This window comes from Coregonus clupeaformis, chromosome 35 (assembly GCF_020615455.1).
Source record: "Coregonus clupeaformis isolate EN_2021a chromosome 35, ASM2061545v1, whole genome shotgun sequence".
Taxonomy (NCBI): domain Eukaryota; kingdom Metazoa; phylum Chordata; class Actinopteri; order Salmoniformes; family Salmonidae; genus Coregonus; species Coregonus clupeaformis.
The window spans coordinates 25,631,405-25,775,583 of NC_059226.1; the positions used below are offsets into that span (position 1 = coordinate 25,631,405).

General features: G+C 44.9%; 1 protein-coding gene and 1 pseudogene across 1 annotated transcript; both read right to left on the minus strand.

The window, feature by feature from the left end:
- Positions 1 to 7,241: 7,241 nt before the first annotated feature.
- LOC123482522 (glutamate receptor ionotropic, NMDA 2C-like) lies at positions 7,242 to 62,564 on the minus strand (the record flags this gene model as incomplete). The annotated part of the gene is given in 5 exon segments (XM_045210672.1): positions 7,242 to 7,453; positions 17,629 to 17,743; positions 19,092 to 19,690; positions 35,757 to 36,195; positions 62,481 to 62,564. Coding segments are annotated over 4 exon segments (1,349 nt in total), but the record flags the coding sequence as incomplete, so codon positions are not given.
- A 29,251-nt stretch (positions 62,565 to 91,815) lies between these two features.
- The window catches only part of LOC121551133, a 100,858-nt pseudogene continuing 48,494 nt past the window's right edge, over positions 91,816 to 144,179 (minus strand).

The window sequence follows — 144,179 nt, forward strand, 5'->3', positions numbered from 1 at the left end:
CACAGAACACAATTTCTGAGTTATTAAAATGTTCCCATCTTCTTCATAGTGCTCGTAAAATATGGTTGTATTTGTATGATTAAATGCTGTTCAAATGAAATAATGTGCATTTTGTCAACATATGAAGTGTACAAAATATGGTTGTCTTTGTATGATAAACAAATGTCCAACTAATTCAATTAAAATGCCATGTGTGTCTGTATTACCTTGTAGTGGGCCTACAATACAGTCCTAAAATGTGAATTGCCATTAAATCTATGTATATTGCGTGAACATCAATGGAATATTATATTAACCCCCCAAAAAAAAATATGCTATTAACATCATAAAAACAGACTTATTTGGAAATTGTGGAACATTATGCAACATTGTGGGAATGTTCTGTGCAACCTTCGTTAATCAATCAATCACATTTTATTTATAAAGCCCTTTTTACATCAGCAGATGTCACAAAGTGCTATACAGAAACCCAGCCTAAAACCCCAAACAGCAAGCAATGCAGATGTAGAAGCACGGTGGCTAGGAAAAACTCCCTAGAAAGGCAGAAACCTAGGAAGAAACCTAGAGAGGAACCAGGCTCTGAGGGGTGGTCAGTCCCCTTCTGGCTGTGCCGGGTGGAGATTATAAAAAAAAAATATAAAAAAAATAACAGTACATTGCCATTAAGGCCAGATTTTTCTCCAAGATGTTAAAACGTTCATAGATGACCAGCAGGGTCAAATAATAATCACAGTGGTTGTAGAGGTTGCAACAGGTCAGTACATCAGGAGTAAATGTCACTTGGCTTTTCATAGCCGGGCATTTAAAGGTTGAAATAGCAGGTGCAGTAGAGAGAGTTGAAAACAGCAGGTCTGGGACAAGGTAGCACATCCGGTGAACAGGTCAGGGTTCCATAGCCACAGGCAGAAGAGTGGAAACTGGAGCAGCAGCACGACCAGGTGGACTGGGGACAGCAAGGAGTCATCAGGCCAGGTAGTCCTGAGGCATGGTCCTAGGGCTCAGGTCCTCCGGGATGGGAGGGAGAGAGGGAGAGAATATAGCACAAGAATATTCTTGGAACATTAAGGGAATGTCCTGTGAAACCTAACTTAAACATTGTAAGAATGTCATCACAACTGAACATATTTTGCTTCTTGTAAATGTATCCACACTGTTCCTACAACCTAATTAAATGTTCTGGAAGCCTTTAAATAACTCAGAAAGGCTGTTCTGTTGACATCCTTGCAACATCAAAGGAATGTTTTGTGTACCCTGATACAAACATTATCTGAATGTCAGCACAACTGGACAGTTTTAGTGTTTTGGGAACCTATATCTTGTCATATCCCCACAATGTTACCATCAGACTGTTCCCACAACCTAATGCAACATTCTGGGAACCTTTAAAGAACAGACTAAATGTGTTCTGGGAAAGTTCTTGCAACATCAGGTGAATATTTTATACAAACGTATAATCATCAGCACGACTGGACAGTTTTTGTGTTATGAGGACATTTGCTGCAACCTAACAAATATTCTGGGACCTTTTTTTTTTAAAGGAGGCCATTTGTCGCTCATCGAGGGTTATTAATCGGTGGGGAAATGTTATTGGCTGAGCGTTTTTTGGGATATTCACAAGTCTTCACCTGATTCATGCTCTTATTGAATAACGGCTACAGAGCTCCTGTAGATGGATTGGATGTGAATGGAAGAGATGAGTAACCAATGGCATGTCATAATGATTCGATAATGCATGGGAATGAATTAGGAACTCAGCTAATGTGGCCATTTTCAATCAAGATAGTTGATGCACCAATTCCACCCATCAGGTTACAAACAGTAATAACATTGTTGTAAACACATCTATTCTCGTTTCATAAAAGCCCATCGTTAACTTCATGCTCCTGGATCAACAGAGCAAGAGGCTTAAGCTTATATGGCAAAAATCTCATTAGCATGATTTCCTTAAGGAAATGTAGGAGGAAGAAACATACCAGAAGAAGGTGGAGGAGGGAGAGTGATAGAGAGAAACAGAATGGTATAAAAAGGCCCCCTTGACGTGTGCCCAGGAGCTGACGTCAGGAGTGGGGTTGCAGGGAGAACTGGAGGGACTGGGCGGCTCCACAGGCCTGCACATTATGTCATGGCTGCGACAGATGGATGGACAGCCGGGGCTGACCAAAACAAATCCGACACAAATTAATCACAAACAAACAAAGGCAGGAGTGAAACACAATGCTGGATTATTTGCTGTCTGGCTAATGGCGGACTCGTCCATGGCAGATAAGCAGCCTACATACTCAATCCTGTAGACCTTGCCCCATTACCACAATGTCTTTGGGGCTTAAAGCAATACTTCCTCTTCAGGCATTGCTCTGTCTCTTTATCTCTATCTCTCCCTTTCCCTCCCGTTCCCTCCCCTGGGCGAAACGATTTGACCTAAACCTTAATGCAACATACACATCCTTATGCTAAACCATGGTAATGAAGTGTACACCAGCATGGGGCCCACTACATGTGGAGCGACTGGAATGACCCTGACAAAGTAGCTCTACCTGTATACACAACCGCTGTAATGAACTACAAAGAAAGAGAGAGAGAGAGAGAATCCAGGGGAACTAAATGGACAGCACTGGCTGTGCATATCAAGTGGAGGAAGCTGTCGCGGGTATAATCCATTCCTCTAAATTATCAGCAGGATTACCAAGAACGTGATTAGGAAAATGTCCTCCAGTTTCACACTAACGGGACAATGGGAGCGTCGTTGGAATATGTGGGTAGAAAACATAGCGACGTCATTAACAGTGTCGAGTGTGTGTTAATCAATCACTTCATCAACAGAATGTTGGAGACTTCAGGCCATGTTTGACCTTGTCAACAGGGTTCAAATTACACCATGTCTCTTGTGGGCGCACAATGTTGAAATATTTGACTTTTTTCAAGGGACCACATTGATTTTGCAGCAGTTGGAAGATGTTAGAAACCTCCAGAATAGAGCGAAGGAGAAAACAGACAGTCACTGACAGTGGTGCATAGGGACGACGAGGCCAGGCAGTGGCAGTGTGGGGGACCAAGTGAACCATGACGAGATGCAGAGAGCACTAATGACACATCACCCTTAACCTCCCTCAGACCTTTAGTCTAATGGAGTGTGCCCTCAGCCCTCAGACACAGGGGAGAGGAGGAGGACGAGAGGCAATGAGACGCACAGACAGCCGATGGAGGCGCAGAGCTGCAGCCGCAACAAAATGAAACAAATGAAGTGTTTGGAGGAAACGAGCGGGTGGTGTGAGACATCGCAGAGTAAACAGACAGGTCCCAAAGTCCCCTGTCTCACCAGCTGCCAGGGTTCACCGCTGGGAGGTTAAGTGGGCTGTTGATAGCATCCAAACAGGTTTGGGAATATAAGAGAATATGTGTGTGCCTGAGTGTGTGTGTGTTTGTGGTGTGTGCGCATGTGTGTTTAAGTGTTTGTGTGTTTGATACAAATATGTTGTTGTTGCCACTAAACCAATTATTTGTGTAAATGGGTATCTGCTTGTTGTCTGAAGGAAATCCAAAGGCACAGTTGTTTTGGGTCCCTATATCCAGCAGCAAGCCCTTGAAACGTTCACCTTTGAAACAAAGTGAATTGGACCACGGTGCTGTGCATTGTTCCTGCCAATGTGTGGCTCGGGGGGTGGGGGCTCACCCACTGTTGAACCCAGTCTCAGCTTTAATCAAATCAACTTATTATCATCTCACTCTCATCAGGCAAAATTGTTATATGATGACATCGTCGTCTAACGTCAACGCTACTGTTCACCTAGGGATCACCAGCAATGGCAAGAGGATAATGCGCTGACGTGTGGTCAATGTATGGGTCTGTACCAAGCTAGTGAAGTGAAAAACGTTACAAAGAGCTTTACAGAAGAATAGGACCTGTCTCTCTGGACAACCTGACACATAAGGAGGAGTTATATCAGTCTGACCACAGTGGAGCAGTGCGAACAGAGTGACTGTTTGTTTAGTCTCTCGAAGGAGGAATAAGTGTGTCTCCACGTGAAGCCGCACAGATGGTCCGCTCTCATTTCTCCCGTCTGCTGAGGGAACAGAGGGCCCAGAAATACTCCCACCTGACGGATGGCTTGTAGCGCTGGCGCCCAGCTCGGACGAGTCGTGTAGGTGTGAGTTATGGGTGTTATGGGCCTCGGCGGGAGTCTTGGGGCATGGAAGAGGTTTCTGAGAGAGGCCACCGATGGCCCTTAATAAATGAGTCTGCCAGGTCCTCTAGCTCTCTGTCCTGCCGGCCACCACAGCATAGGGGTCCATTATCAGCATCAGCCCCCAGGGCTGGTCTTTAGTGGAATGGCTGTTGGTGTTTTACCATTATCAATCACTGGGTCTCTATCTCAACCCACTAACTGCATCATTTAGTTAGTTACTTGGTTTATCCAATTTCTCCTATATGAACTCAAGGAAAATGTTTCCTTGTTCAACATGGCAAACTGCTATATAAGTCAAGACAAAACACACTAGAATTATGCAGATTATAATAATGGGGTGTTTTGGTCAGTGCAAGCTAAAGAAAAGACCCGGTCTGCTTCCCAAGCAGATTTTCACTGAATTGAGCTCATCCCCTCTTCTCATTAACACCATTGTCAGTAATGGATAATGTTTCCTTTCCCCATATCCATTCACTAATGAACATCACTATCAGTCTCTAGGTGTCCAGGATTGATGAGGAGGCCTAATCGGCCCATCTAATTGATATCCCAGCAAGCAGCACATATATTTCCCTTATTTGGTCACACTGCGATTATTGTAATGTCGCACTCTGGCTGTCTGCTTTAATGAGGATCTCACCCCATTGTGTGATAAGGACTCACGGCTGGGCTAATGGTAGGGGAAGAGACTGTTCATCCTCTTCACACCTAATGGCACTCTCCAAGTTACAGTCCAAATTAATCAACCACAGCATGTTCTACATGTGGGACCGTATGTGGGATTGTAACACCAATGGGTTAGTATGGTGTCATTAATATGGTGTATGTGGTAGGTGTTAGCTCAGTTTACATACAACAAGCAGTGGTGACCCGTCATTCAGGGAAGGGGGGCCCACCTGTTTTTAGGCCCACCTGTTTAGCTAAAAAACATATATTTTGGCATTAATACGTGTCACATATCAGTTTGCAAACAATGTAAACATATAAATCATTGAGTTAATAAAGCGGCATACAAGCGTGGTCTCTTTTTTGCATTCTTGAGTAAGGCAGCTCCAAAATGCAGGTGTTTCAGCCTAGCTCAGTGCTTTCTGTGGGGGTGGGGCAGCCAGCGGAAAATATGGAGCGTAGGGGTTGATAATGTTCTCTAGTTGCGCCGTGATTGGCTCAGTGTTCTGTCACTCATGGGGACACTACGTCTACGGGGAGAGCTAGAAAATTCAAGCCCCTTGGGTGCTGCCATAGAGTTACATTAGAAGTGCCCATCCAAGAAGGCTCAAGGTCAATCGCCACAGATAAAATTAAGTCAAATCACATTATATCTACTGTAGCTTTGATTGGACTGATCATGTCAACATCATACTTTTGAAATCTTAGCTAGCAAGCTAGACAAGCAGTCATCATCATGAATCACGTCGACAATCTACTGGCAAATCCTTTTCAATCCTTGTCATATGAAGAGAAATTATAGATAAAACGTATTGGTGCTCATCGTATTGGTGCTCATTGGACATAAACATTACACAACAAGTTGGAAATCGCAAATTCAACAATGAGTGGTTTGGAAGAAATCAGTGGCTAACTGCAAGCATTGTAAAGCAATCACTAGCCTGCTATTCAGTGGAGTGGGTGTGTGGTCCAAGTCTGAGTTTAAGGGTCTCTTTTCTAAGCTTAAAAGGTTAAACATTCACATGCCATGGGCCAGAAAAGGTTGAATATATTGGCCATGCTGTCAAACCAGCATGACTTCTGCCGCGTTCAAAACAACTGGAAACTCGGAACAGGGAAATCTCAGACTTCAGTGATTTCAAGAACTGTGAAGAAAACAAGCTCCGACTGGGAAAATACATTTTGAATGGTCATCCAACTCGGAATTCCAAGTCGGGAACTCGGGCCTCTTTCTAGAGCTCCGACCTGAAGATCACTGACGTCATGATTCGACCTTGTTTTTTTCTGAGTTCCTAGTTGTCTTGAAAGCACCATAAATCCAGAGAATGTCAGACTTCGATGACAAAGTTTGATGACAAAATTTTCCCACAAGGACCGCTGCGCCACCTTTCTGTTCAAGTAAGCGCAGCACAACAAGGTGAGTCCAAAAATGTATTGTATGCTGCTGCATAAATGATGTAATATGCCAGGGAGATATGGATACTGTAGCTAAGAAAGTAATACTAAGTGCATGTTATGTAGAAAGCTGTTAGTAGCCCATGTGCCTCACCCTAATAATTTGGTCCCTTTCCCCCTCATAACTTAGCCTACTGTTCTGACTTGGTGGTGCACATGTAGCCTATAGCCTGTTTTAGAGAAATGTAATCATCTAATATTGTAAGAGCTTTCATTGTCTGCTTATATGCCCCCTTTATTTATCCTACGGTTCGGACTTGGTTTACATGGAGAATACTGTAAGAACGGCCCATGTTCTGAATTCTGTCACTGTACATTTCAAAAGTGCTGAACAAATAGTTATATTGACAATGTCCGTCCTAGCTCGCTCATTAATGTCTTAATCGAAATTACGGATTGCCTCTTATCCGCTCGTCGTCCTCTTATGCCATAGTTTGTACAACTCAAATGTCAGAAGAACCACATTTGTTTAAGCAAGTCAGCCATATCAGCTATGCTTTTTAAAAAGGCAGTAAATGAGGCTGAATGAACTGTTTTGCTGCCAGACAAGGCTCTGCTGATAGCCAGGTGAAGCAGTGGTAAGGATTCACTCCATGGTGCTGAAAAGAAAGCTCTGCTGTTGGGACAGCTTTATGTAGGCCCAAACAGTTTGTGGGCACCATTTGTCAATGCAATTAATCTATTGTTTAGTGTTGTGTTGTGTAGTGGCTTTGCTGGCATGCATCTAAAAATGTTTGTTTTTTGCCCCACAAAGATTTACATGCTAACATCGCTACTGACAATAAGTAATGGTTAGTGAAACAGGATAATGGATGTACATGACCATAGTAGTACACTACAATTTTATGCTCTGTTTCATTCTTCTAATCAGAAAAAGTGTGTTGTCATTAATGTCAGAGAAGACCAAAAGGTTTCAAGGAATTTTGTACCACTCACGTCTCTGTCTTGTTGGACTGGCGGCGGCAGGGCACAGTGTTGCTGACACAGGTCCCAGTCATGGGGTCGACAGCCTCCACTATGACAAAGGGACGTTCCTCCAGGGTGGCCACAGTCAAGTGTCTGTTATCTGATACAGGCTCCAGATAAGTGCCGTAGCGAGGCCACACCGGGTATCTCATCTGCAGGATCCCCATCTCATAGTTCCCCACCTGGAAGACAAGAGAGAGAAGGGAAAAGAACAGGCATGAGTCATACTTTATCTTATCGGTATTTATACCTGCAATACAATCACATCTCAAACTACTCCTCAGAGATTTGTGTCTGATTTCAATGCAGCTGTGTGGGAAATGCCAAGAGATTAAGTTGAGGAAATGTTATTTCCAGGTCTGAATGTTTTGTTATCAATTTTCCTGTGTATTTTATTATATTTTATTACAGAGAAGATGAAAAAAACAAAATAAATTTTTCTGTTGTGAATGCTAAATGATGGATTCTCTTTTTCCACTAGGAAAACATGCAGTCAATCAAATATATATCAGGATGCAGAAAGACAAGATCTGTTCCCATTTTAAATAGACCTCAACAATCCTGAGGCACACACTGAGGAGTTGCACCACCTGTGATGTCTCCTTGTACTAAGTTAGAGAAGTTTGTCTAGTCTCACTCTGAACATCTGTTCTCAAGCTGTGAGGATCAGCGGGTCACAGAGGACCAAACTCTTTATCTGCTGTTTCCTCCATTACCAAACACAGTTCTCCATCTCAGTGGTGATGAAGTAGTTCAGTATGCTGAACAGCACTTCTCTGCTTCATTGCAGTGACTCAGAAAACAAGTGATCACACCCAGTAATTAAACTGTGGCTTTCACAGAGCCCAACGCAGTAACACTTATATTATTGTTCTCTATGGTTTTATGTGTTGAGGATGAGGTTGTAAACATTTACATAGTGATGGTGATTTAATCGTTCTTAATGGCAAACATATTGTGCCTTTAATCAGTGAAGTTCCATAATTGAGAGTTGTTTAAGGTTAAACAAAGAGACAAAAGCTACAAATAAGTTTTCTCTCCAGAATGTTTTTGTTTTGATTGCTTTTTATGCCTCCTAATTATTACGGTGCCACATTAAAATGGATTGTGAACTGTGTTGATAATTGTATTCATTGTTACTGTGTTTGCACATAGACCATATTGACCAATTTTTATGTTTCTGTCAATATATTGGCGGATTGTCACAAGCATCAGCAACAAAAGGCTGCAGGGTAAAACCATTTCATTGCTCATATTGAGAACATTTAACAACAAGTTTGTGTTCAATCAGCTACCTCTACAAAGGCAGAAGACTGGTCAATACCCTTTTAGAATGTATGGATTGCACTACCATCTTTAATTCATATCAGGGGGTCACTAAAATAATGCTTGGCCAACACTGAGGCATCTAAGACACAAAATGAGCACTGAAATGTAAAACTTTACAATAACAATAATAATATTTGACATATCTGAGCAAAATCTAAATCACATATTCTTATATCACGATGATCACAAGCAACTGTGAGTCAAAGACTGCATAATTCTGCTTACTTTGGAAAATGATTGGCTGTCCTAAACGTTTTATTACAACCCTTTAGGAGAAACAGGAGGTCAACCCGTACCACTGACAAATGCCTTTGCTTCATAATAATCTCTCCTACTAATACTGGAAGCCATGATGTTATCTGATTATTGCAGTCATTATTGTCAGATGTCACAAAGGACAACAAAATACAACTATTAGAATATCCTCTGTTTTACTGGTATGTTTAGTTATTCCTGTCTCTCCTGTCAGACTATTGATTAATCCCCTTGTTTTCATTTCTCCCAGTTTATGGGCTTGTCAATGGATCGCGATGGTAAATCTCATCAAAATGCACTGGGATGAAACGCATCTCAGCCCTGTGGCTCATTAGAGTCCACCGCCATGCTGCTAGCGAAATGAAGCTCCTCCCCACACTGCCCACGGGGCCACGTTATCACACACAACTCCACACTGAAGCAGCCCGCTAAACACCCAATGCTTGTTATCTAGAAATGACTGTTAGAAGGTAATCTCAACCTGGTCTCTTTGACCTCCTAGGTTTTTAAGCAACTTCTTTTAGTTATAAACAATGTAATATCCTGAAGCTCTGTTTTGAAGAAAGTTTCCGATTGTGTTCTATGAGTTGTGAGTGAACTAGTACTTTATTCCCCTGTAGACTGGAAACAGAAAAAGTTTAATTGACTATGTCACTTCGAGACCATATATCATGAGGAGCCTATCGAACAAATATTTTGACCCCAGAAGTGTTTGGAAATCAACTTCCTGTGTACCACGCTATAATTTCAGGAGGACTGGAGGAGATGTACGTCTAGGAAGCAGTCGCTTCCCCAACACCGTATACCAACCAGCAGGATAGGAGCTGTGACGGGAGCAGGCTCCAGCCTCCAGGGCTTCATTCTCACTCATCTCTATATCACTTCCTGTCTCTTCCTCAATGTTTTCTCTCTCTCTCTCTCTCTCTCTCTCTCTCTCTCTCTCTCTCTCTCTCTCTCTCTCTCTCTCTCCTCTCTCTCTCTCTCTCTCTCTCTCTCTCTCTCTCTCTCTCTCTCTCTCTCTCTCTCTCTCTCTCTCTCTCTCTCTCCCTCTCGCTCTCGCTCTCGCTCTCTCTCTCTCCTCTTCTCCCAAGCTGACTTTTTTGGAGAGGGAAGAGGCTCGAGGGTGGAGGATAGAGGATAGTACTGTCAGCCCAACTACATTTGGAAAGAGCACTGTGGTGATTTACCTGGCTAATAAATGAGCAGATGAGTGTGCAATCAGTCTTTAGTGTGCCAGGAAATATCATGGGTGAGAGCTGAGCTGTGGGGGGTTGTTTCCGAGATGACTGAAGACAATGCGATGAGTGGCTGGGACTTCTAGTAGAAATAACAAAAGCAATCAGAAGGAGAGATTGATTCTAAGCTCTTGGTGAAAAGACATGTAGTTTACCAGCTTTAAGAGGAAAAAATAGAGTAAGAGTGTCCCCTCACTCTTTTTACTGGCTTTACAGAGCCAAACCTCTTTGTTTGTGTCAAAGAACAGACTTGTCAGTTTGCCTTTGTAACATATTGGAGATGAGAGAGGGAGCCAAGATCTCAAATGCCTATAGCCTGAGCTTGGATAATACTTGGAGTGAGCAATGTTCCTAATGATTTGGTATTTGTTGTATTTTCTTAGGATCCCCATTAGCTGTTGTCAAATCCAAAAACATACTATAAGGCTCAGACTGGCTAAAACTAAGGAGAGAGAAAGACTTCTCCTCTTCTTCTCCTCCTCTTCTCCTCCTCCTCTTCTTCTCCTCCTCTTCTTCTCCCTCTCTTTACCAGAATAAGGAGTAAAAGCAAGGTGCAGTTTAAGGTGGAACACAAAGGAAAATTAAAAAATGAATTGAGCGAAGGGGAGAGTGAAGGAGTGCTGGACTCTACAAGGTTTCCAAAGCGTTCCATAGGGATTCTGGCCCATGTTGACTCCAATGCTTCTCAAAGTTGTGTCAAGTTAGCTGGATGTCCTTTGGGTGGATGATCATTCTTGATACACATGGGAAACTGTTGAGCATGAAAAACCCAGCAGCGTTGCAGTTCTTGACACACTCAAACCAGTACGCCTGGCACCGACTACCATACCCCGTTCAAAGGCACTTAAATATTTTGTCTTGCCCATTCACCCTCTAAATGGCACACATACACAATCCATGTCTCAATTGTCTCAAGGCTAAAAAATAATTATTTAACCTCTCTACTCCCCTTCATCTACACTGATTGAAGTGAAAAGGGATAATAGCTTTCACCTGGATTCACCTGGTCAGTCTATGTCATGGAAAGAGTTTGTAATGTTTTGTACACTCAGTGTGTCACAAGCTGGGCTTGGACTCCGGTCTCAGATGTGGAGAGCTGGGGGTTCTACCCCTTAGCCACAGAGGAGGTATAGTTGGACCCAAATGAAACACCCAAGGCAATACTCCAGGCAAGTAGATTTAATGTAAAAACAAAGGTTCTTCGCACTTCAAAAATAGTCCAACAAAAGTTCTTCTCAGAAAGAGGTATATTAACAGAGGTAGAGTAACAAAACAGGAGGCAAAACAAAATAACTCCACGAGGGGAGAAAAACAAACTAAAGATAACTTAGAAAACCTTACTTGGAAAGACACGGTGGGACAAAGCAGGAGACACATAGCCAGGACTCAAAACCAAGTGAGAAACAAGGGGAAAAACACACAGCTAAAATACTCTAGGGGAAACAAGGCACAGGTGACCTGGATCAAGCTAATAAGGACACACGAGGAAGAACTAAGGCAGAGGGGAACACAGATGACCTCTAGAGGCCCGGAGACAAACAGGAGGCAGGAAGCTGACAGGACCCCCTCCTCTAGGAACGACTCCTGACGTTCCTTCCAGAACACCCTGGCCTCAGGGTGCGAAAATCTCGGATCAAACCTGGGTCCAGGATGTCCCTGGCTGGAACCCAGGAGCGCTCCTCTGGCCCGTAGCCCTCCCAGTCCACCAGATACTGCAGAGAGTTCTGGACCCTCCGGGAGTCCAGTATCCGGCGGACTGTGTAGGCTGGCTGGCCGTCAATGATCCTGGGAGGTGGCGGGGGTCTGCGTGGGGGGGCAAAGGGAGAAGACAAGACAGGTTTAAGTAGTGAAACATGGAAAGTGGGGTTAATTCTAAGGGAGCGAGGGAGAACCAAACGATAAGAAACAGGGGTTAACTTTTTCTAGCTATGCGGAAAGGGCCAATGTATCTCTGGGAAAGCTTCTTGGATTCGACCCGGAGGGGCAGGTTCTTAGTGGCCAACCAAACTCTCTGACCAGCTCGGAAACTAGGGACCGTCCGGCGGTGGCGATTAGCCTGACTTTGGTATCTCTGGGAGGTCCGAAGGAGGGTACACCTGGCCTTCTTCCAGGTCCGCCTACAGCGTTGGACAAAGCGCTGGGCCGAGGGAACACCAACTTGCGCCTCTTCCTCTGGAAATAATGGAGGGTTGTAACCGAACTGGCATTCGAAGGGGGACAATCCGGTGGCTGAGGACTGGAGGGTGTTGTGGGCATATTCAGCCCAAATGATATAGGTGGCCCAAGACGTGGGATTACTGGCCGCCATACACCACAGGGTGGTCTCCAGATCCTGATTAATCCGTTCCGTTTGGCCATTAGACTCTGGATGGAACCCCGACGATAGGCTGGCTGTGGCCCCAATAAGCCTGCAGAAGGCCCTCCAAAACCGGGACGAGAATTGGGGACCTCGGTCGGAGACCACGTCCAGGGGAATACCAAATATCCGGAAGACATGGTTCATGAGGAGCTCAGCAGTCTCCTTAGCCGAGGGCAGCTTGGGCAGGGGAATAAACCGGGCAGCCTTAGAGAACCGGTCAACCACCACTAGGATGACGGTGTTGCCCTGGGATGGAGGAAGTCCCGTAACAAAGTCCAGAGAAAGGTGTGACCATGGCCTTCGAGGAACAGGTAAGGGATGGAGCAGTCCCTGGGGTCGCTGGCGTGTCGACTTTCCCTGGTTGCACACAGGGCAGGCCTCAACATAGACCTGCACGTCCTTCTTGATGGACGGCCACCAAAACCGCCGTCGGAGGAATTCCAGGGTGCGAGCACTGCCTGGATGGCATGTCAAGGGCGACTCATGACCCCACTGCAAGACGCGGGCCCGAACAGAGAGAGGAACGTACAGGCGACCGGCAGGACCACCGCCTGGATCGGGCTCATGGACAAGGGCTTCTCGTACCCCTCTTTCTAGTTCCCACTGAAGAGGTGCGACGATCCTAGACCTCGGAATAATCGATGCCAAGGGCTTCTCTTGTACCTCGGAAGAATAGGCTCGAGACAGGGCATCCGGCTTGACGTTCTTGGTGCCAGGTCGGTAAGACAGGAGGAACTGGAATCGATTAAAGAAAAGGGACCATCGTGCTTGCCGAGGGTTCATCCGCTTAGCCTGTTGGAGATATTCCAGGTTCTTGTGGTCTGTGAGAACCTGGAAAGGGTGCTGAGCCCCTCAAGCCAATGGCGCCACTCTTCCAAGGCTAGTTTTACCGCAAGCAACTCTCGATCCCCCACGTGGTAGTTGCGCTCGGCCTCAGACAGGCGGCGAGACATGAAGGCACAAGGGTGTAATCTCCCATCCTCACCCCTCTGTGACAGGACGGCTCCCACCCCCACCTCTGAGGCGTCCACCTCCACCACGAAAGGTCTTTCTGGGTCAGGGATCACCAGAATCGGAGCAGAAGTGAAGCGGCGCTTTGAGATCCTCGAAGGCCCCTGCTGCTTCCGGACCCCAGTGAATCTTGGTCCCTCCTCCCTTGGTAAGCGTCGTCAAGGGGGCTACCACCGAGCTGAAATTCTTAATGAACTTCCGATAGAAGTTAGAAAAGCCAATGAACCGTTGGAACCTCCTTGACCGTGGCAGGTGTGGGCCAGCAGTGGACCGCTTTGACCTTCTTGGGATCCATCTCTAGGTGCCCGGGAGTGACAATAAACCCGAGAAACTGAGTCTGAGAAACATGAAATTCACACTTCTCAGGTTTAACGTAGAGGTGATTGTCAAGGAGCCTCTGGAGAACCCTGCTAACATGCCCCTCATGCTCCTTCTGTGACCTCGAGAAGATGAGGATATCGTCCAGGTACACGAAGACGAACAGATTAAGCATATCCCGGAGAACATCATTAATCAGGGCTTGGAATACTGCGGGGGCATTGGTGAGCCCGAACGGCATCACCCGATATTCATAGTGCCCCGTGGGCGTGTTGAACGCCGTCTTCCATTCGTCTCCTTGCCGGATCCGCACGAGATGGTAAGCATTGCGAGAACCAGTTTAGTAAAAATGGAAGCCCCTTGAAGCAGCTCAAAAGCAGTGGCCATGAGAGGAAGGGGGTATCGATTCCGAACCGTGATCTTGTTGAGTCCCGGTAATCAATACAAGGCCTAAGACCCCGTCTTTCTTTTCAACAAAAAAGAAGCCCGCCCCAGCCGGGAAGTAGAGGCATAGATGAGGCCGGCTGCCAAGGACTCCTTAATGTAGGTGTCCATAGCTGCGTGCTCGGGGAGGACAAGGAAAAGATCCGACCTCTAGGAGGGCAGCACCCAGGGAGTAGATCAATGGCACAGTCATACGTGCGATGAGGCAGTAAGGAAGTAGCCCGGGCCTTGCTGAACACTGCCTTGAACCGATGGTAAACACTGGGGACTCGGGAGACGTCAACAGACTCTTGAAACTGGGTACTAGGGGCTGAGGGACTCTGAAGCATGCAGGTGAGTTGGCAAGTGGGACCCCAGCTTAGAATGGTGCCAGTAGGCCAGTCGATCTGGGGATTATGTCTGCATAGCCAAGGGTGACCCAGGATAATAGGATACTCGGGAGAGTCAATGAGATAGAAGGTCTCCTCCTGCTGGTGTTGAGAGATGGTAAGTCGCAGGGACTGAGTCGCCTCTGTAACCTTTCCTGGTTCCAGAGGTCTGCCATCTAAGGCTGTAACTGCCTGGGGTTGAGGAAGTAGTTGGGTAGGGATCTTAAGTTCCTTAGCCAAGGTTACATCCAGGAAATCACCTGCGGCACCGGAATCGATCATAGCCTGGACCCGATGCTGGTGGCCCTCCCAGGACAGAGTGGCTGGAATAGCCAGGACAGCGTTAGTAGGAGGAGCTCTAATTCTCCCCATCACAGCCCTCCTGTAGCTGGGCGGGGACAGGCGTTTCCCAAAGCTCGGGGCAAGTGGAGCGGAAGTGGCCGGCAACCCCGCAGTAGAGGCACCGACGCTCCCTCATGCGACGTTCCCTTTCGTTGGGAGAAAGCCTGGAACGGCCTAACTGCATGCTCTCCGGGGAATCCTGGAGCAGTTCAGGAGCCGGGGAAGCTCTGAATGACGGAGTCCAAACAGGAGAAACAGAGCTGCTCAGAGGAACTTGGGACTGAGACACCTGGCGGCGAGCCGTTCTCCGCTCTCTTAGACGATTGTCCAGGCGGATGGCCAAGGCTATGAGGGACTCGAGATCTCCAGCTGGTTCTCGGGTGGCTAACTCATCTTGAAGGGGCTCAGATAACCCTCCCTGAAAACAGACCCTCAGCGCTTCATCATTCCATCCGCTCCTTGCTGCTATGGTCCGGAAATCAATGGCAAAATCTGCCGTGCTTCGGGGCCCTGACGGAGAGACAGTAGGCGCTTGGAAGCCTCCCGCCCACTGACAGGATGATCGAACACCCGCTTGAACTCTTCTACAAATGCAGCGTGGGAGTCACAACAGGCCTCCTGGGACTGCCACACCGAGAGGCCCAGGCGAGCTCCTTGTCTGAAAGAAGGGTAATGATGTAGGCAATCTTGGAACGGTCTGTGGGAAAACTTGAGGGTTGGAGCTCGAAGGTGAGGGGAGCATTGGGTGAGGAAACCCTGGCAAGAGCTTGGATCCCCAGAAAAGGGCTTGGGAGGTGGTAGTCGGGGCTCCGCCACTAGAGAAGGCCTGTCGTCACTGGGGGGTGACCTGGGGGAAGGGAGAGGACCAGGGAGGCGTTCAAAGAGCTGGCGGAGGGAACTCATCATTTCGGCCAGGAGTTGAGAATGACTAGCCATCAGCTCTTCTTGTCGGCTGAGAACGGCTTCATGGCGCTGGAAAGAAGCCTCATGTCGAGTGATCACCGCCAACAGGTCCTGGGAACTGAGTGTTTCTGGGTCCATGATTGACTTGGTTTTTCTGTCACAAGCTGGGCTTGGACTCCGGTCTCAGATGTGGAGAGCTGGGGGTTCTACCCCTTAGCCACAGAGGAGGTATAGTTGGACCCAAATGAAACACCCAAGGCAATACTCCAGGCAAGTAGATTTAATGTAAAAACAAAGGTTCTTCGCACTTCAAAAATAGTCCAACAAAAGTTCTTCTCAGAAAGAGGTATATTAACAGAGGTAGAGTAACAAAACAGGAGGCAAAACAAAATAACTCCACGAGGGGAGAAAAACAAACTAAAGATAACTTAGAAAACCTTACTTGGAAAGACACGGTGGGACAAAGCAGGAGACACATAGCCAGGACTCAAAAACCAAGTGAGAAACAAGGGGAAAACACACAGCTAAAATACTCTAGGGGAAACAAGGCACAGCTGACCTGGATCAAGCTAATAAGGACACACGAGGAAGAACTAAGGCAGAGGGGAACACAGATGACCTCTAGAGGCCCGGAGACAAACAGGAGGCAGGAAGCTGACACAGTGTACGTTTGCCTCATTGATCTGCAATGAATGAGCATGTTTTCTTGTTATTCTTTTGAAGAATCACTTCAGGTAACTTTTTTGAGTAGCTCAGATATTTCCAGTAACGGAGTCTAAAGATGAGTCTTATTGATCACGTCCAGCAGTAAGCTTGTTGACATCTCAACCTCAAAGTGGATTCACTACACTGCTCATTCATCTTCTGTTGTATTTTTAATTGCAACCTTTCCATTGGCTCAAGCTGTCAATAGAGTTCTACCCTCTCTCTCTCTGACCCACCACACATCTGATAGCCTACAGTACAGTGCACTCAGACCCTTCAACTACAGAGGCATAGGCCTCAATTTCAATAACATATCTGAAATTAATAGGAACCAACCTTGAGAGAACATCGATAGCACGTAATAAGCTGGAGAAGGCCCGGCGGTGTTTACCCAGAGATGAGGTTTGGCCCAACATGTTCTGACACACATCAACCTCCATTCAACCACTGACTGCATTTAAGGAAGAAAACCATCCTCCACCTCCCTTCAGTGTCTACTCCCTACTGGGAACCCCCTGACAATATCTACCTTCAATAAAGCCTGCTGGTAATTGAGGCTGCAGAATTTCTCACATTGACTCGTCATGGGGGGTGAAGAAGGGTATTACAGATAGAGGCTATGAAGTGTGAGACGACGTTCTGTTCGCTAAGAGCTGGTGGCTCTGAGGTAGTGGAACGCTAGGCTGGCTGATTTGAATAGCTGGTGTTTATAGAGAGACCAGTCAGACGTGTAATCACACTAGGCCTGTGGTATGGAGAGGTATAGTGACCGATTAGGACACTGTGATGGGTAGGAGGCAGTTAGAGCCCAATGCTAGCCTATTAGGTGGACAGCATGCATTTTGTAACAGGTGATGCAATGGAAATGTAACAGCGCACAATATGCCCAAGTCAAGACCTGTCAGGGATAGTTCATGAAAATACAGGGGGAATGAGGAAGTAATTAATGTGTTGTTAATAACACTTTCTGGAGTTTTTCCTTTCGTAATGAGCAGGTTATATAGCCTTATTACCTTGTAGTCAGATAACACAAAGACCAACCCTAGTTTTACTGATTGGGAGGAATATAATGAAGTGTAATGTCTCACCTTATCCCACTGTCTCTCCCGGTCTAAGGTGATGATGACCATGGCTGGGTTGATCAGGTACCCTTCAGGGTTGAACGAGAAGTCGTTGTGTTCCCATGTTACGTTTAACATGTGCCTGGAAACAAGGGAAATCAATTAGAGGGTTAAATACTCATTACAACACTATACTAATAGTCGTTAATGCCCATTAATCCAATCTTCCAATGGTTTCATCCTATTTCTAAAGCACCACATGCTGCTTGTTTTGCACATAGCTATCGACATGCTGTGAACTCCCTGTCATCACGCCCTGCGAGGCTGCTCTCTCTCTCAGTCCAGCAGAGGTGATGAAAGCATGCTGGGTAATGAACGGGCCCTCTGTCTAGTCCATGTGAAAGGCTTGTTTAATCTGGTAATCTGTGATAATCTTATTAACAGGTGGAGTGATTTATAATCAAAAGCTCATTAAAAAAAGACCTAATTAAATGAGGTGTTGAATCTATTGACCGCCGAGGAGAGAGCGAGACACTGCACCGTTTGAAGTGGCTCCCTTTGAATAGGGTCTGTGAGAAAGAACAACGTTGTGCCAGGGAGGGAAATAAAAGAGTGGTGAGCAGACGGAGAGTGCTGTAGCAGGCCTGCCGGACCCTCATATTACCAACTCTTTGGTCATTGCTATTCAACTCAGGACTTTTTTGTCTTTAAAGTGGAAATAGTAGGGGTTGGAACAGCAGTATGACTCAAATCAAAGGCTGAAATACAGCTGCCCAGACGTTTCTCCTTTTTCATGAAGGATTTTGATTTACAAAAAGAGAAGTTATCTTTCCCTCAGGCTAGCCACTTTCAGAAAAGAGAAAATTACTTCTGAGGAGAAAGTGATGTTTTAATACCACTGAACTGTGTCAGATTTCATATTACGATCCTGGTCTGCAAAAATTAATATAGAATACCCCCCTGTACCCTGCCTGGAAACTCCCCTATCCTCCCAGTCCAGTCTCAAATGCTGACGCTGACGTTTTCCCTACAGAAGCCGAGCCTCCCTTTGGCTGATTAAAAATGTTCTCGAACCAAATAGGATTTGCTCCATGTTCCCTGGCACAGATGGCACCAGATTGCTCTTTTGGGCTGGGCTAGTATGACAGGCCACACCATCTCTCTGTGATGCCAGTGCTTCCAACAGTGAGGTGATAGAACAGAGGTAGGATGGATGAGTTGGCAGGCAGGGGTTAAGGGAGTGACATGGAGCGTACCATGTTGCCCCCCACCACAACATTAAGCAGATGGAAAGCCACAGCTAAATGACTGTTGAGCAACTGTTGACTGATGTTGCCAACTCTCTCTCTCTGTTTCAAGTCAGTCCTTCTCTATCTGCTACAGTTATCACTTAATCTCTCCATTTTGGTTGGCTTTTGTTATTGCAATGAACAATCTCGAACCTACAGTATGTCAGTATGCCCCCCTTCCACCCCCCCACCTCCATTCACCTGAATAGTGTATCATTAGAAGATGCCCTAACAGGGCTGTGGCAGTCGTTGTGGCCCTCGGGGATGAAGCCCCTCTGTTTGCGGAAGCTCTGCACCCCTTTGACCACGATGGCCACCCCGTCCCGCACCCTCTTCCTCAGGCTCATCCGCCAGCGGTCGGTGATGATGCTGATGAGGCCCACAGGGAAGCTGTTTGGTGGGGGCATGTCTGGGTTCCCTACGGCAAGGCTGGGGAGGATCCAGATGTAGCCAGGCCCCAGCAGGCCGGCCTCTCCGGCCATACTGAACAGGTACTGGGCCTCCTCATGGGAGCAGTATACCAGCAGCACCTGGGCGTCGATCTGCTGCAGCAGGCGCCGTGCCCGGATGTCGTTCATGCCGTCAGCAGACATGTCGAAGGTCAGCACGTCCTGCAGTTCCCACATGAAGTAGCTGGTGTCGGTGAAGGTCTTGACATAGTCCACGTAGACCTCATAGCCCGGGTACAGGCTGGTGATGACCACGAAACTGTCCCAGTTGTACTCCTCCATCACCTTGAACATGCCGTTGATCTGCTGCTCGATGGAGGATCCCAGCTGGAGGAACGTGGAGCCGTCGCCCTGCAGAGAGACACAAACAGCAGAGTGAGCACAGATAACAGCCCTTAATGGATAGTTCATTTCATTTCAGCTCAATCAATTTGCTCAATTTATCTAACAAGCAAAATTAAAACCTTCTAATGATCTAATGCAATGACTTTCTTAATAGCCTACTTAGTGGCAAATATATGATTGCGGTTTATGTCATTCAGCCAGTTATATGTAAAAAATAAAATAATTACAGTAGACCACCCAGAAGTGGTGTGTAGTCTCTGGGCTGAGAGGCAGTACTGTACAGTAAGTTATTGTGTTTAGTGTTGCTCTACCTGGAGCCCAGGCACCATTCATCACTTTAACCCATGTGTCTCCCAATTGCCACAGCAACGCTGGCCCTCATCCATACTTTTGTCTTGCAAATGCAGAAGGATGGCACTATGACTGAGCCCAGCCTCTGTTTTCTCTTTTCATCTCTCCCCGTTCTCAAGATGTCTCTCCTCTTTGACCTTGGAGAGAGGAGTATGAAAATGCTGTGTTGTGTTAACTAAAGTGATCCAGGTATTTTAAGGAAGATCAGAGCTGGTTCTTGCCTGTGTGTGTTTGTCTTCTTTTAGTATGTTCAGGGAACAGAATAATATAAGTTTTTTCCATCAATCTTGTTGAAATATTTATATACGTAATGGTCTTGGCATCAACATGTTCTGCAACCTGGGAAGGCTATGGGCTTACATAGGGCAGGGTTTTATTTTTGTGTTTCTTACTAGAACATAACAGAATCCATCATTGTTTTTAAGACTGCTTATGACCATACAGTACATTTTCAGGTTGGATGCCATTGATATGTCTTGACTCTAAGAGAAGTTAATGATTGTTTATTGGTTTTGAATTATGCACGCTGCTCATAGAAATCATTGCACCATAATTGCTTTGTAAAACAAATAGCATCGTAAATCATATGCACCCCCAGTGAATTGTAGTGAGGAACAAAGTGTAATAAAAATGTACAGAAATTACAGATATTTTACTGTTTCACTGGCTGCATATCTGGGTTGATAATTAAGACTTTCACTTTTTAAATGACATTGCATAAACGGCAACTTTAGAATCAATAAAAAGCGTATCATTTTCTTTATCACCCCAAATAAATCTATAAAGTAGATTTGATGATACATTTTTTACTTTTGTCCCTCCTAAGTCAGAATGATTGTGGTGAGGCTCAGTTCCTTGATATTATGCCATTTATATGCCATTCACACATACAGTGCCTTCAGAAAGTATTCACACCCTTTGATGTTTTACACATTTTGTTGTGTTACAGCCTGAATTAAAAATGGATTCAATTGAGATTTTTTTGTCACTGGCCTACACACAATACCCCATAATGTCAAAGTGGAATTATGTTTTTCGAAATGTTTACAAATTAATAAAAAAAATAAAAGTTGAAATGTCTTGAGCCAATAAGTATTCAACCCCTTTGTTTGGCAAGCCTTAATAGGTTCAGGAGTAGAAATGTGCTTAACAAGTCACATAATAAATTGCATGGATTCACTCTGTGTGCAATAATAGTGTATAACATGATTTTTGAATGACTACCTCATCTCTGTACCTCACACATACAATTATCTGTAAGGTCTCTCAGTCGAGCAGTGAATTTCAAACACAGATTCAACCACAAAGACCAGGAAGGTTTTCCAATGCCTCGCAAAGAAGGGCACCTATTGGTAGATGGGTAAAAATAAAAATAAGCAGACATTGAATATCCCTTTGAGTGAAGTTATTAATTACACTTTGGATGGTGTATCAATACACCCAGTCACTACAAAGATACAGGCATCCTTCCTAACTCAGAGGAAGGATGTAGGGTTAGGGTGTAAGGTTTGAGCATAGCCTGAAGGTAGGGCGTTGCAGTTCCCCTTGCTGTTCCGTTGGTAAGCACCATGGTCGTGTAGTGGATGAGAGCTTCAACTGGAAGCCAGTGGAGTGTGTGGAGGAGCGGGGTGACATGAGAGAACTTGGGAAGGTTGAAAACCAGGTGGGCTGCAGCGTTCTGGATAAGTTGCAGGGGTTTGATGGCACAAGCGGGGAGCCCAGCCAACAGCGAGTTGAAGTAGTCCAGACGGGAGAGGACAAGTGCCTGGATTAGGACCTGCGGCGCTTCCTGCGTGAGGTAGGGTCATATTCTACGGATGTTGGAGCGAGTCACTGCTTTGATGTTTGCAGAGAACGGTAGGGTGTTGTCCAGGGTCACGCCAAGGTTCTTTGCACTGGGAGGGCGACACTAGAGTTGTCAACCGTGATGGAGAGGTCTTTGAGCGGGCAGGCCTTCCCCAGAAGGAAGAGCAGCTCCGTCTTGTCGAGGTTAAGCTTGATGTGGTGGGCCGACGTCCAAGTTGAGATATCTGCCAGGCACGCAGAGATGCGTGTCGACACTTGGGTGTCAGAAGGGGGGAAGGAGAAAAGTAGTTGAGTGTCATCCACATAGCAATGATAGGAGAGACCATGTGAGGATATGACGGAGCCGAGTGACTTGGTGTATAGAGAGAAGAGGAGAGGGCCTAGAACCGAGCCCAGGGGGACACCAGTAGTGAGAGTAAGTGGTGCAGACACAGATCCTCTCCACGTCACCTGGTAGGAGCAGCCTGCCAGGAAGGATGCAATCCAAGAGTGTGCAGAGCCTGAGACGCCCAGCCCTGAGAGGGTGGAGAGGAAGATCTGATGGTTCACGGTGTCGATGGCAGCGGATAGATCTAGGAGGATGAGAACAGAGGAGAGAGAGTCAGTTTTGACAGTGCAGAGAGTCTTCCTGACACAGAGAAGAGCAGTCTCGGTTGAGTGACCTATCTTGAAGCCTGACTGGTTAGGGTCAAGAAGATCGTTCTGAGAGAGACAATGAGAAAGTTGATCAGAGACAGCACGCTCAAGTGTTTTGGAAAGAACAGAAAGAAGGAAAGAAAAACAGTTATAGAGTTTAATGGCTGTGATAGGAGAAAACTTTAAGTTTTAGTAATTTTAGTTTCTCCACAATACTAACCTAATTGACAAAGTACAAAGAAGGAAGCCTGTACAGAATTAAACTATTCCAAAACATGCATCCTGTTTGCAACAAGGCACTAAAATAATACTTCAAAAACTTTTGTCCTGAATACAAAGTGTTATGTTTGGGGTAAATCCAATACAACACATTACTGAGTACCACTCTCCATATTTTCAAGCATAGTGGTGGCTGCATCATGTAATGGGTATGCTTGTAATAGTTAAGGACTTGAGAGTTTTTCAGGATAAAAAAGAAACGGAATGGAGCTAAGCACAGGCAAAATCCTAGAGGAAAACCTGGTTCAGTTTGCTTTCCACCAGACACTGGGAGATGAATTCACCTTTCAGCAGGACAATAACCTAAAACACAAGGCCAAATCTACACTGGAGTTGCTTACCAAGAAGGCAGTGAATGTTCCTGAGTGGCCGAGTTACAGTTTTGACTTAAATCTACTTGAAGATCTATGGCAAGACCTGAAAATGGTTGTCTAGCAATTGTAGTGTCTTAGGGTCTATGATTGTGCTGACGTTTGCAAAAAAGTGTGTTAGAGGAAACTTGGCTCTGCTTGCTGAAATATCTGGAAAGCATTACTAAATTCCTGGAAAAAAGGATATGGGAAGATATGTAGAAAAGCCAGGGATTGGTGTATTAAAATCACGCCATACTATGTCACATAGGATATAAATACCAGGTCTTGAATATAGGGGGGAGAATAGCAAATCACAGAATTGGGTCCGGCTGTTCTTCAGATATCTGCAGGTATCTGTAAATCTGACGCTGAAACTCTTTGTTATAATAAACCTTTATAATCAAAGTACAGTGTCAGCGGATCTTCTTATCATCACGGCATTATCAGCAACGTTTGTTTTTTCACCACACAATGAAAATGAATTTTGAAAATAATAATGTCAAATGTTGCACAATCCAGGTGTGGAAAGATCTTAGAGACTTACCCAGAAAGACTCACAGCTGTAATCGCTGCCAAAGGTGATTCTAACATACCTATCGAATCAAGATATATTCAAGGTTCTTTGTTTTTTGTTTTACAAATGTTAGAATTTTTCTTCCACTTTGACATTACAGAGTATTTTGTGTAGATTGTTGACAAATCTGTTTTAATCCCACTTTGTAACACAACAAAATCTGGAAAAAAAGTCAAGGGGTGTGAATACTTTCTGAAGGCACTGTATGCCTTTTTTCCTTGATGCTATCAGAGCAGTACCCAGAAGTCACTGCTTCACTCAACCTGTCCCTTTCCCTCTCTAGGGGACTGTGCTCTGTCTCTGTCATGGTCATCAAGCTTGTTGAGGTTTGGGGTTACAGAAAGCCAGGTATCCAGAGACCAGGACTACTCTGTTCTCGTTCTGCTGTTTCATTCTGTCTCCTTGTTGTCCTTCAGAGAAGTCTAAAGTAGGTTAGAACCATCTGTGTGTCTCCTGATGTCAGACATCATATTGGTCTATTCCTCTGAGTGTCTCCGCTGACCGTTCTCATCGCTCTGAATATCACATCCTCTCTGTTTCTATTTCAATTAGTAACATTGAACATTTAGCTATTTGTGTTCTACCCTTTTCCATATACAAAAGACCTCCTTCTATATTACCTTGGAGGTAGATGTGATACAGTAGAAGGGACAATAAAACATCTTGCAACATCGGCTTAGCAAGAGCAAGGGTGTTATGCAGGTTGGTAACTGAGCAGGTTGTGAAGATGGCATTTTCTAACTCCTCTCAGTGTCCCGCAGCAAATCTGTCAAAGTTATTGCCTTCTTTCTGTGCATGCAGCCTTTTTTCACCACTTGTATGCCACGAGTATTAATCTGGCAGAGTGTAAAATCAATTTGCTCCTTAGCATGTATGTGCGTGTGTGTGTTTGTGTGTGTATGTGCCTGTGTGTGCCTGTGTTTGACTGTGTCTAGTATGTGTACACGATCACACTGTGACTCTCAGCCAAAAGAAACCTAAGGGTCTATCTAGAGAAAAGCCCCCAACTAAGTGTGGTAGCGTCCACTCAATTATTGTCGAGACAGTTAGCTACTGTACTGGACAGCGGACTGCCACAGGCTCAGCTACAGCCCAACCCAGCATGCTAAAGCTCTTAACCATTATGCATCAGGACACAACTCCATATCTGATGATCTGATGTCTGAATCAAATCGCTTGAGGGGATTTAAGGGAATCTGGTTGGAAACAGGTGTCCGTTACCAATACTACGTGCTGAATATGAAACTAAATCTCGTATAGGTGTAGGGCAGATTTTGCCAGATGTTTGTTTCTTTATGTTGATGGTGATTAGTATATGGTGTTGTTGTTTCCATGAAAGGGTTGTGACTATAGACTGACGTCCCATTGTGCCTCTGTACTGTAAGTGTTTCATAAAGAAGATTTAAAGTCAACTAGTTAACAGCTTAGCCTCCACTGGCACTGCGAGAGTTTAGGACTATAAGGTTCTATCTGCAAAAAGATGATTCTGAGATAATTGGCTTTAAAGTTCCGGACCCTCATTGGTTTGAATGGTGTCAGCAATTTTTTATCTTGTATTCTTTTACACTTAACAACATGAATTGGGTTATTTAGAGTACTATATAGGTAGAGAACATTGAACAGAACAAGGCTATGTCTATAAAAAAAAAAGATCTACAAAATTGCAGATAGAACCTTAGTCCCAAGCTCTCGAGTCTGGTCAGTGGTCTGTTTAACAAGAGTGATATGTCTTCTGTAATCTGTTTACAAACAACAAGATAGAGTGATATGTCTTTATATACTTTAACAAAAACACATATCTCATCTCTTCTCCCTAATTGTATGTTTTATATTAACCAACTGGCTCTTTGCTTGAGTGCTTTGTGGCTTTGTGGGTAACAGATTAGCAGCTGAATGCTTTACAAATGGGTTGAATTGGGGTCAGATGAGAGATAAAAGCCATATATATCACTGCACAGAGGCTTTTATAGGACCACAGGTCAGTGGTCAAGAACCCCAATACAACAGATTTTCTTTTCAGAATACAATGCCCTCTACAGTAGCCATTCCAGAAGGGCCGGTGGAGAGAAAGAGGCAGACGTGCTCTGCCTCGTTCTCTCTCTTGTTGCCTCTCTCTTTCTCTCTTCTTCCTCCCTTTGTGCAAGAGGAGCACATGGCAGCCTGCTCTCTCTCTCTCTCTCTCTCTCTCTCTCTCTCTCTCTCTCTCTCTCTCTCTCTCTCTCTCTCTCTCTCTCTCTCTCTCTCTCGCTCTCTTTCTCTCTCTCTCCAATGGTGAGTGACTTCTGGACATGGATCTTTGCTGCGGCATATGTCCGCCTGCAACTGCCAGCGTGATGTGCCCTGGCACTGTCGTCATGTGCTCGTCCCATGTGCTGACGTCACAGAGAACCTGCGCAGGGCCGAGGAACAGACGTACACCGCCGTAGTCATTTGTCCTTCCTCACAATAATAGAGGAGATCCAAAGGCAGTAACAGATAGCACTGCATTACAATAATTTTGTACGTTTGAGTTTTATTGCATCCATTTTGAATGCATTTATATTACATTGTAACACTAAAGTGAGCACAAATTTGTCACTGTCTGAATTGTCTTGTATTCTGTAATTCTCATGCTAAATTATCTAGTAAATTATTATGCGCCATAAACAATGTTTATTATATGCCTTTGACTTATAAAAAAAAAAATATATTAAGTGATTTTCTTATGTATTCATGCATCCTTACTCAGATTGCAGACTCCCATACAGATCCTCTGAATACCATCCCTGCCTATTTAGCCCTGTCTAGACAGTTCATACTGTATCTGTGTCACTGGCCCCAGGATGCATAGCAACAAGGTAGAGAGGGACACAAGTAGGTTTAGCATGTGAAGAAAGGAAGAGAGAAAAAGGTTGCTCTACTTTAGGGATGGGCCTCAGGCTCCCCTTCCTGCTTTGAGAAACGAGGTCTGCTACTGCTGCTCGCTCTGTTTCCCAACACCTCTCCGGACCACTGAAGCAAAGAGACTCTGGACCCAATCCTAACTTAAGATACATGTAAACTTATGCATAAATTATGCATTAATGTCAATGGGAGATTTAAGATGTAATAAAAAAATGTGGGTTACAGACATAAATCTCAAGTTAGGATTCGGTCCCCAGTGATAGGTGTGTGAAGCGAGACGGCTGGACAGACAGTCTGAATGCTGTCTTGTCTACCTGGGACTACTACAGTATGATGTTGTCTGATACGTCATGTCTCTGTCTATTGGGCTTTGCTGCAAGTGTGTTGTGGTTAAACATTTGATACATGACTGTCCCCTGCTATTCCCCTTGTGAATCATGTTAGAACATGGCATTGTCAAAGATCACATGTAATATAGTACAGATCAGATCAAATCAAATTAGGATTTGGGTACTGTATATGTTGTTTGAATCACAAGAGGTTGGGGAGGACGGGCTCGTGGTAATGGCTGGAGCGTAATAGGTGGAATCAGTGGAATGGTATCAAATACATCAAACACATGTTTTCCATTCCATTTGCTCCATTCCAGCCATTATTATGAGCCGTCCTCCCCTCAGCAGCCTCCACTGGTTTGTATGTACATTTCCCCAGTATTTATGTGATTCTGTGTTTGTCCTACATATGTAGGATCTTAATTTGATCACCCTGTTGTTGCAGGAAATATCCTGTACAGCTGGAAAGGCAAACTTGTAGTGTATTCAATGTTTTAAAAGGCTTCTATAGTTTCTAATTTCCACTTAAAAATGTCAGTTTTGATTTGCCCTAACAAAAAATGTATCAACCCCTACAAAAATGTCCATTATTTATAATCCACACAATAATAATAATTTCCTGTTGCTGCAGGATTATTTTCCTGCTGTGAGAAACTGGTCAAATGAAGGTCCTACATATTTCATCCTGAGAAGGAAGAAGAGGATAAGGCTAAAGACTGTGATTAGAATGGCGACGGAGGAGATGGATGCCGTTTTAAGGGCTCCTAACTAACTATGCTATTTTGTAACAATGCTATTTCGCATTGTTTGTAACTTATTTTGTACATAATGTTGCTGCTACTCTCTCTTATGACCGAAAATAGCTTCTGGATATCAGAACAGCGATTACTCACCTCGAACTGGACAAATATTTTTTCTTTAATGAGTCTGACGCAAAGGATATACTGCTTCTCCGAGACCAGGCCCAAATCCTTGTCATTCGCGTGAAGAAAAGACGGAAATACAGGGGGTGGAGATCGGGGTGACTTGTGAGAATTCATTGTCGAGTGGGTAACCCGCCTCTACCATCCGTTCTATTGGCCAACGTGCAATCACTGGAAAATAAACTGGATGATCTCCGCTCAAGATTATCCTACCAACGGGACATTAAAAACTGTAATATCTTATGTTTCACCAGTTGGCCAATATACAGTTGGCTGGCTTTTCCCGTGCATCGGCAGGACAGAACAGCTACGTCTGACGAGGGGTGGTGGTGTGTGTATATTTGTCAATAACAGCTGGTGCGCAATGTCTAATATTAAAGAGGTCTCGAGTATTGCTCGCCTGAGGTAGAGTACCTCATGATAAGCTGTAGACCACACTATCTACCAAGAGAGTTTTCATCTATATTTTTCGTAGCCGTCTATCTACCACCACAAACCGATGCTGGCACTAAGACCGCACTCCACAAGCTGTATAAGGCCATAAGCAAACAAGAAAATGCTCATCCAGAAGCGGCGCTCCTAGTGGCCAGGGACTTTTAATGCAGGCATTTCTACCAGCATGTCACATGTGCAACCAGAGGAAAAAAAACTCCAGAACACCATTACTCCACACACAGAGACGCATACAAAGCTCTCTCTCGCCCTCCATTTGGCAAATCTGACCATATACCACCTCAGTCACCGGCTTCATCAATAAGTGCATCGACGACGTCGTCCCCACAGTGACTGTACATATATATCCCAACCAGAAGCCATGGATTACAGGCAACATCCGCACTGAGCTAAAGGCTAGAGCTGCCGCTTTCAAGGAGCGGGACACTAATCCGGACGCTTATAAGAAATCCCGCTATGCCCTCAGATGAACCATCAAACAGGCAAAGCGTCAATACAGGACTAAGATTGAATCCTACTACACAGGTTCTGACGCTCATCCGATGTGGCAGGGCTTGCAAACTATTACGGACTACAACGGGAAGTTGCCCAGTGACGCGAGCCTACCTGATGAGCTAAACGCCTTTTATGCTCGCTTCGAGGTAGCCAACACTGAAGCATGCATGAGAGCACCAGCTGTTCCAGACGACTGTGTGATCACGCTCTCTGTAGCCGATGTGAGCAAAACCTTTAAACAGGTCAACATTCACAAGGCTGCGGGGCCAGATGGATTACCAGGACCAACTGGCAAGTGTCTTCACTGACATTTTCAACCTCTCCCTGACCGGGTTTGTAATACCTACATGTTTCAAGCAGACCACCATAGTCCCTGTGCCCAAGAAAGCGAAGGTAACCTGCCCCGCAGCACTCACGTCGGTATCCATGAAGTGCTTTGAAAGGCTGGTCATGGCTCACATTAACACCATCATCCTGGAAACCCTAGACCCACTCCAATTCGCATACCACCCCAACAGATCCACAGATGACACAATCTCAATCGCACTCCACACTGTCCTTTCCCACCTGGACAAAAGGAACACCTATGTGAGAATGCTGTTCATTGACTACAGCTCAGCGTTCCACACCATAGTGCCCACAAAGCTCATCACTAAGGTAAGGATCCTGGGACTGAACACCTCCCTCTGCAACTGGATCCTGGACTTCCTGACGGGCCGCCCCCATGTGGTAAGGGTATGCAACAACACATCTGCCATGCTGATACTAAACACGGGGGCCCCTCAGGGGTGCATGCTTAGTCCCCTCCTGTTCTCCCTGTTCACCCACGACTGCGTGGCCAAGCACGACTCCAACACCATCATTAAGTTTGCTGACGACACGTCATTGGTAGTCCTGATCACCCACAACGATGAGACAGCCTATAGGGAGGAGGTCAGAGACCTGGCAGAGTGGTGCCAGGACAACAACCTCTCCCTCAACGTGAGCAAGACAAAGGAGATGATCGTGGACTACAGAAAAAGGAGGGCCAAACACGCCCCCATTCACATCGATGGGGCTGTAGTGGAGCGGGTTGAGAGTTTCAAGTTCTTTGGTGTCCACATCACCAACAAACTATCATGGTCCAAACACACCAAGACAGTTGTGAAGAGGGCACAACAACACATTTTCCCCCTCAGGAGACTGAAAAGATTTGGCATGGGTCCACAGATCCACAAAAAGTTATACAGCTGCACCGTAGAGAGCATCCTGACCAGTTGCATCACCGCCTGGTATGGCAACTGCTCGGCATCCGACCGTAAGGCGCTACAGAGGGAAGTGCGTACGGCCCAATACATCACTGGGGCCAAGCTTCCTGCCATCCAGGACCTACAGTGGGGGAAAAAAGTATTTAGTCAGCCACCAATTGTGCAAGTTTTCCCACTTAAAAAGATGAGAGAGGCCTGTAATTTTCATCATAGGTACACGTCAACTATGACAGACAAAATGAGAAAAGAAATTCCAGAAAATCACATTGTAGGATTTTTTATAAATTTATTTGCAAATTATGGTGGAAAATAAGTATTTGGTCAATAACAAAAGTTTCTCAATACTTTGTTATATACCCATTGTTGGCAATGACACAGGTCAAACGTTTTCTGTAAGTCTTCACAAGGTTTTCACACACTGTTGCTGGTATTTTGGCCCATTCCTCCATGCAGATCTCCTCTAGAGCAGTGATGTTTTGGGGCTGTCGCTGGGCAACACGGACTTTCAACTCCCCTCCAAAGATTTTCTATGGGGTTGAGATCTGGAGACTGGCTAGGCCACTCCAGGACCTTGAAATGCTTCTTACGAAGCCACTCCTTCGTTGCCCGGGCGGTGTGTTTGGGATCATTGTCATGCTGAAAGACCCAGCCACATTTAATCTTCAATGCCCTTGCTGATGGAAGGAGGTTTTCACTCAAAATCTCACGATACATGGCCCCATTCATTCTTTCCTTTACACGGATCAGTCGTCCTGGTCCCTTTGCAGAAAAACAGCCCCAAAGCATGATGTTTCCACCCCCATGCTTCACAGTAGGTATGGTGTTCTTTGGATGCAACTCAGCATTCTTTGTCCTCCAAACACGACGAGTTGAGTTTTTACCAAAAAGTTATATTTTGGTTTCATCTGACATTATGACATTCTCCCAATCCTCTTCTGGATCATCCAAATGCACTTTAGCAAACTTCAGACGGGCCTGGACATGTACTGGCTTAAGCAGGGGGACACGTCTGGCACTGCAGGATTTGAGTCCCTGGCGGCGTAGTGTGTTACTGATGGTAGGCTTTGTTACTTTGGTCCCAGCTCTCTGCAGGTCATTCACTAGGTCCCCCCGTGTGGTTCTGGGATTTTTGCTCACCGTTCTTGTGATCATTTTGACCCCACGGGGTGAGATCTTGCGTGGAGCCCCAGATCGAGGGAGATTATCAGTGGTCTTGTATGTCTTCCATTTCCTAATAATTGCTCCCACAGTTGATTTCTTCAAACCAAGCTGCTTACCTATTGCAGATTCAGTCTTCCCCAGCCTGGTGCAGGTCTACAATTTTGTTTCTGGTGTCCTTTGACAGCTCTTTGGTCTTGGCCATAGTGGAGTTTGGAGTGTGACTGTTTGAGGTTGTGGACAGGTGTCTTTTATACTGATAACAAGTTCAAACAGGTGCCATTAATACAGGTAACGAGTGGAGGACAGAGGAGCCTCTTAAAGAAGAAGTTACAGGTCTGTGAGAGCCAGAAATCTTGCTTGTTTGTAGGTGACCAAATACTTATTTTCCACCATAATTTGCAAATAAATTCATTAAAAATCCTACAATGTGATTTTCAGGATTTTTTTTTCTCAATTTGTCTGTCATAGTTGACGTGTACCTATGATGAAAATTACAGGCCTCTCTCATCTTTTTAAGTGGGAGAACTTGCACAATTGGTGGCTGACTAAATACTTTTTTTTCCCCACTGTATATACTAGGCGGTGTCAGAGGAAGGCCCAAAAAATTGTCAAAGACTCCAGTCACCCAAGTCATAGACTGTTATCTATGCATAGTCACTTTACCCCTACCTATATGTACAAACTACGTCGACTAACCTGTACCCCTGCACATTGACTCGGTACCGGTACCCCCTGCATATAGCCTCAGTATTGTTATTTTATTGTGTTACTTTTTATTTTATTTTTTACTTTAGCTTATTTAGTAAATATTTTCTTAACTCTATTTCTTGAACTGCATTGTTGGTTAAGGGCTTATAAGTAAGCATTTCATGGTAAGGTCTACACCTGTTGTATTTGGCATATGTGACCAATACAATTTTATTTTATTTTATTTTATCTCTACCCTGTCATGTCGTACATAGCAGCCACCAGTCACCAGTCACCCCTGGTTGTAAATCCCCAGTGGGAATGAATGCACCAAAGCCCCCCTTGCATTTTAACAATCCAGGCATGCGTGTTAGCCATGATTGATTGGCACTAGTGAAGCAGAATTTATTTAATTTCCACCAGAAGGTGATATATGGCTGCATGCCTCACAGCTACATTAGAATCCTCTGTTAACCAAGCTCTCTCTCTGTTTGACGACTGCAGACAGACAACAGACAGACAACAGACAAGCACATTCTCCTTGAGTTGGGTTTTTCTGAATCTGCCCTATACTTCTTGTAAAACCCTGTTGGTCCTCACCCACACACATTCCAGGGATTAGATGATTTGTGTCTGCTAGGCTATTGATTATCCAATGATTGTTTTAACTTTTTCTAATTTCAAGAAAAAAATAGGAATAATAGGTTTCTAATGGGTTATTCTAATTTAACTAATCAACATGCTAATTGAGCCAAATCTCCTCAGGATAGGAATCTGTTCTCTGTTAATTTCTCGCCATCCTCTTCGAGCGAGATCAAACTCCATGCTTTCTCAGAGACTACATTTTAAATGATTGAGTTGGCTTGTTGACCAGCTTGGACGGCGTCCCACTAATCAATCAACGGTGAGCAATCTCTCAGCCTCGTTGAAAAGCTCATTTAAAGGTATCTTAAAGGTTCATATAAATGGTTACATCTGAAGTGGTGATATTTAAGTGCCATTACATTTTAAATGAAGTCATGAATATACATTTCAAGTGCGTAAGCACACAAACACATTTTGTGAGCGTTTATTTCCATATTCTGTCAATTAATTCATCCCCAATTTTAACTTTTCCAAAGGATTGTATCTTTGAACATTTAAATCACTCTGTTTGGTACAGGCACACTTTGTGTAAGTAATATATAGACCAGCCCAAGCCTGGATTTGAGTCCATGGTCCCACCAACAGTTAGTTAATTCTATGTAAAACGAATTGTTCCGGTGAAGACAGTTTAGCTGACTTAAGCCACAGGAAGGATGACATCACCACACAAGGCTGCGCTAGCTGCAATCTACCTCTGTTTCCTGTAGAAAGGTACCATTCATGTTCAGGCTCAGGGACACAAAACAGATGTGCTGATGGACATCACGTCCCACCATACTGTCTCTACCTGCTCTGGCAGGGGCTGTTGGTGGCCTTGGTTTTTATGAAGATAGAGCTCTTCTAATCAGTCTGAGCCTGTGAGTGCCACCATGCCATGGGCAAGGCTCTATGCCAGCCTCTAATGAGGCCTGTGCCACTTCAGTTTCTCTCTCTCTGTCATCAACTCTGGATTCAACATTAGGTGTTCTCTGCTCTGGATATAAGCCTTGAGTTTTGTATCGTACTATTGTTATTACATTGTTATTGCATGATTTAACGTTGGTATAACTGATTATGAGCCATGTGTCAGTACGACCTAGCCTACACAGTATTGTACATAGTACACATAATAATTACCACACACTCTCAATTAAACAGCTGCCAACCTTTAGGTAATTGCATTTTTTCTATTTTATTTATGTTGGATTTTATTATGAATGATTAGCTGTTGTGTTCCCTAACTTGGCTTAATTAAAGTGTAAATGACCTGCTGGAGCTATTAGCTAGCCAGTGACACCCCTTTTATTGCCCAGAAGAAGCTATGCTCATGCCCTGATTGCCATGTTTCCTTGAATTCATGTGGCTATTTGACAAGGGAGCAGTCCAGTAATGTGTGGACTGGAATAAGGAAATGTAAATTACAACGGCAGCTGTTGGGAGACGTGGGTGCTGGATGTAACAAAGCACAGTGTCTAATACACCGGTCTATTGCCAGTCTGTTGGGCCCTATATTGATTACTGTTTTGTTGATGGACCCCGGGTTACTTCTAACAAATAAACCTTCCCTCTCAATCATCTCGGCCACGCACAAAGTAAAGTTTGAATCAATTCATCTATTTTTTGTTTAGAAAAATTGATTTAAATTCAATTGAGTTGGAATGCATCCATTTTAACCAGCTTTCTATTGAACCGCAATCCCCATGAGGATTTGTATGAATGTGAATGCATAATCGAGGTACTGAGAGCCCATGGCCCTGGCCGTCTCCTGTTGTGGAGGAACACGTTTCTCACATTTATTATGAAAATCTCACAAACATGAGGGAGAGAAAATCCTATTTGAGCTGTGGATTAACTGATGGAATTGAGGGTGGCGGGCAGACCTCATATTTTCCGCTACTCAGTTCCCTGTGTGCCACATACTCAAACAGCCAGCTACCGGAGCTGAAATGACTAGCATTGATTAGACATTACAATGCAGCAGTTTTCTCCTCGTGCTCCGACCGGCCGAGGTCAGCCAGCCTGCTTTATCAACCTCCATTTTCCCCCGCTGAATAAACGATGTGATGCTCATAATGTGCATTCTCTGTTTCTGTGAGTAGTATTGTGATGCTCATAACGTGCATTCTCTGTCTCTGTAAGTAGTATTGTGACGCTCATAACAGGCATTCTCTGTCTCTGTGAGTAGTATTGTGATGCTCATAATGTGCATTCTCTGTTTCTGTGAGTAGTATTGTGATGCTCTGCAAAACGCAGAGCTGTGTTTGTCCTATGAGAAGATTGATGGTGATATAGTTAGAGAACACAGCCATTTCAGTCTAATTAAAGTTCCTCTCTGTGGCTGAGCCCTTTGTGTAATGCTCTGGGAGATGGATCACTGCTCCTAAACCTATGAGGCTTTACTCTAAAAGCAATTTAACGGCAGTCTAATCTGTATCACAAACATCTTTCTGACAATTTACTGGTGCCAAACTCCAGTGCATGATGCCCTGTAATATAACACATTTCAAATCATTGCATAACTCTATTGACATGAGGGGTCCAACTGTAAACTGTACATTTGTTACCAGCGAATACAAATAGATTTCTCTAGTTTAACATCTTTATATTTTGTGGGACCAGAAGTTTAAAAATAGACAAGGATGTAGTGACAGAGGCCATCATGTTTTGATTTTGACCTTCAAAATGTCCTCTATTCATACTTTAATGAGTGTATTATATGCAGTATTTGGACATCCCTCTGCTACCTGGTTTAAGCCATTGGATATTGTCCAACACTGTATCTTGTTGTTTCAGTCATTCTGGCCTGGGACAGTCAGTGTCTGTATGGGCAGCATTAACATCCAGTGTGTTTATAATCATGTGCTGTAAGTCACCTGGAAATGGCAATGTGTGTGTCTGCTAATGACAATGTTCATTAAGACTCTGATAATCACCAGACGAATGACTGTTGGCCTGTGTGTGTGTGGTGGAGCGCTTTCAAGATCTGAGTGCTTTGCTCACCTTGGGGGGTCCTGTGTTGTTGCTATTGTTGTTTTGGTTTTATTATTTGCACTGTGAGAAGTCCAAAATCTCTGATGTAATGTGACTGTGTAGTCATAAACCACACATCAGTTAAGCTGCTATTCTCTACAGCAGTTTGGGGAAACAAATAATATGGCCTTTCAGGTTATATCAAAATCAAAATAAGATGCAAATTAAGCATGTTCCTCAGGCAGCCTAGACACTAGCAGCCAAGTGTCCCCAGCCCAGCCTAACCCTGGTCACTGACCTTATGTGGCAGGACCATGGCGGAGCCCCCGCTGATGCCCACGATGGGCACGGCCGTCTGCAGTGCAATGAAGTCCAGGATCTGTGCCACGGCTTCCGAGCCAATATTGTCCTCAAACACCACGCCATGGACGCGGTTGGCCGCCAGTGTGTCACAGATGCGTGTGAGCAGGGTCCGAGGGTTGGTGTTGTTTACCAGCACTGTGATGGGGTTCACCTCCAAGGGCAGGTCCATGAAGTTCTCCCTGCTGAGACGCCCCTTGATCTCCTGCTGGTAGGCCGAGCCGCTGAACACCACTGCCACGTTGACTGCTGGCAAGGGCGTTGCGAACGGCCGGCCTTGGCACCGGGGGGCAGTGCAGAGTAGCAGCAGCAGCGGCCACCACCATGGGGAGTCGCTCAAGCAGCCTAGACGAACGCCCATCTCAGTCACCTACTGCCTGAGAGAGGGGACGAGGGTGGGGATGAGAAGAGGAGAGAAGAGAGAGATGGGTAAAGACATGATTATTAGATACATGGGACCGTTTTGTGTCATTTGTGCAATGTTGTGATAATGCTTAGTAATCTCTCCAGGCTAGCCAACCAAACCAACTGCCTGTTGTTTAGAGACATTTTAGCTTCATCTGTGAGTAATGTGCTTCATGTGCTGGTGTGTCTCTATGCAAGCGGCCATTAGTGGTGGGCTGGGTCAGGTGGATGATGAGAGACCCAGGGTAGTATTTTTTGAGTGAGTGTTTGGCGTGCAACACAAGGCAGTGGGCAGGTTGCTGTGCCTGCGGATGGCAGCTGCGGCCCCACTACTGTTGTACTCTGCAGTCCAATACAGCAGATGGTGCCTACTGTTTAATGCAACAAATGGAAAACAAGGATTTACCATTTCGCTCTCGTGACATTTTTTTCCCCTCTGAAATTGTGCTGCAGAGCTATTTCAACTTAATCTGCAAAAAGTCTGAATGCAGGTATTATGTGCTGTGAATAGCCAGTGAATAGGTGCAGACCTGGTTTTGGCCATGGAGGCTTTTTTTAACGGCAGCTACATACTGTATTTCTAAGGCATTGTTTATGGAAAAAACCTAATGTAACTTAACATTGGATAACAGTTTTCCCTTAGTTGAGCCTTTGAAATGAATTGATAAGATCAGTGTTTATAACACTGCATTGCTAATAGACTTTAATGCAATTTTCCCAAAGTACAGTGACACAGTGACAGTAACAAAGTCTGTTAAGTGATTCCCTTTTAGATTAAAATCATAAATCCTTCATTCATGTTCCAGGTAATGAATAAATTATCAAATCGACCAGAAACTCTTTGCCAAAATACGTTTAGCTTCCAAAAACATAATTGCCTTGTTTTGATCTTCCAGATATGTATAGCTGTAGGACAAAATATAAAAAAAATATGTATTTCACAATGGAGTTGAATGGAGTTAGATCCTAGAGCATTACATTCACCAATCCATGTAATGTCTGGTCAGATACTGTGTCCCTCTGTCAGACAGAGTCATCCTCTGTGACTTATCTGTCACACTGCCGCCTGCAGGCCTGACTGTGTGGTGTGCGTGTGTGTGTGTGTGCGTGTGTGTATGGTATCCTGTCATGGGGACCTGATTTAGCAAGCGTGGGAGCCAGTATGAAAAGTGTATGCACTGGATAAGAGTGTCTGCTAAATGACTAAAATGTAAAAATGTAAATGTAAATCACAGTGGGGTGAATACAATGTAATCCTCAGTATTCCTTGGTGGGTGTCATGGCCCATGGCATAATTGTATCTCCCTATCAAGACATGTAGGATAGCTGGGGACCCTCTGCTGTCCCCCCATTCCTCAACCCCTGCCTGACAGAGGGAATGGGACGAGGGGCTTGTGTAACGTTGATGGAGTGTACCAGTAAAGTGTCGGTGGCGTTCCCCAAGGGGTAATTGGTTGGACTACGTGATAATATAGTCTCCACTCTGAAAAGCTGCCTCCCAGAGGAACTTAGGGCTTTCTGCATCGCACTGCTGGTCAGGGACCTTATCAGCAGCACATGGCTGAGAAAGGACCATTATAGATTGTCATTAGTAGCGGAGCAGCCTGGAACACCAATGATGGTATAGCTGCTGAGAATGGAAAGGCTTTATGAAAGTTGATAGATATTGACCATATCAAAAACATTATGTATTTGCTGTGCTGATTGACATACATATTTTCATTTTATGACATCATTGCTGAGTTTCCTCTGTCATACAAATAGGCAATATTTCTGTCATTGATCATGTAGGCTGATTGATAATCCCTTAAATTGTTAAGAACACAGTATTGCTTTCCCTCAATTACATTATCCATGTCTTATCCGCCCATTGTATGATGGAACACGTTAGGGTTAATGTCTTTGAGGAGGATGTCATTAAAAGAGCTTGACCTTCCACATGTTTAATCAAGGCAGTGAAACAGCTGAGGCGGATGTCTGAAGGTCACCTACGTTGGGGATTGCTGTGGTAAAATGGGGATGTGGAATTAAACAGAACAGCCAATGAGTCATCATTGACTTAATCAGATGACTTAGGTTTGTCGATATGCCAATTATTACCAAGGTGTATTCCAAACAGAGACACAGAATAGCTATCGGGAGGTAATTACAGCACAGTGGAAACATTGATTTGACCATCTAGCCCAATTTGACCTTGCTGACAAGAAGAGTGGAACTCACACAACTGTGATTCTGCTTCTGCCTTTGCAATAACGCTGGGCAATACAGTCATGAAACCTGTTTAAAGTTGTTGAACATTGCAGTCATTCTGTAGCTTGGTCACAGCCCAAAGTCTCCAAAACACAGGAAATAGTATTTAATTGCTGTGCTACATGGAACTAAATCCACCCCCAAACTCGTACAATGGCTGGAGGCTTTATTCCAATGTTAGGGATCAAAACTCACTGTGGACATTTATTTTAGTCAGGGATATTGTAATAGAAAATGCAGGACTAGGTACATCATTACACTGTATTATCTGTTTCATTTTCTTCAGAACACAGTTTATTTGGTGCTTAAGCCTGGTTGCAACAGATGAGTGGTAAATACTGCAGTTTGGGACCATGTAAAAAAGACAGGTTGCTGTTTACGTCATGATGCAGTCATGAAAACTTAGTTTTGTTGAGTGTGTCCTGTTGAGTCAGTAGAAACAAACAAAATCCCCACTGTGAAACCAAAACAGCAGACAATTCTATCCTCTGAATGTTGAACATGAACATAACATAAGCATACTCTATTACAGTATATATATGATCCTCTAAGTATGCAAACAGTCATTACTGTGAGACATGCAGGCGTTGGGAGAAGATGCGCCTGAAGGAGATTTTCACCAATCTACACAGACAAAAGGTCATTTGTCCTCTACGCTATGACCTCTGTAATCTGGGGTTGGATTTTGGAATGCACTACCATGTCAAATTCTGTGCTCTCTAGAGATGTAATCCACTCTGTAAATCTGCAAGTCCACAATTTTCAGCGCACGGATTTGATATGTGTTAGTCGTCAGCTCGAGTTTTCACGGCTCCAGCTCCCAGCCTCCTACCAGTGGGAACGTGTTCAGTTTAGCGATCTCTCTTTCTCACTTGGCTCTGTCCAAGTCACCGCTGGCTGGCGCGAGGGTACACAGACCAGATTAGATCAAAGCTTCTGCCACTGTTCCAGTCTGGCACTTAGAAGGGCTCAGACCGTTTCCCCATGCACTGTCGTACTACTGAGCAAATCCCTGGTGCGACTGCAAAGATTATGCCATGGCTTTTTAAAACTGGCATCCAGCTAAAAGTGTTAGGGAGAGAGATGACAGAGTAAAACAGATACCAGATCTAACTATGGGCAGACAGTCCTAACAGAATCCTTCAAGATCTTCAGCTTGGCTTTCAGAGCAGATGGGTTTACAATGAGGAATTGCTTATCCCCCTCTAGTGGGTGAGTTGGTAAAAGCAGTTCCCTTAGAATATCAGTGGTCCTTTTCTGTTTCCTTATCAAACCAGAGAAGCTTCTTAGGTAGTCAGTGGGAGAACTGTCTCTACTGTAACATATTTTACTAAATAACAAGGATCAAGGGGTCACATTTGTTATTGTAACAACAGCTGCCAGGTAAGTTGTGTTTTGACTGGACTGGCCTGAGAAATGAAATTATTTTTGTTTTCCACCATTTCAGCTATTCCTTTGTCCTAAAGGTGATTGGTTGAAAGTCAGCTGAGATGACACATTTACTTACTTACAGTATTACTATTATCATATCTGTTCAGGAGCATCTGCTCAGACTTTTGACTGCACTCTCCTCATGCCCAATTCCAGGCACTGCTCATTATCTTAAGACCATACTGGTAAGTACATCTGGTTGTGGGGGAGTGGGTTGTTGTGCTCGTCACTGCTGACATAATGGGTCATTTCGTATTCAGAGCATTAAACTGCTGCTAAGATTTACACCTCTCTCATCCTGGGCACAGTCTGATCAATATGCTCCAAGCCTTGGATAGGCATGCTGGTGCCTCGTGGCTCTCTGCTGGTAACTTTACCTCTTCTCTTGCTTTTCATCAATGAAACAGCTGCTGACCAGCCCAACGTTTAACACCTATCACATTTTAGACTTGAGTAAGGAAACTTTATAATTTGTATGTACTCAACAATGGGTTAACAAGAAAGTTTACATTCACCTTAGCCAAATTCATTTAAACTCAGTTTTTCACAATTCCTGACATTTAATCCTAGTACAAATTCCCTGTTTTAGGTCAGTTAGGATCACCACTTTATTTTAAAATGTGAAATGTCAGAATAATAGTAGAGATAATTATTTATTTCAGCTTTTATTTATTTAATCACATTCTCAGTGGGTCAGAAGTTTACATACACTCAATTAGTATTTGGTAGCATTGCCTTTAAACTGTTTAACTTGGGTCAAACGTTTCGGGTAGCCTTCCACAAGCTTCCCACAATAAGTTGGGTGAATTTTGGCCCATTCCTCCTGACAGAGCTGGTGTAACTGAGTCAGGTTTGCAGGCCTCCTTGCTCGTACTTGCTTTTTCAGTTCTGCCCACACATTTTCTATAGGATTGAGGTCAGGGCTTTATGATGGCCACTCCAATACCTTGACTTTGTTGTCCTTAAGCCATTTTGCCACAACTTTGGAAGTATGCTTGGGGTCGTTGTCCATTTGGAAGACCCATTTGCGACCAAGCTTTAACTTCCTGACTGATGTCTTGAGATGTTGCTTCAATATATCCACATAATTTTCCTTCCTCATGATGCCATCTATTTTGTGAAGTGCACCAGTCCCTCCTGCAGCAAAGCACCCCCACAGCATGATGCTGCCACCCCCGTGCTTCACGGTTGGGATGGTGTTCTTCGGCTTGCAAGCTGCCCCCTTTTTCCTCCAAACATAATGATGGTCATCATGGCCAAACAGTTCTATGTTTGTTTCATCAGACCAGAGGACATTTCTCCAAAAAGTATGATCTTTGTCCCCATGTGCAGTTGCAAACCGTAGTCTGGCTTTTTTATGGCGGTTTTGGAGCAGTGGCTTCTTCCTTGCTGAGCGGCCTTTCAGGTTATGTCGATATAGGACTCGTTTTACTGTGGATATAGATAATTTTGTACCTGTTTCCTCCAGCATCTTCACAAGGTCCTTTGCTGTTGTTATGGGATTGATTTGCACTTTTCGCACCAAAGTACCTTAATCTCTAGGAGATTCCTTAGCGGTATGACGGCTGCGTGGTCCCATGGTGTTTATACTTGCGTACTATTGTTTGTACAGATGAACGTGGTACCTTCAGGCGTTTGGAAATTGCTCCCAAGGATCAACTAGACTTGTGGAGGTCTACCATTTTTATTCTCAGGTCTTGGCTGATTTCTTTTGATTTTCACATGATGTCAAGCAAAGAGGCACTGAGTTTGAAGGTAGGCCTTGAAATACATCCACAGGTACACCTCCAATTGACTCAAATGATGTCAATTAGCCTATCAGAAGCTTCTAAAGCCATGACATAATTTTCTGGAATTTTCAAAGCTGTTTAAAGGCACAGTCAACTTAGTGTATGTAAACTTCTGACCCACTGGAATTGTGATACAGTGAATTATAAGTGAAATAATCTGTCTGTAAACAATTGTTGGAAAAATTACTTGTGTCATGCACAAAGTAGATGTCCTAACCGACTTGCCAAAACTATAGTTTGTTAACAAGAAATGTGTGGAGTGGTTGAAAAACGAGTTTTAATGACTCCAACCTAAGTGTACGTAAACTTCCGACTTCAACTGTACATTAAATCCTATTCGAATTCCTTTATAACAAACCCTTTCAAATCGAATCAGTATATATCTCCTTTTCATTCCCATATATTATGCATGTGTTCAGTATTAAGGATTAGTTTAACCCTACACAGTGTAATTGACAATTTGACCTTTGCTAATGCAAAGACCGCCAACTAATTAATCATCCGATCATTATGGTCACAGTTCATTTCCCATTCACCTGTGATTATGGGTTTAGCTAAGCCATGAAGATAAAATACTGTCATTCTAATCCCCAAAAATCCATTACCTTTCACCTAATCTGGTAATTCATGAGCATTGTGAGTACACTAAAATAGGAATAATAAAATGCTTGTGAATACAGTGAATCGGCTTTTCCAGTCATGCACTGTCAAGTAAATTAGAATCAATTACGCTTTTACTGTTAACCATTGGTTATCCTCTCAACTCCCATTCATTGGCCCTCACTGCTACAGTGGTTTTCAGACTTTGTTGAGCTCTGATCTATCTAAAGAACTTTGGGTCCCGAGCCACCATCTGGGGAACACTTAACTAGTCCATCGCCAATAACATGGCTCCCTCATTGTGATGTAATGTAATATCAAGCTGGATCTATAATCCTTAAAACGCCTCTGCCTCTTTTCTCTATACTTTAGACAAAATTCAATGTATGCTATATTGCATAAATATTATATAATATTACCTAAATTCCTGGTACCACTGCCAGCTATACAAGGATAGAGAGTTATGCACTAGATAGAAGAAATCACTCTGAGAATATCTTGACTTGGTATAGTCAATAGTTTAGTTCACAGAAGTACTACTGTTAAGTGACATTTGTTTCCTGCCCTTTGCAGATGGTGACCGAAATAGAACAAGTGGGGGAAGCAGCTTTGTGACAACAGTGCACACTGATAGAAAAAACGGACTACTAGAGTAGTCACACTCGCAGAGTGTTTGTATTCTAGTTCCACTAACAGAACAACATGGTGGTTTGAGAGTTCATCTTTTCTCTTAAAGACAACTTAGCCTTTAGACACACTGCCTCATCTGGAAGGATGTGACTTTGACATATCTGCCATGTCTCAAATCAGACACATGCACCTGCTTTTCCCCTCCACCAAGACACAATTGCTTGTATTGTTGTCACATTTTATCTAGGTCGTTATTCAACAACATTTTACATCCCAATGCCTGGTGTCACCAGAATATCTGATGCAGTGCACGGTGAGTCCCTCTCAGCTGTGACTCTATGTCTGTCGTCTGGTGATTTGATCATCATGGGCCCTAGCGGAGCGCGGACAGGGCATGTCAACCTGTCATATCCCTGACACCTCCCTGTAGATTTACTTCTTTAGTCCTGATTAAATTATTCTCCATATCATGGCCTCATGATAAACTGGAGCCATAGGCTGTCATAGTAAAAATAAAGCCTACTGTCCCATATTCAGCCCCATGTTCCCTCTACCCTACCTGCTTCCCTACAGTGAACCCCCAGTCTGCATGTTTCCAATCCCAGCAGCCTCTGATTTACAGTGCATTCGGAAAGTATTCAGACCCCTTCCCTTTTTCCACATTTTGTTATGTTACAGCCTTATTCTAAAATGGATTAAATACAATTTTTACCTCATCTATCTTCACACAATATCCCATAATGACAAAGTGAAAACAGGCTTTTAGAAATGTTTGTACATTTATTAAAAATAAAAAACAGAAATACCTTATTTACATAAGTATTCAGACCCTTCGCCATGAGACTTGAAATTGAGCTCAGGTGCATCCTGTTTCCATTGATCATCCTTGAGATGTTTCTACAACTTGATTGGAGTCCACCTGTGGTAAATTCAATTGATTGGACATGATTTGGAAAGGCACACACCTGTCTATATAAGGTCCCACAGTTGACAGTGCATGTCAGAGCAAAAACCAAGCCATGAGGTCAAAGGAATTGTCCGTAGAGCTCCGAGACAGGATTGTGTCGAGGCACAGATCTGGGGAAGGGTACCAAAAAATGTCTGCAGCATTGAAGGTCCCCAAGAACACAGTGGCCCCCATCATTAAATGGAAGAAGTTTGGAACCACCAAGACTCTTCCTAGAGCTGGCCGCCCGGCCAAACTGAGCAATCGGTGGAGAAGGGCCTTGGTCAGGGAGGTGACCAAGAACCCGATGGTCACTCTGACAGAGCTCTAGAGTTCCTCTGCGGAGATGGGAGAACCTTTCAGAAGGACAACCATCTCTGCAGCACTCCACCAATCAGGCCTTTATGGTAGAGTGGCCAGACGGAAGCCACTCCTCAGTAAAAGGCACATGACAGCCCGCTTGGAGTTTGCCAAAAGGCACCTAAAGACTCTCAGACCATAGCCTGAATGCCAAGCGTCACGTCTGGAGGAAACCTGGCACCATCCCTACGGTGAAGCATGGTGGTGGCAGCATCATGCTGTGGGGATTTTCTTCAGCAGCATGGACTGGGAGACTAGTCAGGAACGAGGCAAAGATGAACTGAGCAAAGTACATAGAGATCCTTGATTAAAACCTGCTCCAGAGCTCTCAGGACCTCAGACTGGGGTGAAGGTTCATCTTCCAACAGGTCAACGCAGGAGTGGCTTTGGGACAAGTCTCTGAATGTCCTTGAGTGGCCTAGCCAGAGCCTGGACTTTAACCCGATCTAACATCTCTGGAGAGAGCTGAAAATAGCTGTGCAGCAACGCTCCCCATCCAACCTGACAGAGCTTGAGAGGATCTGCAGAGAGGAATGGAAGAAACTCCCCAAATACAGGTGTGCCAAACTTGTAGCATTATACCCAAGAAGACTCAAGGCTGTAATCGCTGCCAAAGGTGCTTCAACAAAGTACTGAGTAAAGGGTCTGTGTACTTATGTAAATGTGATATTTCCGTGTTTTTGTTTGTTTGTTTTTTACAAATTAGCAAAGAAAATTAAAAACCAGTTTTTGCTTTGTCGTTATGGGGTATTGTGAGTAGATTGATGCCCAATGCCTTTATTTAAACTAGCCAACATTAACTAGATGAAGCTAGATATGTAGATTGTTGACATGATAGTGTTTAGTTTGTAGATGATAATGCTAGCTAGCTAGGTGGTCAACAGCATTTTCGGCCCAGGACCACCCCATAAAATGCATCTAGATATAACATTCGGTACAGTAACATCACACAAACATGTATTTTTCAGGGAGATACTGGTGGAGACAGTCTGATTTTGAGGGAACCTGAGTGTCACGAACGCTGAGTGTGGATGTGGCGTAGGGAATCAAGCGCAGGCACACAAGAGTTCGTCAACAGTCTTTTAGTGGTGCAAAACAACTCCAAACAGGAGAAAATAGCCAACCCAACCGGGAGGCAAGAACGACAAAAACGCACACAACACAGTGCGTAAAACAAGGAAAAGCGCACGCAGTGCGGACTCTCAAAAATACACAGAAAGAGAGCAAAATCCCATGAACACGAACAGCTGACAAAAACAATCACACATAACACCTGACCCAAATGACGAAACTAAATAGGGAACACAATCAAACACTAACAAGGGACAGGTGTTACAAACAGACAAAACCAAACAAACATGAAACATCGAACGGTGGCAGCTAGTACTCCGGAGACGACGACCGCCGAAGCCTGCCCGAACAAGGAGGAGGAGCAGCCTCGGCCGAAACCGTGACACTGAGGCTGTACAAGTTGTGGTTGTGCAAACCCCAACACTGAAAGAGAGGTAAGAAATGCTGTATGCATTTTCTGTTATGCTTTGTGATTCGATAATTATTTTGCTGGTAATTGACCAAAATAGTTAGCTATGTTTGCCTGTTCAGCACATTGCCTGCCTATATACAGCTTTGATTATTCCATCCATATTATGTTATCAAAATCAACGTTTATTTGGCATATGCACAGTGGGGTGTATACGGGAATATGGCATTGCATTGTACCGTGCACTATTGAATAAAACATGTATTTTATGTTTTCCCACATTTCCAACTACCCCCACAGACAGACTCGTCCCACTACCAACCAAGCAAGAGTATCTCCAGGAGCATCAAATCAAATCTTATTTGCCACGTGTTGAATACAACAGGTGTAGACATTACAGTGAAATGCTTACTTACAAGCCCTTAACCAACAATGCATTTTTTAAGAAAATAAAAAAAGTGATAAGTAATAAAATAAAATAAAATTCAAATAATTAAAGAGCAGCAGTAAAATAAAATAACAGTAGGGAGGCTATATACAGGGGGTACCGGTTACAGAGTCAATGTGCGGGGGCACCGGTTAGTCTAAGTAATATGTACATGTGGGTAGAGTTAAAGTGACTATGCATGAATAATAAACAAATAAATAGTGCAAATAGTCCAGGTAGCCATGATTAGCAGTTCAGGAGACTTATGGCTTGGGTGTAGAAGCTGTTAAGAAGTCTTTTGGACCTAGACTTGGCGCTCTGGTACCGCTTGCCGTGCGGTAGCAGAGAGAACAGTCAATGACTAGGGTGGCTGGAGTCTTTGACAATTTTTTGGGCCTTCCTCTGACACCGCCTGGTATAGAGGTCCTGGATGGCAGGAAGCTTGGCCCCAGTGATGTACTGGGCCGTACGCACTACTGTTACGAACCCCGTGGCTTTAAACGTCTAGGGTGGATGGACAAGAGACCCGTAACATAATTCATGCAAATTAGAATCGTGACATGGAAACAGTGAGAACAAAAAATACACCGACAACCATAAGCTACCGTCAAACATAAAATGTTTATTTTGAACACACGGTAAAGGTTTGGGAAAAAGGGCTGAGCAGGACCCAAGAAATGAAACAATAGTGTAAAAAAAAACTAAACTGATCTTGCCTGCCTCAAGAACCGCTAAGCTACTGCTAATCATACAAAAATTACAGTGGGTGGTCCGCTCAGGTCTAACTAGTGTTTTTAGACAATTTTCTTCCTACGGGTAATGTATGCCCAAGGGCAACTTGCTTAAATCCCCCTTTTCCCAGAAACACACAACAAAGTTACCAAACAGAGTAACCAGCAAATGAGTGAGTACACAAAACACAGGACACCACAGTATCCATACTCACATACGAAAATAGTATCTCTCTACAAACGCAATTGACTGGCTTTTAAAACAATGGGAGGTGTAAGTGAAAAACCAGAAACAGGTGGTGCAATACAGAGGAATGTCCACTGATTGGTTCACCTCAGCAATCAGCAGCCAAACGGATGTCGGACAGGTGGGACACCCCAACGACCACCAATCAGGAACATAAAGGACACCTGTGATTAGGGCAGAAGGAGAGAAAAAACACAAAAACACACACAGGATACCTGTATCCGTAACAACTACCCTCTGTAGTGCCTTGCGGTCGGAGACCGAGCAGTTGCCATACCAGGCGGTGATGCAACCATTCAGGATGCTCTCGATGGTGCAGCTGTAGAACTTTTTGAGGATCTGAGGACCCATGCCAAATCTTTTCAGTCTCCTGAGGGGGAATAGGCTTTGTCGTGCCCTCTTCCCGACTGTCTTGGTGTGTTTGGACCATGATAGTTTGTTGGTGATGTGGACACCAAGGAACTTGAAGCTCTCAACCTGTTCCACTACAGCCCCGTCGATGAGAATGGGGGCGTGCTCAGTCCTCTTTTTTTCCCTGTAGTCCACAATCATCTCCTTTGTCTTGATCACGTTGAGGGCTTGGTAGGAAACCTTTGTTCATACAGAATGGCAGACATTACGCTCGTTACAAGTATTTTGACTATATTAATTTACAATTACATTGAGTTAGTATATTACCTACCTTCTCTCAGGTGAGACCATGGCCAGTATATTATTACCTACATCCTCTCTCTCAGGTGAGTCCATGGCCAATATATTACCTACCTGCTCTCTCTCAGGTGAGACCATGGTCAATATATTACCTACCTTCTCTTTCTCAGGTGAGACCATGGCCAATATATTACCTACCTGCTCTCTCTCAGGTGAGACCATGGTCAATATATTACCTACCTGCTCTCTCTCAGGTGAGACCATGGCCAATATATTACCTACCTTCTCTCTCTCAGGTGAGACCATGGCCAATATATTACCTACCTGCTCTCTCTCAGGTGAGACCATGGTCAATATATTACCTACCTGCTCTCTCTCAGGTGAGACCATGGCCAATATATTACCTACCTGCTCTCTCTCAGGTGAGACCATGGCCAATATATTACCTACCTGCTCTCTCTCAGGTGAGACCATGGCCAATATATTACCTACCTGCTCTCTCTCAGGTGAGACCATGGTCAATATATTACCTACCTGCTCTCTCTCAGGTGAGACCATGGCCAATATATTACCTACCTTCTCTCTCTCAGGTGAGACCATGGCCAATATATTACCTACCTGCTCTCTCTCAGGTGAGACCATGGCCAATATATTACCTGCTCTCTCTCAGGTGAGACCATGGCCAATATATTACCTACATCCTCTCTCTCAGGTGAGACCATGGCCAATATATTACCTACCTTCTCTCAGGTGAGACCATGGCCAATATATTACCTACAGTGGGGAAAAAAGTATTTAGTCAGCCACCAATTGTGCAAGTTCTCCCACTTAAAAAGATGAGAGAGGCCTGTAATTTTCATCATAGGTACACGTCAACTATGACAGACAAAATGAGGAAAAAAAATCCAGAAAATCACATTGTAGGATTTTTAATGAATTTATTTGCAAATTATGGTGGAAAATAAGTATTTGGTCACCTACAAACAAGCAAGATTTCTGGCTCTCACAGACCTGTAACTTCTTCTTTAAGAGGCTCCTCTGTCCTCCACTCGTTACCTGTATTAATGGCACCTGTTTGAACTTGTTATCAGTATAAAAGACACCTGTCCACAACCTCAAACAGTCACACTCCAAACTCCACTATGGCCAAGACCAAAGAGCTGTCAAAGGACACCAGAAACAAAATTGTAGACCTGCACCAGGCTGGGAAGACTGAATCTGCAATAGGTAAGCAGCTTGGTTTGAAGAAATCAACTGTGGGAGCAATTATTAGGAAATGGAAGACATACAAGACCACTGATAATCTCCCTCGATCTGGGGCTCCACGCAAGATCTCACCCCGTGGGGTCAAAATGATCACAAGAAAGGTGAGCAAAAATCCCAGAACCACACGGGGGGACCTAGTGAATGACCTGCAAAGAGCTGGGACCAAAGTAACAAAGCCTACCATCAGTAACACACTACGCCGCCAGGGACTCAAATCCTGCAGTGCCAGACGTGTCCCCCTGCTTAAGCCAGTACATGTCCAGGCCCGTCTGAAGTTTGCTAGAGTGCATTTGGATGATCCAGAAGAGGATTGGGAGAATGTCATATGGTCAGATGAAACCAAAATATAACTTTTTGGTAAAAACTCAACTCGTCGTGTTTGGAGGACAAAGAATGCTGAGTTGCATCCAAAGAACACCATACCTACTGTGAAGCATGGGGGTGGAAACATCATGCTTTGGGGCTGTTGTTCTGCAAAGGGACCAGGACGACTGATCCGTGTAAAGGAAAGAATGAATGGGGCCATGTATCGTGAGATTTTGAGTGAAAACCTCCTTCCATCAGCAAGGGCATTGAAGATGAAATGTGGCTGGGTCTTTCAGCATGACAATGATCCCAAACACACCGCCCGGGCAACGAAGGAGTGGCTTCGTAAGAAGCATTTCAAGGTCCTGGAGTGGCCTAGCCAGTCTCCAGATCTCAACCCCATAGAAAATCTTTGGAGGGAGTTGAAAGTATGTGTTGCCCAGCGACAGCCCCAAAACATCACTGCTCTAGAGGAGATCTGCATGGAGGAATGGGCCAAAATACCAGCAACAGTGTGTGAAAACCTTGTGAAGACTTACAGAAAACGTTTGACCTGTGTCATTGCCAACAAAGGGTATATAACAAAGTATTGAGAAACTTTTGTTATTGACCAAATAATTATTTTCCACCATAATTTGCAAATAAATTCATTAAAAATCCTACAATGTGATTTTATGGAAAAAAAATTCTCATTTTGTCTGTCATAGTTGACGTGTACCTATGATGGAAATTACAGGCCTCTCCCATCTTTTTAAGTGGGAGAACTTGCACAATTGGTGGCTGACTAAATACTTTTTTTCCCCACTGTACATCCTCTCTCTCAGGTGAGACCATGGCCAATATATTACCTACCTGCTCTCTCTCAGGTGAGACCATGGCCAATATATTACCTACCTTCTCTCTCTCAGGTGAGACCATGGCCAATATATTACCTACCTGCTCTCTCTCAGGTGATACCATGGTCAATATATTACCTACCTGCTCTCTCTCAGGTGAGACCATGGCCAGTATGTTACCAAGCATCAATTCATTGATGGTTAAATTCATAAAACCTGTGTACGTTCTCACTATAATTTACTCAAATTCCATTAATATTATGTTATCAAATCTAAATCTAAGTTTATTTGGCATATGCACAGGATACAGTGGGGTGTGTATGGGAATATGACATTGCGTTTTACCTTGTACTTTTGAAGTAACTATTTGTTTTATGTTTTCCCACACAGTGCCAACAACCCCCACAGACTGACTCGCCCCTCCTGTCTCACTACTAACCAAGCAAGAGTTTCTCCAGGAACGTCTGTGCAGAGGGCTTGGTAGGGAACTTTTGTTCATACAGAATGGCAGACATTACGCTCATTTGAGTATTTTACCTTTTCCTGATGAAACTTGAGACATTAATATACAATCACATTGAGTTAGAATAAATATTATGAAAACCATTGACACTAGCGCTAATACAGTAAGTGATTTCAATACATTTCAGTGATGTGATATTTTTTTCTCCCATCAGCATCAACACTTCCGGAGTAACATAATCATGGATGACTTGGACTGCTTGCTGCATGATAAAAGACTGACCACATAAATACATCTCAGTTATGTAAAAATCCAAATAATTCATAATTTAAAAAAGTGACTGTTTTCACACAAAAAAATGGGACAATTACAATGACAACTGAACACTTGTAGAACTGAAATAAAACACACATAAAAGGCAGGACATATACAGCTATCTCCCAGCTCCCAGGGAAAAAGCCTACATGGTGCTGCAGTGGACCATGGGAGGCCAGTACTCACCACACACAGCAGTTTGGAATGATGACCCTGTTACCAGGTCCCACACCTCCAGGCCACAAACTGTTGTGTGCTACTCCTGGTTCCCACCTTTCACCTCCTACTAGGAGGTCATCAGAGCCAGTATGACTGCAATGCATCCTTACGGCCCTGCCACAGAGGTTCAATTCTCAATGGCTGACACGCAAGTTCATTCTATCTTATGAATTGACATAATGAGAAATAAAGTTGATTTGGTTGGTTTCTGGTGTAGCAGGTAGAACATCACATGGACACTGCTGATGGCGCAGCATGTAGTGTAGCTGAAGTGTTAGGATGTTAGTCATCATCTATGGCTGACGTTGCTTCCTCCATCCAACTGGTCTAACCTATCCTGTGCATTATATGTTGACATTGGGAAACTATTAAACAAATGGTTACTTCAACAGTACACGGTACAATGCAATGTCATATTCCTGTATACGTCAGACTGCATTCTGTGCATATGCCAAATCAACTTTGATTTTGATAACATAATATTGATGGAATATGAGTACATTATTTTGAGAACGTACGCACTGTTTATGAATTCAACCACCATCTTATTGGGGGGGGAGACATTACCACCAAATAAGTCAGTGTCACAACAGTGTCCTTGGTGTTGTGCTGTAACCAGTTCAACTTGTCATGCTAATGTACCATTCCGTGACTTGATGGCCCATAGCACACCAATATGTCATGCAGATGTGACATTGTTTACTTAACTGACCACGCTGGGTATTCATTCAGTCATTCTGGTGGGTAGTTAACTCTAGGTAGGAATCAAAGCTATATATAGGCAGGCAATATGCAGAACAGGCAAACATAGCTAACTATTTTGGTTGATTACCAACAAAATAATTATTCAATCACAAAGAATAACAGAAAATGCATACAGCATTTCTTTCTCTCGACCGTCCCCACCCATATCTCCCTGAGAAATAAGTTTGTGTGATGTTACTGTACCAAATGTATAGCTAGATGCATTTTTTGGGGGTGGTCCTGGGCCGCAAATGCTGTTGACCACCTAGCTAGTTAGCATTATCATCTAGAAACTAAACACTATCATGTCAACAATTTGCATACAGTGCCTTGCAAAAGTATTCATCCCCATTGGCGTTTTTCCTATTTTGTTGCATTACAACCTGTGATTTAAATGGATTTAATGTAATGGAAATACACAAATTGGTGAAGTGAAATGAAAGAAAATAACTTGTTTAAAAAAATTCTAAAAACTAAAGTCAAACATTAATAACGGAAAAGTGGTGCGTGCATATGTATTCACCCTCTTTGCTATGAAGCCCCTAAATAAGATCTGGTGCAACCAATTACCTTCAGAAGTCACATAATTAGTTAAATAAAGTCCACCTGTGTGCAATCTAAGTGTCACATGATCTGTCACATGATCTCAGTATATATACACCTGTTCTGAAAGGCCCCAGAATCTGCAACACCACTAAGCAAGGGGCACCACCAAGCAAGCGGCACCATGAAGACCAAGGAGTTCTCCAAACAGGTCAGGGACAAAGTTGTGGACAAGTACAGATCAGGGTTGGGTTATAAAAAAATATCAGAAACTTTGAACATCCCACGGAGCACAATTAAATCCATTATTAAAAAATGGAAAGAATATGGCACCCCAACAAACCTGCCAAGAGAGGGCCGCCCACCAAAACTCATGGACCAGGCAAGGAGGGCATTAATCAGAGAGGCAACAAAGAGACCAAAGATAACCCTGAAGGAGCTGCAAAGCTCCACAGCGGAGATTGGAGTATCTGTCCATAGGACCACTTTAAGCCGTACACGCCACAGAGCTGGGCTTTACGGAAGAGTGGCCAGAAAAAAGCCATTGCTTAAAGAAGAAAATAAGCAAACACGTTTGGTGTTCGCAAAAAGGCATGTGGGAGACTCCCCAAACATATGGAAGAAGGTACTCTGGTCATATGAGACTAAAATTTAGCTTTTTGGCCATCAAGGAAAATGCTATGTCTGGCGCAAATCCAACACCTCTCATCACCCCGAGAACACCATCCCCACAGTGAAGCATGGTGGTGGCAGCATCATGCTGTGGGGATGTTTTTCATCGGCAGGGACTGGGAAACTGGTCAGAATTGAAGGAATGATTGATGGCACTAAATACAGGGAAATTCTTGAGGGAAACCTGTTTCAGTCTTCCAGAGATTTGAGACTGGGACGGAGGTTCACCTTCCAGCAGGACAATGAGCCTAAGCATACTGCTAAAGCAACACTCGAGTGGTTTAAGGGGAAACATTTAAATGTCTTGGAATGGCCAAGTCAAAGCCCAGACCTCAATCCAATTGAGAATCTGTGGTATGACTTAAAGATTGTTGTACACCAGCGGAACCCATCCAACTTGAAGGAGCTGGAGCGGTTTTGCCTTGAAGAATGGGCAAAAATCCCAGTGGCTAGATGTGCCAAGCTTATAGAGACACACCCCAAGAGACTTGCAGCTGTAATTGCTGCAAAAGGTGGCTCTACAAAGTATTGACTTTGGGGGGGTGAATAGTTATGCACGCTCAAGTTTTCTGTTTTTTTGTCCGGGCTGGCGACGCGCACCACTGGCTTGGTGCGAGGAGCAGAAACAGGCCGTGCCGGGCTGGCGACACGCACCACTGGCTTGGTGCGAGGAGCAGGAACAGGCCGGGCCGGGCTGGCGACGCGCACCACTGGCTTGGTGCGAGGAGCAGAAACAGGCCGTGCTGGGCTGGCGACGCGCACCACTGGCTTGGTGCGAGGAGCAGGAACAGGCCGGGCCGGGCTGGCGACGCGCACCACTGGCTTGGTGCGAGGAGCAGAAACAGGCCATGCCGGGCTGGCGACACGCACCACTGGCTTGGTGCGAGGAGCAGGAACAGGCCGGGCCGGGCTGGCGACGCGCACCACTGGCTTGGTGCGAGGAGCAGGAACAGGCCAGGCCAGACTGGCGACGCGCACCACTGGCTTGGTGCGAGGAGCAGGAACAGGCCGGGCCAGACTGGCGACGCGCACCACTGGCTTGATGCGAGGAGCAGGAACAGACCGGGCCAGACTGGCGACGCGCACCACTGGCTTGGTGCGAGGAGCAGGAACAGGCCGGGCCGGACTGGCGACGCGCACCACAGGCTTGGTGCGATGGGCAGGAACGGGCCGGGCCGTACTGGGAACACGCACCACTGGCTTGGTGCGGGGAGCAGGAACGGGCTGGACCGGACTGGCGACACGCACCACTGGCTTGGTGCGAGGAGCAGGACTGGGTTCCTTTGTTAACCCCCGCTCCTTCTGCTGCCGAACCAGCTCCTCTCGCCGTGCCTCTACTCTTTCCTTCTCCCTTTTAGCGTCCTGTAGCGCCTCCCTCTGACCGAATAACTCCTGCTCCCTCTGAACCAATAGCCCCCGTAACATGGTGGCCTCCTCTCCTAACCTGCAGATCCGCCCTTTAACGGCCTCCTGCTGCCTCGTCGTCCACACCGTGTGCCCCCCCAAACATTTTCTTGGGGTTGCCTCTCGGGTCTCCGTCGTCGACACTGTTGGCGCCGTTTCTCCTGTCCTACCTGGGCATCCTCCTTCATCGCCCTCCGATAACGGACGGCCTCCTCCTCTGTAATTCTCCCCCAACCGAGGAGGACATCTACTAACGTAACCTCCTGTTGAGTCCCAGGCGTTTGCTCCTTCTCGGCACGCTGCTTGGTCCTTGTTTGGTGGGATCTTCTGTCACGTTCGTTGAAGGACGGGTCAGACCAAGGCGCAGCGTGATATGCGTACATGTTTATTTTAACTGTTAAACACACGACAAAACAACAAAGTAAACGAAACGTGAAGTCCGAGGTAGCACACACAACATACCTTAACCGGAACAAGATCCCACAACTAGACAGTGCCAATAGGCTGCCTAAGTATGGGCCCCAATCAGAGACAACGAGCGACAGCTGCCTCTGATTGGGAACCACACCGGCCAACATAGATCTATACATGCTAGATCCCACACATAGAAAAAGCACAACAAGGAATATACACACCCTGACTCAACATATAAGCGTCCCCTGAGTCAGGGCGTGACAGAGTCACTCTTCCACCTTTCAAAATGTATTCAAATTTTTATGCAGTTCATAGATTGGTCATGAGCCTTCTTTTTCTCGCTTCTTTTTCTCTTTTGGGGTCGAGTTGATTCAGATCCAAGAACAGAGAATGATGCTTGTTGGCTTCGTCTGCTCTGTTTGTTTCTGGCGGCTGTAATGTTAGGTTGCAAGTGACTTTCACTTCCTCTCCAGCTGTGGGGCAGCAGGGTCATTCGAGTTGGCGGGATTAGCACAAAGACACTCCTAGCCCAGAAGCCCAGCCCAAGGCGGCTCAGGGCTCAACACCCTTGTTTTCGTTCAAAGTGAAAACACAACACAAGAAGTGGGGCGGCATAGGGTCGCCCGCAACCTGCAGATTTCTGCTTTAAGATTATGCTTTTGGGTTTGAGGGTGTGTAAGGTAGAATGAGTTTGGGTGTTTACAGTGTGTCCTGTCTCTGTGCTGTCAGTAGGGCAAAGGCCAGCAGGTTGTGCCCTGTCTCTGTGTGTCAGTGGGGCAATGACAGGCAGGTTGTTAATGACTCAGCAGATGGGTAATAATGCAGGACTACTACATTTTCATGTCATCTTCATGCAGCTGCAGCAGAGGAGTAAGGGGGAAATGTCCCATACTATAATGAAAGACACAGAACACTTTTTTTGCTCTCACAAACAGACAGGTCATATAGAACCAATTTGTCATCATCGCCACAACCATTAGGAAGACATGTGGAACAAGTTTAGAAAACCAATGAAAGACTATATACTGTGTCATCCGCCAACATTTGATCCTTAATCACATTTTCTGTTTGATCAATTATTTTAAGGGCAATACATCAAAGGCACAAGGGTATACAACTAATTTATTAAAGCCAAGAATACAGTAACGTGTTGTCCTGTCATTTGACAAATGTTGATATACACTGTATATCTCTACACCCCCTTATCACATTTATAGCACCAAACTCCATCCACTGCATTTGCTTTGTCAGCACTCTCTGTGGCGAGATTGAACAGATTGTATGTGGAAGTGTGTGAGGGTAATAATCTTTGAGAGGCAGCAGCAGATTACAATGGTATCCGGGGTGTAATCTATTTTACCCAACACGTGTTTACTTGAGCCTTTCACAGCACTGGCCTGGCATGATTCATCAGTCATATCCTTCTCACCCTGGTCATGCTAACACAGATGTACTGTGCCTTCAGAAAGCATTCACACCCCTTGACTTTTTCCACATTTTATTGTGTTACTGCCTGAATTTAAAATTGATTAAATTGTGTGTCACTGATCTACACACAATACACCACAATGTCAAAGTGGAATTATGTTTTTAGAAATGTTTACAAATTAATTACAAATTAAAAGCTGAAATGTCTTGAGTCAATACGTATTCAACCATTTTGTTATGGCAAGCCTAAATAAGTTCAGGAATAAAAATGTGCTTAACAAGTCACATAATAAGTTGCATGGACTTACTATGTGTGCAATAATAGTGTTTAAGATTATTTTTAAATGACTACCCTATCTCTGTACCCCATACATACAATTATCTGTAAGGTCCCTCAGTCGAGCAGTGAATTTCAAGCACAGATTCAACCACAAAGACCAGTGAAGTTTTCCAATGGTTCGCAAAGAAGGGCATCTACAGACATTGAATATGCCTTTGAGCATGGTGAAGTTATTAATTACACTTTGGATGGTGTATCAATACACCCAGTCACTACAAAGATACAGGCATCCTTCCTAACTCAGTTGCCAGAGAGGAAGGAAGCCGCTCAGGGATTTCACCATGAGGCCAATGGTGATTTAAAAAAAGTTACAGAGTTTAATGGCTTTGATAGGAGATAACTGAGGATGGATCAACAACATTGTATTTACTCCACAAAAGAAGGAAACCTGTACAGAATATTCCAAAACATGCATCCTGTTTGCAATAAGGCACTAAAGTAATACTGCAAAAAATTTGGCAATCAAATGAACTTTTGTCCTGAATACGAAGCGTTATGTTTGGGGCAAATCCATTGGCAAGGACTGGGGAGTTTTTTAGGATACAAATTAACAGAATAGAGCTAAGCACAGGAAAAATCCTAGAGGAAAACTTGGTTCAGTCTGCTTTCCAACAGACACTGGGAGACAAATTCACCTTTCAGCAGGACAATTACCTAAAACACAAGGCCAAACATACACTAGAGTTGCTTACCAAGACGGCATTGAATGTTTCCTGAGTGGCCTAGTTACAGTTTTGACTTAAATCGGCTTGAAAATCTATGGCAAGACCTGAAAATGGCTGTCTAGCAATGATCAACAACCAACTTGACAGAGCATGAAGAATTCCTTAAAGAATAATGGGCAAATATTGTACAATCCAGGTGTCCAAAGCTGTAATCGCTGCCAAAGGTGATTCTAACATGTATTGACTCGGGGGGTTGAATACTTATCTAATCAAGATATATTAGTGTTTTGTGTTCCATTAATAAATAAATACAACTTTAAAATGTTCTTCCACTTTGACATTACAGATCTTTTTCAAAAAATACAATAACATCCATTTTAATCCCACTTTGTAACACAACAAAATGTGGAAAAAGTCAAGGGGTGTGAATGCTTTCTGAAAGCACTGTAAATTGCAGTGCCAGGCGAGAAACGGGTTTGGTCGACATGGTCATGGTGGTGTAAGCTTTGGCTTGTGGTCCTGGCCTTTGACTGTGCTGTACGTGGCCCTCATGTGTGTCCGTATGGTATGTGGAGCAGGGATCAGGATAAAACCCTGGAATCCCCTCCCCGGTCCAGATGTCACCAGCCTGCTCTGACAGTTGACTTCCTGGCTGCTGCCCACCCATCCGCCCTGACAGACCCCTCACACAAGCACTAATCCACATATGAACATACCACTTTCTTTTTCAATCTACCTCGGGGATACAGTGTACTATACGGTAACCATCCCATCTAACGTTTTCTGCTTTAAACATTGTGTTGCCATGTGCTGAGACCAGCGACAACACTAAGTTCCGCCTCTCTCCCTGACATCTCACTAACATGCCAAAACTGGGCCAGATACATGTCAAAGCTAACAGATTCCTCTCATATGCATGGTTACAAATGCTGTTCTACAGAAACCCATGAAAGCTATAGTCGTAAAGCATCTGGCTTTTATATGTTTTCAGTGGAGCTAAAGTATTGATTGAAGTGACAGTGTTGGTGCAAAGCAAACTGAAGGTCCCAATAAACTGAAAGTACCCTTATTAAGTTCTTTCAATGAGCCCTGAGGGACTTTTTCTTTGCCCAAAACTCCAACTCTATGGTTTTACCACTTTGCCAATGCTGCATCACAGAACCTCAAACCTGATTCATATAAATTAATCATGCCCACTCCAAGCTGCTCAAAAGGAATTAGATATGTTCTTTATATTTTGACGTGGACAGCCATGGCATCGATTTCTAATTGCAATAAGCAGCACATCAATTCTCAGGCATGGGTTCTAAGGTTGTAGTTGTAATTGTGAAATATTATGTACGACACAAACAAGCGTGAATAGATGGCAATTAGGCTAATACATTTTTCTTCCATTTCAAATCACACAGGCACAATCACATTCGCACAGATGCACACGCATACGATCTAAGGTGGGTGTCAGTGTCCAAGAGAGAGAGAGAGAGAGAGGGATGAGAAGATGCCGCTCTGCTCCCCCAGCCAGGCAACAGTGTGTCAGTTTTCCTTTTCAACAGCGACAGGACGTTAGACAAGGTGCACACAGCGCTGCACCCTGAATACAAATGGGGACCGGAGTCTCTGTTGCCCGTGAAGCAGCACAGCGGCAATAAACCTGTGGAGGAGAACAACACTGACTGAAGCCAGCCTCTAAATTCTCCTTGTCTGAGTTTAAAATCTCACCAGAGACCTCTACCCCCTGCTATGAGAGTGCTCCAGGGGTATACTGTAGCATACACCAGGCAGCAAACACATATAACTGTTACAGATCATGTGTTTCTCAACATGTATGGTGCCCTGTCAATTATTCCCCCCTTTAATTTATGAGGGCCATACATCACTGGAAAAGGATTACGTGACGACGCAGCGTCGTTGGTTCTGGGTGGAATTTACTACTTCGACGTTGGCTCGATTGCTCTGGTATGAAGTCACCTTCCCCCTGCAGTAAATTCTTCACTGCTCAGTGTGTGCTTGCCTGGCTGGTGCCTGTGGCTTGATCAATTTGCATCTTATGCATGTGTGTCTTGTTTGTTTGTTCGGGTGTAAAGGCCCCTTGTCATTTTACCAGCCCCCTGTCTCCACCTCCCTCCTAGCCCCCCTCTCCATGCCCTTTCTCCACCCAGAGTTGAGGGATGTGTTGCTGTGTGTAGGGGCAGGGGGAGACTGGGTGAGGATGGAGTGAGGACTGATAGCTTTACCATTTCATTAAGTTGATCAGCTCTGAGTGTCCGTGGGCAGGCTGGACAGCTGACGAAGCAGCAGCTAACCCTGAGACAAGAGCTCTGGAGGTCATTGGAGACACAATGGGATGGGAGTGAACAAACAGCCAGCTAATGGGACCTGGTGCAACGTCTCCTAGTTTGGCTCAGACCAGACAGAGTGCACATTTCACAACTTCAACTGGCCAATGAGGACAGTTGTTTAACACTGGAACCATCTTTTTCTTTCTCCTCACAGACTCACCTTGGCACACATGTATACACACATTATATGCACATGCACGCATCATTATAGCAGGACAAACACCCAGTGGAGAATGCTGTGATTATCCTCATGTTTGTGCTCTGTGAGACTAAACTACACAGCTAAAGAGAAAGCTAAGTGTAAACATTGGCTAACCCTTTCTGTGTACAGTGCTGTATGTGTATAAGTGTTGAGTGTGACAGTGTGTGATGGTAGTGGCGGAAGGCCGGATTAAGCCCAGTATCTGTAAAAAAAAATCTTGGCTTGATTGGTGATTTTATTTATTATCTTAGTGACCTACACCCCTCCCCCAGTCCCGTGTCCATCAGGGTTGAACCCTCTGTTGCCCTGCTCCATAGTGTCACTCAAGGTTGGGGACGTCTGGATATTTTCAACCCTAAAAGCCTCTTTTCCAAAAGCACTCAAAACTCAAATAAAGGATATAAAAGTAGACAGGTGAGATATTGTACATTTTGGTCTCCCATGGTAGGATGGATCGAATGAGTGTGTGTGCCTCTTTTCGTTGGTGAGTCAGAATGTGTGTGTGTGTGTGTATGTGTACGAGTGCGTGTGGATGCTTGTGTGTGTGTGTGTGTGCTTTTGCGATAGTTTGTGTGTCAGTGTGTATGTGTGTGTGTATGTGTTGTTTAGCATCAGTGTGTGAGTGAGTGATTGTGTGTGTGTGTGTGTGTGTGTGTATGCACGCATGTGTTTGTGTGCCTGTGTGTGTGTATTTCATGCTGTGTGATGGACCAGTTCTAGAATAGTGGAGCCAGCATACCCAGGGATCAATGCATCTGTTCCCCTGTCACACAGAGCCTTGCTACCAACGATGGGATGGTTTCATCTGTTAACCCTCCCCCCCAACTCACGCACGCACACACACACACACACACACACACACACACACACACACACACACACACACACACACACACTCCCTTATTCACTATACATCTCATCAGGGAAACCACGATATGGAAGGAATAACATAATGAACAGCCATTTTTCAATAGAACAACCAGTGTTAAGCTGTTTGCTGTTTATAATTAATTATTTCATTCTGCTCACACATTTTTCTCTCCCAAGTGAAACACACAGAGAAAAGGTAGACACAGTAATGCATAATGCCAATGTACTATATTGGCATACAAATATCCAACCTGTTAGGCAGGTAATGCTTGGCCATGCACAGACCTGGACAATCTACCTTGGTTAGAACCAGGCACACACACGCTCCAGCGCTTCTAAAAATACCAAAATAGGAAATGGTCTCGGAAGCACTCAGGTGAAATGCCCCCCCCCCCCCAAAAACAAAAAAAACAGGTGGTTGATATTTTTTTCTTAACTGTCTTTTTTCAGAGCAGAGACACTGGACAAGAAGCAGTAAAGGGGTTCATACAGTGTAAATGGATATCCAAGTTGACAAGTTCTCCCTGTTTGGGGTTCTCTCACCGGTATCTGACCTTGAATGTAGTTGTGGATACAGTCATTGTAGTTTGAATGACGTGGTCAGTTTAACAATCACATTTCAACAATCAATTTAACAAGCAAATTGTAAACAAAAGAGAAACAGAGATAGAACATTTGGGATTGATAACTGTGTCCACACCGGAATAAAGCCAGGGCAGAGAGAGGGCTCTCTCTCTCTCTCTCTCTCTCTCTCTCTCTCTCTCTCTCTCTCGCTCTCTCTCTCTCTCTCTCTCTCTCTCTCTCTCTCTCTCTTTCTCTCCCTCTCTCTTTCTTTCATTCTTCTTTCTTTCTTTCTCTCTTTATCGCTCTCTTTCTTCCTTCAGTTCAAATAGAAATACAAACGTAGGGTGGGAGTGCCATAACAGAAGCCAATTGACAGGTAGATTGTGTCCACAGAATGTCAAGGACCTGCTCTGTATTCATGAAACTAAAGCACTGGGATGGATGCTAGTATAATTACAGAAGCCTCATTCGCTCTCCTGTCCCAAAGGACCAAATTCACTCCTCAGTGGCAATTCAATTTCTCTAGCAGTTTCAGCATGGTGTGTACAACCGCAGCAGCCCTTCTCAGCTGTTTTGTTTTTCCTGTTTATAATGATGAATCGATCAACTTTGCCGAATCCTCTGTGACACTGTGAGGTAAAACACAGCCACAGACACACAGGCACGGTCATACTGCCACACAGTCACACAGCCAACAGCCAGTCCTTTGATGCCTTACACAGGTCCTGTGATCTAGTCCCCACAGTTCACAGTAAACTGTTTATTTAGTTCCAACTTCCAAGCATACAATACATCTCATCTGACTTGAGTGGGAGGAGGATGGGTCTGCTATCTACACAGTCTCTTTACTTTCGAAGAGCAAAAACAAACACATGTAACACCTGTGATAAAGTAGCAGCCTCCTCACTTCAGGATTTCAGCACAAGTCACAATTCTGAGATACATTACAATATTGACAGCAACACATTGCAATCACATTTGACATATGGAATTATTTCAATCCAGCCAACCTCCCCTCTCTGTCCGGTATAAGCAGGCAGTCTGAGACAGTAAAGTGCGGTGGGTCTGGGTACAGCGCTAGGCTAGGCAGTGGTAGGGGAAGAGAAAGGAAGGTGATCCATTACCTGCGTTGGCAATCCGCATCCAGCCCTGGCTCCCAACGGCTCATTCCGTGTCCGTGGCTTCAGCTGTCCTGCTTCTCTTTTTTCCTTTCCCTCACTCCCCCACTCCCTTCCTCCCTGCTCCCTTCCTCCCTGCTCCCTTCCTTTCGGCACTTGTTTGAGTCTATTTCAGTAGCAACAGAGGAGCCCGCTGCGACGGTGGCATGGTTTCCAGCACTTTGGCAGAAGGTCACATTATCTCTTGCTGGTAAGGGAGGTGAGGGGGGAGGAGTGGAAGTATGGATAGAGTGATGGAGGGAGATTGAAGAGAGCAGGTGCCAGAGGAAAGAAGGAACAACAAATAAACCGAATGAGGCAGTCCACGGCCGTAGTGACAGGCTAATTTCCAGTGTAAGGCGTGAGGATTGAAGTTGGAACAGCTAACCCCAGAGAGGTGTGTTACGGTAACAAGTCCCCGAGCGTTGTGCGAGGTGTGCTGTGTCTGTGTGTGTATGTGTGTATGTGAGTATGTGTGTGCTCAATAGGGCAGAGAGTGTATATATGTAGTCATTGTTATGAAGCATACCGAATGTGTGTGTGTGTGTGTGTGTGTGTGTATGTGTGAAATTGCTGTGTCTTGGCTGGTCTTCAGCAGCCTCTCACCTCTGATAACACATCTAATCTGTATCCACTTCCAGGCCAAGAAAAAATATCCCAGAAGTGGCCCAATGACGCAAAGTTAGAGCCTATAAAAAACAGCTGAAAACAAGTGATAGATTCAGTGAAATTCTTCACCTCTTCCGACGGTCAAGACTCTGCGCCCGACGCCCTCTTCCTTCTCTCACTGCCCACTGCTGTCTCGCCCAGGTGAAAGAAACAGATGTACTCCATCTTTTTGATGACACACTCATCGACTATATGTCAATTTCTCACCAAATTCACAAAGTCTGCAGGATAACCAGAGCCTCCGGTTGCTTCCCCTGCTCTCCAGCGGCACACTGGCCCCTCCATTAAGTAAGACACAGCGCTGTCCAGATGCTGGGCTTGGTACCGCTAGCTCCAGCGCCCGCCGACAGATGGCCCAGGCAGGGGACAGCAGCAGCAGGCCAGCAGGTGAGGTTGAAAATCGCTCTTGATGCAGGTTGTTGCATGGATATTTTTAGTGGCAGTGTTCAATGCACTTGTTGTTGCCCCTTCCTCTTCCTGCACCTGTGCCCCTTCTTCCCCCCTGTGTTGCCTGCAGCCTCTTTACTCTGTCCTGTTGTAATCCTGGCTTCTACACTCCATGTCACATGAAGGGCTTGTGAGTCCTAATAATTATGTAGTAAGGATTTATCCTTTGATTCTCTCTCTCCCTCTCTCACTCACTCTCCCTCCCTGCTCACTTTTTATCCACCCCTCCCCTCGGTCTCTCCCTCCCTCCTGCTCGGCACTGCCCGCTCTCTGCAACTCATTCAACGTGACTCCATATCCTTTCTGTCTCTCTCTCTCTCTCTCTCTCTCTCTCTCTCTCTCTCGCTCTCTAGTCCCACAGTACAATGTATATTTCTCTCTCAGGTGTCCCTTCACACTCACTCATTCATTCATTCATTCACTCATTCACACATTCATTCACACATTCATTCATTCATTCATTTAGCTCTGTCTGTCTTTCTCCTGCTGGCTCCATCACATCAACAGGTCTAGCATTGAAATGCTCACCTGGAAAACATGGTATGCCTTACCTTCTCCCTACCTCTCCTCTCTCTCCCTCACTTAAACTCTCTCCATGTCTCTCTTATTCTCTCTCCCCCTAACTCTATTTTAATTATCTCTCTCTCTCTCTCTCTCTCTCTCTCTCTCTCTCTCTCTCTCTCTCTCTCTCTCTCTCTCTCTCTCTCTCTCTCTCTCTCTCTCTCTCTCTCTCTCTCTCTCTCTCTCTCTCTCCCTCTCTCGCTCTCTCTCAATTCAATTTCAATTTAAGGGCTTTATTGGCATGGGAAACGTGTGTTAACATTGCCAAAGCAAGTGAAGTAGATAGTAAACAAAAGTGAAATAAACAATAAATATTAACAGTAAACATTACACTCAGAAGTTTCAAAAGAATAAAGACATTTCAAATGTCATATTATGTATATATACAGTGTTGTAACAATGTGCAAATAGTTAAAGTACAAATGGGAAAATAAATGAACATAAATATGGGTTGTATTTACAATGGTGTTTGTTCTTCACTGGTTGCCCTTTTCTTGTGGCAACAGGTCACAAATCTTGCAGCTGTGATGGCACACTGTGGTTTTTCACCCAGTAGATAAGGGAGTTTATCAAAATTGGGTTTGTTTTCGAATTCTTTGTGGATCGCTGTAATCTGAGGGAAATATGTGTCTCTAATATGGTCATACATTTGGCAGGAGGTTAGGAAGTGCAGCTCAGTTTCCACCTCATTTTGTGGGCAGTGTGCACATAGCCTGTCTTCTCTTGAGAGCCAGGTCTGCCTACGGCGGCCTTTCTCAATAGCAAGGCTATGCTCACTGAGTCTGTACATAGTCAAAGCTTTCCTTAAGTTTGGGTCAGTCACAGTGGTCAAGTATTCTGCCACTGTGTACTCTCTGTTTAGGGCCAAATAGCATTCTAGTTTGCTCTGTTTTTTTGTTTGTTCTTTCCAATGTGTCAAGTAATTCTCTTTTTGTTTTCTCATGATTTGGTTGGGTCTAGTTGTGTTGTTGTTGTTGTTGTCCTGGGGCTGTGTGGGGTCTGTTTGTGTTTGTGAACAGAGCCCCAGGACAAGCTTACTTAGGGGACTCTTCTCCAAGTTCATCTCTCTGTAGGTGATGGCTTTGTTATGGAAGGTTTGGGAATCGCTTCCTTTTAAGTGGTTATAGAATTTAACGGCTCTTTTCTGGATTTTGATAATTAGCGGGTATTGGCCTAATTCTGCTCTGCATGCATTATTTGGTGTTTTACGTTGTACACGGAGGATGTTTTTGCAGAATTCTGCATGCAGAGTCTCAATTTGGTGTTTGTCCCATTTTGTGAATTCTTGGTTGGTGAGCGGACCCCAGACCTCAGAACCATAAAGGGCAATGGGTTCTATAACTGATTCAAGTATTTTTTAGCCAGATCCTAATTGGTATGTCAAATTTTATGTTCCTTTTGATGGCATAGAAGGCCCTTCTTGCCTTGTCTCTCAGATCGTTCACAGCTTTGTGGAAGTTACCTGTGGCGCTGATGTTTAGGCCGAGGTATGTATAGTTTTTGTGTGCTCTAGGGCAACGGTGTCTAGATGGAATTTGTATTTGTGGTCCTGGCAACTGGACCTTTTTTGGAACACCATTATTTTTGTCTTACTGAGATTTACTGTCAGGGCCCAGGTCTGACAGAATCTGTGCAGAAGATCTAGGTGCTGCTGTAGGCCCTCCTTGGTTGGTGACAGAAGCACCAGATCGTCAGCAAACAGAAGACATTTGACTTCAGATTCTAGTAGGGTGAGGCCGGGTGCTGCAGACTGTTCTAGTGCCCTCGCCAATTCGTTGATATATATGTTGAAGAGGGTGGGGCTTAAACTGCATCCCTGTCTCACCCCACGGCCCTGTGGAAAGAAATGTGTGCGTTTTTGCCAATTTTAACCGCACACTTGTTGTTTGTGTACATGGATTTTATAATGTCGTATGTTTTTCCCCCAACCCCACTTTCCATCAATTTGTATAGCAGACCCTCATGCCAAATTGAGTCAAAAGCTTTTTTGAAATCAACAAAGCATGAGAAGACTTTGCCTTTGTTTTGTTTTGTTTGTTTGTCAATTAGGGTGTGCAGGGTGAATACGTGGTCTGTCGTACGGTAATTTGGTAAAAAGCCAATTTGACATTTGCTCAGTACATTGTTTTCACTGAGGAAATGAACTAGTCTGCTGTTAATGATAATGCAGAGGATTTTCCCAAGGTTGCTGTTGATGCATATCCCACGGTAGTTATTGGGGTCAAATTTGTCTCCACTTTTGTGGATTGGGGTGATCAGTCCTTGGTTCCAGATGTTGGGGAAGATGCCAGAGCTAAGGATGATGTTAAAGAGTTTAAGTATAGCTAATTGAAATTTGTGGTCTGTATATTTTATCATTTCATTGAGGGGATACCATCAACACCACAGGACTTTTTGGGTTGGAGGGTTTGTATTTTATCCTGTAGTTCATTCAATGTAATTGGAGAATCCAGTGGGTTCTGGTAGTCTTTAATAGTTGATTCTAAGATTTGCATTTGATCATGTATATTTTTTTGCTGTTTGTTCTCTGTTATAGGGCCAAAAAGATTGGAGAAGTGGTTTACCCATACATCTCCGTTTTGGATAGATAGCTCTTCGTGTTGTTGTTTGTTTAGTGTTTTCCAATTTTCCCAGAAGTGGTTAGAGTCTATGGATTCTTCAATTACATTGAGCTGATTTCTGACATGCTGTTCCTTCTTTTTCCGTAGTGTATTTCTGTATTGTTTTAGTGATTCACCATAGTGAAGGCGTAGGCTCAGGTTTTCTGGGTCTCTATGTTTTTGGTTGGATAGGTTTCTCAATTTCTTTCTTAGGTTTTTACATTCTTCATCAAACCATTTATCACTGTTATTACTTTTCTGTTAGAGATTTTTAGATTTGATAGGGAAGCTGAGAGGTCAAATATACTGTTTAGGTTTTCTACTGCCAAGTTTACACCTTCACTATTACAGTGGAACGTTTTGTCCAGGAAGTTGTCTAGAATGGATTGAATTTGTTGTTTCCTAATTGTTTTTTGGTAGGTTTCAACACTACTTTCCTTCCATCTATAGCATTTCTTAATATTATTTAGTTCTTTTGGCTTTGATGCCTCATGATTGAGTATTGCTCTGTTCAAGTAGACTGTGATTTTGCTGTGGTCTGATAGGGGGTGTCAGTGGGCTGACTGTGAATGCTCTGAGAGACTCTGGGTTGAGGTCAGTGATAAAGTAGTCTACAGTACTACTGCCAAGAGATGAGCTATAGGTGTACCTACCATAGGAGTCCCCTCGAAGCCTACCATTGACTATGTACATACCCAGTGTGCGACAGAGCTGCAGGAGTCGTGACCCATTTTTGTTGGTTATGTTGTCGTAGTTGTGCCTAGGGGGCATATGGGGGAGGGAATGCTGTCACCTCCAGGTAGGTGTTTGTCCCCCTGTGTGCTGAGGGTGTCAGGTTCTTGTCCAGTTCTGGCATTTAGGTCGCCACAGACTAGTACATGTCCCTGGGTCTGGAAATTATTGATTTCCCCCTCCAGGATGGAGAAACTGTCTTCATTAAAGTATGGGGATTCTAGTGGGGGATATAGGTAGCACACAGGAGGACATTTTTCTCAGTTGAGATAATTTCCTTTTGAATTTCTAACCAAATGTAAAATGTTCCTGTTTTGATTAATTTAATAGAGTGAGTTAGGTCTGCTCTATACCAAATTAGCATACCCCCTGAGTCCCTTCCCTGTTTCACACCTGGTAGTTTGGTGGATGGGACTACCAGCTCTCTGTAACCTAGAGGGCAACCAGTGGGTCCGTCTCCTCTATACCATGTTTCTTGTAGGATGACAATGTCTGTATTTCCGATTTCTTTGGTGAAGTCCAGATTCCTGCTCTTTAGGCCAAAGGCAGATGACCTCAGGCCTTGGATATTCCAGGATGAAATAGTGAAGGCTTTGTGTTCCATAAAGTGTCTAATGTTGTTGGTTGTGTGGTTTGGCCTCAGGCCAGTAATTGTGAGCAGAGCCTGCTGAGCATCTGGTACATGCCATTGGCTTGGGCTAGTGTAAGAGTGGGTGTTGGGCCTGTTTGCCTGCTCACGGCCTGGGCGTATGTGTGACTTTCATGTTGAGGCCCTCTTTGTGGGAGGGGGGGGCTTGGGGTGGGTAGGAGGGGCATAGGTCTGATCTGAGGGGGCCTAAATGGGGTGTGGGCATGGTTGACTTGGGGGGAGTTAATTGGTTGGGGTGGGGGTGTAGATGTGGTTGATGGTGCTGTGGTCTGGATGTAGGTCCTCTCTGCGGGGGTCCTCTATGTGTAGGTCCTGGGGGGTCCCGCAGGTCTGGGAGAGTGTCTCGCTGGTCTGGGCGGGGTGTCTGTTGATCTGTTGCTCCTGTGTGAGGTGTTGGGTCTGCGGTTGAGGGCGATATCCTTTAGGGTCCGGGCGAAGGTGGGCACTGCTGCCTTGTATAGGTGGACCTGGTCGTAAAGGCTGTTCACGTCCAGGGTGGAGTGGTGGGCCAGGAAGACATTTGGTTTTGATGCACAGTCACGGGAAATACTTGCGTTTACCCGCTGTATGGTAGCAGGGTGGAAGTCTTTTCGTGGTAACAGGGTTGTGCGTTGGGGAAAGTAGAAGAAGCTTTTTCTATCACGCCCTTGAGTGATGTGGCCACCCTTTCCTGCTGTGTTCTCAGGTCGTTTGTGCCTGTGTGTATTATTATGTGGCTGGGTGATCCTAGTCGGTCCTTAGACAGAAGGTCTAGGGCGCGCTGGGTATTTGGACACCAGAGTTTAGACACTGTGTGTTTTGGAAAAAGTTTATTTTCTTGTATGTATTTCCCGTTTGAGTCCATAAGGAGTACAATCTGTGGCTTGTGTATGTCCTCAGTGGGTGTGGGGGGGTCGTCATGAGGGCTATCAGGGTGTCTGACTGGGGGGTTGCTCAGAGGGGTTCTCCCTCTCCCCCTCTCTCTCCCTCTCCCCTCTCTCTTTCTTTGTTCCCCATTGTGTCTCTGTCTATTATTTTTTCTATTTCCCTCTGTCTCTCTCCAAATCTCTCTCTCTCTTTTTGTCTGCCCTCTGTCTGTCCGTTATCTGACACTGAAGTGCACTATAAGTGAATGCAAATACTGTAGGTTTTGAGGAAAGGAACCAATGACAACAAAATGAGTAGATCACCATTCACAATCATCCCCCAGGTATCCATCAGTACAGACTCAATGGTTTGTTTACTCTTTAACTCTCTTTTAGAAGGGACTTATTCCCTCTCTTGTCTCATTTATGTAACATAGTGATTGATTCAGCTCACTGGGAGTGAGTAAGTTACTTGGCTAAGAGCTCCGGAGCAGGAGCCAAATACTTGAATTTGGTGGATTTCCGGATGCTGCCTAGCCATTGATTCAGCATCATAATCCTCAGTCTGGACAGGGAGTGAGCTGTGAAGTGAACTTATGCTTACAAGTGTAAGCGTTGTTTACATAATTTGGAGAGACTGCATTTAATCATCCATCAACTGTTCCCTCTTTCTTTTACTGTAGCATAGCGACTGTGAATGTGCCAATCTGTGGTAACCATAACAATGGTTCTAGTTATCTCAATTTTAATTGGTTTCCAGGGACTCTGATTTAGATGTTCTCTCTCATCTCTTATTTATATTGCATTTCTGGCTTGAAAAATAGTCCCACATTTTGACCTGCTTGTCCCAACAAATACTATCATAAAACAGGGAAACTAACTATTTTGAAGGAAGGAAGTGGCAACCATAAAAGGAGGGCCAAAATGATATTTTGGAGAGAAATACAGTGCTGGATAGAAGATTGAAATTGCTGTGAAAAAATGTCAGGGATACTTTAAATCATGGTTTGTAGTGTGCTTCCTCTCTGCTCAGTAAAGTGGCAATGGAGTGAATCTGTACAGAAGATGTTTGTCTTGCAGTCTGGTTGGTTTTGTGCAGTGATATAAAAATATTGAGTAGCCTGCAAATTATTTGACTACGCCACCACACACAAGCACACATGCACATGAATGCATGCATGCTTACACGCACATACGCTTGAACACCGCTCATCAGATGGCATTTTCATACTGTCATCTCTTCATCATAATATCCACAGAAGCAAGGTGTGTGCAATGGGTTCAAAGAGTTTTTGAAGAATTACATGGGATTTTACTTCCTATTGCAAAACAAAAACAGTTTTAAAACACTCTCCCGCTTATGTTTGAGACAAGGGACTGCCAAACAACACATCAAACTATCTCTTATAAAAAATATAGCTGTAAAAATCAATATTCTTTCTCTCAAAATGTATCTCACCAAAAATTGATCTTGTTTCCAGGCAGGGGAACATCAGTGGCATTTTATGAGCCTGTCATGGCAGCGCTGAGAGATGTGTCGCTACTGCAATATATGTTCCTCTTTAGCTGTTGGGAGAGGCCCGGGAGCTGTGCTGTATGACCCCATCAATTTCGCCATATAATAAATATCTATTGATTCTCTGCTCTTGATCAACAGTTTATAAAGATGGCATTCCCTGATCAATAACTAATCAATAAGGTAAACAGATGGGAGAGATATAAAGCAAGAGATAACTACGTGTTAGGAGAAGGTTGGGAGCGGCTCTAATGGATGCGTACAGTAGTATGTCTGCTTCTGAAGGTTGGTACAAACAGTCTTCCTCTCTGCCATTTTGAATAGAAGCTATTGGCAGACCCTCCATGTGGTCACAGTATGAACATCATTACAGCTGATGCCTCATATCTCATTGGCTAACCATGTTTTCTCCACTCCATTATACATACTTACAGTAATTGGTGTTTACTTGAATACCAGGGTCTTAATGTCATAATCAATGTTTCTTCCTGTTTATATTTAAGCTTTTGGGGATGTTGGGGATGTAAAATGGCACAGATTACAGAGTCAAATATTTAGGTCTAGAATACCTGATTTTGATCATTATAGGTTGTTAGCTCCCTCAAAACAGCTACCATCCATCCATCCATCCATCCATCCATCCATCCCTCCCTACCTAGCTCCCTCCATTGTTAATTTACATTACATTTACATTTACGTCATTTAGCAGACGCTCTTATCCAGAGCGACTTACAAATTGGTGCATTCACCTTATAGCCAGTGGGATAACCACTTTACAATATGGTTTTTTTTCTTTCTCTGGGGTGGGGTAAGTGGGGGTAGAAGGATTACTTTATCCTATCCCAGGTATTCCTTAAAGAGGTGGGGTTTCAAGTGTCTCCGGAATGTGGTGAGTGACTCCGCTGTCCTGGCGTCGTGAGGGAGCTTGTTCCACCATTGGGGTGCCAGAGCAGCGAACAGTTTTGACTGGGCTGAGTGGGAACTGTGCTTCCGCAGAGGTAGGGGGACCAGCAGGCCAGAGGTGGATGAACGCAATGCCCTCGTTTGGGTGTAGGGACTGATCAGAGCCTGAAGGTACGGCGGTGCCGTTCACCTCACAGCTCCGTAGGCAAGCACTGGAAGCCAGTGGAGTGTGCGGAGGAGCGGGGTGACATGAGAGAACTTGGGAAGGTTGAACACCAGACGGGCTGCGGCATTCTGGATGAGTTGTAGGGGTTTAATGGCACAGGCAGGGAGCCCAGCCAACAGCGAGTTGCAGTAATCCAGACGGGAGATGACAAGTGCCTGGATTAGGACCTGTGCCGCTTCCTGTGTAAGGCAGGGTCGTACTCTCCGAATGTCATAGAGCATGAACCTACAGGATCGGGTCACCGCCTTGATGTTAGCGGAGAACGACAGGGTGTTGTCCAGGGTCACGCCAAGGCTCTTCGCACTCTGGGAGGAGGACAAAACGGAGTTGTCAACCGTGATGGCGAGACCATGGAACGGGCAGTCCTTCCCCGGGAGGAAGAGCAGCTCCGTCTTGCCGAGGTTCAGCTTGAGGTGGTGTTCCTCACCTTCCTGTGTCATTAAAGCAGCCCTGGATGGGAGGGTACCGTTTGGACAAAGTGATTGCAGCTGTTAGATCATCACCAGGGGCTGAGTGATGATGCTGAGGATTAGATGTGTGTCTCCTGTGTGTGCCAGCGGAGGGCTCAGAGGAACAGGTGGGTCTGGGCGTGTCGGGCTGGTCTGGTCACACATGTCAGGGGCAGGAGCAGTGGGAAAGGGAGGCATATGCTCTCTCTCCATGACCTGACTGTGCTGCTTCATCAGGCAATATTTGTTTCTACCCCCGATTTTGGGGCTATTTTGAGCCATGTTCCTGTGACAGGAGCAGGGAAAACTGGAGGGAAAAGGCCACACTTGGCATCACAGAGCCCAGGGGAGAGGCCAGATATATCCTGCCGTCTCTGAGTATTGACCAACGGCTGCTCCACTTACATCCTGAAACCTGCATCGCTCCTTCCAGCCCCCCTGTACACTGAACTGTCACGATCGTTTACGAACGAGAAGGACCAAGGCGCAGCGTGATATGCATTCATATTTATTAACGACTAAACACACGACAAAACAACAAACGAAACATGAAGTCCAAGGTAGCATACAAACAACATACCTTTACGGAACAAGATCCCACAACTAACTCGTGCCAAAAGGCTGCCTAAGTATGGTCCCCAATCAGAGACAACGAGCTACAGCTGCCTCTGATTGGGAACCAAACCGGCCAACATAGATCTACACATAATAGATATTCACCATAGAAATAAACACAACACAGAAACTACACACCCTGGCTCAACATTTCAGAGTCCCCAGAGCCAGGGCGTGACAGTACCCCCCCCCCCCCAAAGGTGCGGACTCCGACCGCGCAACCTAAACATAACAGGGTAGGGGCCGGGTGGGCATTCCGCCTCGGAGGCGGATCCGGCTCCGGGCGTGACCACCACCTATTATCCGCCTCCCTGTTGCGCCCCTGGTCTGGTCTGGAACCGCTGACTGGAGCTGGACCCGACGACGGTGGATCGAACTGCTCTGGCTCCGGGGTGGAGCCGCTGACCAGAACTGGATCAGGCACCGGTGGAGCGGACTGCTCTGGCTCCGGAGTGGAGCCGCTGACCGGAGCTGGACTGGACCCCGGTGGAGCGGATTGCTCTGGCTCCGGAGTGGAGCAGCTGACCGGTGCCGGACCAGGCACAGGTGGAACAGGCACGGGCCGTGCCGGACTGGACACACGCACCACTGGCTTGGTGCGGGGAGCAGGAACGGGCCGGACCTTGCTGATGACGCGCACCCCTGGCTTGGTGTGGGGAGCAGGAACGGGCCGGACTGGGCTGACGACGCGCACCACTGGCTTGGTGCGGGGAGCAGGAACGGGCCGTACCGGACTGGCGTTGCGCACCACTGGCCTGGTGCGGGGAGCAGTAACAGGCCGGGCCGGGCTGGCGACGCGCACCACTGGCTTGGTGCGAGGGACTTGAACAGGTCGGACCGGGCTGGCGACGCGCACCACTGGCTTGGTGCGAGAAGCAGGAACAGGCCGCGCCGGGCTGACGACGCGCACCACTGACTTGGTGCGAGGGACAGGAACAGGCCGGACCGGGCTGGCGACGCGCACCACTGGCTTGATGCGAGGAGCAGGAACGGGCCGAACCGTTCTGGGAACACGCACCACTGGCTTAGTGCGGGAAGCAGGAATGGGCCGGACCGGACTGGCGACACGCACCACTTGATTGGTGCGAGGAGCGGGACTGGGTTCCTTCATTAACCCCCGCTCCTTCTGCTGCCTAACCAGCTCCTCTCGCCGTGCCTCTACACTTTCCTTCTGCTCCCTCTGAACCAATGACCCCCCTAATCTGGTGGCCTCCTCTGCTAAACAGCGGAACCGCTCTATCGCGGCTTCCCGCTGCCTCGTCGTCCACGGCGTGAGCCCCCCCCTAAATTTTCTCTCTCTGTCTCTCGCACACTCTCTTTCTCTCTCTCTCTCTCCAACACACACACACACACACACACACACAAACACACACACACACAAAGATGAAAATGATAACCGAATTGATCATCTTAACATCCCTACACTATATTACAGTGTTGGTACAACAGTTTCACTGTATTCACACTGTCTAATTGCCTAATTGTTTCACTGTATTCACACTGAATGCATCCGATGATCCGTTCCCTAACCCTAGCTTCATGTCCACGTTACATCTCAACCCTAACCCTAGCCTCAATCCTAACCCTGACCCTGACACGAGCTTCATGTTTACATCTCAGTTCAACCCTAACCCTAGGGCTTGATTCAATCCGTAGTGCTGAAGATCTGCTCTACACTGCGATAGAAATTTAAAGACAATGTTCCTGCGTTAGCGGAGATTGCATTCACGGCAAACGGCGATACTGTAAACTTCAGCGATACGGATTGAATCGAGACCCTAATATTTTCCATAACCCTTTTTCCCTAGCATTAATCTTATGGTGCAACTTGGATATTCCGTCCCCTTGCCAGAATTTTGTGTCTGCACATTTGTTTGCGCTGTGAATGTTGATAGATGATTAACTCTCATTAACAAGAAACATCCCATCCAAACAGCAATTCTTGACACAGAGACACAGACTCTCCTTGGATGATGCTCCAGGCACAGCCCTCTGCTGTTTCCCATTCATCTCTCTGAATGGGAGCGCTGTAGACAGGTGATTATTCAGGGCACGGGGGTATGGTGTGCCATGGCATTGAGAGGCAATAGATCCAGGGACTACAGGGCATTGTTCCGCTACATCATAAGGAAGGGCCTGCAGCTGTACTGCAGCTGAGTCCAGTGCTGCAGAGGGAACGTCTGGTGGCGTATTCATTGTACTGCCCAGCAGATTTCATGAGACAGGTAAGGTTGGTACTGCTGGCATCTCCCACCACCAGCCAGGGCCGGGAGTCCTGGGGGTCTGGACATAACCTGTCATGTCATCTGTGCACTCAGGGGCCTAAGCCAAGTCCAGGTCTGTTGAACTGATGGACGATGCAATCACTGTAAACAACAGCACAAAACCACACCAGCCACTGTCCCCTTTTAACCAATAAATATATACTGTGCTGGTGAATGTATGATCCTATAATAATCAAAGCAACAATGATAACAATGCAATTAGAAAGGGACTGCTTGCATCGTAATCATTCTAATGGCGGTTATTTCTGATGTTGTTGTTGATATTTAGACCCAAGCCAAGACATGAGTTACACATACCCGTGAGATGCTGTATACGGCATATTCTGTGAATAGTCCAGACAGACGCAATGCTGAGTAAACTGCCAAATCGAATTTCCCCATACCAGAATTAAATTAACTATTTCACTTCCAGCAGAAGCTTACCACTTAGCATAGCAACCTCAAGTGCAAATGGTGTTATCTCTAGTTGGACTATCTGTGTGTGCATCTAGAATATTTCCCTGGGCAACAAGCACACATGGAATTCTCATGTTAGAAATCCAAATGTTCTCCTCCCATAACTAATTGCTATCGGGGCAGCAGAGAACAGCAGAGAACCAGTAGGAGAGATAGAGAGAGTAAACAACTCGATAGCAACTCAAAGATAGGGATAGTGTATGGATATGGATATGATCCAGGTATATGCATCCAATGTTAATACAAATGTGTTACAATGTTGTTACTATAGTAAATGCAGTGAAGAACAAAGTAGCATAGTTAGCATGCCAACCCTGCACCATGTACAGTATTATGAAGGTGTCCTGTCTGTCACGCATGGATTTCATTGAGGACACTCTCTGTAGGGGACCGTCACTTGTTAGCACCTGCCTGTCACACTGACTGTGTCTGAGTGCTGTGGTGTTCCTATGACTTCACACACATGCCGAGACTGAGAAGTGTATCCTCAGCACCAGTCTGGGCGCCTCGTCTCAACACCAATGTGTCAGCGCCCTCTAAAGGCCAGCAGGGAGAATGCAACACTGAACCATCCCTTCAGCAACTGAACAAATTTGGTACACAGGATATAAACTGGAGTGGACACAGTAAATAAAGTAGATAGTCTAAAAACAAAAAGGTCAAGTCAAAACGTTGGCCTATCCCTTCAGACTCCTATAAGAGTGGACCTAGCGCTCCACCTGGCCAGTGCTTGGCTCAGATGAGATGCTGGAGGAAGTGCCAAGCCAGTGATGTAATCCACAGGGTGAATAAAAATGGATTTAGCTGGAACAGAGGGCCTTTAAACTGCCTACAGCTCAGAGACAGAATCGTACATATTACTCACCTCAGTAAATTGACTGCAATGATGGAGCGGTAACTAACAATGTCTGTACCACAAATCAGTCTATGGACAACATATTCATACAATTACTGACAAAGCCATTTTAATCTGATTTCAGCACAGATATGGGTCTACATTATAGCTCTAGACTGGAAGATAATATGGTAAGATAGGCTTTGGACGCGATCATTTTGGAGAGCCTTTTTCCTGGCGCCAGGCTCTCTCTCTCTCCGGCCGCTCTCTCTCTCCTGTCCTCCAGAGGCACCGGACAACAGACGGGTCGCAGCGAAGCCACACTCCAAATCCGGTGTGCAGATGGACACCAGTGCCACCTCTAATCCTGAGCTGCTTGGCACTGTGGGTAGAGAGGAAGAGAGAGAGAGAGAGAGAGAGAGAGGGAGAGAGAGAGAGGGAGAGAGAGATAGAGAGAGAGAGAAGGGGAGAGGGAGTGGGGGGTGTTGGGAAAAAGGAAACAGTACTGGACATTTGGTTAGGCGGTGCAAATTGAATCTGTTCCCTCACCCTCATTTTGTTAGCAGCATAAGCAGCTGGGCCATATATCTCCCTGTACTGAGCCCAGGCAGCATCCAGACTGACGCTAGCAGATTGCTGGGCTTATATTATTTTCTGACCCTTAATTACATGGCCAAAACACTAAACGTCTGGTAAACTCTCTTTTCCATTCGCTTCAAAGTCTGCAATTCCCTCTACTCCAGCTCTCCTTCAATGAGTGACCTCGTCCTGTCTGTTCTGCAGCCCAGGAGAGGAGGAAAGGAGGAGAGAGGATGGGGTAATCACAGAGCCATCCATCACTCCCAGCAACACGTTCTCCTGTTCAATCCCTCATCAGCCACTCATGAACAAGGGGCACCATGCCAGAGACATGGCACTACACTCCTCACATTCAGTCACGTTGACACTGCGGCCCGATTTTCTTTAACATCAGCACACTTTCTCTTCCTCCTCTCTCTCTCTCTCTCTCTCTCTCTCTCTCTCTCTCTCTCTCTCTCTCTCTCTCTCTCTCTCTCTCTCTCTCTCTCTCTCTCTCTCTCTCTCTCTCTCTCTGTCTCTCTGTCTCTCTCTCTCTCTCATTCCTTCTCCCTCCCTCTCTCACACTCCCTCTCTCTCTCTGTCCAGTGGCTGTCCTGTGCCAAGGCAGGCAGTGTTCTAATGCACGCCTCTCGGAGCACCTAATTTCCCACCTGACCCCGACACTACCCATAAAGCGCTGGGTCACCAGCCGACCGCTCACCTCATCACACAAATTGTGGCAGCACAGGGCACCAGGCTCATTTTCTGTCCAGCCCAGCACTTTTGTTTCCATTTATAGCGTCTTTTCAGGGATTCTTATCATTATTTCCCCTAATAGGTAGAGGGAGGGTGGGCGGGTGGATTTCAACGATGCTGAATCGTGTTGCTAACGACAGCACCTTTGTAATGTTGTAATGGGTATTAAGGCCAAATCATATTAAGCCGTTCAGCTGGAGTGTGGTTCGGCCACTCTTCCTTCTTGCCTTTGTAGTTCACATCTGAAGGGTGTGGGGCAGTTTGCTGACGTGGCTGGACCAGAGACAACAAAATGCAGGTAGTGTTTCATCCCGGCTTGCAGCGCTGCGTGTTAAAGAGTGGTGCAGGACAATCAATCATGTCATTTGTATGCACTCTGTGGGTCAAATTCAATCAAGCATCCCTTAAAGCCATCTTTATCTCTCACCGGCTCTATACTTCCCTATTGGAGGTGACACGTGCCGGCTCACACCCAGGCTGTGGATACATTTGGCAAAGGGCCTGCAGATTCTCTTGGCACATACATGTATTTCACTTATGTCAACGTCACACAATGACAAACATGTTACTTCAAAGGAGCCTGAGGGTGCACGTAGTTGGTTTGGCTTGGTGTTTTATTGTGTATGCATGATTGGATCACAGTCTCAGTAGATTAAAACCCCGAAGCATGACATTATAGTCAGGGAGAAGCAGAGGGATTTATTGCTACAGAGCAGCATGGACCCACGCATGGCATTGAGCAGACAGACCCGTGAGATAAGAGTGGGTCAAGTGCTGAGTATTGGGACTTGGCAAATCGTCTGACATCACAGTTGCTGCATGCTTTTCTGTGTAATTTACAAAAACTATTATCCCGATACCTCTTCTTTCCTGATTGTGTCTGTGCTAATCATTCACCTAGAGCCATCAAACTCAACTGGACCTCGAGGCCAGTTCCACTGCGTTTCATTGTTCCCCTCTAATCAGGGACTGATTTAGACCTGGGACACCAGGTGGGTGCAATTATTTATCAGGTAGAACAGAAAACCAGCAGGCTCTGGACCTAGTAGGGTAAGAGTTGAATACCCCTGACCTAGAACAACAACTGCTGATGAGGTGAGTTTAGAGAGGGATATGATGCCTTCTCCTGGAGAAGTCGTCTTAACGCATAGTGCACAGAGCCATTTTCCAGACAATAATCCAAACATACAACATGGGTGAGGTGAGGTCAGATAACACATAACAGCACTGATTACATAACCGCATTGATAATACATAACCGCATTGACCAAATAGCTAGACCATTCACACCTTACATTTAGTTTGAATATCCTTGTTATTCACCACTCGTCCCTATGTGGTAGGTGTATCAAGTTGTGTGCTATACATCCTTACATCCTGTGCTAAACTCAAAAGGACTTCCAGCCAGGTAGAGATGTGAGGCTACATCCATACTGTAGCAGCACCAACAGCAGCAGCAGTGTCTAGACCAGATGGCTGAGTGGTGAGCTGATGGATGAAGTGTCTACTGCTCCAGACACTCAGCCTGCTGGTCCCACCCCCCTCTCTCTCTCTCTCTGAGCCTTGGCCACAGAGCCACAGGACCACAGGTACAGTACAGAGCAATGCAGCTCATCTGTCCACAAAAACACTGACTACAAATATAGCTGTGCAAGGCTGGCTAGTATTCACACGTCAGTTAAATCAATGAAAAGGTTGTAATAAGGCTTGGTCTATGAAATCCTGCTGACATCAGGCACACACTGCACACTGATATGTGAATGATCAATTAATATATTAATAGTGTTTCATTGTTGTCTCTGTTCACACCGTGTTCACATCAACTGGGTTTAAGGCAGATCAATACATATATTCACCCTCACTCCATGGGATTGGTCCTGGAGGGACCCAGCCTCCATTAAAAATGGCCTTTACACTGGTTGATCTGTCCCTGTAAGCATAAACACAGTGGTCCATTCATATTTGATGGAGTGTTATGCAGGCCCTACTAAAATGTGATATGGTCTATGGTTTACAATAAAGGGCTTTGAATAGATACAAACCTGATATTTCAGGTTGAGTGTCACGGTCCAATCAAAAATAGCACATGTGGTCATTCAGTACTACAAAATGCAATAGTGTTGAGATTTGTTGTTCATTAGATAATATCTCTTTTTTTTATATCAAAGTTGATTATAACTCTTTATTAGCTCAATTTTAAGTATTTGTATTTGTAGATGTTTTATATGGCTTATTATATTATTATTTAAAGACTTAAAATTGTACCTCTTTAATAAAGAGTTTGTTAATGCCTTTGTTAATATTACAGTAAATATAGGCATGATTAGTTACTTACTTGTTACCTACATGTTAATTAACAAGTTAACTGTTCAAAATCTTATAGAATCTCAAGGGTCCTAGATGGGAAGGGAAAGGTTGGAAAGTATTGGAATCTTTTCAGCAGATCTCCATATCTAATCATACAGTGTTCAATTTCTCCAGCATGCAGCACCTCAGGCAGCCTTGCCCTTCTATCAGGCACTGGAGGCTGCTGCTCTTTGTTATATATGCCACGGCTTGATGTATAGGGTCTTTTAGCCCCCGGTTTGGCTCAAATCCGAGGGCCCATTTGTTCAGATGGGCATTTACATGGGCCATTTTAGCAAAGCACCCTCCCCATAAAGCCAAAGTGCCTCATTGCTTCATAATTGTGTGATTATGGTCATTTCCTGTGGTCGAGGTGATAGATTATATTTTAGTCCAACAGAGGCTTTTATCATTTTTTATCTTCTCGCTTGACCTTAATCAACCACGGGATGTTTGAACAAAGCCCAAAGACAATATTTCAGATAAAAGGTATGCATGGTGGGATCACACAATTGGTGATGGGGGAGCCTATTGTATTAAGGGATGTATAGGCCTAATTGGAAACAAGTGATAAAAAATGTAATTACATTATATAGCTAAGTGACTAACACGTAATGGCTCTTGTAGGCTAAGGTAATGTAACCTGTGTGAAGCTATAGTGCCACCAAGTGGGGTTACCTTGATATTACAATCTGTAGAGTGGATGGACAAACCATTACGTCACATTTACCTTCACAAAACATGGCTCTGATCCTTTCTGATCCCTATTTTACAAACCAATTTAATCTAAAGATACTGCTAAATTAATACAATATAAACCCAATTTGATGATAGAATATCTATAAAAATATCATGTTTTTTGGCCACACGATGTCATCCAAACTTCACCTAATAAGCATACATGCGTTTCCCCTTCTGTTCTTCTAAACTACATATTCATGATATATACAGGTAATTGCCAAAATAAAGGAAACACCTAAATAATAGGGCGATGGGCTACCACGAGCCACCAGAACAGCTGCAATGCGCCTTGGCATAGATTCTACAAGTGTCTGAAACTCTATTGGAGGGATGCGACACCATTCTTCCACAAGAAAGTCCATAATTTGGTGTTTTGTTGATGGTGGTGGAAAACGCTGTCTCAGGCAGTGCTCCAGAATCTCCCATAAGTATTCAATTGGTTTGAGATCTGGTGACTGAGACACACACACACACACACACACACACTTCTTCTAGCCATGGTAGCCAAAATAATGGGCAAATGGGCATTTTTATAATTAAAATGTTTTAATTGCTTAATTAACTCAGGAACCACACCTGTGTGGAAACACCTGCTTTCAATATACATTGTATCCTTCATTAACTCAAGTGCTTTCTTTATTTTGTAAGTTACTTGTAGATCCCCTCACCATAATAATTGGAAGCATTTATGTGGCGTTCACGTGCTAGTCGAAACTAGGAAACTCAGAAATGTTCGACTTGCTAACTGGTTGAACATTGCACGTGTATAAAAATATAAACGCAACATGCAATAATTTAAACGATTTTACTGAGTTACAGTTCATATAAGGAAATCAGTAAATTGAAATAAATTAATAGGCCCACCCACTTGGGAGCCAGGTCCATCCAATGGGGAGCCAGGCCCAGCCAATCAAAATGAGTTTTTACCCACAAAAGGGCTTTATTACAGACAGAAATACTCCTCAGTTTCATCAGCTGTCTGGGTGACTGGTCTCAGACGATCCCACAGGGGAAGAAGCCGGATGTGGAGGTCCTGGGCTGTCGTGGTTACACGTGGTCTGCGGTTGTGAGGCCGATTGGACGTACTGCCAAATTCTCTTTAAATGACGTTGGAGGTGGCTTATGGTAGAGAAATTAACATTAAATGATCTGGCAACAGCTCTGGGGGACATTCCTGCAGTCAGCATTGCCAATTCCACACTCCCTCAAAACTTGAGACATCTGTGGCATTGTGTTGTGTGACAAAATTGCACATTTTAGAGTGGCCTTTTATTGTCTCCAGCACAAGGTGCACAGGTGTAATGATCATGCTGTTTAATCAGCATCTTGATATGCTACACGTGTGAGGTGGATGGATTATCTTGGCAAAGGAGAACTGCTTACTAACAGGGATGTAAACAAATTTGTGCAAATGTGAGAGAAATAATATTTTTGTGTGTATGGAAAATGAATTTTAATTCAGCTCATGAAACGTGGGACCAACACTTTACACGTTGCGTTTATATTTTTGTTCGGTATACAACCAGTTACCAAGTCGGAAATGTTTGAGTTTCCTAGTGCCGACTAGCACGTGAACGCGGCAATAGCAATTACATGGCTTATAGGTGTAAAAGATGGCTGCCCTCAATGACTGAGTCTGCATTGATATATCATGAGCCAGTTTTATAAAAATACATTTAGAAACCTGTGCCTTATTATTGTGACTTACATGACTGTCTTGAGCTGGACAACGTTTCTTTCCAAATACCCCAAATCTGTTGTACTTATGATAACTGTACTACTGGATGAGGGCCTCAGAACAGTGTGGAAGGCCAATAGTTGGGATAACAGTGACACAATTTAGTGACATTTTTCCTAATAAGTTTGTGTTTGGAAAAGGGATAATTTGCTTTCTTTCAAGTTTCCTCTAATTACTTCAGTAGCACTGTCTCAAAATACATATACAATGTAACAAAACATGAAATTGTAAAAGCAACCCTTTGCCTTGAAGTGTATGCAGTGATTTTTCTCTTCTCTTTTGCTGTAAGAACATTTCAATGTATTTTTGCAGTTTTGAGTTTGCATGGGGACTGAATAGAGTGTTTTCTCCTCTTAGGTAAATGGTCGCCTTGGCGACAGACAGGTGTATTCCATCTTGCATCCCCCGAGGGGGTGGGCTAAGAAAAATGGGCTTAGGAGTTGTGCCCCGCCCCCCTTCCACCTGGCACATCTCCCCCAGCTCTCAGTGTCATTATGATGTTTTGTCTTTAAGGATTCTACACACACTGCTACAGTAGCTCATCTTCCTCTACACTGTAACACTCAGGCCAAAAAGACAACACCTTTTGGTTGAAGTAGACAAGTTTATTAATGATAATAATGATGATGATGAGGATGATGATAATATTAATAATTAGTCATAATTATAATAACGTTAATGTCATAATAAATAGAACTCTTCATCTGAAGCACATAAGAGAAGCATACAGAAAGAGAAAAAAAGAAACACAAAGTTTAGAGTACAGAGCCAGAGGAGAGGGGACTTTTAGAGACTTTTACCTTTCAATATATCCATTGAATTTTTTAACATTTTTAAACTTCATTTAACTGGAACATTTACAAAAAGGAGAACGAGATATATTTAAAAAATCCTTATAAATAAATGTGTCATTATAGAACAAAATACAAGATTTTGGGAGTCAGAGGGGAGGGGGTATATTATGTACATTAGGGTCAGGAATACAAAAGGGGCGGTAGACTCACACAGTAGAACGGGAGGGGGTAGTACAGTAGTAACTCTCTCTCAGAGGGATATCCTGCTCATGTCACAGCTCAAGCCATTGTGCTCAGGGCTCAGGAAGATAAGGACTGGTACTTACAGCCTACACAGGGATCAGGAGGGTGGCCTACTGCCTGAATTTCACTGCATTTTACTGCATTTCACCTGAAACTGACTGGGAGTTAGTTAGCCACATACACTATGTAACTCTCATAATCAAACCTACGTCTATACCCTAAACCTGCTTATGATCATCGCCTTCCTCAACAGGACCTGTTGCTTAATGTGATGATTAATATAAATGTTATTTCAATAAGGGTGTCTGTCATATAGCTGAGAGAAGGTAGTTGAGGCCCTGCAGGGCCAAAGTAGTTGTGTATCTGGAGCACTAGCTATCTGTTGTGTATGACTATCTAGAGCACTAGCTATCTGTTGTGTATGACTATCTGGAGCACTAGCTATCTGTTGTGTATGACTATCTGGAGCACTAGCTTTCTGTTGTGTATGACTATCTGGAGCACTAGCTATCTGTTGGCAATCAGCAAGTTGTTAAGCAGGTCTGTAGCATATTTCTGGGCCAAAACATGTGTGTATATATGAGAGTGTGTGTGTGATTCTCTGTATTTGAGTGTGTGTTCATATGTGTGTTTGTTTAAAGATGCGCTATAAAGGTTTCGTATAATTTCAGCCAGTAGGTTTCCGGTCCCCGAAAACTGTGCACAATTGTGTACAACGTCATCCATTTTGTCTTGCAAAATTTTTTTGCATGATATGTAACGAATTCCAATTCATACAGCATGTTACGAATTTGTAAGTGCTTAAGATCCTGTTCCAATCTCTTTAAGTGCAGGGGGAGGGGAAGATCAGTTCACACTATCACCATCACGCTTTCAATCATATAACACATGATCACATGTTACAGTATATCAGGGATATAGCTTGTAGGACGGTGCCCCTTATCTACCCCCTCTACTCCCTGACACCACCACCACAGCCCATATAATAGATATGTATATATATATATATATATATTTACATACAGAAAAAGAATACATACTTGTTGGACACCCTAGACATTAAAATACATTCAAGAACTGAACCAACATTCTTGTTTAAACACATGTTTACAGTGACTCTCCTGATATAAAGTAAGGTTGCTTCAATAAATTAAAACATTTTTTCTTCTTTAAATGTTTTCAGTGCTGCAAATCACACAAATAAATATTCTCAGAATACACTGACAAAACAACATTGTAATTGACATGTTTCAGCCCTCATTCCTTTATTACCATTGGATGGGAACTAGTTCTATAATGTTTATCAAGCGACATAGTCCATATGCCTTAGGCTTGTGTTTTGGTTATGCACCTGCTGATGTATTACAATTAGATTTTTCGATTATAATTCAATTGTTACATGGACATTGATGAGTATTTCTCTTCTCTGGAAACGTGCATCGTTAGTTAAATGCACCCTGGCTTGTTGGTCTGTCTGTTTGAGATACTTTGTCCACTGGTGCAGATAGAGCAACACAAAGGCTTGGGCTTTGACCCTGGCAGGTGAGGAAAGTCAGGGACTAACGCATCAAACTCTCTCTCTCTCTTTCTCTCGCCGTGAATCAGAGACCTCTGCTGGGGCTTGGAGAGGAAAGGGAGCTGGGGGAGGAACTTATCTAATTTCTCTACTGGCAAACCCACAGACAAGTAGACCAGTGACAGTACTGCCCATGGAGAGTGGACCAGTGGTGCTGCCAGGAGGAAGTGGAGTCATGACGACAGTATCCACAGGGAAGTAGAGAACAGCGGTTACTGCCCATAGGAAGCTGGCCAGTGATACTGCAACAGGAAGTGGAACAGTGGAACAGTGGCACCAGCGCAAGGAAGGAAGCGGACCAGTGAGACCACAAAAGGACCGCGCACAGGAAGTGTAACCATAGAGACCTCCAGCTGGAAGTTAACCATTGACTCCGACCCACAGAAAGTGGACCTGTAATACAATGCTTCTGCCCGGATGCTGAACCCTCCTAGCCTGCCACAGTAACATTACTGTATATATATATATATATCACCTCCTCTTGTCTGTCAGTGACAGGAGTGGTGTGGTGTAGAGAGGAGCAGGACTCTCCCTCTCCTCCCTGCATACCACATAATCAGCATCGAGGGCCAACTGTTCGTCTCCCTTAGCAAAAACATAAAAACATATTTGTACATATATACTGTTTTATACACACTTTTTACTTGTAAGTCACAAGTTGTAAATCACAAAAGTATAGAAAAATAAAATGTGTTATAATAACAGGATGCTTTCTGTCTCTTTTTTCTCTCGTTCTCTTTGTCTTCTACCCGGTAAAGGTGGTCCCTGGTGGAAACTGTCTCACTCCGTCTGTCGCGCTTGTGGCAGGTTTTGACACCGCCGCCGCCGCGACACCACTCCGCACGCACGCCTCCCGTCTTTCCTCACCAGGCTCAGTAGAGGGACTCCTTCTCTTCTTCTCCTGCTGTTTTCTTAAAGCTAGTTCTCCTCTTCTCCTTGTTTTCATCTGTGATGTCCATCAATACTGAGCACAGCGTTGGGTTTGTTATTTACTGGAGGTGGATAGGAAGAAGAACAAGGAGACATGGGTAAGTCTGCAGAATGTCGCATCTCTGATTGACACATATAGACAGACAACCTACAAAGACTATGGTGTACAGGTGTTAGTGGAGTTCAACTGTATTTCACTACTTTTAATCATAAAGTTTGTCGCGTTAAGTTTGCTGTGTTTCATATTCCAAAAAACCTATTCAATATGATGATTCCATACCAGAAACCAGAAAGTTATTTGAATATAAACATTGAGAAAATGTATAGAATAAAAAAGTACACTCCTCTCACAAAAGTTCCCCTCCATCTTTCTTAAGTGTTAAACCATTGCACCCCAGGGAGGGGGAAAGGTACACAATGTCAGGTTAAGACGGGCTGACGGATTGATGTCAAACCACCCGATAGAGAAGCAGCATGCTTAAAAAATCTACTGAAAGGGAAGCTTTTGAGGGGAACAAAAGAGAGCTTCATTCTTTTTTCCTGCCAGTCTTAAAGTCATACAGCACAAAGGTACGCTTTAAAGAGCGTCGGCCAAAGCAAGTGCTACTTTTCTCCACAGAACAGAGTGCCATTATCACTCTACTGGAGTTCGGCAGTTCACAGTGAAGAGTGTCATACTGAGGCCTATCGTAGTAGTGGAGAGAGCGAGAGAGGGAGAGCGGGAGGAGAGAGAGGGAGAGAGAGAGGGAGAGAGGGAGGGGAGAGAGGGAGAGAGGAAGGAGAGAGAGGGAGAGAGGGAGGAGAGAGAGGGAGAGAGGCAGGAGAGACACAGATATCCTGGGACCCTTGTCATGACAGTCGCTCCCTAATTCAGCAGCGCACCGAGCTGTAGAGGAAAATTAGGTGAGGCTTTAATTTTGACATGGCTTTGTAGTGCTTCTTCCTCTGTCTCTCCCTCCATCTCCCTCTGTCTCTCCTTCCATCTCCCTCTGTCTCTCCTTCCATCTCCCCCTGTCTCTCCTCCATCTCCCCCTGTCTCTCCCTCCATCTCCTTCTGTCTCTCCCTCCATCTCCCTCTCTCTCCCTCCATCTCCCTCTGTCTCTCCATCCATCTCCCTCTGTCTCTCCCTCCATCTCCCTCTCTCTCCCTCCATCTCCCTCTGTCTCTCCCTCCATCTCCCTCTGTCTCTCCCTCCATCTCCCTCTGTCTCTCCCTCCATCTCCCTCTGTCTCTCCCTCCATCTCCCTCTGTCTCTCCCTCCATCTCCCTCTCTCTCCCTCCATCTCCCTCTGTCTCTCCATCCATCTCCTTCTGTCTCTCCCTCCATCTCCCTCTCTCTCCCTCCATCTCCCTCTGTCTCTCCCTCCATCTCCCTCTGTCTCTCCCTCTATCTCCCTCTGTCTCTCCATCCATCTCCTTCTGTCTCTCCCTCCATCTCCCTCTCTCTCCCTCCATCTCCCTCTGTCTCTCCCTCCATCTCCCTCTGTCTCTCCCTCCATCTCCCTCTGTCTCTCCCTCCATCTCCCTCTGTCTCTCCCTTCATCTCCCTCTCTCTCCCTCCATCTCCCTCTGTCTCTCCCTCCATCTCCCTCTGTCTCTCCCTCCATCTCCCTCTGTCTCTCCCTCCATCTCCCTCTGTCTCTCCCTCCATCTCCCTCTGTCTCTCCATCCATCTCCCTCTGTCTCTCCCTCCATCTCCTTCTGTCTCTCCCTCCATCTCCCTCTGTCTCTCCATCCATGGAGCAGCCTACCCCACCTTCATTCTTCTACCTCAGTCCTACGGAGGTCTCAGTGGGGACTCTCTATACAAAAATATCCCTCATCACTATATCACTATATAGCAGAGCAGAGTGGGAACACAAAGCACCTGCGCTACATATAGTGCTCCTCACTGACAGGCAGGCCAGCACTGGAGGAGCTGCACTGACAAATATATTAATCACTCATGGATAAGTCAATTCAGGGGAGGGTTGGGCCGGTGCTGTAGCAAGTGGCCACTGTCACTGAGGAAGTTCAATGCATTGCATTGTACCTAAATTGAACATCTACTTATCTATACAATGCTGGTTTAAACCTGTAGAAATATTGGGTTTCATTAACCGTGAACAGGAATTGTAGAAGATTCCACTTTACTGTGCCTGATCAGGATAACAATCAACAAGCTAGCAACAGATTAAACATCGAGCGCTAATGACAAACAAAATGCTCTTAGAACCGCTTTATTCTGACACTCAAAACAATCAGAGGTTGCTTAGATATGCCACATATACTAACAACTAAATCATTGATGAAAGAAGAGGAAGGAAATGTAATATACTGTACCAATAAATCAAAAGCCAATTACTTACACCTTTTAGACAATATATACTTTTTTAGAAATGACATACAATTCATAGAACAAGTTCAGCTGAATTGAAAATACACAGATAAAACCACTATATATATGAATACATAGAAACCAGATAATCAGATAATTGGTAATATATGTGTATATACATGTATATATTTACAGGAAGTGTAACTTTTTTGCTTGTTTCTCTTTTATTGTACAAATCTTTTGGATGGATAAAGAAATTAGACAGTCAGCTTATCAAGGCTTACTGACTATAATAGTAAATACATCATAAATAATGAATTAACAAACTGTGCGTTCAACTTACACAAATAAACATGTTTAAATGTTAGCAAACTGTATATGACTGGGCATGTGGTTTATCACCTTAATTGAGTGTTTTTCATAATGTAGCTAGCTATGAAAAATTAATGGGATAGAAGATATTATAAAACTGAAAAACCTTCCAGCCTCTACACTTTAGATACACATTTATAATATTTAGCAAAATATAATAAGACACAATATCTATTAGCTATTTACATGTTATATGAAGCCTTGATAATCTGACATTTTAACAGTGTAACAATGAATACATTAATTATAAAGGGAGGAAGAGTTGTAAGGACACATCACAACTTTAAATGACAACACTCAAACCCATCCTAGTAAAAACATGACATCACTGCAATGTCCTCATGTAAGAATAAAACTGACCACGAGTAACACTGAAAGTAGAGGATATAAATGAAAAGATGTGTTCTAGGCCTACTCTCTCTTTTAACTGTGAAATGTAGCTGCTGGTAGACTGAGATCTGCACATTGTTATAGTGAAAATATAGTGTAGGAATGGCCTGTAAGTGAAGCTAGCGATACAGTGATTGATAGTGGCTAATTAGCCTGCTCTAATTTGTGGTGGTGAGGCATGGCGGCTAACACCCCTCCTGGGCATTGATGTTCCTCTCATAGGAGCTAGCATCTTATCAGGCTGGTTCATCTGCTGATATAGGTTAGCTGGTACATACGGTATGGCTGGTGCAGACAGGAAATGAGTGGGTGCTTAAAGTGGAAGATTCTGTTTTACTGTATCAAGGTGAGGTTATCAATGAGTCAGGAGTTATAAAGTGATTTAGTAAGAGAGAGTTCAGTATGGCTAGACTAGAGGAAGGAAGTAGGCAAACACAGCCAGTGAAAAGCAGTAATTACTATTCGTCATACTATGGCCTCCTTCAGTGTATTTGCTAAACGATGGCTTCAGAAGAGCAGCATTCATTAAGATGTTTGCTCTCAGTCTCTGATACCGTGGCTTTCCTATTCAACTCATGTATGACTTATCTGCCCCCAAACTGAACAAGGGGATTCAAATACTCTATTTCCTTTCAAGCGGATCAACTGGTACTATAGTAATTACTAAGTTTAGCCGTCTGCAAAATAGTATTTTGAAACAACAGCTGTAATGACGGGCATCATTAGGAATTGGTAGGCAGTGAGAGGGAGAATTGAAAGCTATGAGGTTCTCTTTGACCAAGGCAGAGGGGAGTATTTTATGCGTGTGGAGCTGTCTCTTTTATAATATACAGTGAGGGAAAAAAGTATTTGATCCCCTGCTGATTTTGTACGTTTGCCCACTGACAAAGAAATGATCAGTCTATGATTTTAATGGTAGGTTTATTTGAACAGTGAGAGACAGAATAACAAAAAAAAAATCATGTCAAAAGCATGTCAAAAATTGTATCAATTGATTAGCATTTTAATGAGGGAAATAAGTATTTGACCCCCTCTCAATCAGAAAGATTTCTGGCTCCCAGGTGTCTTTTATACAGGTAACGAGCTGAGATTAGGAGCACACTCTTAAAGGGAGTGCTCCTAATCTCAGTTTGTTACCTGTATAAAAGACACCTGTCCACAGAAGCAATCAATCAATCAGATTCCAAACTCTCCACAATGGCCAAGACCAAACAGATCTCCAAGGATGTCAGGGAGAAGATTGTAGAACTACACAAGGCTGGAATGGGCTACAAGACCATCGCCAAGCAGCTTGGTGAGAAGGTGACAACAGTTGGTGCGATTATTCGCAAATGGAAGAAACACAAAATAACTGTCAATCTCCCTCGGCCTGGGGCTCCATGCAAGATCTCACCTCGTGGAGTTGCAATTATCATGAGAACGGTGAGGAATCAGCCCAGAACTACACGGGAGGATCTTGTCAATGATCTCAAGGCAGCTGGGACCATAGTCACCAAGAAAACAATTGGTAACACACTACGCCGTGAAGGACTGAAATCCTGCAGCGCCCGCAAGGTCCCCCTGCTCAAGAAAGCACATATACATGCCCATCTGAAGTTTGCCAATTAACATCTGAATGATTCAGAGGAGAACTGGGTGAAAGTGTTGTGGTCAGATAAGACCAAAATGGAGCTCTTTGGCATCAACTCAACTCGCCGTGTTTGGAGGAGGAGGAATGCTGCCTATGACCCCAAGAACACCATCCCCACCGTCAAACATGGAGGTGGAAACATTATGCTTTGGGGGTGTTTTTCTGCTAAGGGGACAGGACAACTTCACTGCATCAAAGGGAACCTCCTTCCCTCAGCCAGGGCATTGAAAATGGGTCGTGGATGGGTATTCCAGCATGACAATGACCCAAAACACACAGCCAAGGCAACAAAGGAGTGGCTCAAGAAGAAGCACATTAAGGTCCTGGAGTGGCCTAGCTAGTATCCAAACCTTAATCCCATACAAAATCTGTGGAGGGAGCTGAAGGTTCGAGTTGCCAAACGTCAGCCTCGAAACCTTAATGACTTGGAGAAGATCTGCAAAGAGGCGTGGGACAAAATCTCTCCTGAGATGTGCGCAAACCTGGTGGCCAACTACAAGAAACGTCTGACCTCTGTGATTGCCAACAAGGGTTTTGCCACCAAGTACTAAGTCATGTTTTGCAGAGGGGTCAAATACTTATTTCCCTCATTAAAATGCATATTAATTTATAACATTTTTGACATGCGTTTTTCTGGATTTTTTTGTTGTTATTCTGTCTCTCACTGTTCAAATAAACCTACCATTAAAATTATAGACTGATAATTTCTTTGTTATTGGGCAAACGTACGATATCAGCAGGGGATCAAATACTTTTTTCCCTCACTGTATATAGTTTGTGTGGAGCTGTCTCAAGTCTATGTGTTCAAACAGCAGACTTCTACTGTTGTAATTCAGCTTAAAACCTAGACGCTAATTGAGTTGAAGAAACAGTGGAACTTGGCTTCAGTGAGCCGTTGTTCTTGGGGGATTCTCTGTGTTAGTTCCATTTGCGCTCAGAGCAGCCCTAAGCTTTATACTGGTGCAATGAAAGTGGATAGGGAGGAAAGTCATTTAAAACGGGTTGTGTCAACCCTACTATTCACACGCACACACGCACGCACGCACGCACGCACGCACGCACGCACGCACGCACGCACGCACGCACGCACGCACACACACACACACACACACACACACACACACACACACACACACACACACATACACATACACACACACACATACACACACACACACACACATTCATAGAGTCATTTAATCAGAAACACCTAAAAATACATAAGCTAGCGCTTCCCTTCAAAAACAGTAAAAATAATGTCTGAAGCTTTTTTTTATCATATAAAAGCCCCCATAGTACAACCCTAAATACTGGTATATAAAAGGAAGAACAATGTTTTATGCACATAAATATTAGGCTTTTCTTTGATCAAGTGATGCTATATTATTTTGGTAATTAACATTAATCTATATCATGTTCAACATGTTGACTAAACAGAACTACTTGTATATGATGTCTTTATAAACATGTCACATCTTGAAAATGATCAAAATACACAAATAAAGCCCACCAATCAGATAATACTTGAGAGGATACATACGTAAAGTATATCATTATACGAATAGTTGAGTAATTATAGATTTCCATAGTTGCATTTGGATCTATATATAATGTGTCTTGGCTTGATCTACTTACAAAATAGTTTCTTTGCAATGTTCCCATTTTCTCAAGAGTTCATATGGGGTAACTACTGAGTTGAAGACGTGATTGACACTACTATAGTACATTAATATGGTATGACAACACGCAGGCGTTATAACACATACGGAACAAGGTATTTTCTCCTGAATGTGGAATATGATACAATCATGTTCACAGTCCATCTCTCTCCTCATAATCGACAGTCTATACTCTCTCACTCTACCTGCTCTAGTAATTCAGCTCTTCCAGAGAGATTTGGCCAATAAGACAATGCTCTGTCATTGTAAAGTGGGGGAACCCATTGGTAGTGTTGGGTGGGTATGCTTGACTTGGACTGAAAGAGGTGCCGGTACTCATTTTGGGTGCTGGTACTGTTTATATCTAGGTGCAGGAGCTCAAGCAGTAGAAAATCTGAGGTGCCGGTGTTCAGCTCCGGTAAGCTCCTGCCCAAGTCAAGCACTGATTATGTCAAGAAAATCTTCAATTACCAGACAAGCACTCTACTGATACAATTAGCTGTCAGATCAAATCACTTGTAGTGGTTTATCCTGAGGTACAGAATGTTTTTGTGCAATACTGAAAAGTGAATAGTTATCAGGAATTGCACTACTTCATAGATGAATCGACAGTGTAGCCTACTAAAAATAATGATTACCCACCTCTAAACGTCACATACACCTCAGTTAATAATACATGAACATGCGAATCAGTGTGGAAAAAATTTTAATTTCAAACCCTACGTCATTTAGCCTAGAGTGCCATCACATTAGCGAGAGCTAGCCCAGTCTCAACCCCAGGTGAACTCTGACCCCTCTCTGTGGTGCAATGGCCCTCACTCTGCATGCTGTCACACCACATCACTGGTAGGACTCCAATTCAAGTGCATTAGGATACTTCAACATTACAGAGCAATCATACAGTTGACAGTGGCGTCTTGTGAAATAAGAATTAGCAGGGCATAATTATGTATTTGTAATGCTAATTGAAATACGATTTTTTGTTTCCTGATTTAATTGAATTCCAATTCAAGAATAGGCCAAATAACAGTGTATCTAATGCCCCAGTAGATTCTCATCCAGCTGACAGCCACAGCAGAAACACACCTCTCTGATCATGCATCATGCGTGCTACAGTAGGCTCACATTGGTTATGGTGACACAGCACCCATCTACAGCAGTCACATGTGCATAACATAACTTCTCCGAAATCAATCAAAAGCACAAAATGAACACAAAACAAATCATAGGAGCAGACCAATGATGACATCAGAAAGGTTGTAGAAATCAGCTGTAGCGGGAGGGCGGGTGTCAGGGGGAGGGGTCAGCATTGGGACCTGGAAGCTTTTAGTTTGATTTAGCACTCCACGAAGGACGAGGTGTTTGCTTGTTTGTTTATTTGTTTGATTTTTGTTTGTTGGGGGGTAATGTCTCTCTGTCTTTCTCTCTTTTTCTTTCTGTTAGTAGGGAGTGAAGCGACTGTACCCTCCTCTGTATAGGCTAGCCTGCAACATCAAAGATGAAAAAGGACCAATCAGTATTAAGGTGGCGACAGCTTGGTTGTTGAATTCTGTTTTTTCCACAAATTTCCTTCCTTTATTGGTTTTGTTAAAATGTCTGTGTATGATGGACATGGGATTAAATAGCATTTAATTGAGCTGGTTTAATCAAAGTAATAATAGTTATTGTTCAATAGAGAATGCATAAGTTGGGTATGTGTGTGTGTTATGAGGAGGGGTGGTCGAGGTGTTGGAGCTGGAGGATAATGAACCTGGTAGTGATAAAGTATGAACGTGGTCTGAAATAATTTTGCTCTTTTTACCAGAGAGAAAAAACCCTTTCCTAGATATCCATATTCTTCTTTTGTTATGCCACATGGAGAAGTGGGCCCCGCCCTCAAATGCAGTTTCCATGCATTAATTACATTAAGCAACAAATTGGAAAATACTGTGCTTGTTTCATGCTTTTGACTGTAGGAAAACATTCCTTATGGAATGGCTTTCCAGGCTACAACAATGTCATAGATCCAACCAAAGCTAATTAAGTTCAAAGGAGTTTAAACATAATTCTCTTTCAAGTCCAACCGTGGTGCCCACACCTTTCTGGATGTGTATTGCACCAGAGGATATTGCTCCCTAGGTTTACTGCAATGCTCTGGTTAACCAGGACAAACACACACACACACACACACACACACACACACACACACACACACACACACACACACACACACACACACTCACACATATCCCCTGTACTCTGAGCAATTCTGCTGCTTTTTGGACAACCTCCAAAGGCGAAGCCCCAAACCTTCAAAGGCTAATTTTTCTTCATTTAAGGGAACCCTCTTACTTGTATAAAACTTTCATCAGTATAAAAAAGCATTAGCACATTTTTTGCATGCCGGAAATCAGCAAAGAGAATTTTAAGCAACCTCGGAGGAACTAATTATTGAAAGGATTCTAAATGCAAAAATCGCTGTGCTCTCCTTCGGAACCATTAATCAAATAGGACTAAAGAATTAGTAACCAAACCAATTATTTTTTCTCAGCACTTCTGAATCTATTTCATGGTGTGTCTCTGCACTGTAAGTTCTGAACTCCTATTGTGTCAAGATGGTTAATTCACTACCAGGGTCTCGTACCTCACCAGCTTCCACCCCACCACAGTGATCCCCTCAACTTGCCTCACACACACAACCCAAGCTCAGACATGAAGGGCCAAATTCAGCCTGACTAAGAGTGGCAGAGAAGGGAAGGAAATTTGGAGGAAAAGAAGCACAGTTTTTAATTAAGTAAATGAAGAGGAAAAAAATTAATGTCTTAATTAATGAAAGCTTTTAGCTAGCAGCTGCACCGGGGAACTGTACGCAGTTTTTTATGTTGTTGAAAAATCGCATGCATGCCGGAATGGTAAATTTGAGTCATTTGTCTGGCAGAGAGCGCTCGTCCCATCAACCTTGTGGGCTGGAGGGGTGAGTGAGAGAACGCCCTCCCTCGAACCCTCCCTCCATCGCTCTCTTTCTCTTCCATGTCCCACGGCACACTGCTGCATGCGTTTGATGGTCGTTAATCTTTCAAATAAGTCTATCAGTCACATGCCCTCATTGTAAAACAAAACATTGAGAAACTATCTCCCCATTAGAGGATGGTCTTTTACTGATAGTATTTTCATCTTTGATGTTAGCTGCAAAAGCTAGCTAAAAACAGACATTAACGATTCAACTTCACCCCTTCAAGTTTAGAGTTTGGCTGAAGGGAAGAATGGAACAACTCATTTGGAGTTGAATAGTGACAGGAATAGAATGATTATACTAGTGTATAAGATGCCCATGTGTTTGGATTGAATTAGTTGTAGTGATCATTCCCATTTTAGTAGTAAAAAGCCTGAATAAAATTAACATTGTATGAGGTGAGATTGTGTGACATAACATGAAACAAATCCATTTCACTGAATTCACAATGACCACATGCCAGAGAATTCTGCTGCGCTCCACTAGGTCGTGCCAAACAGCATGACAAAGAGGGAATAAAGCCCACTGACTTGGCTTAGTTCAATGGTCTTTATCTCCGAGTGCTCCTGGAGCGACAGAGTACTGCGGCTGGTGGCCTCTGCTCTGTGTTAGTATGGCTAGCCAACAACAGGGTGCAGAGGAAAGCGAGAGTGGACTTACCATGGTCCCCACACTGTATGTAGCGGCAGGGCCGATTGTGTGATGGTAGGGGTCTGCTGTTGCATAGACTCTGCCATAGCTGCAATGGAAAAGGACAGGAGATTATGGTCATTGACATAGAGTATATTTTCAATGCTTGTTTGATACTTGGCCCTAAAGTCAACATTTTCAAGTCTCTAAAACAATTATTTCCCTCTCTCTACCCCCTGGTTTAGAAAATGATACAAGGCTGAGTAGAAAATGAGTTCAAAGGTGATTGGATCATTCTCTGTGAATACACATTGTCCTTTTCATTGTCACCTCTATTAGTTGGTAGGGATGGGTACTGAGGGGTGAGAGAAAGAGAAACGGAGAGAATGAAAGAGAAAACAGAGAGAGATATAGGTGCTGGAGGGCTTGGACCCAGTCTGTGTGCGCTCTCTCACCCTGCTGTTGTTTACCCAAGCTGAACAGTGGGCTCACACCCCTGTCTTTTCATTGTTGCTGGTTTGGAACTAATCCTTCCAATTTCCTTCTGAAACAGGACAAGATGTGCGCCTTATTTATTTATTTACTCGACTTCACATATTCCTCTATTGACTTTTTTTTTCTTCAATGCTCGCTTGCAAATGAGGGTCTGTATGGAGCAGATAAGGCACTCCCAGCCAAGGACTGAGGGCATCAAATCAACCAGGAATAAAAACCAAGAGGCGAGAGGGAGAAATGTCATTTTCCTCAAGGAGACAAGACATACAGCCTACATGGCTTGAGCGGGGCGAGGAGGACATTATATAAGTTATATAAGATCTAAATATGGTGTCCCGTTTGAGTCCAACACCCAAGGTCAGTGAGCAGGACGTGGAGGGGTAAGGAGCTGGATGAGAAGGCTCCCTGGGGAGAAGATGGGAGAGGATGGGCTCTACCATGACATGGTCAGAGGTGGTCTCTGTGATACTCTTATCTACTGTGAGCACCAAACCCCAGAGGCCCACTAAGGCTAATCTATCTACAAAATGGGCTCTCACCAGAGTGGCATTGCTAACCACCTCGGGGTCAAACGGCCCCTCAGAACTTACATCACGCGGCTTCACTACGCTGATTGGCCCCTGGCAGGGCCTCTGTAATACAAAGCAGGCCTGTGGGCACAAGCTTTTTGGAAAATGAATGTTTCATATTTTACGGGGATTTGACAAGCCTCTTATGATCCCTGTGACCTCCTTTCATGATTGGCTGATTGCTCCGCTGGTAAGTCTGATAAGGTATTGCTGAGACAAACCCCTATTGATCCAATGGGCATGACCGCTTATTCAAAAATAAACAAACAGACAAGGGAAGCAAAACAAACCAAAACAAACAACTCGGGCGAATTACATTAAATCTCAGGGGGAAAATATAGGCAAGAGAAACAGGAATTAAATCACTCCCAGAGGAAAAAGCCGCTGTCCAATTTCTGCTTCCTCCGAGCACGGCTGCTCATAATTCGAAGCGCGGCGAGGCCAGATAAATCTTACATTATCGATATGATCTTCAGGCTCTCAGGCAGGGTGTACGTTATCACAAGTGACATGCTCAATCCCTCCCAGATTAGATTCCCAAACCAGCCCACATCCAGTCTGACAGCGGCTTTGAAGGCCCGAATGAATCAGCCACGCCTCCTCAAACGGAGCACACCTGAACCCGAATGACATCAGTCAGAAGTGATAGAGTCCCTGCCCATCCATCCCTCTCTCCCTTCCTCCTGCAGACCCCAGGCCATTCATAAATACAGTTGATATACCCGCTCACCCGTCAAAGGCAGAGAGGCATGGGATAGATCTTCTGTTCTTTTTTCATCTTGTCGAACAAGGTTACTTTTTTTGTGTGCTTTAGCCTGAGGCTATAGTGGATCTCCTAATGGACAGTTCAATCTAAGGGAGGGTCACAACTCCAGAGAGAGTTTATCTTCACCCTTCTATGTGGGAGATACTTTGGAGAGTGGGGAAAGGTTGAAGTCATTTGTCAGACCTTGTCACAACTTCTAATTTAATCCATCACAATATCAATGGTCTTTTCTTTTTTCAAGTAATATTAGTTATTCTATATTATGTATTATTGCAGCACGTGGAATGCACTCACCTGTCACTGTAGGCAGCAGCTGTGGTGGGCTGGGCGTATCTGTATGCAGCGTAACCCCCCTGTTGGAAACTCAGACAGTTAGACAACCCCCCACAACAGCATGTATATCACCAATATAAACAGGAGGAGAAGAATAGCATTTACTAAAAGATCCAACATCGGGTTTGAAACATTGTCCATTGTTGGGAACATATCAGAACTGCATATTCTGTTCATTTTTCAAGTATTCATATGAAACCATTCAAAAAGTCACATTTCTTTAAATTGAAGAGTATGCACAGAGGCAACGCAAGGTGCAAGACTCCCAGAATACAGCCAGAGGGAGCTGTTTAATATTTGGTGGCTGAGGCATCGGAGAATGAATGATCCCTGTGAGACTGGGGAGGGGAGCCAATGCGTTCCCTCTGGGGGACAGTGCGTGACAGGAGGTGCACAACACGGTCCACATGAGACAGAACAGAACAGTTGTGTGATAACGCTCCCCAAATTCAGTCCACATTCAGAATGGGGAAGCAGCACTGGCCTGCTGCATTATTGAAGAGACCCCTTTTTCTTTACACGTACCATGTTGCACAGGAGCAAACCAAGACGTACAGTGCCTTCAGAAAGTATTCACACCTCTTGAGTTCTTACACATTTTGGTGTGTTACAGCCTGAATTTAAAATGGATTAAATTGAGATGTTGTGTCACTGGCCTACACACAATACCCCATAATTCCAAAGTGAAATTCAGACATTTTTACAAATTATTTAAAAATGAAAAGCTGAAATGTCGTCAGTCAATAAGTATTCAACCCCATTGTTATGGCAAGCCTAAATAAGTTCAGGAGTAGAAATGTGCTTAACAAGTCACATAAGTTGAATGGACTCACTCTGTGTGCAATAATAGTGTTTAACATGATTTTTGAATGACTACCTCATCTCTGTACCACACACATACAAGCATCTGTAAGGTCCCTCAGTCGAGCAGTGAATTTCAAACACAGATTAATCCACAAAGACCAGGGAGGTTTTCCAATGCCTCGCAAAGAAGGGCACCTATTGGTAGATGGGTAAAAATAAAAAAAAGCAGACATTGAATATCCCTTTGAGCATGGTGAAGTTATTAATTACACTTTGGATGGTGTATCAATACACCCAGTCACTACAAAGATACAGGCGTCCTTCCTAGCTCAGTTGCCTGAGAGGAAGGTAACCTCTCAGGGATTTCACCACGAGGCCAATGGTGACTTTAAAACAGTTTGAGTTTAATGGCTGTAATAGGAGAAAACTGAGGATGGATCATTGTAGTTAATCCATAATACTAACCTAATTGACAGAGTGAAAAGAAGGAAGCCTGTACAGAATAAAAAATATTCCAAAACACGCATCATGTTTGCAACAAGGCACTAAAGTAAAACTTCAAAGAAATGAACTTTATGTCCTGAATACAAAGCGTTAAGTTTGGGGCAAATCCAACACAATACATCACTGAGTACCACTCTTCATATTTTCAAGCATAGTGGTGGCTGCATCATGTTATGGGCATGCTTGTCATCGGCAAGGACTAGGGAGTTTTTTAAGATAAAAAGAAACGGAATAGAGCTAAGCACAGGCAAAATCCTTCCAACAGACACTGGGAGACAAATTCACTTTTCAGCAGGACAATAACCTAAAAGTTGCTTACCAAGATGACATTGAATGTTCCTGAGTGGCCCAGTTACAGTTTTGACTTAAATCAGCTTGAAAATCAATGGCAAGACTTGAAAATGGCTGTCTAGCAATGGTCAACAACCAACTTGACAGATCTTGAATCATTTTAAAAGTAATTATGTGCAAATATTGTACAATCCAGGTGTGCAAAGCTCTTAGAGACTTACCCAGAAAGACCAAAGGAGATTCTATGAATACTTATATAAATAGATATTTCTATATTTCATTTTCAATAAATTAGCAAATATCTCTAAAAACATGTTTTCACTTTGTCATTATGGGGTATTGTGTGTAGATCTGTGAGAAAAATATGTATTTAATCAATGTTGAATTCACGCTGTAACACAACAAAATATGGAATAAGTCAAGGGGTATGAATACTTTCTGAAGGCACTGTAACTGGGGCTTAGTGTTTGGGATGTCAGGACCTGTGTATTAATTTGAGTGGGAGAAGGAATTAAAAACTTGATTGAGGAGAGCAGTCATTACTCCAACTGAAAAATGAAGCTGTTCACCTACTGTTTTTCTATTAGCGCCAATCTCCATCCTACATCCTATGGTGGGTATATAGGTGATAGTGCTGAGAGTGCTTTTTGAGTTCGGTTTGGTTTCGGTTTGACTATTAAAAAATAATCACGGTTTTCGTATATATATCTTTTTTTAAACATTAAATGCACTACACATTATGTCGTTTGAATGCTGTAACAGCACAGAATAAAACAATTAATAAAAGTCCCATGATGGTAGTGACTGTCCATTACGTCAAATTTAAGATACTGCTCTCTATCCCTCTCGATCGCACATCTTCTGTATCTTCTCTCCCTCTCAGTGCGCCCCACACAGACCAGACAAGTAGGTAGTTAATTACCACGTTTTCCGCGATAATCTACGTCAAATATTGGCCTGTTGGAAACTACAACTCTCTACTACATCGCACAATATAGAGAAACTGGGCAAAGTGCGCATTGAGCTCACAGAAAAAAATAAAAATAAATGAGATTTCAGTTAATCGCTCAGCACTAATAGGTGGTTGTTAATGATACATGTTTTCATTTATTTTTTTACTTGGGGAGGGGGGGGTCCAAAGACGAGCTACACTACTGTGGAGATGGAACGTCTAACGACTGTGGCCAGGGCTCTTTGGGGAATCAGGTCAGAGGGCAGATGGGCCAGGCGCTGGGTTTGAGTCATCCCCCCTGCCCATGGAGGCAGGAAGTAATGGCTAAGGTTTACAGCAACAGAACCCAACAACACACAGCCACAATAAATCACTTGCACACATTGTCAAATCCTGCACACAACAGTCCAACACATTTGTTATTGTGTCTCGCCCCATTGTGTGTACATGCGTGTACACGTCACGTGTGTGCCTGAGTGTGTATGAATATGAATACACCATTCCTAATATACTCCCTGTGAAGCAGGGTCTCATGTTGTGGTATCATCCTGGATGCTCTTTTTAATGGCAAGTGCTTCAGGACTGTTGAAATTAATGGAATTTGACTAGGTCATGACAGTGACAGACATGGCTACTGTCTTCTAAATGATAGTGGAGGACAGAGAGGCTTGTGGGACTTGCTGTTGTTGTCACAGGAGAAAATATGGGTGCACTCGGGCAGTCTGAAGCCGTTCAGTGTCCGTGCAGTGGCCACTGCCAAAACTAATGTCAGTAAAGCACAGGGGGAAAGACTGACGGCTTGAGCGATGGGGCGAGATACCCCGGGACTGGTCAGAGGGCACTGAGACCCAGGGCTTAGCTGGAGGTGAGGAGAGGAGGGAGGGAGGGAGGGAGGGAGGGGGGGAGGGAGGGAGGGAGGGAGGGAGGGGTTTGGAGCCAAACACCCAGGGCCGACATGACCGCTTTAAGCCACTTCTCCTCTACAATGTTCACTCTACGGCCACTGGTGTCGCTAACAGCCACTCACAAACAGTGCTACGACATGGGGCTGTGTTTGAGCCATATATCATTGTGGAGTCCAGCACTTTTGTTCCCAGACACTGGCCCTTTGCTCATATGCAGACAGGGTGAAAGTAAGAGGCAATCAGTAGCACTGTTGTCTGGGCCTGCTGTCATCTCCCTATTGCAGAGGACAAAAAAACCTACAGATTCAAACAACAAATTACATCCCCCCCAAACGCTTGGACTGCTGTCAAACTGGGGCAGCGTGGTAATTTCAGCATTATCTCCACAGCGTCCCCCTTTTCTCTGTCAAGGGCAGCGTGCATTGGGGCCGGCCTGACGCTGTGTGTGCTGTGGCCCCTGCCTGCATGGACAGCCCCAGAGGGAAGCTTAATCCCTTTATCTGCCTCCGCTCCTCTTATCTCTCACACCGTGATGGCTGGGAGGCACACAGGCTCACTAAGGCCCCACGATGGCCCCCTGGGCCAGACAGAGAGAGGGCTGTCCCCGCCCAGACACACAGAGACAGACAGAGACAGACAGACAGGCATGTATGTTCGCAAACACGCACGCACGCGCACACAAACACACAAACACACAGACAGGCACATACACAAACACACAAACACACAGACAGGTACAGATATAGGGCGGAGACAAGCCACCTCCAAAAGCCATTTTAAGGGGAGAGACGACCCGACTTGACACAGGACACTGAGCTGGGGTCTGTCTGTTTGCCAAAGTCTGACATCATAGGAGAGAGAGGAAGAGGAGGGAGGAGCTGAGGGGTTTTACATTTTGTTGTCGGGTTTCTTGGCACGGCAGACAGAGGCCTAATCGACGCGGGCTTGGCAGAGAGGCAGGGGTAACGCTGGGGGCTGGAGAGATTGCGTTTTAGTCTCCAGGGCTGGCTGCTTTTGTCTGCTTTACTTCTGTTTCATCTGAGCACGCAGAGAGAGAAAGAGCCAACGGTACTTACATAGATTTCTGCTCCGTAGAAGCCATCCTGGTACACCACTCTGTGAAATGAGAGAGCAATGGGGGAGTTAATCTGGGTTATGGGTGGTTTTATATGCAGCCAGATTGGATCGGCACACTGATGTTTAGATCCTAGCCTATTTCCAATGAGAGCAAGTCAAGCAGACATTTGCATGGCGTAAAACAAGAATGATGGAAGTGGGCTCTGCACGTCTACAGGGTCAGCTCTTAGCAGCTGCAGCGCACTACAAATAATGAATGACATATTTAGGGGGGGAAATGCATCCATTTCACAATTCCCATGCAATTTTCTGCTCTGGTAAAAAAAAAAAGGTATTTCCAGTCACTGCAGTGTTGTCAGGAGGCTACGGTGGAGGGGAGGAGGTAGAGAAAGGGACGGGGGGGATGAAAAGAGAGAGCTCAGCAGGAAGGAGCTCGGTCATATGATGCTAACATATAAATCACTGGGACGTCAGGAGAGGAAGTAGGGAGTGGAGAGGAGAGGAGGTGGGGAGAGGAGAGGAGAGGAGAGGAGAGGAGAGGAGAGGAGAGGAGAGGAGAGGAGAGGAGAGGAGAGGAGAGGAGAGGAGAGGAGAGGAGAGGAGAGGAGAGGAGAGGAGAGGAGAGGAGAGGAGAGGAGAGGAGAGGAGAGGAGAGCCCCAGAGTGGGTGGGAGGTGTAGAGGACCCAGAGTCCTAGGACCCGTCCTCATCACTGGAGCCCTCTCCTCCCCTCTCCTCTCTTCCCCTCTACTCTCCACTCATCGCCACAGACAGGCCCTGATCTAATCACAGATAGCCAGGCAGCCAGGCTAGGCCCAGGGTTAGCTAGACCTCTCCTCTCCCCTACACTCCCATTGCCACCCAGACACCCAGGCAGGCAGCCAGCCAGGCAGGCAGTGTGCTGATAAGAGAGAAGTGTGAGGCTGAATGCTTCACATCAACCAGGAGATCATCACAGTCCAGTGAGACCTGCCCAGTAATATACTATCTCTGCTTTCTATAGCTTCCTATGGCCTTGATATTCATCCTTTGCAACACACACACACACACACACACACACACACACACACACACACACAGATAGCACTTATGCACAAATGCACACACATGAAATAACACAATTGTTTGCAAATGCAGCCACCAAACGTTTGAGAGTAGAACTGTTATAATAGCATGGTTCATTGTTGATGTTGTCAGTAAAGTGTACTACAGGTCCACAGATACTCACGCTCCATAGGCTGGAATAGGTGGTGGAGGAGGTGCTGTGCGGAAGGTGTTGTACACAGCCCGCCCCCGGCCTCGCAAGTGGGCACCCCTATAGGCCACCGTAGCCCCTGTGGCCGGGTAAGGGAAACCTGTTACTGTGAATAAAACACATAGGAAGGAGGACTTCAGAGAGATGGAATGTTGGCATTGCTTACATTACTGACAGAACACATTATATAGAGACATGTGGCAGTGGTTTCTCCTATGACAGAATACATTAGGGAAAGACAAAGAAACAATAGATGTAATCTTTTCTGGGTGCGCCTCATCGAGCACTCTCCCCTTCCCCAGTCACTGCTATGTGCCGTACTCAGCAAGGATCCACATATTGCTGTACGCATCCTTCCTGACGCCGCCTGCCACCGCCTCCCTCGCCACCCAGGGGTAGCCTTGAAACACAGCCTGGTAATGGATGCAATCCCACTAGTTTCACACCGTGGCGTTCACCTGGTTTAGGCAACAGTATGCTAGCTGAGGGGGAGGGAAGGTTGTTCTAGGTTGTTGTAGGTAGGTAAGGAGCAGTGTTGTGTGGTGTTGTAGTACAGACAGAGACAGGTGGGAGGTGAAGGTTGCTGTGCAGCAATGCTGGATGTGCAGGCCCTGGGGGAGCATGGAGCAGATGGGCTGGACAGTGGGACCACTGAGACCCAAACCTCCGGCTGACCCCATCCCACACCCCATCTGTGACCCCCCTCAGCCTATCACAGTCCCACACCTGTCCTCCAGCAGCGGTTACCAGCCAATGGTGATGGGGGGATGGGTGGGGGTGTTGGGGGGAGGTGCCATGGTCAGCGTTATAAATTAGAGGATAGGCTCTGGGCTGGGAGATCCCCAGATCTCTCCTTAACCTTCAATCAGTCCAGTCACTGTCTGATTACGAACTGCAGCGCTGCATACAAACACCTCTCTCTCTCTCTCTCTCTCTCTCTCTCTCTCTCTCTCTCTCTCTCTCTCTCTCTCTCTCTCTATGATTAACCTGGCAAAAATACAACCCCCCCCCCTCTCTCTCTCTCTCTCTCTGTCTCGTCATGATTAACCTGGCCCTGCGTTTAAGGTTCCTCCTGCTCTCGCCACAGTCTCCCCCTCTCCTCTCCACCCCCACTCCATCACAACAATGCTAACCCATCATTTCTATTATTCTTCATCCTGGGCAAAAAGCCCCCTCATCTCCCTCGGACTGATTCAGTCATTACCTTGGCATGATTTGGGTGAATTCATTTTTGCAGTGAGGCTGGAGTGTAACTGTGTATGAACAGGAGGGTATATAGGGAGGAGCAGGAGATCACACATACAACACATTCATAACACTATCAAATTATCTTCCAATGGACTCACAAGAGCAAAACTAAACACAGTGGAATCACACCTAGTGATTTTACAGTAAGTCTGCAATGGAGTTATATGATACCCCGTATAGAACCACTCCTATAGACTGGTATAGGATTTCGTCTGGGGGGTCAATGGCCCTCACGGCTAGCTGTATAGTGTAATGTAGTGTTAACCCTGCAGGTGGATGGGATTGGAAGCGTCCTAATGAGCGGTACACACCAGCAACCCTGCTGACAGGGAGACAGATTAGTGGTGCTTTTTAAAACACGGACAGCCAGGTTTAATGTCTGACGCCATTAACATCTCCCTCCATTAGGGGCTCCACACCTATTCAACGCCTGCATGTCATTTGGGCGGGAAACTCCCCCTATTTCCTCCCGAGCAGCCAGGGCACTTTGTTTGCTGCCGACCCAGCAGCAATAAACTGGTAAGACTCACAAGGTGGTCCTTTCGCTTTGGTGATTTATAATGCTGACCTTGACATTTAAATTAGTCTTTTTTTTTTTGGAGAGTCTGACATATAAGCTCAGTTGCTAAATGGCAAAAACAATCCTCTTTGATATTTTCAGGAGTTTTTTTTCTTCTCCCTTGTACAAATCGCTAGCATTTTTAGGGCTCCAAATCTTCAATTTCCTTCTTTTAGGTGGGGGGGGGGTTGCAATCTGCGTTCTATGATATATGTGAATGTAAACTCATAATGAGTTGGCGATAGGCTACACTGCTTCAATAATAACCCATAAATCAAAAGTTGTTGTCACACTTTGGTAAACCCATGAAAAGCAACAACAGCTACAGCGGCGTTTGGGAGCACAAAACTGGTCTAGCCACCAAAGTCAAACACCTTTCTGAGAGAGAGGATGGATGGCTGGGGGAAAATCGGAGTAATGTGCTGGAGGGCGGCAGGGTCACACCGCACCTCATATGTCATATGTGTCAAGTTGAGGGAGCTCAATACCTTTACACAGCCAGCCAGCCAGTCGGACCTAACCTCTCCTAATCCTGCTCTGTGCAAATTATGGGGTCAAAGCCAGCCTTGAAAAAAATTTCTCACTGTTGATCTCTTTAATGCTTCCTGCTCAAATAAGTCAGTGGAATGAGCGCTTAATTCAAGCACTGGGGACCCAAAACAGCTTAATCTAATCAAGTCACTGGAGCTTAATTATCCCCTCAACAATGAGAGGATCTGTCCAGATATATTAATATGACAATTAGCCTTTCTATTCTGTCATTTACTCAGCTGGTGGCTTTCAGACGGTCCACACCAAACTTCACCTTTGGAAGTGAAAACATCAAGAGCTCTACTCATCTCCTTCTATCCCCTTAGGAATTAGTAGCAGAGAGAGAAGAAGTGGCTCTCTGACTCGTACAGTCTTGTTTGAAATGGATTCCCTGGTTCAGTTAGTGTAGGCAGGCAGAGCGGCTTGGTAGTTGTCAATTGTGCTGAAATTGACACACCATGCTATAGAAAAGACTAGGAAATACACCATTGAAATACATCCTACCATCATCATGAGTTGAGGTATTACATAATATTCATATTTTCATAGTAATATACATTTCTCCCTGGAGATGTATTTTGACGAAAATACAACAAAATATCCCCCATACTAAACAATGCTATCTGTCTCTGCCCTAATATCTCTCACCCTCTACCCCCCACCCCCTACCCCCCCAGTCCATTTGAGTGGGAACCCAATGCGCCTGCTGTTCACAGGACCCCCTCCACAGCTCCCTTACGGAGGGCTCCAGGGAAGTCTTGGGTTGCAGGGGGAGAGGAGGCAGGAGGCAGCAGAGGACATGGGTCCGGGGGTACACACCACAGGGCTGGGGCTGGTGCCGCCACTACCCCAGTCACCGCCACGCAGCCTCCTATCAGTAGGAGGAGCCAGTGTACCCTGCAAGAGGTTAAGAGCAGGGAGCCTGCGTGAAGCTCTCATCCGTCATTCTCCTGAATGGGTTTTGAGGACAATAAACCTGTAGCGCCAGGACGAATGGAGACGGAGTGCGCTGTCACCACACCACGATTTATAGCTCCCAATTTCACTGATCTCCCGCACAGAAATTAGGACTGATAAACAGTGATTAATCACCTTTACATCCCATTTCACTCCCACCCAAAGTATATTAAATGTAGCCATGATTATTCAAGAATACCTCCATGGATGGAACCACTAAAATGTGTTTCTTCTTTCGGGGCCATAACAAAATCATCAAAAACATGGTCAGCTGTTGTTTAAAGGCAGACCTGTTGGCTCCTAGTTAGGCCTTTTTGTTACAGAAATGTATCTCTTATTTATGTTTCCCATGTCCCCAGCTGGCAAGCATATGTTGTCGTTTAGGCTTGGCAAACTTCAGCGCCATGTCAAGACGACTTGAAAAATTAGCAGCCAATAAATCACCATCGCCCCCCGCTTCCCCTGCCTGGAATGGTGGACCACACTCCCTCTGATTTATTACATGATTTGGGCTAGTGTGTTTGTGTGTGTGTGTATCTGTGTGAGTGTGTTTGTGTGTGTGTGTGTGTGTGTTTGTGTGTGTGTGTGTGTGTGTGTGTGTGTACGTGCATGTGTGCTGCATAGGTCAGAATATGTGTGTATAGGAATGTGTGAATCTATAAATGAAAAAATGTGAGTGTTGTGAATATATAAACATATCTTGGTGTGTATTCATTTGTATGGGATCTGCATGATTTTGAATGCATCTGAGTATTTCATGAGGAGTGTGTTTGTGTGTATTGGGAAAGGGATGGTGGTGTGTGTGTGTATGGGGGGGGGTGTAATTGTCAAGGGAAGATGGTGTTGGAACAGGGGGGAGAGTTGGGGGGGGGGGGGGGGGGGGTTGAGGAGGAGGGTGAGAGGGTCTGGAGATGAAATGAAAATGATAGATGACTGCTTTCTGTCATGGACAGTTATTTAGAGGTTCGCCGTAAAGCTGTCCGGGGAATGAACAGATTTTAGTCTAATGAGCAGAAAGGAAAGCCGTTAAAGTGGTGCGATGTGCTCAGCACTTCTTCCAAATGAAATAGTACCATTTCCCCCTCATTAAAATGCAAAGGGTTCATATAACATACAGCAATAAAAGTGGCAGGGAGAGAGATAGGGAAAACCCCACTGAGCTTGTCTCATTCCTCCATTACCCTGACCATGAGGAATACCAGCCTTCGACATGGAAGGTGCCAAAAATATCGCTCACTCAATCTCTCTTATTTGGTTAGGTCTGTAAAAGTCAATCTGGTGCAGTTGGCAAATCCATCCACGGCAGCAGCCTCCCCAATCTGATAACAGTTGCTGGGGCGGCTTGGTCTTAAAATCATTTTTTCGGCTTTACAGTGCACACCCCACAAACAATTGCTCAGGCTGCCTCCACTCTCTCTGTGAGGCTTGGATCATCCACTTCTTATCTGGCCCACAGTTCTATTCCAGATCCACTTTGATTTACAGAGAATTTTGTGTTGGAAGCAGGTTGAGACTGAGCCAGGTTCTAATAAAACCAGTGGGTAGATGTGGATTGGGTCTGTGTGATAGAAGCACTGCTAGAGTGTAGTAGAGCTAGAGTGGTGCTAGACTAGAGGAGTGGAGTAGAGCTAGAGTGGTGCTAGACTATAGGAGTGGAGTAAAGCTAGAGTGGTGCAGGACTAGAGGAGTGGAGTAGAGAAGGATGTCCTACCGGCATACAGTTCAGGACCATAGACAGCTCCCACCACAGGGTTCAGCTTCCAGCCTATGGGAAGAGAGATAGAGAGACAGAGAAAGAGAGAGAGAAAGAGAGAGAGAGAGATTGAGAGAAGAGAGAGAGATAGAGAGAGAGGAGAGAGTGTGTATGGGTTAAGCAGGGTTAAACAAAGTAAGAGAACCCCAAACTAGTGAATATTGTCCTTCATGTACAGTATCTGAACAAAGTTGTAGCTTAGACAAGAGGCAGATCTTACCATTTGTGTACGGGTTGGCCACTTTTTTGTTTGTCATCACTCTTGCTGTTGCATTGTTCACCTGTTCCCCCAAAAAACAAAATGGTGCCACAGTTATAAAATACCCATCCAAAAGGCAGGCCAAATGACTGGCAGAGAAATACCACACAAATTCAGTAAAATTAGTCTGAATTATGCAAATGACCATAGAAGTTCACAAGACTGGAGAGGTTCAATTAGCCAGAGGAGACAATGGCCTTAAATCACCTTTACATTAATGTATTCATGATTTACATTTTCTTTTGAGATGATTCTATTACTGTAGCAAGTGGGAAAGCATGCACCAATTACCTACGGATATGAAAGAGAAAAAGCCAAAAGCAACACAGGTAATTGGTTGGATAAACAAACGTATTCAAAAGAAAAACTAAAAGACAGACCACTTAGATTCCCTCCATTTTGACCTGATGGGAATGACTGAATAGTGGCCTTCATTTATAGTAAACAAGACCAACATGAAAAGTATTATTCTTTTTTAAACAGGCAAGACCAATTGATGTCAACAGGGTGTGTTGGTAGGTAGGTAGGTAGGTCTTCTTTATCCAGATATGACAGTGAGGTCCTTATGGGATGATGAGAGCATACATTCCCTCTCCAGGCATAATGATGGAAAACTGGCACGTCCATCTTGACATGTATGGATCCCTGGTTCCACTGAGTGCTTCCGACACATACCAATATGCATGCATGCATGCATGCATGCACGCACACACACACTCACTCACTCACACACACACACACACACACACACACACGACACACACACACACACAGCGGGCACATGCTTATATGCAGGTATCTTGTGGGACAAAGGTGAGAGCAGGGGCAAGGGAGAGGTCAGCAGGCAGGAGGTAGAAGAGGAAGAAGAAGAAGAAGAAGAAGAAGAAAGGAAACAGGAAATAAGGAAAAGCACCTCTATTTTGCGTCCCTCTACGATTGTACCGTTTAGTTTCTCCCGTGCACGGTCGGCATCTGTGCTCGTTTCAAAAGTTACAAACCCAAAGCCTAAGAGAGCCACGTGTGTCACCAGGCCAGTAAGACAGACAGGGACAGGAAGGTAGACAGGATGGGTAAAATATTGGGTAGGAGGATTAGGGACACACAGAGAGGAAGGAGAGAGGGGGAAGAAGAGAGAAGACAGGACTAGGTGAGCAGCAGGAAGTAGAGTTGTACATAAGCAGTGTTATTAATTCTGTGGTTGTTAGCGAGGCGTCAGGAGCAGCAAACAGAGAATTCAAGGAGAGGTAACGATAACACAGCCTCACACACAGACACACCAACACTAACAAACCTGCCTGTTTTACCCAATTAAACACCACAAACCACCTCTGGAGAATGTCACTGAGCATCGCAGGCATTACACTCTGTTACGCAACATTATAGTCTAATCATTATTGTGAAGACTTCAACAGTATCCTTAGGAAAAACAACCCCAACCCCACTGGAATGAGATGAAGTTGAGCAAGGAAAGAATATTCATAAATTCTTCAAGCAATTTAGTTTAATTCGATCATCAACCATTTATAATCCATTACAATAGCCAAAGTATGCTCTGTAGCAATCAAATTAAGCCATATGTTGGCTCTTTTTTCTTAGACATATCATTATATTACCATTCATCATTGTATTAGCTGTGTCTAAAATCTGATGGGGGCATTTACCATACTATCAAGGTATTGGTTGGTAATAAAGGTAGCTATACATATCACCAACAACATCTGTACATTAATAAATCACATTCTACCTCTAAGGAGGTGGAAGAAAAAAACACTGGCTTTACAATGGGGATATCTCCTTTAAACTCACACCGAAATACCCTCCTCCCCATCCCCCCATCCCTCCACCCCCCACGTGCCCCCCTCCCCTGAGGCCTTTGTCACCAGCTTGAGTTATGGGGACTGGGAGACAAGGCCTGAGATCCATCACCAGCCTTAAGATATGCTGGCCCAACAAGTCCCAGTCCTTTAGTTTCTATATATACATATACAGGGATGGGAGGGAGAGGGAGCCACGGCCAGGCTGATAATTGCTTGAAGATATATAATACTTGTGAGAGATGGAGAGCATTGTGATCTTGTATGCATACACAGGATCTGCGAGCTCCTATTTTGAGCATAAATAACACGGTAGCTGTCCTTGGGGAGAGAGAGATAAAGAAATAAATTCAAAAAGGAATTGAGGGCAAAATTAATCCTTTAGACATTTCGCCTGACTATGGTTGGCCCCTCTATCTTTTTTTTATCATGCACAAATAATTAGCTTACACAGAGGGAGAATGGAGCCTCCATTTTTCAAAGGAGACAAACATATTGAACGCAAATTGCCAAAGCTTCATAGAAAATAGATTGTTTATTAATGGCCTGCTAGGTTCATTATATAGCGTGCAGGGTGCAGGAGAGAGGCATCATGGGTAATGGCTTTGTAGGGCACAAACAATAAATGCTTGTTACGGCGGAGGAGGCAGCTTTATCCGGTGCTCAATCTTGTCTGGCTGTGGGGGCTGAGTTGGAGCAGAGTATAGGTTCCCAGATGGGGGCTGGCTGCATACCTTACACAGACCCCAAACTACCAGGTAGGAGTGGGAATCGATCCCATTCATGGTTGAACACCCAGCTAGAGGAGGCTGTCTAATTTATGAATGGAATGCTCTGGAGCTTGGCACAGACGCTTAAATAAACAGTGGATGACTAGCACTGGGCTGTTTACACCAGAGGATGATATATAGGACATGGTATAGAGCTACTGTACATGTATAGACACTGAGCCTGTTTTGGCGGTGATGGTTCTATTTTTGCTAAAGCACTTGATATTTGATCTGGGTTGACTATTAGACTCTCAAAACTAGAGGTCTGTATTCCTGGTCCGGAGAGATTTTGAAACAGCTCAATCACAGATTGATTGATTGACAGGGGTAATGATTCCCCAACTGAGCACAAAGCTAGAACAACAACCAAAGAGGCAGCAGAGAGAGGAGTGAATGCCTGAACGCAGCTCTCCAGCTCTCCAGGACCAGGCTTAGAGAACACTAGTCTGAGCCAATGTACACACGGCACTAATGCCATCATTACTAAACAGAAGAAGTACATGGTAATGAAGCAGCTGGGGTTCTAGTTCACTTACTTTGGATCCTCGCTCATTAAAGATAATCTCCACATCTAGAATCTTTCCAAATTGCTGTGGTGAGAAAGGAGACAAGAGAGGAGAGATGGAGTTATGAAAAGAGTCAGAAAATGGTTATTGTTGCCATGCATTTAATGTTACAATTGTTATGCAATGATGTCAAATATATATTGTGAGCTTATCAAATTATGTATTTTTAATGCAAAATAAAGGTACTGTGTTATCTGTGTTATTTCTATTTCATGAAATCAATTACGTAAACAATTGTTAAAACAAATATTGTAAACACAGTAGAGTTAGAGAAACAGAAGATATTTCACACAGAGAAAAGCTACATCAACATATGGCAAGGTGGTTGTTTGTAAGGTTGTGATGTGAAGCAGCTCCTGAGGAAAACTACTTTTCTCAAATCCCTGAAACTGGGATTTGACATGAAGAGAGACAGACCAGCAGGGCTTCTGCCTGCCCAACAAACAGGTGGCTTTCTTTCTATCTACACAGGTTCCTGCCATTTTCTCTCTCTTTCGCCTCCTCTCCTTTTCTCGCTCTTTGTTGGTGTGAGTGTGTGTTGTTTTCCCAGTGAACAGGATTCGAGGGATGGTCCCAAGGGGTTAACATGCTCAAGCCTTTCGATTTAACAGGCTCGACTTCGGAGCATTAGAAAACAGAGGAATGAAAGCCAATCGCAAGTTCCCCCTAATGAGTGGAGTGAGAGCCACTTTTAATTGCTGTCTACAATGGCCGTATTATTTCATTAAAAGTAATTACCCTGTCAAGCGGTCCGCATCGCCTTCATTTGGACACAACAGGGAAGAAATAGGCCTTCCATGTGGTCGGCACTCAATGGGAATGGATGGATCATTTTGACTGAGCCACTAATAGGGGTTAGGAAGAACCGGCTATTATCTGCCTGCTCCGGCCATAGGAGAGTGAGGAGAGTGATGAGGGGAGTGGGTCTGGTGGAGAAGCAGGGTTTATGGGCTGGCAAAACACATATGACATCCTTCATCCCCAAGGGTCAAGTGCTGACCCTCACAACGCCTGAGAAAAAAAGTCAGAGTTATTTATGACCTTCCCAACAGGCAACGCCAGGGGCGTACATCTTTTTCATCTGGGATTGCAATTCTACATAGGCCCCCTCTCCACATCTGCCTCGTATGGCGCTCAGCTCCATTGATTCCAATGGTAGCGCTTTACCGCACCCGGCTCCATCACACACAGAGGCATTTACATCCCAGCGTGGTGCCCCTCTTTGCATGAGATGACAATGCTTCCCCATGCAATGTGCAGATGCTAATTGTTTTAACCAAGAGTAATGGGCTTGTGGCGTCAATTAATTCGTTTCTGGGGAAGTCATCTTTCCCACATGGCACCGGGGATCTCAGCCGCTCCGCTCCCACACTATCCTCCCTCCCTACACCCCTCCACGCCCCAGCTCAGCCCCAGCTCAGCGCAAACAGCTGCATCAGCACCACCGCCAATAAACAATGGCATCAATCGGAGGGGTCTCAGGAGACAGAGACAGAGCTGGGGGACTGACGTCACCTCCTTCCTCACCCCCAGATCAGACATAGTAAACAATCAACATATCAATAAGGAAATGAGAAAAAGCATCCATTGGGGAAAAATCATAGGCGCTAGTTAATATTTGTATCTCGTGAACTCTTTTTTATGAGACCTCGCTCGTTCGCTCCACTTCCTATCTGAGATGCAAATGCATTTTTACACTGTGATCAACTGGAATGCAGAGCTATCAACCACGGATAGGGCACCATATGTATCCCTGCTTCTGATAGGCTAAAACACCTGAATGCTGTGAGGAGGCTAGCTATCATTAGCATAATACAGCATGGTGTTGTAGTGTAGAGTGCTGCTACTGTCTGGGAGTAGCAGAGTAGGGGCTGGTGAGATAGACTGGAGCTCAGTGTGAAAGCATGGTGGCCAGAGGTCTGATTGCCCAGAGATGTTTCTTCACTGAAAGCCCTCATCAAGCAGCCGAGAAGGAGTACTGTTAAAGAACCCAGGAGCATAATGAGGAGGACACCCTCAAGCAGCACAGCATGGTACGCCGCGCTACCCGAGCTAGCGCTTTGAGTGTTTTCCTTTCACTCCTCTAATCGCCCGCTCTCTCAAATATCACACTTTTCTAATCACTGATTAAGGTCCGCAGCAGTCGCCTTAATGAGGCTTTCATTCTGCGCCTCGTTAGTGACTCAGAGGGTCATCCTCTGCACCCTTAACCCCTACGGAGGGGTAGGGTAACTCTCAGACCCTCCCTCCTTGTTTAGGGGCTAGCTAGCGTCTGTGTTAGCTCTCTGCTGGTGGCTGATGGAGGGCCCATGCTAAGCGTGCAAGTCACTGGAAAGCTGGAGAGAGGGGCTCTTCACACCGTGTGGGAGCAGATGGAGCTCCTGGGGGCTTGGCAGCCATTCGGTTCGGCTGCGCTGCGCTGGGTTCCACTGCTCCACCATTGGCACATGCACCATCTCACCGTTACCTTTCCCTTTCGCTTTCCTCTGCCTGCCTGTATGTCTGCGGGCTCTGCTCATGTGTAACGGTAATGGTGTATTGAGCCCCTGGCGTGCAGGTCGGCCATTAGAGCCAGAGGGATGGGGCTGCACACCACTGATCACACACACCAGGGGTGGAGCCGGAGCTGAGCGGCACGTTAATACAGCACAGACATGCTATCTCCTCTCCCAACCAGCAACCAGCTCTGCCCACAACCATCAATCCCAGGACCCAGCCATCGACTGCCTGGAAAGTTAGGGAGGGGCTGCTGGGAGGGCCACTGCACACACCCGTCGGCCGGGCACACAAAGCCTCCAAGCTAATTACTGAGGCAATTTGGATTCCACAGGACCTGCTCCAGAGCTGAAACAATAAACCCAACAATCAGACACACGGAGGAGGGGGGGGGGGGGGGGGGAAGGGGGGAGGGGAGAGCAGCCGTGTTGTCCAGTAATTTATTACGCCGTAGCCAGGGCTCTCCTGTAATTAATATTATCAGTTTGACGTCGTCTCCATAACGATGAAAATTAACGCCTGTAGCTTATAATGACCTAAATTAGCGTGCAACATTCAAATTAGATTTTTGGCAATGCTCCCGATTCGAATCCATTATAATTCAATAATTTGTTTGTTGTGTTAATTTTTAGGACTGGTGTGAAATGCGAGACAGAGAAGTTACACTTCAAGGTAAAAGAGAGTACACCTGTTCAGGGATCAGGATGAATGTGTGTCTGGACTTTCTAGAGAGAGAGAGAGAGAGAGAGAGACAATACACACTCCAGGCAGGTACCGTGACATGCGTGGGTGGGTAAAGAATGGTTTCTCCCAGTGAATCTAGGGAGAGGGAAGGGATCTCACCCCAAACATTTGCCGCAGGTCGGGGTCGCGGAAGCGGAAGGGGATGTTGGAGACGTGTAACCTCTTGGGCTGCTGCTTCTCCGAGGAGTCCGAAAGCTGCAGCTGGAGCTGCAGGGAGACCTCTGATTGCGTCACGTCATCTGTCTGCCAGAGGGAAACAAACAGCAGAAAGACACAAGCAGCTCATTAGTTCCTACTACTGTACCTTCGGGTCACATGGTGAGGGGGAAGAGAGACAGAGGAGGACCGGCTAACTAACTTAGCTATTTTTCAATCTGGCGAGAAGCAGAACACGATAAACAGCTGATGAGTTATGGTTTAAAACCTGAGGTTATGCATTACAAATCTGCTTATTAATCTCTTGCACTTAGCTTCTGGAGCCACAGGAAAGAAAGATTGAGGGGTTTTGACAGAAAGGCATATATGATCCTAGCGCTTCTGACACATCTAGACTTGAGACACATTATTGGTGGTGTTTGCTCAGTGCCGTAGGAGTGCAGAGGCCCAGAGCTCCTGCGTTGTTGTCTCCATCATTATGTGGATGCAATGCTACATTGTGATATAAATGACATGTCTGATGTCTATGACAAATCCACTTGTTTCTCCCTCAGACAAGAGTGATGAATTTCAACCGGCTGCTGGCTTGTTTACTCAAACCGACCCAGTTTCAGAGGAAGATGGTTTCACAAGATTTGTTTTCTGTAAAAAACTTCACTGGTCATCAGAACCATTTATCCTCTCCATGGAAGGATCATTAGGGACCAACTCTGTCAGCATAACAACAAATTGGATCATTTAAATGTGTTTACCAAAATTAAAACACAGACATCTTACAGACACTTCTGGTGTTGTGAAATAAATGAAAAAATGATGAGAGGAGGGAAAAAAAGAGGAGAAAGAAAAAAGAAAATGAGAGAGGGAACAATAAGGAGCGAGGTCTGGCTTAGAGAGAGAGATGGTACAATAAGGAGTGGGCCTGGTTTAGAGAGAAGGGGTACATAAGGAGTGGGCCTGGTTTAGAGAGGAGGAACAATAAGGAGTGAGGCCTGGTTTAGAGAGAGAGGGTACAATAAGGAGCGAGGTCTGGCTTAGAGAGAGAGTGGTACAATAAGGGTGAGGCCTGGCTTAGAGAGAGAGGGTACAATAAGGAGTGAGGCCTGGTTTAGAGCGAGAGAGGGAACATAAGGAGGCGAGGGCTGGTTTAGGGAGGGGGGTACAATAAGGAGCGAGGCCTGGTTTAGAGGGAGATGGTACAATAAGGAGCGAGGTCTGGCTTAGAGAGAGGGGAACATAGCAGGCCTGGTTTAGAGAGGAGGGTACAATAGGACGAGGCCTGGTTTAGAGAGAGAGGGGTACAATAAGGAGTGAGGCCTGGTTTGGGGGGGTCATAGCAGGCCTGGTTTAGAGAGAGAGTGGTACAATAAGGAGGGTCTGGCTTAGGGGGAGAGAGGGAACAATACAGGCCTGGTTTGGAGAGAGAGAGGGTACATAGGAGCGAGGCCTGGTTTAGAGAGAGAGAGTACAATAAGGAGTGAGGCCTGGTTTAGAGAGAGAGGGAACAATAAGGAGCGAGGCCTGGTTTAGAGAGAGGGGGTACAATAAGGGGCAGGCCTGGTTTAGAGAGAGAGGGTACAATAAGGAGCGAGGCCTGGTTTAGAGAGAGAGGGTACAATAAGGAGCGAGGCCTGGTTTAGAGAGAGAGTACAATAAGGAGCGAGGCCTGGCTTAGAGAGAGAGGGGTACAATAAGGAGCGAGGCCTGGCTTAGCGAGGAGTAAAAAACTGTTTGAATATGATATGTAAACTCCAAGTCCCCAGCGATGTGCTCCATGAGCAATGGCAAACACTCCATATTACACTGGCTGGCTGGAGTCACCTACACAGACCCCCAGTACACACACCGCACACACCGCACACCGCACATGCACACACCGATGGAGAGAGGGCGCGCGGGAGGGGGCGCGGGGGGGGGGAGGCGAGGAGAGTGAGAGGCGGAGAGAGAGAGAGGGGGGGGAGAGAGAGGAGAAGGGAAATGATTGTGAAGGGCGAGAGGAACTTTAGATCTAGAAACAAAAAAGGCAACAGACTTCACGTACAGACACACACACACACACACACTCACACACAACCTCTCTCCACCCTCCCAACCGCGTGGCTGCAACCCTGGGTGATACATCTCCCCCATTTAGGAAATGGGCTGGGATTTATTCATTATAATTCATCATCACATATTATCATTATCATCATGATCGTAATTGATCGCCTTTATTATTCTCATTATCATAATCACAATCTCCACTGTAATGGCCCTCATTTATTTGCTTTTATGGCCCATTCGGAGATGGTGACATACATTGTTAACACTGACAGTTGTTTGATTCAAGGTCCCACTTAGTCTCCCCTCCAGCCATCCAGGTAGGGCACGGTGGTGATGGCAGGTCTGAAAGTCCTGTGTTCAGTGATGTTCAGTGATGTTTAGTGATGTTTAGAGGTTATCATGTGGAGAAGGGCACAGGAGCCAGTGGAGGGGTGAGCTGGGCTAGCTAGCTCCAGTATCAGGCTGGTAGAGTAGTAGAGGGGTGAGCTGGGCTAGCTAGCTCCAGTATCAGACTGGTGGAGTAGTGGAGGGGTGAGCTGGGCTAGCTACTGGCTCCAGTATCAGGCTGTGGAGTAGTGGGGGGGGGTGAGCTGGGCTGCTAGCTCCAGTATCAGGCTGGTTGGGTAGTGGGGGGGTGAGCTGGGCTAGCTGCTCCAGTATCGGGCTGGTGGAGTAGTGGGGGGGTGAGCTGGGCTGGCTAGCTGGCTCCAGTATCAGGCTGGTGGGTAGTGGGGGGGGTGAGCTGGGCTAGCTGGCTGCCAGTATCAGGCTGGTGGAGTAGTGGGGGGGGTGAGCTGGGCTAGCTAGCTGGCTCCAGTATCAGACTGGTGGAGTAGTGGAGGGGGTGAGCTGGGCTAGCTAGCTCCATATCAGGCTGGTTGGGTAGTGGAGGGTGAGCTGGGCTAGCTAGCTCAGTATCAGGCTGGTGGGGTAGTGGAGGGTGAGCTGGGCTACTAGCTAGCTCCAGTATCAGACTGGTGGAGTAGTGGAGGGGTGAGCTGGGCTACTAGCTCCAGTATCGGGCTGGTTGGGTAGTGGAGGGGTGAGCTGGGCTAGCTGGCTCCAGTATCAGGCTGGTAGAGTAGTGGAGGGGTGAGCTGGGCTAGCTAGCTGGCTCCAGTATCGGACTGATGGAGTAGTGGAGGGGGTGAGGCTGGGCTAGCTAGCTCCGTATCGGCTGGTTGGGTAGTGGGGGGTGAGCTGGGCTAGCTAGCTCCAGTATCAGGCTGGTAGGGTAGTGGGGGGTGAGCTGGGCTAGCTAGCTGGCTCCAGTATCAGGCTGGTGGGGTAGTGGAGGGGGTGAGCTGGGCTAGCTAGCTCCAGTATCAGACTGGTGGAGTGGTGGAGGGGTGAGCTGGGCTAGCTGGCTCCAGTATCAGGCTGGTTGGGTAGTGGAGGGTGAGCTGGGCTGGCTAGCTGGCTCAGTATCCTGGTAGAGTGTGGAGGGGGTGAGCTGGCTCTAGCTGGCTCCCGTATCGGCTGGTGGTAGTGGAGGGTGAGCTGGGCTAGCTACTCCAGTATCAGGCTGTAGAGTAGTGGGTGACAGAGTGAAAAGGGGGGGGGGAGGAAGGGGGGTCTTCAGTGTTCCATGTCCTCCTGTGCTGGGGGTTAATAGCCTGAGTAGCCATGTTGGGTCCCAGGGTGACACCACGGCAGACAGATGCCCGACTTCTGTGGAGGGTGATAAGGCATTAGGGACCCCGGGTCAATCTGTTTCATCGGTCACACATCACTCTCGACCTTTACCGTATGTTACCAACTACACCGCGTCCTCTGCCTGCTCTTGTGTGTTAGCCTTTCTTCCTTCTCCATGTACACACTCATCCACCTTCTTTTTGTATCTTGTTGGAGAATGAGATGGTTTCAGTGTAAAATAATGACATGCGTATTACCATAGGACCGGGGGTCTACAACCTTTTTCTTGCCCAGGGACCCCTTCCCAGGCAACCGGCGACCCAGGGACCCCATCATTCGCTAGAAATACATTTTTTCCGTTTTGTCTTATCATCCGGTGAATGATAAAGGCAAGGAAAAGTTATCAACATTTAAAATGAATAGATTTGGTAGATAGTTTTTCATTTTTTTGACCTCCCCACATTATAATTGGAAGAGGAAGTGTAAACTCTTGTGTGTAAACTTGTTGTGTGTATGTACTGACATGTATGTGTAACTGATAGATGCACACACACGCACACTACATGTTGTTTTTAAATGTATGTAACTTGTAAAGTATTTTGTCTGTAAAGTATTTTTCGTTATGTGTCGGACCCCAGTAAGACTAGTTGTCGCAATTGCCGTCGGCTAATGGGGATCCTAATAAATCAAATCAAATCAAAAACTCTAACATAGCCTATTAGCTAGAAAGGTAACTCCAAACACATTTACGCTAAGAGCAGTTGTTTAGCTGGTTAAACAAAGGTTAGCCATGTGTTGGCAAAAATGAAAGCCCAAGACAAGAAAGCTTACCAGCAGCCAGCGGCACTTGCCGCACTGGTAGCCTATTCACGGGTGCTTTTTCAAAGCCTATGTCAGATACTCCAATGAGTGTAATTGGCTCCAATGAGTGTAATTTGCTCAATATTAGGAGTTGAAGAATAATGTTGACATCATTAGAAATGTGATATTCTCATCTGTTCTACTTCTTGTATGTAATTTAAAATGTATTTATTCTGTTGTTGCTAGTGATATTCATAAAAACATTGGGGGGAAAAATCCACTTAATTAAAAAATATATATTTCCACGGACCCCCTGCAATACCTTGAATCACGGTTTAATACTCCTGCCATAGGAGACCACGTTCAGTGGCACTTTACCGTCCCGGCGGCTGCTGTCACAGTCATGGCGAGGGAGGCTGCTGGGGGGAGGATGATGCAACCCCTGGCGTCATCCGCCACCCGTTGTCTGCCGCTACCGCCACCGCCAAGCGTAGCTGTCATCTCAGGTGGCGAGTCACCCACCCTGCTTCCTGTTCACTCATTCCTCTAACAGACTCCCTCGCCGTTATTTGCAAATCACTTGCAAAGTGCTGTGCTCAGCACATCCCCCCTCCTCTCAGTGGTATTACAAGCACATATTGAAACTATCTGATTGACCTGCCAAGCAGGTAGATTACATCCGATTAAGTGGGGGGATCCGGTCGTCGCTCACAATAATTATAATGCCTTCCTTTAATTCATCCCCCCCCACCACCCAATCCTCCATTGTTTGTTTCCTCTTCTATAAAGAAGCTGCAAACGCATCCCTTCTTCAGTCACCTGAAATAGCAGGGGGTTGAGAGAGGTAGAGTAGAGCCCCTCCTCCATCCCTCCCCTCCTCCCTCCCCTCCCTCCCCCTGGCCTCTATTCATTTAGATAACACAGACATTCCCTTTAACTGGGTCCTATATATACTCATCATCCAGGCCCTGAGAGCCATAGGCTGCTAGAATCTCTTGCGAATCGCAATATCTCTCTAAGAGAGATCGTCTGAGTGAGTGTGCGTGCTCTTCCATGTGCTTGAATTGTATGTGTGTCTGCATATGTATAGCCCATGTGTCTGTGTTATCACAAGCTCCCAGAATCCACTTTGGATAGTCCTCATGCAGCTGACACAGACTTTGAGAAATCTGGAATTGAGTGCAGTCCAAACGACACTGCCTTAATTTGTTATCTGAATAAAAATAATGATTACTCATGAAATCCAAACCCAACCTCTGACTATTTGAATGGCGCTTGCTAGATAACGAGCTCCGCTTTTTTGAAACAGAACTTGCTGGCAGCCCTCAACTACAGTCCCATTCTCTCTCTCTCTGAGGATTTGGAGAAAGTTTGGCTGCCTCTTTCTATCCTCAAGTCACCCTCTTTCATGTGAGTGTCGTTTGAACATGGGAGTCACACAGCAGGCCCCAGAGGTCTGAGTCTGGACAACAACACCTCCCTGGGTAGAGCAGGACTGACTGGAAAGATAGGACAAGCGATCTCTCATTAAGCACACACTGCCAACCCTCCGCCGGGAATTCACACAGAATCCATACATTTCATTCTCTTCTCTTCATGACTCTTTTAAATCTATCGTTTTCTGAGACAGGCAGAGTAAAGCACTGAGGGTGGGAGCCCAGTGAGTGCTGATCTGCTACCCCAATCTGTGTTTCTGCAGGGTGTCCTAATCAAAAGACACCGCGCCCTTCTGTGGCACCCAAAGCAAACAGGCTGGGTCTGTCATTAAAGCAGGGGAGCGCAGCGCGGAGCAGCAGGGGGGTGCACAGCGGTGGGGCGCTCCCCTACACCAGCCGCCCCCAGGATTAGCCAGCCACTCTGTTTACAGCCCTCTAATCTGATCCCTCTCTCCTCACTGGCAGGGAGAGATGAGAGAGAAGGAGGGGGGGGGGGTAGAGAGAAGAGAGAGTGGGGGAAAAGAAGGGGAGGGAAAGGGAGGGGAAGAAAGATAGTGAGAGAGGAAGGGAGCCGTGAAGGAAAGCAGGGCCGCCTCTCATCTCTCCATGGCCCCGTCACTTGGCTTTCTTCACAGCGGGCGGACAGATGAAATAAATCAAATATAAATGGCGAGAGCACGGAGGGCGGAGGAGTGAGTGGTGTGGGGATGAGGGAGGCAGTGATCCGGCGGGGTTCTGAGCAGGGGAGTGGAACCTCCTGCAAAGTCTCTCCTTACTCACTAACACACTTCAGTTATCTGTAGCTGCCATTAAGAGTCAGCCATGACGCGGAGTCTCACACATCTTCAAATCAACATGATTTCATTACAGAGCAATGCCACAGTTATAAACATGGCCTTGCTGTATCTGTACCTGGACATTACAGCTGCTTTTTCCACCCATTATCCATGGTGCTTCAGTGTTTCTATGGCTAGGAAAATGGAGTTGTTAATGATATTTTTTATGGGTGACTTGAATCCCTCAGGGGGGCAGCCTTGACCCCCAGCTGACCTCTCCCAGCAAGTGTTTTCATGTGAGAGGAGGAGAGGAAGAGAGGGAGGAAAGGAGAAAGGCTGACTAAGTCAATTTTCTCTTTTTATCAGGATTAGAGAGGGAGAACAGACTTCCGCTAAACCCTCCTCTCTGATCCTCACCACCTCTAGAAAGGGTGAATCCCAGGTTATGGCATATTTTATATATGAAATATATTATGTATATTTTCACTTCATTTAAACCACATGTCAAAGCCTACCTAGTGGGCTCACATTGCTATAGTGTTTGCTCTGTCCTATTTGTCCAAAGTATAGGCTGCTGAATATGCTGAACTCAACATATTAACTATGACAAAAACTACTGTCATATGTAGAATTTTATATATTTAACTATGGAAAGTATCTGTTAATTTCTGTATTTACATATCAAATTCTAAAAAATACCTTTAAGATGTTTTAACTACATGGAAAAAATTGCGATTAATATGCTGAATTCCATATTTTGTGAAATCGTGTTATGCTATTTACTATCTTACTATGGAATAATAGCTGTATGCTGAATTCCCCATATTTAACTCTGAGAAAGTGTCTGTGGATAACCCTGGCTTAGCGGATGCTCCTCAGGAGGCAGTGCAATATGTTGAGGGACATTCTCAGAGGTTTATATACATTTACAGCTAATTAGCTAATTTACCAATTAGGCAGGGCTTTTTGGCTGCTCTTGCCCAGGCCCCTGCACATAGAGTGCATCTTTCCCTCCTATCCTTTCCACTAACTCCAAAACCAAATGGATCAGGGGGGGCTTGTACCCCCTTTCACAGAGACTAAATGATTAATGTGTACAGCATGTTGAATCTCATTGGCGGAAATAAATAAACACCTCGGTTTCCACGTTTTCCAGAGAGCTTCTCAAAAAATGCACTTTCATTTCCCACAGCGTTTACAATTAAGTTCAATCAACTCCAACTCACCAGAATCAGCTCCACGCTTTGACATCTTTATGTATTTTCTGACATCAAAGTCTACTCCTGCACCCTTGAACACTCTGGGTAGTTGTGCTGCGTTACGTTACCTAACCTAACACGTTGCACACCTTATACCGTAAAATGTAATATTCCATCACTTGCGGTATTCCTGCTTCCAACCTTTATTAACAATCCTACTGTTAATTGTTTTAAGGCGAAGGTTCCTTAAACACCTCCGGTCATCGACCTAATTTAAGATAATGCCAGGTGTGTATTGTGTTGTTGGCGGTACTCACCGGTACAGTCGTGTTGGCGGTGATGGCGGGCGTGTTGTTGTCGGTGCCGGGCGGCTCACTGTGCGTCTGTGTGGGGTGTAGAGAGTCATGGTGTGCTCGGGCACCTCTCTGCCCAGTGTAGTCCTGTGTGGGGGAGGGGTGGGCGCTGCAAACTCGGCCGGGATGCCATTCTGTGGAGGGCGGGTACTGGGCAGGGGTGTACGGCTGGGCCATGGCTTCTGGGGGGTTGGTGGCCTCTTGGTTACCCTGTTAAACAAAGAGGAAAACAGAGTTACATTCATTGTTCCACATCACTCGTGATTAAAGTTCCATTGTTAAACAGCGGAGTCGTTGTTAGTAGTACAAGAAAACAACGCAGCATAAAGCCATGCTGGTTTCCCCCAGTGCTTTGGAGTAGCTGGGGGAGATGAAGGGTTGTCCTGCAAACTAAGTATCTCAGGGAATCTATCATATCATATTTCACCCCCAATTAAGGATTCCTTGATCATTATTAATGAACAGTCTATGGTGTAGAGCATGGTTCTCTGGTGGTGGGGCAGGAGCGAGGAAACTCAATTGCACTCATGGCAGAGCGCAAGAGGAAAGATCATTAATTATACAATTTTATTAAGCCGTTGATTCAATGACAGTTCGGTTATAGGAGCGGCCCGATTCCTTTCTGTGTTCCACTTTTCTTCTTTGAACATCTACTACCTGCATCTTACTTGATATATCTGTCCTGTCCTTGGCTCTTCTTTCTCAGCCCCTCACTCATATACCTCTCTCATTTTGTCCTACTTGTCTTGTTCTGTCTCTGTGCTCCTGAGTGACTTAAGTGATAGATGGCTGGTAGAGATGTGGCAGGCACTTTGCAAACCCCTTCTCTCATGCTGGTGCACATTGTTAAGCAGAGCAATGATAGGACTACAGGAGAGCATGTCTTATTGTTCCACTACACTGAGCCCTGCTGGAACAGATACCAGACCTCTACATTAAAAAACCCACAATTGTGTTTTAAAAAAGGTGAGACAATAGCCGAATCCAATACACATTCCCGCCAAATATCCTCAATCAAATTTGAAATACAGATCACCGAGCTGCCTAACTCCTCCGATAAGAGAAGACAAAGAGGCTTATGGTAAGGGGAAAAAACAATAACAGTAAACAGATAGAGAAGTTTCTGTCTCTTCCTTTACAACCTTACTGCTGGGATGGAGAAAGAGGAGAGATAAATGCTTTTTATTCCTTTTTTTCTCACTTGTGTGCATTGCTGTTTGGCCTCCATGTTGCAGGCAGGCTTCCACAGACAGCCGTAGCTAGTTGGGCTGGAGGAGAGGAGAGGGGCCTGTGCTTTGTGAGGGATTCCGTGCAGCACAGCGCTTAAATGTTTTGGAAACAATGCTACACTGATGTGTTGCCAAACAAACCACAGTCCAAACCACTTGGCCAATTAAATGCCTCCATTATCTAAATGAAAAAAGAAAGGCCCTTCAGCCTTGAGAGATGAGGAGGATTACCAGCTTCCATAGAGGCCACAGTCTCAAGGCCTGCGCCCTAAACTCCTCCCTGACCTCACCTACCCTGCCTACCTCCATCTCTCTCTCCTTACCTCTCGTTCCCCCCGTCTCTTTCTTCCCTCTCTCTTCGTGCTGAAACTTTTAAATCTCTCCCCCTGTGCTCTACTTTTCCTCTCCCTCTAGTCATGCTTATATAACCCACTTGCATTGCAGGGCATCCTTATTCAAGGCGACTCTTGATGTCGGCAATTTTTTCTTTAAGCACCCATTTCAAGGAAGGGGGTGGTTAGCTACCTAAAAACGGAAGGTTCTCTGGCACAGCACACTGAGACCTTTCACATAGTGGTCTAACATCAACAAATCAGTTTGGAGAGAAAGCTTGAGTCCAGATGACAATAAGGCATGTATGAGAAACAGTTTTCACACCATAAGGGAGATCAAGGTTACATTAAAGCATTCTGTTAGACATGGCGAGGCACAGAGCACCAGTGTATTTGTGTCACGCCTATTGTTCTTGAAGCATAAAACAAGGGCATGGGACTGAAGCGGGCCATGTGACACACAACACTGGGTAACAACCTGGAGCTGGGAGGGAGCGGGGGGGAGGAAGCACACAAAGTGTTGTACTGCACTATACACACCACAGCACTGTTTCAAAGGGCAGCAAACCAAAAGCAAGGAGTGGGGGGGGGCTATGAGTATAAGCGGGGCTCATTAGTAAACACAAATAACACTGGCTCTCGTATGATCTTCCCCTTCTCTCTGATTATGTGACAAACAAGTTATTGAACTAGAAATAACTAGGAGGAAAAAAAGGGCCCATGCAAATCAGCAGGAGTAGCGTTGGTCCCTCTCCGACCACACGCCCTTTTAGCTGGTGCTGGCTTAGCATCATCATGATAATCCACAGTGCCTGATGAAAACCCCCACACCATATAAACCATAAAGCTTTCAGGCGCAGGCGCAGTTCCCATCTCTCCCATCTCTCCTGGCTCTGAGGGGAGACGTTAAGTTATGGCTGGAAAAAACTGCTCCTGGTCGTTTGTGTGGTGTTATCAGGCCCCGGGCGGCAGCGCGTTCGTCCACCTTCAGGCGTGTTGCGATGGGCGAGCAGGTCCCTCCGTTGTAATTCAGCGCCCCCGCACAAGGCCAGGTGGTGGGAGTTAGCTAAACCCCTCCTCCATCGACAGGACCAAGGGGAATACAGGAATCCAGACAAAACAGCCACCTGTATCATCTCCTATCTCTCTCTCGTCATGCTATCTCTTACTCCCACCTCTCTCTCTCTCCATCTCTCTCTCCTTTCCGCTCCACCCCTATTACAGAAGAGCACAATAAAAAACCACTCTCTTTAATCTTAAGCACTCTCCCAGTGTAAAATTGGATTGAGACCTTACTTAATAAATCACTTTTGTAGCAGAGTTTTTGTTTTTACAGTCAGCATTAGGCCTCTGTCTAAGTGCACGGTGGTGGTTGGGCAGGCCCAAATGGCTTGGACTTCCAGACCTGATCTATGGGAACACAGGGCAATGGACAGGTGGAGAGAGATGCTACTGTAACTGCTAACTGGTGTTAGCTCCTTTGATGATGAACTCCATTCTATCTCCATGATACCATGGGTGGACTCTTGGCCAGTGGCCAACAATCTCTGATCCTTTTCAGCAAAGTTGCTGGGGACTTGCTCTCTGAGTCGGCCAGGCAGGGATGGGCTGATCACATACAGTAGCTGGGGAAACTCATATCAGCAGAGTGGTGTCAGTTCCTGTACTGTGCATGGGAGGTCAGAGGGCAAAGCTAAGGCTAAAGACAGTAGGCGACTAATTGTGTTGCATTGAATCCAGGGGGAAATCACTCAAATGGGAGCCACTGATTATATCAGCTATGATGTGTGATTGAGTGGGCAGCTTTATGGCTTTTACTCAGACACCTCACCTCTCGACTCATTGTTAGGGACAGGAAACCTTAAAGGTCTCTACCACACAGGTTAATCTGTCACCAGATCCAACATTAGACCTGTTACAATTTTAGATGATCCATTTGAGATGTTGAGCTACAAGAATACCAGGTGAATATCGAGAATATTTTCATTTCTGAGTAATTCAGCACATATTTGTGTTTTGTAGCCTACATTAGTTACTGAACTAGCATGTTGACAGGAACCCTTTAAAATGTTTCAAGTTTTCAGAACTTATCCAGTGCAGTGAGTCCAAAGGAGAGTGTGGAGTGTTTTCTAGCGACAGCACAGCTCCAAGACATGGAAGAAACACTCATCTCCCTTTATGCTGCCTCACTGAGGGAAGGCCCTGTGACAAATCCCATTGGGCCATTGCAGCAGAAAACAGAGTGGGGACAAGCGGGTTCCTACTCAACAGTGTGCAACGTAAGCTGCAACACAAACAAAACACGCAAGACTTTCCAGCCAGCCGGGCGCATAAAATACCCTTGTTGTTTTCAACCCCGCAACTGACACCCAGCTAATTGAACTCCAACAAACAGACGGCAGAAAAGGCGGGCGGGCCAGTGGGGCAGGCCTGGGATGATTTTGAACATCCAGCAACTGGCATTAGTTTTGTCTTAACAGGCACACATAAATAAGCTTGAGTCTAGCTAGGTCATTTTAATTTGGCAAAGCCATATTATCGTGCTCCAACACTCCGTTAGTTGCAGTGTTAGCAGCGCTAGCATCTCACCAGAGGCTGCAGCCAGCCAGGGAGAGCCTGTTAATTACAACCACCTGCCATCCATTCCAAGGTCAGTCAGAAAAGCCCAACTCAGAGGCAGAGTAAACAACAACAACAAACAAATCCTCCAGTTGGGTTTCTCGTGATGAAGCAGATTTCGGCGCACCCTGGCTTTTCCCCCCTCATTGTCTGCCAATTACAGCGAAACTTTGTGAGGGAGAGAGGGGAGAGAGCATGGAGAGGTGGAGATGCAGCGGCCCAATTTAATGCAGATTTGAAGCACCTGAGAAAAGCCTTTGCATCCCCCTAGTACCCCCAGTGTTCTTCCACACCACTCTTCAGCAGGTTTGGGATTCCAAATAGGCTAGGCACGGCATTATTATTTCCCTTCATATTTCCTCTCTTGCCAACTCTCATCTCTTGGATAAATACTGCATCTACACTCCCCCTGGTTAATTTTTTCACACCGTGTTTTTTTTCTTCAAGAGCCTTAATCGTTTTCACATGTCACTTATGTTTCAATCCCTCTAACATGATTTTTCCTAATTATTGGGGCACTTATTTGTATTCTGCCGTGTTCACATGCTAGTCGGAACTAGGAAACTCAAAATGTCCACTTTCTAACTGGTTGAGGCACACATGTATAACTTGCAACCAGTTAAGTCAGAAATGTCAGGGTTTCCTATTCCAATATGTTCCCCCTCGGACGGGTATTAAAGGGAGAGTTAATTTCCCTCTATCCTTGTTGATTTCTTTATTACATTGCTGCTGCACCTTTCTACACCACACTCCCGAGTCTCGCCTGTGCCGATCGAGATGGGACTGCTCTTAGCTTCTGCTGTGCTTCGACTAGCAAGTGTTACTATACCTCAGAGGGCGACTGAGCGCCACTTAATAAACAGACAGACAGAGGATCACTTTAACTCCTGTACATTTAACCTTCTGTCTCCTCCTCACCCACCCCCCGCCGTAGCAGCCATGCATATCTATCTTCTGGGGCTGGAGAGGCCATTAAAAAGCTCCTAATAAACCAACAGGCTCTTTAAAAACAACTATAATTTACAATATCCCATGCTTTCCCCACACCATAAAAGCAGATAATTTGCCTCTTTCAATGTTGTTGCCTTTTTGTTGTGTAACAGGCATTTACATCAGACTAATTATTCCAACTTGTTGTCGGAATTTAAATAGACATGTGGGCTTTGTGTTTTTAAATCAACTAAGCCGCGCATTGCTTTTAACCTGATCAAATGTACTACAATAAATCTCAGTCCGATCCGATAGTCTTTTCCCCTCTCAATCGTCCTTCTCATGTATCAAATTACATGAAGATTGATATTGTATACTTTTATTACACATGTTCTAAATTATAAGACTCTTCAATTTCTAAATTGCCATTGATCACGGAGATAAAGACCTATCTGAAATGAAAATTGATGATTGAGCAGTTGATCAGGCACATTATTTTGATTCTGGTCATACACATGTAATCAATTCTCGTACCTGTCATCCACTATCTACCTAATCTAATTTCCGGCAAATTAGTATTTTTCTACATAATTCAACGCTGATGAACTACCCAACTTTGGTTCGGAACCAGCTGAGTGTCATTGTGATGTGGTCTCTCTTTGAGGTTATGATAAGGGCCAAGTGCCTCATAAACAAATGCCAGCGCTTAAACATGCAGGAATCTCCATGACATTCGTTGACCGCTGTGACAATGGAAAACATATGCAAATGAGACAGTGTCACTCTCATTATGACCCTGTCACTAACTCTACCTCCTACTGTAGAGATAGAGAGAGAGGGGGAGACAAACACAGAAATAAAAGATCCTAATACCGGGAAGCAAACGTAAAATGCACCATTTACACTGTCTAACTCTTTTCTTCCTTTACTCAGATCTGTTCTTCCTCCCTTTGTAATCCTTCTCTTTGGTTTCCTTTTGCCTCGGTGGGTTTCTCTTTGCTCTGCGCCGGACACCGGGAGGGAGGACAGATTTACATGGGCCATATTCTTTGAAGTAACATGCCTACTCTCTCCTTGTAGCCCAACTCATCTAATCAGCAGCTAATTCCAGTTTTAAGATTTGAGAATTTTGATTCATCCATCCATCTACCCCAATCGGTTATCACTGTCGTGCTAACTCTTTTTTAGTCCTCCTTTTGTTTCCAGCCCCTCTGGCAATGGCGATGGGAGAAAAGGAAGAGATATTAACAATATTTACCCGTATCCTCTCTCCTTAATAGGGTTATTAACTGTGATTTCTTATTGTGGTGATTCTTAAAGCTTGGGAAAACTTGTACTTCTTGTCTGCTGATTTGCTCATCTGATGTTGAAAAGGGAAGAGGTGAGCGTGGTGCAGAGTTAGTGTGATGCAGTGGGGGGGAGAGGAGTGAGGGAAGGAGAGGGCGGAGATGGAGACCAGAGAGGCTGGAAGGGATTTTAAGAGGGGTTCAAATCAGGGAACCGAGGATGGTCCTATTACAGACACATCTAGGGCGTTCAAATCGAGGAGCTCTTCCACTCCAGATACATATGTATTTCACTGTTTAATAGGCCGCAGACAGGGACAGCTTTTCCAACTCAGGAAATGTGTCTGCTAAAACTCTGTCACGTCTTTTGTCCCAAATTCTCTCCCCTCTTCAGGGCTAACTAGTGGGTGCACTCCCCAGACACACGTCTGCAGGTTGACATTGCTGAATGGCTGTTTAAATGCCTATACCGCTCTGCCAGATCCCTGATACAGCATTCCAGATTTTTCTCTTTCCAATTATAGGGAGGTAGTGGAGGGAGCTGGTGAAGAGAAGGAGTCTCTGTCAGCTCCATATGATTCCCTCTAAAGGGTGTCTGCTAAATCATTGATGTGCAGTAAGACTGTTTCATTGTAGATGGGTTAGCAGCAACAGCTAACAATGCTGAATTATTCATCCTTCCCTAAAACCAACTGGTGCTCTGTCTCCTCCTCTCCTCCCCCCTCCCCTGGGACAGGTTGGGGGGAGAGAGACATGGAGGAGGAAGAGGAGAGACCACTGCACGCGTGCTGCTACCTGACCACTTTAGACACCTCTCTTTCTCGGCTAACTCCTGCATGAGCTGTGGCTGCTGCTGGTGCTTCAGTCTCCTTTCCCTCACAGTGTCAAGCTACAACTACACTGATAACCACAGAGGATTCTCATGTTATACAGAGAAAAAAACTCCCCCATTCGTAATGGATAGCTTCAATGGTTACAGTAGTTAGAGTAATAATGCTATTTAAAACAGACAAGGGGACTGTCGGCTGTCCTCATCTATTGGGTGTTGTTTAAAGGTGTTGTTTTAAAGTTACAAACACTCCTAAAGTGATCCATCCCTAAAAGGCTGGCAAAGGTGAATTACAATCACCATCTAAAACCTGGCAGTGTATGGCCGAAACACCTGATGGAGCCATTTTAGATAATAATCCTGTTTAGAGAGCCCAGTACACCTTTCAGAGAGGGGAGATTGGATTGTTTGCATTAGTGACCTGTGGAGGAAGTAGAGGCAGTGTGGGGAAATGCAATAGCCCAATAGCCCCTAGCCTTTATTAGATTCAATTCAGTCTTTCATAAACAATACCTTACTTTTCAAAAAGAAGGAAAAAATCGACTTAGTGTGGGTAACCCAGCACTTCCCGGACACACTCCATTTATTTTCCCCAATTAAATCTCTTTAATTGGATTGAGAGCTGGCACCTGGTTTACACTCTGTCAACCACGCAATCCACAGTTTGATGTTGGAGCAGAGCCGTGGCGCAGTGCATTGTGTGTGTGGGGGGGGGGAGGCCGCCGATGGGGGAGGGATTTAGAACATGTCTCAATACTCCACAATTTCACTGTGATCAATTTATCAATGGCTTTTCTCCCTCTCCTCCTCGAAAAAAAGCCCACACCACCGCTAAGATGGGAAATGCCTTCACACACCCCCCCACGCACACACACACCATACACACACACACCCGTATGCATTCACACAAATGCATTGCACCCACATTCACACCCATACTGTGCATTACACACACCCACACATTAACCCTCACACACATGCTAATAAATACATTAACCCTCACACACATCTAATAAAGTACATTCACTCTCACACACTGCTAATAAAAATACATTAACCCTCACACACATGCTAATAAAGTACATTAACCCTCACACCCATGCTAATAAAGAACATTAACCCTCACACACATGCCAATAAAGAACATTAACATTAACATACATACATCACACCTACACAAACTCAATCTGCTCCTGAATACAAATCACCGCCCAAACATCGTACAGAGATACAAATCTGAGAAATGCATCCAGTTCAGTGACACACCTTAAAACACTCTGAAACTCTCCGTCCCTGAATTATAGCTAAGCGAAGGGGTAGAGAGAGAGAGGGGGAGGGGTAAGAAAGCCACCACAGTAAATAAACACAATTTCCTCCAGTGACATGCCCATTCTGTTGGGGCCTGACTCTAATTATTCTAAGCACTTTGAAGGATGGCTTTCCACTGCATTAATCTACATATCCCCTCCCCCATCCACAGTCCATGCCTCCTAACTCCCTACCCCGCAATCTTCCTAAACCAGGGGATATGAGATTGACTTTGTTCAGTCAGGTGAGGAAAACGTCCTTTAGCATGTATTTTGTCTTTCCTGTGATTTCAGTCTATAACACTTCTTGTATGTTTCAGTTGAAAATGACTCCAAAAACAACTCCACACAACATCCTAATGAAAACAGCAGCAGTACCCAAAATAAATCAGTGTTGTCTCATTATGTAAAGCCAGAGCTAAAGGAGAATGTGGTTTGTTTTCCTCTGGGCTCACCTCTCTCTCGCACTCATTTGGAAGCGAAATCAATCGATAAATCACCCCGAACATCACTCAATCAATAACCTATCAATATTCACCAGATCAGACCCCTCCCCTGCGAGAGGCCATCTTCAGTAAGAATATGTCAGGCAAATGGGCTTTTAACATAATACTCTTCCCTCCTGCTGAGTGCAAGATTGATGTGATGCAACGTATACATGTTGACACAAGCTGTAATGGTGATACACAGCTGGCCCCATGTTTCTCATAACAGAACCAGGACACATATCTGATAAAAAAGCCCATTACGTAAAAAAGTGGAACGCTTAGATTCTTGATTCATAAGTGTATATTTGTCCAAATTACACCCAGACAGATCAAAACTCTATTTCAAACAACATTGCTCACTGATTAAGGCTGCATTTTTGTTTTCATACATTTAAACTTATCGACTTTATAAAGAAGTGCCCTCCGGTGCCTTAAAAAAGTTTGATAAGGAGCAGGGAGAGAATGCAATCTCTCTTCATCAATTAGTGCAGTGTTCTGGCAGAGTGGTTAGCAGAGCAGAGCAGCGACGCCTCCAGCATATCCCTCCCTCATCCGCTGTGGGGCATCATGGTAATCGTCCACAGGAGGAAGGAGAGCCTCTCCATAAAAGGTGGTTGTGGGACATTCTCATTCCAGTAAGTGATGAGGCAGCCTATGGGGGGAGGTCAACCTGGCAGTGTGGTGCCAGACACAACATCTCCATCCACGTCAGCAAACAAAGGCTGATCGTGGACCACAGGAAGGGAGGGCGAGCACCCCCCCATCCCCTCGTTGGGGCTGTAGTGGAGCGGGTCGAGAGCTTCAAGTTCCTCGGTGTCCACATCACTAAGGAATTAACATGGTCCACACACACCCACACAGTTGTGAAGAGGGCACGACAGCGCCTCTTCCCCATCAGGAGGCTGAAAAGATTTGGCAAGGGCCCTCAGATCCTCCAATGCTTTAAGAGCATATTGACTGGCTACATCACCGCTTGGTACGGCAACTGCAAGGCACCAGACAGCAAGACGCTACAGAGGGTGGTGTGTACGGTCCAGTACATCACTGGGGCCGAGCTCCCTGCCATCCAGGACCTCTATACCAGGCGGTGTCAGAGGAAGGCCCAAATAATTGTCAAAGACTCCAGCCACCCAAGCCATAGACTGTTCCCTCTGCTACCGTATGGCAAGCGGTACCAGTGCACCAAGTCTGGAACCAAAAGGACCCTGAACAGCTTCTACCCCCAAGCCATAAGACTGCTAAACAAGACCACTAAATAGCTAATCAAATGGCTACCAGTATTTCCTGCATTGACCCTTTTTTTCATTAAATCTCTTGCACTTACTCTATCCACACACTCACACATTCTTACACTTACACCCCAACACACATATACACACATACACACATATACACACACACTCACACAAAACATGCGCACACACAAAACATATGCACACATGCATACTGAAGCCACACACACACTCACCACTAATCCTGTCTATTATCTATCCTGTTTCCCAGTCACTTTACTCCTACATACAGTGCCTTCAGAAAGTGATCACAACCCTTGACTTTTTCCACATTTTGTTGTGTTACAGCAGCGTTTCCCAAGGGGTACACTACACAGCTGAGTCAAATGATCAAAGCTTGATGATTAGTTGATTACTTGAATCAGCTGTGTAGTGCTTGGGCAAAAAACGAAACATGCACCCCTTGGGATTCCGAGGACCGAGGGATACCTTGTGTTACAATATAGATTTTGTGTAACTGATCTACACACAATACCCCATAATCTCAAAGTTGAATTATGTTTTCAGAAATGTTTACAAATTAAATTTATAAGAAAATGTAGTTTTTAACAAGATTTTTGAATGACTACGTCATCTTATTACCCCACATATACAATTATCTGTAAGGTCCCCCAGTCGAGCAATGAATTTCAAAGACAGATTCAACCACAAAGACCAGGGAGGCTTTCAAATGCCTTGGGGCAAATATTGTACAATCCAGGTGTGCAAAGCTCTTAGAGACTTACACAGAAAGACTCATAGCTATAATCACTGCAAAAGGTGATTCTAACATGTATTGACTCAGGCATGTGAATATTTATGTAAATGAGATATTTCTGTATTTCATTTTCAATAAATGTGCAAACATGTCAAAAAACATTTTTTCACTTTGTCATTATGGGGTATTGTGTGTAGATGGGTGCGATTTAAAAAAATCGTATCCATTTTGAATTCAGGCTTAAACACAACAAAATATGGAATAAGTCAAGGGGTATGAATACTTTCTGAAGGCACTGTATATTTACATAGCTACCTCAATTATCTCGTGCCCCTGTACATCAACTTCGTTAATGGTGCTCCCGGTATATACAGTGGCTTGCGAAAGTATTCACCACCTTGGCATTTTTATTTTGGGGTTTGCATCATTTGATTTACCCAACATCCTACCACTTTAAATGCAAAATATTTTGTCTTGTGAAACAAACAAGAAATAAGACAAAAAAAACAGAAAACTTGAGCTGCATAACTATTCACCCCCCCAAAGTCAATGCTTTGTAGAGCCACCTTTTGTCATAATTACAGCTGCAAGTCTCTTGGGGTATGTCTCTATAAACTTGGCACATCTAGCCACTGGGATTTTTTCCCCATTCTTCAAGGCAAAACTCCGTCCAGCTCCCTTCAAGTTGGATGGGTTCCGCTGGTGTACAGCAATCTTTAAGTCATACCACAGATTCTCAGTTGGATTGGGGTCTGCCATTCAAGACATTTAAATGTTTCCCCTTAAACCACTCAAGTGTTGCTTTAGCAGTATGCTTAGGGTCATTGTCCTGCTGGAAGGTGAACCTCCGTCCCAGTCTGAAATCTCTGTAAGACTGAAACAGGTTTCCCTCAAGAATTTCCCTGTATTTAGCGCCATCCATCATTTCTTCAATTCTGACCAGTTTCCCTGTCCCTGCCGATGAAAAACATCCCCACAGCATGATGCTGCCACCACCATGCTTCACTGTGGGGATGGTGTTCTCAGGGTGATGAGGGGTGTTGGGTTTGTGCCAGACATATGCACACACCACTTTTCCATTATTTATTTTTTACACTTTTTGAAACAAGTTATTTTTTTCATTTCACTTCACCAATTTTGACTATTTTGTGTATGTCCATTACATGAAATCCAAATAAAAATCAATTTGGCCCCGTGTAGCTCAGTTGGTAGAGCATGGCGCTTGCAACGCCAGGGTTGTGGGTTCGATTCCCACGGGGGGCCAGTATGAAAAAAAAAATGTATGCACTCGCTCTGGATAAGAGCGTCTGCTAAATGACTAAAATTTAAATTTAAATTACAGGTTGTAATGCATCAAAATAGGAAAAACGCCAAGGGGGATGAATACTTTTGCAAGGCACTGTAGCCATATTGTTTTTACTCGTTATTGTTATTTGTTATTCACTGTGTATTCATTCCTCGTCTCACTATTTCAATTTGTACAAAAAAAAAAAAAGTTTATTTATATTTAACTCTGCATTGTTGGAAAAGGACCCGTAAGTAAGCATTTCATTGTTAGTCTACACCTGTTGTTTATGAAGCATGTGACAAATACAATTTGATTTGATTTGATTTTGATTTTATGTTGCAGACACATTGACACTGGCATGGTTAACCATACCATTTAGTATAAACACCTTCTCCTCAATACCATACCATTCCGGAGGTACAATTCAACACCAAACCAATAACAACTATCACAACCTACATTTAATTTCTCCACATTTTTGATAGATGAGATTTTGCCTGATGTTCTCCCTTTAATGTAAAGATACTAGTCTGGATCTCTTAGAGCCATCCTCACACAGATCACACTCTCTCTTCCACCGTGCTTTGAGAATGTTTTTTCAGACGGAGTGGGAGGGCGCCACAGCTCAGACACAGTCCCCTCTCTTCCTTTGGGGATCCAGGCGTTGTCTGCTCTTATCCACGGCATGGCCCAGGGCTGAGTTGGCACAGGCTGATTGGCACAGACCTGAGGAGGCGCATGGAGGAGGCTCACTCTCTCCTTCCCTGGAGAAACACTACCTAATACCCTCCCAGCAAACAACTTAGTGACCAGCACACACACTAACCACACTGTGTCTTTGTGTGTGTGTGCAGTGCCTTCAGAAAGTATTCACACCCCTTGACTTTATTCACATTTTGTTGTGTTACAGCCTGAATTGAAAATGTATTACATTTAGATTTTTTGTCACTGGCCACCACACAATACCCCATAATGTCAAAGTGGAATTATGCTTTTCGAAATTGTTACAAATTAATTAAAAATGTAAAGCTGAAATGTCTTTAGTCAATAAGTATTCAACCCCTTTGTTATGGCAAGACTAAGTTCAGGAGTATAACTTGTTAACAATCCATAATATTTCATGACTCACTCTGTTGCAATAATAGTGTTTAACATGATTTTTGGATGACTATCTGTACCCCACACATACAATTACAGTATCTGTAAGGTCCCTCATCAGTAGTGAATTTCAAACACAGATTAATCCACAAAACCAGGGAGGTTTTCCAATGCCTCACAAAGAAGGGGCACCGATTGGTAGATGGGTAAAAAAAAGCAGACATTGAATATCCCTTTGAGCATGGTGAAGTTATTAATTACATTTTGGAGGGTGTATCAATACACCCAGTCACTACAAAGATACAGGCGTCCTTCCTAACTCAGTTGCCGGAGAGGAAGGAAACCGCTCAGGGATTTCACCATGAGGCCAATGGTGACTTTAAAACAGTTACAGAGTTTAATGGTTGTGATAGGAGAAAACTGAGGATGGATCAACAACATTGTAGTTACTCTACAATAATAACCTAATTGACAGAGTGAAAAGAAGGAAGCCTGTACAGAATAAAAAATATTCCAAAACATGCATCCTATTTATAACAAGGCACTAAAGTAATACTGCAAAATGTGGCAAAGCAATTCACTTTTTGTCCTGAATACAAACTGTTCCGTTTGGGGCAAATCCAATACAACACATTACTGAGTACCTCTCTCCATATTTTCTAGCATAGCGGTGGCTGCATCATGTTATGGGTTTGCTTGTAATCATTAAGGACTGGGGAGTTTTTCAGGATAAAAAAAGAAATGGAATGGAGCTAAGCATAAGGAAAATCCTAGAGGAAAACCTGGTTCAGTCTGCTTTCCAGCAGACACTGGGAGATGAATTGACCTTTCAGCAGGACAATAACTTAAAACACAAGGCCAAAAATCTACACTGGAGTTGCTTACCAAGAAGACAGTGATGTTCCTGAGTGGCCGAGTTACAGTTTTGACTTAAATCTACTTGAAAAGCTATGGCAAGACCTTAAAATTGTTGTCTAGCAATGATCAACAGCCAATTTGACAGATCTTGAAGAATTTTGAAAAGAATAATGGGCAAATTTTGCACAATCCACGCGTGGAAAGCTCTTAGAGACTTACCCAGAAAGACTCACAGCTGTAATCACTGCCAAAGATGCTTCTACAAGGTATTGACACAGGGGTGTGTATTTAATTGTAAGTTTCAATATACTTGCTAAAATGTCTAAAAACATGTTTTCACTTTGTCATTAAGGGGTATTGTGTGTAGATGGGTGAGAAAAAAATAATATTTAATCAATTTTGAATTCAGGCTGTAACAACACAAAATGTGGAATACATCAAGGGGTATGAATACTTTCTGAAGGCACTGGATGTGTATGTGGGTGTGTGTGTGTGTGGGGGGGGTTTGTGTATGTGAGTGTGTGAGTGTGTTTGTGTGTGTGTCGCGGGGACTGCTCTGAGACCTATCACAGGGTGAGAGAGAGAGTGATGCTGGGAAATGAGTGTAGCTGCGGTGGGGTGAGGCCGAGGGTCAGCGTTCTACCCGCCTGCAGACACCAGCCACAGGGGCTATCCATTACTCCCTGCTAATTGGAGTTTCCCTCCGGGTCAGCCGAGTTCACTGTAGTCCCTCCGCCGTGGAGGGCCCCATATTATTTCTAACACTATGTCATTCCTGATGTCCTTTTTACCCCCTCTCCTCTCCTCCTTTAAGAAGAAGGGGATTAGGGAAGGAGTGCTAGCCGATCTCCCTCCACCACCACCACAGCTGGTTAATAAGAAAAGTCTGTGTCCCTGGACCATTCATCACGTCAGATGGTAATATCTTCAAAGGTCAGGCTGAGTCATAAAGAAAAAAGAGCCTTGGCTAAACTTTCCCGAGGATTTTTTGAGGGTCTAATCACCAATCACCAAATCTGAAGTGTCTCTTTTGATTGGCTTGTGATGGGTTTCTTTCAAAGTGATTGATTACCTTAAAAGGGATTACATTCTGCCTGGTCTGTACTGAAGACTTAGGTCTTAATGCAATGTTCCAAATAACAGAGGATTGCTGACTTTCAGGTGTAAGAAAAATACATGACAGAATGGTGGAAAATAAAACGAGCACAACATGGGAATATAGGGTACATCTCCGACAGACTGCAAAAAACAACAATTTGCTGTTTACACCAACACAAGCGTTAACAAAAATATAAAAGGCGAGAAGTTAGAAAAAATAAGAAAAATAAGATAGAAGGGAAATAAAGCAGTAGAGGAGATAAACACTGCTCCTGTCTGACAAGTGTCACACTTGCGCTTCGATCCAGCCTTCCTCCTGCGCTAATGACTGTCAACATGACAAGCAGGGCAGTCTGAAGGGGAGAAATTACTCGCTGAAAAGCAATTGACTGACCCCATCATTTTCTCCAGGGAACCAGTACCTGTGAATATTTCATTATGGGGAAAGTCGTGCGGCCCCTACAAATGGGTCCCGGGGCCCGAGGATGTGGCTGGCCCTGCCGTCCCCTGGCTAAACCGGCAATGGGGGGGAACCTGAGGCCATGCTGGTGTGTTTCTGCCTGCCTGCCTGGTAGTCTTTTCATTACCACTAGACAGTACTTATTTCAATACAAAGACAGGGGAATACATTTACACAGATGAAATGGGAGGCCATAGTTACAGTTTCAATAGTCGGTGTTGATGTGGTATATTAGGGGGATTGGATGTGGAGTGTGTTAGGATAATACGGTACTATGTCTACTAGGTATATTTGCTTGTCTTTGAGAGGGGGAGAGGGGGGGGAGAGGAGGGGGGGGTGGGGTTGATGGGTAGAGAGGAGAAAGTCTCATGATGCCAACAGGTCTAACCCAGGCGTTCTTTACCCTCTGCGCGACATTCATCTTACATTGAGGAACATCAGAGGTCTTCGAATGGAGAGGGGCAGGAAGAAAAGAGAAATGAGAAAATATGAAAAAAATCAATCCACACTGCTTGATTGATCGGTGGAGATTTTAGACAATTTCATCAGGAGACTCCACTAACCAGAGATGACACGACCCATATTGGAGGAGAATGCATTGTGGAGATTGATACCCGCATTAGAGGCATCGGTCGGATAAGCGCAGGCTCTGGCAGTAAATACACTGGGCCCGTGTGCCCCCCCTCAATGACGACTTAATGCCACAGAAATCCAGGCTGCCCACACTTTTTCTTTACAAACTTTGACTGGACTGGATAATTGAGTCAATTAATACACCATAATCCTTAGCAGTGATCTGTGTCCTCAGCAGAAACATAACAGAGAAAGTTTGGGTTTTGTGTTATAGAGAGAACTTGAGATTTTCTCTATTTATCAAAAGGTCTTAGGAAGAGACTTACTTGTGATTCCAATCCAGGTCCTTGTGTTAAACATACATTTATGCTCTTCATCAAATACTTTACGTATTGAAAATATACATATCCGTGTGAATCACTTACAAATTATACATCCCAGAAATGTACAATGCTCTCCTCACAGCTGCCCTCAAAATGTATATTGAAATACATCTAAAATACATACTAACTTCCCTTCATTCTCAAGTCTACGAAGAAAATAGCAAAATGGACTGATTGTACAACATCTATTTCCATCAATCCTGCTCTAATGAAAAACTCTACATTCACCAAGTAGGTATATTTCAAGACGATGAGCGGGGGAAAATGGACAGGGTGAAATGGGGGAGGCGGTAGAGAAGGACAGGGAATACTGCTGATCCAGAAGATCAGGCCAGAAAGCATGAAGTACTACAGAAGAAGAAGAAGAAAGGGACAAGGAGCCACCAGGGCCTGATCACACAGGGCTGACAGGAAGTAATGGAGGGTCACAGAGGGTCAAATGACTGATCCAGGGTCATTGGACAAAGTTACAATTTTGCCGCCTAGTAAATATTTCAGCAGCGCTTGGTGCGTGTAATGTAGGGCACCCTGACACCCTCTAAAATACAATAATAACACCTGTAATAAACACTCTCCACACAAACACACATATTCTCCGGTGCACACACACGAACCCTCTTTAAGACACACACACACACACTGTGAAACTTCTCAGCTCCAGATTCCAAATAAATACCATCACAGAGACTGTCACATAATCATTATTTACCTTTAGCTAAATCACTCTAATATGGTGGGTGGCACAGAGCAGAGGTTACCTTAAGCGGAGGAAAAGCGTGGCGTGACTGTTGGTACATTTGCACTGATCCGCGTTTCAACTCTCTAATGCAACAAAAGGCGTCTCTGATTCCTGTCTCATATCTGGTTTAAAATAAGCCCCAAAATCCTGAAGGATTTTACAGCGTGACAGTGATAGATGAATAAAGAAAGAGAAACTTTGTATGCTCCAGCACATCAGACTGCACTTCTCCAAATGAAACTGGAGTGGCCTATTATGTGCACCAGCTGTGTACAGGGCACATGGATGCGATCCATATTTCATTGGCTGAACATCACTTGCCCAGCTAGTGAAATCAAATCCAACTCAACCCCTTTGTTGACTACCCAGGGAGGCCCTTCCGTTCGGTACATCACCATGAGTAACTAGTCAAAACACAGAGCCTGTCTCTGTTCCAGAACTTCTCCACTGAGGCCCCTGCTGTATACTTCGCTGCTGTTTACTCTGGCCCCAGAGCGGGTTACATGAGGTATTTTCCCCCTCTTACAGTGAGAGAGAGGAGGTATGGGGTGGGGGAGGAGTGTGGTGAGTTGGTGCCAGCGTTGGGATACAGTACATCTCTCATCCTATGCTCTACATTACTGCATGTCTGCAGTAAAGTTGATTAAAGCACTGGTGCAGACGTGAACCTTTCACCCTCTCTGCCTTTCATCAGTGGCCTTCCCCTCTCCGCTATACTGTGCTGTGTAGGCACACAGCCTTAACTATGAAGGCTATATTACAGTGTCCTCAAAGGATCATCAGAATCTCACCATGGGTAGAATAGGGGGCTTGGGGATGGGGATGGGGGTTGGAGGTTGGGAGAGGTTGCGTGGCAGCGCCTCATTTATCAAACACCTCCAGGATAGGGTACTGCACCCCCCTCCACCCCACCCACCCACCCACCACCTTACAATGCCTCTGTCACGTTAGTTTAATGACGGGTCAGACCAAGGCGCAGCGTGATATACGTACATGTTTATTAAACCAATAAACACTCGACAAAACAAGAGTAAGCAACGTGAAGTCCAATAGCGCCCACACACAACATACCTTACAAGGAACAAGATCTCACAACTAGACAGTGCCAATAGGCTGCCTAAGTATGGTCCCCAATCAGAGACAATGAGCACAGCTGCCTCTGATTGGGAACCACACCGACCAACATAGAAATACACATACTAGATAATAAACATAAAAACACACAACAAAAAATATACACACCCTACTCAACATTTAAGCGTCCCCTGAGTCAGCGTGACAACCTCGCATGAGAAACTTCTCCTGCTTCCTCAGTAACCCTCTTTCAGAATGCATCGATGATCCTGGTGCAAAGTCCTTGTGACAAAATTGCGTGGCGTAATGAGCTCGATATAATCTTCCTCGGTCATTAAAAGACCCTGGGTCCTCCGTAGTCTCGGTGAGTCTGTGTGAAAATAGTGCTATATACCTGAGATTTTTAGCGTGCACAATGTAACTCTTGGCGCCATCCCATCTACATGTTCCCCTCTCCCCCCTCCACCACGTCTCCCTCAGTTCCCTCATCCCCAGCCATTCACCCACTCTGAACACTATAATGCCACAATGACTTCTTGGACTGGATTCAATAGGTTCTTTGAGAAAGGGGGAAACTGTTGTGCTCAGAAGGAATCAATCAGTGCTTCTCAGCGTAATTCAATTCTATTCACAAAGGGCCAGGGAGGCAATCTTAAAATGGAAATGCCACTTTGCTAGGGGCGAAGGGGAAGCAAGGAGGAGATGTGCGTGAGGAATAGTTTGCGTGGTAAAACACTGTCTCATAAGGACACTGCAGCTTTCAATCATGCTGCCATATATTACAAGCCATTACAGTCTTTGTGCTGAGTGCAACAAAACTGGCTTAAGTGTGTTATCGTTTTCAGCCTTGCCAAATAATCATGGTGATGTAGTGGAGATCTTGTACTGTGCTAGTGATCTCACACACCTTCCTCTCCTCATCCCACGCAGCATACCTGCTGCTACCCTCTACCACTCTTGCTTCAGAACATTTAACTTGCTCAGCTACATTTTGCAAACTACAGTCATTTAAAGTGGCTGCCATGACATATACACTCAAAAAAAAGGTTATAAAAAGGGGTTATTCGGCTGTCCCCATAGGAGAACCCTTTTTTGTTCCAGGTATAACCCTTTTTGGTTCCAGGTATAACCCTTTTTGGTTCGAGGTAAACCTCTGTGGAAAGAGTTCTACATGGAACCCAAAAGAGTTCTACCTGGACCATTCTACCTGGGGTTCTTCAGGGTTCTCCTATGGGGACAGCCAAAAAACAATTGTAGGTTCTAGATAGCACCTTTTGTTCAAAGAGTGTAGATCATTTTTAAACGACTTTCTGCTTCTATCCAGAACCTCTGTTTAGTTTCTAGAACATAAAAACGGACCACGTTTTGGGCAAAACCGAGGCTTCAAAAGCTGTTTGATAAAAATAACATTTACATTTGACATTTTTTTTGACAGTCTTATCCAGAGCCACTTACAATTAGTGCATTCATCTTAAGATACTACCTCCGTTGGACAACCACATATCACAGTCTATTAAGTACATTTTCCCTTAATAAATTGGTTATCAGCAAAGTCAATGCTATTAGGAAAAGACAAGTGCAGG